A 144,179-nucleotide genomic window follows, 5' to 3' on the forward strand; every position below is an offset into this window, starting at 1 on the left:
AACAAAGTAGTAAGTAAAGGGTCTGATTACTTTTTTTAGAATAAATTTGCCCAAATTTTTAAATATCTGTTTTTGCTTTGTCATTATGGGGTATTTTGTGTAGCTTGATGAGGGGGAAAAAAATGTGGAAAAATACAAGAGGTCTGAATACATTCCGAATGCACTATATATTTGTTGTTTGTTGTAACTGATTAAACCTTCCTAAGTATTTCATATTTTTTTGTGATACAAGATGGCCATTCTGTTTCTGGCTCCTAAGCAACTTTTGTAACGCTTTTCTTCATCTGAAGGAGAGGCGGACCAAAATGCAGCGTGGTTGTTATTCATGGTTTTTTAATGAAGAAAAACTATACATGAATAAACTGAACAAAACAAGAAAAGTGAAAACCTAAACAGTCCTATCTGGTGCAAACACAGAGACAGGAACAATCACCCACGAAACAGTCAAAGAATATGGCTGCCTAAATATGGTTCCCAATCAGAGACAACGATAAACACCTAGCTCTGATTGAGAACCACTCCAGACTTACCTAGAAACCCCTACTATAATACAAACCCAATACCTAACAAAAACCCCAAGACAAAACACACCACATACAAAACCCATGTCACACCCTGGCCTGACTAAATTAATAAAGAAAACACAAAATACTAAGACCAGGGCGTGACAGAACCCCCCCCCCCCCCCAAGGTGCGGACTCCCGACCGCACAACTAAACCCATAGGGGAGGGTCCGGGTGGGCGTCTGTCCATGGTGGCGGGACGTGGACCCCACTCCAACAAAGTCTTAGTCCCTTTGCCTTGCGTCCTTAGATAGGCGATCCTCGCCGCCGACCTTGGCCTAGTAGTCCTCACCAAGGGCCCCACTGGACTGAGGGGCAGCTCGGGACTGTGGTAGCTCGGGACTGAGGGATAGCTCGGGACTGAGGGGTAGCTCGGGACTGAGGGGTAGCTCGGGACTGAGAGGAAGCTCAGCACTGAGAGGAAGCTCAGCACTGAGAGGAAGCTCAGGCAGGTAGTTGGCTCTGGCAGATCCTGGCTGTCTGGCAGTTCTGGCAGATCCTGGCTGACTGGCTGATCCTGGCTGAATGGTGGATCCTGGCTGACTGGCGGATCTGGAAGATCCTGGCTGAATGGCGGATCCTGGCTGAATAGCGGATCCTGGCTGACTGGCTGACTGGCGGATCCTGGCTGACTGGCTGCTTCATGCTGACTGGCAGCTCTGGCTGCTCCATGCTGACTGGCAGCTCTGGCTGCTCCATGCTGACTGGCTGCTCTGGCTGCTCCATGCTGACTGGCTGCTCCATGCTGACTGGCGGCTCTGGCTGCTCCATGCTGACTGGCGGTTCTGGCTGCTCAATGCTGACTGGCGGCTCTGGCTGCTCCATGCTGACTGGCGGCTCTGGCTGCTCCATGCTGACTGGCGGCTCTGGCTGCTCCATGCTGACTGGCGGCTCTGGCTGCTCCATGCTGACTGGCGGCTCTGGCTGCTCCATGCAGACTGTCAGCTCTGGCGGCTTCTTGCAGACTGGCAGCTCTGACGGCCCCTCTGGCGGCTTCTTACAGACTGGCCGCTCTGACGGCCCCTCTGGCGGCTTCTTACAGACTGGCCGCTCTGACGGCCCCTTGCAGACTGGCAGCTCTGGCGGCTCCTTGCAGACTGGCAGCTCTGGCGGCATCCTGCAGACTGGCAGCTCTGGCAGCTCCTTGCAGACTGGCAGCTCCTTGCAGACTGGCAGCTCCTTGCAGGCTGGCAGCTCTGGACAGGCGGGAGACTCCGGCAGCGCTGTAGAGGCGGAAGGCTCTGGCAGCGCTAAACAGGCGGGAGACTCCGACAGCGCTGTAGAGGAGGAAGGCTCTGGCTGCGCTGAACAGGCGGGAGACTCCGGCAGCGCTGTAGAGGAGGAAGGCTCTGGCTTCGCAGGACAGGCGAGGCGCACTGTAGGCCTGATGCGTGGTGCTGGCACTGGTGGTACTGGGCCGAGAACACGCACAGGAAGCCTGTTGCGGGGAGCTGCCACCGGAGGGCTGATGAGTGGAGGTGGTACTGGATAGACCGGACCGTGCAGACGCACTGGAGCTCTTGAGCACCGAGCCTGCCCAACCTTTACCTGGTTGAATGCTCCCGGTCGCCCTGCCTGTGCAGCGAGGTGGAATAGCCCGCACTGGGCTATGCAGGCGAGACACTGAGCGCAAGGCTGGTGCCATGTAAGCCGGCCCAAGGAGACGCACTGGAGACCAGATGCGTAGAGCCGGCTTCATGGCACTTTGCTCAATGCTCACTCTAGCCCGGCCGATACGCGGAGCTGGAATGTACCGCACCGGGCTATGCACCCGCACTGGGGACACTGTGCGCTCCACAGCATAGCACGGTGCCTGCCCGGTCTCTCTAGCCCCCCGGTAAGCACAGGAAGTTGGCGTAGGTCTCCTACCTGGCCTCGCCATACTCCCTGTGAGCCCCACCCAATACATTTTTGGGGCTGACTCTCGGGCTCCCGTCCGCGCCGCCGTGCTTGCTTCGCCAACTCCATTCTCCGATAACCTTCCTCGCACTGCTCCATCGAATCCCAGGCGGGCTCCGGCACTCTCCCTGGGTCAACCGCCCACCTGTCTATCTCCTCCCAAGTAGTATACTCCATACTCCTGCTGTCCAAAACGTCCTCCCATGTCCATTCCTCTTTTCGCTGCTGTTGCCCGTTACCACGCCGCTTGGTCCTGTTGTGGTGGGTGATTCTGTAACGGTTTTCTTTATCTGAAGGAGAGTCAGACCAAAATGCAGCGTGGTAATTTTGATACATGTTTAATAACCGAATAAACACGAACAATACAAAAACAATAAACGTAACATGAAAACCGAAACAGCCTATGCAGGAACAATCACCCACAAACACACAGTGAAACCCAGGCTACCTAAATATGGTTCCCAATCAGAGACAATGACTAACACCTGCCTCTGATTGAGAACCATATCAGGCCAGACATAGAAATAGACAAACAAGACATCCAACATAGAATGCCCACTCAGATCACACCTTGACCAACCAAAACATAGAAACATACAAAGCAAACTATGGTCAGGGTGTGACAACTTTGCAGTATTTATTTATTATTTTATGTTATTTCTCACATTATTAGCCTAGAATGATTTTTGCAATATTACATACAGACGAAAAAAACTTTGGGATATCAGAGCAGTAGTAACACACCAGCATTTCAACTAGAATTACGACTTTTGTGAATATTATCCTTTTTTCGTACCACCCAAGGCAGTTGAACTTATACCAGTGGCTGCTCTAAGACACTGCCTGCGGATAAGAGGTATTCGGAGTGAACATCCACCACTTCCGAGTATATTCCTGTCTAATGTTCAGTCCCTGGAAAATAAAGTACACGATCTCAGGTCGAGGATCTCCTTCCAGAGAGACATCAGGGAACATACTGGAATCATGACTCTCTCCGGATTTACTGTCCCCATCCATACAGCCAGCTGGATTCTCAGTACATTGTGGAATAAAGAACTCCGGGAAGAAGAAAGGCGTTTGTAAGGCTCCGGGTGTCGTGGGTGTGGATTCAAATGCAGGAGACAGAGAGTTCAATGCTGTGCGTATTTTAATAGCACCAACGCACCACAGGGTGCTCACAAAAGTTACGTTCCCAAACACAGGGAATCAAAATGTACAATGGAAAAAATCACGACCAGGCACTAACAGAGCCGAAGGTTACACTGAAATAATCCCGCACAACAACCAAGCGGGCCGGCTGTCTAATAAAGACAAACTAATTAAACATAAACAGGTGCTATCACTAAACATACAAGGAGGGGGAGGAAAGACAATCAGTGGCAGCTAATAGGCCGGTGACGACGACCGCCGAGCGCCACCCGCCCGGGAAGGGGAAACACCCTCGGTCGGACTCGTGACAGCGTTGGTGTATGTTTCATGATTAACTACTCATGGTGTGATTGTGGTAATGTACAGGAACTCAAGTCCTTTTGATCACCCAACCTAGAATACCTCACAGTCAAATGCTGACCGCATTACCTCCCAAGATAATTCTCTTCTGTCATCATCACAGCTGTGTATATTCCACAGTGGCTCTCAAGAAACTACACTGGAAACTGCATATCCTGAGGCTGCATTTATTGTACCTGGGGACTTTAATGAAGACATCCGGGTAGGTGAGTAAAGACATTTGGTCCATTGTCCTGGTATTAGTTAACACAAATTTACCCTGTTCTATCAACTCCACTATTTTATGATGAGTGCTGATAATTACAGGATACCCCATGGTAATAGTTGATGCTTTGTCATATGCATAATGCAATGCAGCCAACCCTTGATAACACGGTGGGTAACCCTGAGCTACCGGATCTAGTTCAGAACTGTAGTAAGCGATAGGCTGTTTCTTCCTACCACTACATGTCTCTTGCATAAGAACAGCTGCTGCATAATTATCGCACCTATTAGTAGCTACGTACAATAAAAATGGTTTAGTGTAATCTGGGGTTGCTAGAGCTGGTGCTGTTTGCATTTCTCTCTTAAGTGTTTCAAATGCAACCAAAGCATCAGTGTTCCAATCTAGCTTTGCTCTCAGATTAAGCTGTCCTGCTTCTTTCATTATTTCTCTCAGGGGAGCTGTCTTGACCACATACTCCTCTATCCAGTCAGAGCTAAATCCTGTCATTCCCACAAAGGTCATCATTTGAGCTACCGTTTGTGGCAACGGTGCTTTGCTAATTCCTTCTAGCTGTCCTGGAGCTATTGCTTTAGTTCCATGAGCTATCGTTCTGCCTAAGTACTCAACCTGAGGTTGGCAGTACTGCAGTTTTGTTTTAGAGACTTTGTGTCCTCCCTCAGCTAATCGCTGCAGTACTTTTAGTGAGTCAGAGTGGCACTGTTCTAATGTTGAGGCACAAATCAACAGGTCAACCACATATTGGATCAGCGTGCCATCTAGCATTAATTCTTCCAAATCAGCTCTCAGTATTTGATTGAACAAGTGGGGGCTATGCCTAAATCCCTGCAGAGTTCTTGTGTAAGAAAGAGTTTTGCCTCTGTATCTAAATGCAAACAAATGTCTGCACTCCTCCGCCAGGGGTATACTAAAAAACGCTCCAAACAGGTCAATAACGGTAAAGTACTTGGCATCAGGGGGAACATTGGTCAGCAGCGTGTGAGGGTTTGGGACTTCAGCAGGACAATCCTGAGCAATGTCATTAATCGCTCTTAAGTCATGAACCAGTCTCCATTTTTTACCATCGGCCTTAAGAACAGGTAGCAGGGGTGCATTGCAACGACAGGGCATCTCTATCAATACACCTGCCCTGATGAGTCCTTCAATTGTCAATCTTATCCCTTCTTCCGCCTCAGGCTTCATGGGATACTGGGCTTTCCACGGAAGTTTAGCATCAGGTTTTATTTTGATGTTTACAGGACTTGCTGACTTCACTAACCCAACGTCTGTATCATGTTGAGACCATACCTCTGATGGTATGATCTTCTCAATTTTTTTCTCTGAGTTCACTAATCAGTCCTATTCCCTCACCTATCACCTAACACCTAACACTACCTGTTGGCCTGCACTGACCTCTACCTCCCTGGGATCACCAATTAACATTGTAGTGGTTACTATTTCGATAAATGCTTTATCTCTGGAATGGAAAGTTTTATCCCATCACTTTTTCCCAGCTTTCTTCATCATCGGTCATAGATCTTTTGATGTAAATCCCTGATTTACCAGCAATGTAATGTGAGGGACAGAGTCAGAGACGCTGAACCATTTTTGTACAAATTCAGATCAGTCTCCGTCCATCACATCCATTGCGGCTCCCTGATTTCCAATGATTACACACTGAAACATTATTGGTGCTTTCCTTCCATTTGCCCCCATATCCCAAAGTTGTTCTAGTAAGGGGTCCTGGTGATGGTCAAATTGCATTGTGCAGTGATATTCAGATTTTGCTCTAACTGCTTTAGGTATTTGGGCCTGAATGAATTTACCCTTACAGTTCAATCTACATCTGCCTTAATGCCCCCTAGCCAATATACGTTAGCTGTCTCTCCCTGTTTTTTCAATTATTACTCCATCGGGAGAACATTTAATTTGTATGCCCATTCTGCATAGAGCATCCCTTCCCAATAAGTTAATTGGCGTTTGATCTGATACTAATATTGGAATCGTGGCTGATTTACCATCAGCTGTTAGACGAACTGGAGCAGTCATTGGTATTAGCTGCGTATATCCCGAGAATCCTATCGTTTTGGCATATTTACCAGACATGGGGAGATGAGAGGCATAATTTGGATTTACACATGTGTAAGTGGCTCCAGTATCTATCACCATGGGCGTGCCTCTGTTCTCTATCTGAACCTGCAGCATAGGTTCTTGGTCAGCCTTTGTTGTCATTATTGGAAACTGACCCTCCCCCTTAGGATTCTCTGGGCATCCCTAGTATGTTTGACTAGGCCCTGACCATGGGTCCAGAGGGCCTGAAGGCTGGTTTGGGTTGCCCCGCCATCCATCATTTGGATTCCAACCATTCTGTTTTTGTCACCAGATGGTCGCCAGCCACTTGGGGCATTGTTTGATGGTGGTGGTTTACTATTTCTATTTCCTTCAGTCCTACCCTGCCATGGGTGTGTGGGGCAGTCTCGTCGGTTGTGTCCTGTTCTATCACATCCCCAACAGGTACTAGATGGCCCTCGAGGGCCCCTGGGTCCTTTGCCTTGATCAGACCATACATTTTTCTGTTGTTTTTTTCCACTATTCCAATTCGTTGGCTGTGTGTACACATTTACTACTGGCGGTGCGGTTGGCACTTGGGCCCGCCTACTCGCTGAGACAGTATCTCTGTATACAAACATTCAACTATGTAAGAACAAGCTTACCTTTTTAATAGTTGGGTGGCCACCCGTTTGCAAGATTGTCCAAAGAACTGTCATCAGCCCGGAACGTCACTCTTCGCGATCCCTTGGTCTCCTGGCAATAGCTCGCCAAGTTCTGTCGTGGAGAATCGTAACAAAAATTTAACACTTACAAGAACTTGTGAATTTAAAAAAGGCTTTTAATACAAAATATCAGAAGCCGAGCTCGTCCGCGGAACAACTCCCTTCCCTAAGCTCTGGCTCTGCATTTATGCACATACAACATATGAGTCCATCCCACATGCAAATGAAGTTACTTCCCTCAGTCCATCTGCCACCATTATATCCCAATCTGTGCATCCTGCTTGTTCACGCCCAATAACGCCCATATCTGCTTTCAGTTAAGTTATAATAATGGCAGGACGTCTTCATGTCCCAAAAATAATACATGCCCATCTCATGCTATGGGCCCCTTACTTTTAGCTTGGTGTGTTCTTTGGTATGTCTGTCCTTATTAGGACTAGTAGACTATGTGTCTCTTCTGACATTCCTTCAGCATCTTCATGTCCTAAAAATAATGCATGACATCTTATCCTATGGGCCCCTTATGTTTAGCCTGGTGTTCTTTGGTATGTCTGTCCTTTTTAAGGCTAGTAAACTATGTGTCTAGTAGACTATGTGTCTCTCTCTCTTCTCCTGTGGTCTGATGTACATCTTTGCTCGACAGTATTATGTTTGTCCCTATATGTACCTTTTGCTCCCACACTCACCGCCATTGGACTCTGGAGCAGTGGAAACATTGTTCTCTGGAGTGAGAATCACGCTTCACCATCTGTCAGTCCGATTGACAAATCTGGGTTTGGCGCATGGCAGGAGAACGCTACCTTCCTGAATGCATAATGCAAACTGTAAAATTTGGTGGAGGAATAATGGTCTGGGGCTGTTTTCCATGGTTTGGGCTAGCCACCTTAGTTCCAATGAAGGGAAATCTTAACGCTACAGCATACAACGAAATTCTTGACAATTCTGTGATTCCAACTTTGTGGCAACAGTTTAGGGGGAGGCCCTGTCCTGTTTCAGCATGAAATTCACCTGTGCACAAAGCGAGGTCCATACAGAAATGGTTTGTCGAGATCTTGACTGGCCTGTACAGAGCCCAGACCCCAACCCCATTGAACACATTTAGGATGAAGTAGAACTGACTGCGAGCCAGGCCTAATCGCCCAACATCAGTGCTCGACCTCACTAATGCTCGTGGCTGAATGGAAGCATGTCACTGCAGCAATGTTCCAACAAGTGTAGACGTTGTTAATGTTGTAAATTACTATTGTAGCTGGAAATGGATGATTTTTTATGGAATATCTACATAGGCGTACAGAGGCCCATTATCAGCAACCATCACTCCTGTGTTCAAATGGCCTTTGAAGGTAGATAATGTCCTTACATTCAGTCATCTTGCTCTGATTTGTCATCCTGCGGGTCCCAGAGATAAAATGTAGCATAGTTTTGTTTGATAAAATCAATTTTAATATTAAAATGTAGGAACTAGGTTCTACAGTTTGAACCCCTGCCATGCTACTGTTTGAGGAGAGTGCACAAGAACAAAAGTTTTATCACTGCCATGTTATTGTTTGAGGAGAGTGCACAGCAACAAAACACTTTTATCATGGCAACTGGTTTGATACATTCACCTCTGAAGTTAAATAATGTACTTACATTCTGTAATCTTGCTTTAATTTATCATCCTGAGGGTGCCAGAGATAAATGTAGTATAGTTTTGTTTTATAAAATCCACTTTTATATTAAAATGTAGGAACTGGGTTTTACAGTTTGAATCCCTGCTGCGTCTGCCCCCTCCCCATATCCTTGCCTCAGGTTCTGAGCTACAGGCAGTTACATTTGGGTATGTCATTTTAGGCAAAAATAACTAGCGCAAATAGTTATTTTTAAAAGTTGCCAATCAGACAATGCTGTGCTGTTACAGTAATGTACTGTTAAACCAAAGTTTCTCTGGAATTTAAAGGTATAATTAACCATTTACGCCTTTGTTACTATTTCTTACAGTTTATGAAGATGCCTTGAAAGTACTTCTCCAACAGAAATCCCCAATCACCCTTGTACAGTGCCTTGCGAAAATATTCGGCCCCCTTGAACTTTGCGACCTTTTGCCACATTTCAGGCTTCAAACATAAAGATATAAAACTGTATTTTTTTTGTGAAGAATCAACAACAAGTGGGACACAATCATGAAGTGGAACGACATTTATTGGATATTTCAAACTTTTTTAACAAATCAAAAACTGAAAAATTGGGTGTGCAAAATTATTCAGCCCCCTTAAGTTAATACTTTGTAGCGCCACCTTTTGCCTCGATTACAGCTGTAAGTCGCTTGGGGTATGTCTCTATCAGTTTTGCACATCGAGAGACTGAAATGTTTTCCCATTCCTCCTTGCAAAACAGCTCGAGCTCAGTGAGGTTGGATGGAGAGCATTTGTGAACAGCAGTTTTCAGTTATTCCACAGATTCTCGATTGGATTCAGGTCTGGACTTTGACTTGGCCATTCTAACACCTGGATATGTTTATTTTTGAACCATTCCATTGTAGATTTTGCTTTATGTTTTGGATCATTGTCTTGTTGGAAGATAAATCTCCGTCCCAGTCTCAGGTCTTTTGCAGACTCCATCAGGTTTTCTTCCAGAATGGTCCTGTATTTGGCTCCATCCATCTTCCCATCAATTTTAACCATCTTCCCTGTCCCTGCTGAAGAAAAGCAGGCCCAAACCATGATGCTGCCACCACCATGTTTGACAGTGGGGATGGTGTGTTCAGGGTGATGAGCTGTGTTGCTTTTACGCCAAACATAACGTTTTGCATTGTTGCCAAAAAGTTCCATTTTGGTTTCATCTGACCAGAGCACCTTCTTCCACATGTTTGGTGTGTCTCCCAGGTGGCTTGTGGCAAACTTTAAACGACACTTTTTATGGATATCTTTAAGAAATGGCTTTCTTCTTGCCACTCTTCCATAAAGGCCAGATTTGTGCAATATACGACTGATTGTTGTCCTATGGACAGAGTCTCCCACCTCAGCTGTAGATCTCTTTAGTTCATCCAGAGTGATCATGGGCCTCTTGGCTGCATCTCTGATCAGTCTTCTCCTTGTATGAGCTGAAAGTTTAGAGGGACGGCCAGGTCTTGGTAGATTTGCAGTCGTCTGATACACCTTCCATTTCAATATGATCGCTTGCACAGTGCTCCTTGGGATGTTTAAAGCTTGGGAAATCTTTTTGTATCCAAATCCGGCTTTAAACTTCTTCACAACAGTATCTCGGACCTGCCTGGTGTGTTCCTTGTTCTTCATGATGCTCTCTGCGCTTTTAACGGACCTCTGAGACTATCACAGTGCAGGTGCATTTATACGGAGACTTGATTACACACAGGTGGATTGTATTTCTCATCATTAGTCATTTAGGTCAACATTGGATCATTCAGAGATCCTCACTGAACTTCTGGAGAGAGTTTGCTGCACTGAAAGTAAAGGGGCTGAATAATTTTGCACGCCCAATTTTTCAGTTTTTGATTTGTTAAAAAAGTTTGAAATATCCAATAAATGTCGTTCCACTTCATGATTGTGTACCACTTGTTGTTGATTCTTCACAAAAAAATGCAGTTTTTTATCTTTATGTTTGAAGCCTGAAATGTGGCAAAAGGTCGCAAAGTTCAAGGGGGACGAATAGTTTCGCAAGGCACTGTAGGTGATGTCATTGTGACATTAGCTAGCTTAGCTCATGCGAAGAAACATGTCATAACGGTCGTGTCGCACCAAACTGTGCATGTGCAGGCCGTCAAATCAAAGGCACTCATTCGATATAAAGAGTATATATAAAAATATAATATATATTTAAATATATAATAATTAACAACTAATGACACGTTTCACTTCTCTCATTGACTTTCCAAACCGGGTCTGGTTTGTTGAGTCTGCTTCGCAAGACCTTCCCTGAAGTATCAGCATGTTAGACCTCTAGGTTTGAAAATTCTGCAAACTAAAGCCAAGGCATTTGCTTTCGGAGCTAATACAAGTCTTCAAGTCTCAGGCAATATTCATTTTTGTGTTGAACATGTAATCCTTATGAAACTCTACAAAATATTTGCAACTAATAAACCCTGGTTTAGCTCAGGCAAGATGGATTTTCGTGTTGAAAATGTAATCCCTGTGAAACGCTACAAAATATTCCCCCAAAATAAGCCCTGTTTTACCAGCCTGGCCTCGAATACTAGATATAACATAGTAAAGCTACATGTATATCCCTCCAATTACTATGATGTGTTATGTTTGGTATGGTTATGTAAGACAGGAAGTTACTTACATTTTCACAACTCTAAGCACAGAAATCTAAACAGATCATAAAAATGATAGACACTAGTCTGAATAAAATTGACCGTGTCTCAAGAATCGAATCGCATTAAGCTAAACAAAGGATGATGTGAATATTGTCACCAAACAACTGTAAGACGTTAAGTTTAAGGAAAAGGAGACCTCTCCATTTCAACCAAAGCTAGATAAGCGAGTGCAAATGAGACTTGTCCTCTACATTTCAACCCAAAACTATACTGGAGAAACACGCCCTCTTCAGCTTGGGACTGAGATATACAATAAGAAAAAGAAAATGGGCAGCTGTGTGTATATATTTAGCCATTGAGCTATAAAATAATAACAACCTCTGCTGTGAGGTATGAAAATGCCTTAACAAGCTCACGCTCACTTTGTGTTGTCAAAGGAATAGTTCCTTGACATATTTTTCCTGTTCTCATATTCTGAGATATCTCAGAGCCTAAATATTTAGCCACAGTGCTAAACCAGTGTCAAAGTGAAACCCAATTTCTTCTCTCACGATGTAAGTCCTGTCCTTAATGAAATTTTGCAGGATTTAATTAATGGGGGAGAAAAGTCAATCGTACCTCTTGTCAATAGAATATTTTTGTGTTAACAACAGACTTTCCTCCACAGTCAATCAGCATTGCAATAGTAGTACATTGCTTAATAAGGATATGGCAGACATACGCCCCCTTTGGAGAGATTGGGTACCCCTAGTAAACTGGAAAAAAAATCTGCCAAAAATTGCTAATATATGCAAATAAAAATTATTATTGGATAGAAAACACTCTAAAGATTCTAAAACCGTTGGAATTATGTCTGTAAGTATAGCAGAACTCACAGGGCAGGCATTCTTCCAAACTAGTTTTTGTGGCCATGAAAGTTGGAGCAACTTTGACGTCATGGCCCCCACCCTTCCCAACCAGCTATGATTCTGGGGACACTTTCTATCTCTTCCGCTAGATGTCCTCTTTCATTAGAGCTTCAAATCGTTCAAATCCCGCGAGACTTGACCCTATGGGAGTGAAATTAGTGCGTGCCACGAGAGAATAGGCTGTGCGTATGGGCGCGAATTGGTCCCAGCCATTCCTTTGTTTCCAGCACTCAAGAGAAGGGCAGACGATGGCCGATTGAATTGAAGTTTGTTTTGCATGTCTAAAACATCATAAAGCTTGCTTCTGCACTTAGTTTGACCTGTTTAGTCGACATATAATGTGTAATTTTGAAGTTTTGATGCGCAACTTATCCGGACCAGAGGACGTTTTGGGTGCATTTCAGCTGATGTTATTAGCAGTAGCTAATACAAAGACGCAAGACTTGAAACCAAACGATGTATTGGGTAAGTATGAAGCCTTCCAGAACATTCTGAACAAAGACCATCGAAGGTAAGGGAATATTTATGCTTAAATCTGTGTTTCTGTTGACTCCAACATTACGTGGAAATGTAGCTTGGAACTGAGCGCTGTCTCAGCATATGGAATAGTGTGCGATTTCTGTAACGTTAAAAATAAATCTAACACAGCGGTTGCATAAAGAAGCAGTGTATCTTTCTAACTATATGTAGAACATGTATATTTAGTCAAAGTTTATGATGTCTATTTACGTTATCTTGCCGCGCTACATAGATTTCCTGCGGGCATTTTTGAGTAATTTCTGAAGGTGAACTCACTGTAAATGGACATTGGGGGACGCCTTGCCATAACAGGTTTTAACCTGTTGCAACTCTAGGTGCAGAATTTTCATTTTTGGGAAAAAACGTTCCCGTTTTAAGGACAAGATGCTAGAATATGCATATAATTGACAGCTTAGGATAGAAAACACTAACGTTTCCAAAACTGTAAAGATATTGTCTGTGAGTATAACAGCACTGATGTTGCAGGCGAAAGCCTGAGAAAAATCCAGTCCGGAAGTGCCCCATATTTTGAAAGCGCTGCCTTCCAATGAGTCACTATTGAGCTGTGAATGCGCTATCAGCCAATTTACGCTTTCTACGTATTCCCCAAGGTGGCTACAGCATTGTGACGTATTTTTACGCATTTATGTTGAAGAATAGCCATAGGCGGCTACATTGCGTAAGTGGTCACCTGATGGCTCCCAGGGTGACTCTCGCGTAAAATACAGGTAGCCATTGCTCCATACTGAAAAACGAATTGTCCCGACGGATATATTATCGAATAGATATTTGAAAAACACCTTGAGGATTGATTATAAACAACGTTTGCCATGTTTCTGTCGATATTATGGAGCTAATTTGGAATATTGTTCGCCGTTTTCGTGACTGCAATTTCCAGGAGATTTCTCAGCCAAACATGAAGAACAAACGGAGCTATTTTGCCTACAAAAATAATATTTTTGGAAAAAAGGAACATTGGAAAGCTAACTGGGAGTCTCGTGAGTGAAAACATCCGAAGCTCATCAAAGGTAAATGATTTAATTTGATAGCTTTTCTGATTTCCGTGACCAAGTTACCTGCTGCTAGCTGGACAAAATGCTATGCTAGGCTATCGATAAACTTACACAAATGCTTGTCTAGCTTTGGCTGTAAAGCATATTTAGAAAATCTGAGATGACAGGGTGATTAACAAAAGGCTAAGCTGTGTTTCAATATATTTCACTTGTGATTTTCATGAATAGGAATATTTTCTAGGAATATTTATGTCCGTTGCGTTATGCTAATTAGTGTCAGGCAATGATTACGCTCCAGCATGCGGGATGGGGAGTCAGTAGAGGTTAATTAATAGAAGGGGAAAGGCTGTACCCCATGATTTATAGGGTCCTGGACCACATATTAGCAGTATATGCATTAAAAGGTTTAATAGTGTTCCACAGTTCTTTTCTAGTCTCTGCCTCTTATAAGAAACGTCTCAGCAGAAGTGTGAGCCATTGCTGTCAAAACAGGTTGTCTGTGAGAAAGTGCCTCGAGGCTGAAAGAGATACATAGACACAGACCCCTGCAGGGGAGTAAATAGATAAGAGACAAGTCAGACACACCACTGTAAGCCACACAGGAATGGAAAATTACATATTACGTATAACTGTATATGCATGGGCTTGGTCTCATGAGTAGGTGTTGACGTAGGCCGTTACATCACTAGGGCTTGACTGCAAGTATATTAAAGCAACTTTGACCTTTTTTATTTTACAGAACCTACTCTGAAACATACTTGCTGTGTTTCCGTTGTCAACTTCTGTCTGTAATTGCATTAACTTGTTGACGCTACCCATCCCGGTAGCGGGATATTTGTCATCAGCAACCACTGAATAGCATAGCGCCACAGTCAAAAAATACTACTAAAAATTTTCATATTCATGAAATCACAAGTGAATCTGGTTGATATCCCATTAAATGGAGGATAGGCATGCTTAGGAACAGAGAGGTTTCAAAACAAGAGACACTTCCTGATTGGATTTTCCTCAGGCTTTCGCCTGCAATATCAGTTCTGTTATACTCACAGACAATAGTTTTACAGTTTTGGAAACTTTAGAGTGTTTTATATCCTAATCTGAAAATTATATGCATATTCTAGTTTCTGGGGCTGAGAAATAGGCAGTTTCAAATGGGTACGTTTTTTAGCCAAAAACGAAAATACTGCCCCCTATACGCAAAAGGTTAATAAAGATTTACTTAACATTTTTGGGATAGGGGGCAGCATTTTCACTTTTGGATGAATAGCGTGCCCAGAGTGAACTGCCTCCTACTCTGTCTCAGATAATAATATATGCATATTATTATTAGTATTGGATAGAAAACACTCTGAAGTTTCTAAAATTGTTAGAATGATGTCTGTGAGTATAACAGAACTCATATGGCAGGCGAAAACCTGAGAAAAATCCAACCAGGAAGTGGGAAATCTGAGGTTTGTAGTTTTTCAACTCAGGGTGAAGATACAGGGTGATATTAGTTATGTTTCACTTCCCAAGGTTTCCACTAGATGTCAACAGTATTTAGAACCTGTTTTGAGGATTCTACTCTAAAGGAGGGGCTCAAGGGCTCTTTGAGTGAGTGTTCTGGCAGAGTGCCACAGCCTCGGTCTGGCGCGCTCACGTGAAAGGTAGCTACGTTCCACTTCATTTGTACAGACAAAGGATTTTGACTGATTTTGGAACGTTAACATTTTTGGGATAGGGGGCAGCATTTTCACTTTTGGATGAATAGCGTGCCCAGAGTGAACTGCCTCCTACTCTGTCCCAGATGCTAATATATGTATATTATTATTACTATTGAATAGAAAACACTCTGAAGTTTCTAAAACTGTTTGAATTATGTCTGTGAGTATAACAGAACTAATAGGGCAGGCAAACTTCCAAACAGGAAGTGGAAATTCTGGGTCTGGTTGATTTTCAACTCTTCGCCTATTCACATCCCAGTAAGAAATGGATCTGTTCGCACTTCCTACGCCTTCCACTAGATGTCAACAGTCAGTAGAACGTGGAATGAAGCCTCTAGTGTGATGTGGGACCGGATGGGAGGGGATGAGTCAGTGGTCTGGCAGAATGCCAGTTCCTGGTTACGCGCATTACTCTTGATATTGCCTTGCATTCCATTACTCTGCAGAAAAAAAACGAATGCTCCAGTTGGATCGTTATTGGATATATATGATAATAACATCCTGAAGATTGATTCTCTACTGAGTTTGGCCAGTTTATTCGACCTGGAATATAACTTTTTAAAGTTTTCATCCGAGTTCGCCTGGACTGGCGCCAGCTTTTGAACATGTGAGCTAAACGTGCTAGCAAAAGTAGTTAATTGGACACTAGTAATAGACATTATCGAACAAAACAACGATTTATTGCGGAACTAGGATTCCTGGCACTGCATTCTGATGAAAGATCATCAAAGGTAAGGGGTAGCCGGTTTTATTTGAATAAGAGTTATTTTGCAGAGGTTGCTTGATGAGGCATCTGAGGCTGCCCTATCCTACGGGGGTGGCTGGTTATGAGTTAAATACTAGTTATTTTGGAGAGGCGGTTTAGTGATAATCATATATAAAAAAAATTGTGGAGGTCAGCAACAATTACCCAAATACTAGTTATTTTGGAGAGGTGGTTCAGCAATAATCATCTATTTTATTTTTGGAGGTATGTCAGTGACAATTACCTAAATAATGAGTTGAATTGTTTATGAATATTGTGTTGTATGTTTTATTTGTTTGTTTGTTCTTGCGGATTATGGCAGTTTTATTGGGAAATGGCCCAATGGTGAAATAAAGAGTTAGGAGTCGGACAGAAGTTATTTGAATAAAAGGTTGAACATATTTGTTAGTGACACTTTCCTACCATTTGACAGTATAGGAAATGTACAACCCTTAGTATACCAGTACAATATTACAAGGAAGTTGTGTTCTGTAGAGATTTTCATAGAAAATACTTTGTGGCGCTTTCACCAGGGGCATTGGTGGATAGAATATTACTGTTGCTCTATAACTTTAAGATATAATATTAGGAATTGAAGTCTATCATGCGGTTGTCTCTGTGAGGCCCGTGTGTGAAATATATTTGAGTTTAGTAGAACCATTTACTATAGCCTGGATTAAGTTAGAGTAGATTTAGGATTACAGTATCACCCACTGTTGTTTAACACACACTGAAAGGAGATAGAGAATAATTTATATAGGCATATACATGTTACACCCACTTTAGGATAACCCTATAGAAATTGGAAAACACATTACACGGAGACTATCTAAATAAAACGCCGGAGCACCATGGCACAGTCAAACCAGAATGAGGAGATATTAGCAATGAAACCTGTCATGCCTGTTGAATATATGCAAAATAGTTTCCCGCTGTGGAATGTACATTAACTTTTAAGAAATTGCATGTCTGGACAGAGATGGCAGGAGAAAACAGATATCCACTGGATGGTTCATTCAACAAGACTAGGTTGGATTTAGTCAAGGAGATAATTCAGACAAGAAAAATCGACAGATCTTCATGACCAAACCAAAACTGGAGAGAACAATTCAGTGCGGGATGAAAGAAATTAGTCAGGAGTAGGAACAGGAGTACTCCCCACCGCCCTGCCGCCGTCTGAGACTCAACCCAGAGGACCCCTACACAGATTTACCCTCTCATACCACTGACAGAAGAAAATGGAAGCAACCACAATTATCCTCAAGGGGACTCTGACGAAAGAGGTGGAGGACACAACAGCAGCAACAAGCAGAATGAGTACAATAGAATTGGATGAAAAAAGGAGGCACACTTCCCGGAGGGAGTTTCCCTTGCCACCCCAACTCACTCCACAAAAAGGAGCAGACTGGAAGACCCTAGACATATGGCCACCTGTAAAAAAAAAACACACAAACTACTAAATAATCAAAATAAAAGTACAATGTTCCACCATCCATGGGTGACCTATTCAGAGAGCAAGAAAAGGAGGACTAGACACTGCACTGAAGAAGGCCCAGCTTGCACAGATTGAGAGTGGTGATTTTACTCACAATGTGATTGCTGCTCAAGTTGTTTCTACAGGCTAACCACAACCACAGCCTGCAGCTCCCCCACAGTCACATCAGTCACACCCGTGAACCTGGTGCCTGCAGGGTATGTGCTTTTCACTACTCAGCCTTATGGTGACGCACAAACATGGACTGGAAGAGGTGGTGGGCCCGCCAGAGTCCCTCGTGACTGGAACAACACTCAATGCTGGACCTGTGGGCAGTTGGGGATTGTGAGTTTGCAGTGTGGGGGAAATTGAAGAGGTTACAACAGCGGCAGAGGAAACATTGGGCCTGGCAGAGGAAGAGGAAACTTTGCTAATGCACATCATGTAGTGTTCTACCCAACATGGCAACAGTATGCTCCTCAACCACAATATCACTGACCCGAAGCTGGAAATGCTCCCCGGGGGCAACCTGTACCCTATGGACAAGGAGGACAAGTTAATGACAGAGGACAGCTGTGGCCAATTGGAAATCAGAACACCAACAGTTCTTATTTCTCTCAGAATCAACTATTTGTTTACCCTTGTTTATCTGTCGGCCCAAGCCCCGAACTCAGGCCCTGTGTGTAGTTAACCGACCCTCTGCCCATTCATCGTCATTTTACCTGTTGCTGTTGACTTAGCTGATTAGCTGTTGTTGTCTTACCCATTGTTGACTTAAATAGCTCTCCCAATCAACACGTGATTGCTTTGTGCCTCACTTTATTTATCTCTTGTAAACTGTTGTTTAGGATAATTATCATTGTTTTAGTTTACTGTGGAGCCCCTAGTCCAACTGTACATGCCTAGATACCTCCTTTGTCCCATCTCCCACACATGCGGTTGTAACAGGGTTATATTGGTGCCACTTTATTGTTAAAGAAGAAGTTACAGGTCTGTGTGAGCCAGAAATCTTGCTTGTTTGTAGGTGATCAAATACTTATTTTCCACCATAATTTGCAAATAAATTCATTAAAAATCCTACAATGTGATTTTCTGGATTTTTTTCTAATTTTGTCTGGCATAGTTGAAGTGTACCTATGATGAAAATTACAGGCCTCTCTCATCTTTTTAAGTGGGAGAACTTGCTCAATTGGTGGCTGACTAAATACTTTTTTGCCCCACTGTATATGCATATCCTAGCTTCTGGGCCTGAGTAGCAGGCAGTTTACTTTGGGCATGCTTTTCATCCAAAATTACAAATGCTGCCCCCTACCCTAATGGAGTTAAACAATGCCACTTTAATAATGTTTACATATCTTACATTACTCATTTCATATATACATACAGTATCTTATACCATCTATTGCATCTTGCCTATGCCGCTCGGCCATCGCTCACCATCGCTCACACATATTCTTATTCCATCCCTTTAGATTTGTGTGTATTAGGTAGTTGTTGTGGAATTGTTAGATTACTTGTTAGATATTACTGCAATGTCGGAATTAGAAGCACAAGCATTTCGCTACTCTCGCAATAACATCTGCTAACCATGTGTATGTGACCAATAAAATTTTATTTGATTTCTTTCAGCCTTTTAATTCATAACTTAAACTACAACTCTGACAATTTTACATGTGGGTTGTTATTATGAAGTATTTAGTGATGTTTTGTGTAATTTAATGATATCATGTCTATTGACTGTTAAGTGATGGGCAAAACCTGAAATTGCTTCTCTGTTAAATTTTCAAGTAGGATTTCTGAGATGTCCATAAATTATGGACAGTCCTTTTCAGCTATCTATATAAACCATCTGTACTTTTCTGATTATATTGGAACTCCCTGCTATATGTTGCTCTGGTTGTCTTTGTATAATAACATCGGTAAATATTTTAAATAGCTTACTCCAATATTTTTCTGATGTTCAAGGCTCAAACTTCCAAACACAGACCAAAATTTCAGCAGCTATTGTGCCCGTTTCCAAAAGCCTATCATTTTTGTATTGAATTACTTGTAAACGTCATACTTTATATTAGTTCCAATAGCTCTCCGTGGTTGTTGGATTGTTGCTTGGACAGTCGATGAGGCTATCGATTAATACATTTTTTTCAGATGCAGTAGGTTTAGCTACTTAGCTAGATAGCATTGCTAAATAGGATTATGTAATGATTTGTAATGATTCCAGAAATGTTCCATATGCACAAAAAGCATCCCTGCTCATGATTATTTATCTTTTGCCAAGATAATCCATCCACCTGACAGGTGTGGCATATCAAGAAGCTGACAGCATGATCATTACACAGGTACACCTTATGCGGGGGACAATAAAAGGCCACTCTAAAATGTGCAGTTTTGTCACGCAACACAATGCCACAGATGTCTTAAGTTTTGAGGGAGCGTGCAATTGGCATGCTGACTGCAGGAATGTCCACCAGAACTGTTGCCAGAGAATTTAATGTTAATTTATCTACCTAAAGCCGCCTCCAACATTGTTTTAGAGAATTTGGCAGTACGTCCAACCGGCCTCACAAACACAGTCCATGTGTAACCACGCCAGCCCAGGACCCCCACATCCGGCTGCTTTACGCGCAGGATCAAACCGAGGAGTATTTCTCCCTGTAATAAAGGCCTTCTGTGAGGAAAATCTAATTCTGATTAGCTGGGCCTGACTCCCCAGTGGCTGGGCCTATGCCCTCCAGGCCCACCCTTGGCTGCGCCCCTGCCCAGTCATGTGAAATCGATATAGTGCCTAATTTATTTATTACAGTTGACTGATTTCCTTATATAAACTGTAACTCAGTAAAATCGTAGAAATTCTTGTATGTTGCATTTATATATTTTTTCAGTATAGATACAGTAACTCTGTGTTATGGATAGCGTAACTAGCTAGTTCCCAGTACACAAAAAAAAAAATTACGCTTAGCCTACACCCAATGATGACTCAATGGTTGCTAAAATGGCAAGAGGTCTGTGCATGATAGGGTGTTGTCCTGCCTTTTTAAAATCTCAGTTAACCAGACAGGTCCTACAGGCCCTAGTTTTGTCTCACCTGGACTCGCATAGTATTAAATAAAGCCATGACTACATGGAACGACTACATGGAACTCTCTGCCACCCCAGGTAGCAATAAAACCAGATAAAAAACGGATAAATTAACACGTTACTGCACAAACGGAACTGTAATGAGACACAGCCATTTTATATATATTGTATTGTAATTTGCACTATATTATACCTAGATATTGTGTATGTACTAATATGTAGGCTATGTGGGACATTGTACATGTATGTATTTCGGTCCTTGTCTGTACTATGGACCCCAGGAAGAGTACCTGCTGCTTTTGCATGGGGATCCTAATACATACCAAGTGCTATAAATTCAAGATATGATTTGCAACTCTGGCAGATAGCCCCCACTCATGACCAGGGAAAGGGGGATACCTAGTCAGTTGTCCAACAATGTCTTCCACATTTAACCAAACTTAACCAACTATCAACATCCACAGTGCCCAGGGAACAGTTGGTTGACTGCTTTGCTAGTAAGTTAGAATGAACTTTTCACCTTACTTTGTCCCGGTCGAGAGGAGGGGATTCTGTTAAAGCATTGAAATTACGTCATGATCTGCATATAAACTGCTGCACGTGATTAAGTGGGAGCGCGCTCCGAGAATAAATTCTATTACCTATTATTGAAAGACTGGTCTGTGTCTATTTTACGCAAACAGGAAACCTTAGAAATTCTCATAAAATAGATTAAGGGCTTTCAATTGATGAAAGCACATTGGCATAATTAAATACAGTAACAATTGGTCCTTCGAGTGGATTCCACAAACTTATCTGTCGTCCGAAGGGAAAAGCCGAAAACCGTGCACGGACGAGGCTGGACTCGTCATTTAAAGTCCTGGCCTCCAGCAGAGGTTTAATAATAACAGGCCGGTATATATATCTTAGGTCGACAGAGAAGGTGACGGAATCGAACCGGCATTGCTTTTCCCAGTCTACAGGACGAAGGTAAATAAGTCTTTATTCTCGAATTTGGGAGGAATTATTTAAAATATTTTTGATTGAATGTGCTAAAGGAGTTTGGATTTAATCAATGATAGTTGCTTGAATATTTTGAACAAATACAATGGGTTTCTACTTTGTGTGTAACCAAAATCGATAGGAAGGAAGGAAACGAGTCTGAAATGACTCGTGGTAAGGTGCACTACCAAAACTAAACTAAAACTTAAATATTCCTGGTTTTGCAAGCCAGAAGGGTGTTAAGAAGGGATATAGTACGTATTGTTAGATGGGACGTTCGTTCTGTACAAATAGGATAACCATTAATTCAAAAGACATACCTAAATAATAAATTACTCTTGGTGAGAAGGCAGGGTAACTCTAGGCGAACATAATGATTGAACCTATTCAATACTGAAAGAAATTAATATCTAAGGGCAGGATAGGTAAGCCAATTCTAGAGTAGTGAGATATGAGATATTAACGTTGAAAGTCCCAAGGAACAATAGTTTATAATGAGCTTATAATTGTATACGGGTGAAATGTAATGTCCAATCAAAAGTCATCTATAGATGAGGTTTCCAGAAAGGAGAATACATACTGATTATCATTAAAGAGACACACACATAGTCAGACAGAAAAGCAACAAAAGTAACTAAGTAACGGTAATTAGCAGATTCATAGAAATACACGCACATAGGTAAGTGATTAAATACCATAGCTACTAGTAACGATAAGGATTAAAGTTGGGTAGAAATTCCTCAAAGGAGGTGTCGGAACTAACGGGAGACGAAAGTTATAAAGTTGAGAAAAGTGGATAAGGTGAGTCAAAAGAAAAAGCAAAAATGTTTTAATTGTAACGAAATTGGACATTTCGCCCGGGAGTGTAATACTCCCTGCAAACGTCACCACAAATATTGTTATTTAACTGAGGGGAAGGTCAGAGGCGACAATCGGGTAAAAAAAAAGAAGGGTGAGATAAAAAGAGAGTGAGATTAATGAGAATCCTAACTGAGGGAAAACTTTGGGCGTTTAAATTAGGGCTATTTTCTGTTGTCCAGATGCCGGAGTAACAAATACAGACAACTGTAAAATGGGTCTATTTGCGGAGAATCTCAGTCAGTTCCATAGCGTTGGTGGTATAGTGGTGAGCGTAGCAGTCTCACAAACTGCAGTCCAGGGTTCGGTTCCCAGCTCAGGCGTTAACTAAAATAATATATATATCTGAGTTTTTGGTTGTAATTAAACTAATTGTTTCGCAGAGAAAGGTATAGTCACTAGTATTGGTATAAGATATAAACGGAACATTTTAAATAGTTTGTTTGGTTCAAATTGAAAGACTAATTCATTCAACTTAAAATAAGGACGAAGCGAATTTTGATGCAAGACGATGTCTGTTCACTAAATTATCTGTTTGAATAATGTATTGGGAATAGAGTCGTAATTAAAATGCTAAATCAAAGACGAGACAGTAACTTAAATCAAATGAATTCTGAATAATAACGGGGAAACAATTACGATAGATTTGTGCCCATCGAAATGTTCTTATAAATTTAGCGAATTGGGAGATGAGAGATGTTGATTGATGTTGTAAACTCTAATTCAGGATTCAACAGATGTGATAAATTAGGTATGGTTTATCGAACCCGAACTACTGTTGCTGCAGACAGCCAACAATTATTTACAATTCATTGAAAATCGTTGCGAATTGGGTCGAGGTTGAGCGCTTGTTGATGACATCACTTGCAAGGCACTTTTGTCGCCACGGAAATGATGTCGTGACTGGGGGTAACGGAGGAAATTGTTTGTGTCTTTTAGAAGGAAAATGCGTGCATTATTGTTTTGAGTCACTTTTCAGAAGTTGATAAAAATGTCCAAATACATTTTTAGAAGGAGTATGTAAGTCGTCAGGAAAGATGCTAAAAACTAGCAGCGGATTCGCTAGGTGGGCATCATTGATTTGTGACGTTTATTTGGACTGTATTAGGCTAATAGCCTAATACAGTCCAAATAAACGTCACAAATCAATGATGCCCACCTAGCGAATCGTAAAACATTGTGATAATGGATTCTGATGGTTATTGATTCCTGGTTTGATTGTTTATGCAACATCCGTGAATTTGAGCACTGTTTCCATTATGTGGAACAATGCTAGGGTATTAATGTTGAAAAGTAACCTCTATAGTAAAACATAATTGCATATGTTTCGGGAAACTAGCTAGGTTGAATTTGGTTATTTGAGCTTCTCCCCTGATACGTAGACATCTGTAACAGGGGCAAGTTGTTTTTTCTTGAGGAACACGCAGATGATGTCTTGTTTTATTGAGATGTAAACGGTGAGTCTCTGAGTAATTTTGTCATCTGAAGCATTATAGTAGTGAGCTTTTTTATAGTTTGTTTTTTGCTGATAAAAGTGGTTTGTTTATTTGGTTACTGATGATTGTTTATTTTAGGAGTTGATTTAACTTAATTAAGCATTTGTTCTGGAGTGTTTAAGTAGAATTCTTTATACCGGGACGGATGGAAGTTATCAAAAATATGTGAGTTGAAGGAGCCAAGGGAAAATACGTTTACATTTTTATTAAATATCTGGGATTGAATTACGGATTTCTTACACTGAGAAATGTACGACATTTACGGCAGAGGGAAAAAGTAATACATTTGATAATAATGTTATCAGGTTAATTGTATCTAAGGGTAGCATGTTCATTTAAGTAAACATATACATTGACGTTGTTTATAACTTATGATTAATGATTCGAGATAAAGGGGAATTATCATTAGGTTTAGTTTATAGTTCACTTTTGAGTTTCTGAATCGAAGTAGCATAGTGAATGCTAATTAGGCGTGTTGTGTTATATAAGTAGCACAGATACTTCTTAAAGTAGATAAGAAACTTGACAGAGAATTGGTACAGGATTGACATGAATGGACGCCCAAGGGAGAATTGGACATGTGGAAAATTAAAGGGGCTCCTACATGATGATGTCAGACATAAGGATAATTTACTAATCTTACCTAAGTCATTGTTTAAGAGTAGGCAAGGTTGTTACCTGGGAAGAGCCAGGTAACAAAGGGGGGATTGGGTAAATTGTGTTCTAGGATAGGATGTGACCTACGGAATAATTAACTGATAAAAAAATAAAAATAATTAGCTAACAAGTAAGTATAGAAGTTAAAGATATAATCAGATAGAACAAACGAGAAACTGTTTGTTAACCAAACCTGTATGTCCAAGATTTTATGCACTACAGGTGAATTAAAGGTGAAGTCACTCAATCCAGTCCCTGAGGCCTGTTGGGGGGACCATACCAAGGACTCCTAGTGACAGCTAGCAGAAAGGACTACCCGGATTCATATCACACTGCGGGAGGATAGGACACATTAGGGCACTGTCGAACAATAACAGAGTTCGAGAGGAGAACTGAAATTAACAGAATTCTGGGGGCCATCTCTCGAATGAAAAATACCTTACCTGTCCTTTCCTCACTGTTCTTGTTCATAGAAGTGAAAATGTGTCTGACTCTTGCTAATGATGTGTTTTCTGGAAGAGGGTGTGGCTTTATAGGTGAGCTGTCCATCCTAAGCTGTATGGTTGGAGACCTTATTCCTACACCATGAACCCGAGAAGGCCAGAGGGTAATATTGACATAATTAAACAAGGAGAAATTAGTATTAACCAAGCATAAGAGATCACTTGATCTGGATAAACAGGAGGTGAGAGTAGGATAGGGAGGGATGTCTCAGTGAAGTTCTATGTAGACCAAGTGATGTCTCTGACTCCTTGGCAGTTCAGGACTAAGAGTAGCTATTATGGAACATGTTATAGCTCACATCATGTGAGAAGGCTACATAAATCTACATACCCAGCATGGAAGGAGATGGAGGGTAGTGAAAGTAAGGGTTTCAGTTGATAACCTAGTGCATTCCAGGTAGAAAAAGTTAGAGCAGCTGATTGCTCTATAGTCAGCAGAATACAAGCAGAGTCCCTGACAAAACAGATACTGACTGTGGAGTTGTCCAGAGCCAAGAGCCGGTGTGGATAGTTCAGAAATGGAATTATTCAACCAAGGGAACAACCTGTATGGTAAAGCTATTCATGGAAGCAGGAAAGCCAGATAATATGTTGTATGGATTTGCACTATTTATATCCACATGTTCCTCTGAAATCTGAGCTTCCTCCTTTCACAGAGGCAACGGGAGACTGTTTATTGTTTGATTCAGTATAGTACTCCTGGGAAATATGTGGGGCAAAATCAGTACTGCAATAGGACAGATAATGTTACTTTTGATACGACCAATGAGTGTTTTGGCAGACTCTCTTGAGATCTGGTGTAATGCTCCGGGTGTCGTGGGTGTGGAGTCAAATGCAGGAGACAGAGAGTTCAATGCTGCGCGTCTTTTAATCGCACCAATGCACCACAGGGTGCTCACAAAAACGTTACGTTCCCAAAACACAGGGAATCAAAATGTACAATGGGAAACAATCCCGACCGGACACTAACACGTGCCTATACCACAGAGCCGAAGGTTTACATAGAAATAATCCCGCACAACAACCAGGCGGGCCGGCTGTCTAATAAAGACAAACTAATTAAACATTCACAGGTGCTACCACTCAACATACAAGGAGGGGAAGGAAAAACAATCAGTGGCAGCTAATAGGCCGGTGACGACGACCGCCGAGCGCCACCTGCCCGGGAAAGGGAAACACCCTCGGTCGGACTCGTGACAGTACCCCCCCCCCTGACGCGTGGCTCCCGCAGCGCGCCGACACCGGCCTCGAGGTCGCCCCGGAGGACGAGGCGCAGGGCGATCCGGATGGAGGCGATGGAAATCCCTCAACATGGAGGGATCCAAGATGTCCCCCACCGGTACCCAGCACCTCTCCTCCGGACCGTACCCCTCCCAGTCCACGAGGTACTGCAGGCCCCTCACCCGGCGTCTTGAGTCCAGAATGGCCCGGATCGTGTACGCCGGGGACCCCTCGATGTCCAGCGGGGGGGGAGGGACCTCCGGTACCTCACTGTCCTGCAGGGGACCAGCTACCACCGGCCTGAGGAGAGACACATGAAACGAGGGGTTAATACGATAATAGGAAGGGAGTTGTAATCGATAACACACCTCGTTTATCCTCCTCAGGACTTTAAAGGGCCCTACACACTGCGGACCCAGCTTCCGGCAGGGCAAGCGGAGAGGTAGGTTTCGGGTCGAGAGCCAGACCCTGTCCCCCGGTACAAACACGGGGGCCTCACTGCGGTGGCGGTCAGCACTCCTCTTCTGCCGTCCACTCGCTTGTCGTAGAGATTCCTGGACGGCCCTCCAGGTCTCCTTGGAGCGCTGTACCCATTCCTCCACCGCAGGAGCCTCGGTCTGGCTCGGATGCCATGGTGCCAGGACCGGCTGGTACCCCAACACACACTGAAAAGGGGACACGTTAGTAGAGGAGTGGCGTAGTGAGTTCTGAGCCATTTCAGCCCAGGGAATGTATCGTGCCCACTCCCCTGGCCGATCCTGGCAATACGACCGCAGAAACCTACCCACCTCCTGGTTCACTCTCTCCACCTGCCCATTACTCTCGGGGTGATAACCGGAGGTCAGGCTGACAGAGACCCCCAAACGTTCCATGAACGCTCTCCATACCCGGGACGTGAATTGGGGGCCCTGATCAGAAACGATGTCCTCCGGCACCCCGTAGTGCCGGAAGACATGGGTGAATAACGCCTCCGCAGTCTGTAGGGCTGTAGGGATACCGGGCAACGGGAGGAGACGGCAGGACTTAGAGAACCAATCCACAATTACCAGAACCGTGGTGTTCCCCTGAGACGGCGGGAGATCGGTTAGGAAATCTATGGACAGATGTGACCATGGCCGCTGTGGAACAGGGAGGGGTTGTAGCTTCCCTCTAGGAAGGTGCCTAGGAGCCTTACTCTGAGCGCACACTGAACAGGAGGAGACATAACCCTTAACGTCCTTAGCCAACGTAGGCCACCAATACCTCCCCTGAAGGCTCCCCACTGTCCTCGTCACCCCAGGGTGACCCGAGGAGGGTAGGACGTGAGCCCACCGAATCAGTTTGTCCCGAACACCAAGCGGCACGTACCTTCGCCCCGCTGGACACTGAGGAGGTGCGGGTTCAGCCCGTAACGCCCGCTCGATGTCCGAGTCCACCTCCCATACCACTGGGGCTACCAGCTTCGAGGCGGGAAGGATGGGAGTAGGTTCGGTGGACCCATCCTCCGTGTCATAAAGGCGGGACAGTGCGTCAGCCTTCACGTTCTGGGAGCCCGGTCTATAAGACAAAGTAAATCGGAACCGGGTGAAGAACATGGCCCACCTTGCCTGACGTGGGTTAAGTCTCCTAGCTGCCCGAATATACTCCAGACTCTGGTGGTCGGTCCAGATGAGAAAGGGGTGTTTAGCCCCCTCAAGCCAGTGTCTCCACACCTTCAGAGCTCTAACCACCGCTAGCAACTCCCGGTCCCCCACATCATAGTTACGCTCCGCTGGGCTGAGCTTCCTTGAGAAGAAAGCGCAGGGTCGGAGTTTTGGTGGCGTACCCGAGCGCTGTGATAGCACGGCACCCACCCCAGCCTCGGACGCGTCCACCTCCACTATGAATGCTAGAGAGGGGTCCGGATGCGCCAACACGGGCGCATCAGTAAACAGCGCCTTCAACTTGTTGAATGCTCCGTCCGCCTCTGCTGACCACTGCAAACGCACCGGGCCCCCCTTCAGCAGTGAGGTGATGGGAGCCGCTACCTGGCCAAAACCCCGGATAAACCTCCGGTAGTAGTTGGCAAAACCCAGAAAACGCTGCACCTCCTTTACCGTGGTCGGAGTCGGCCAATTACGCACGGCCCTAATGCGGTCACCCTCCATCACTACCCCCGAGGTGGAAATGCGATATCCCAGAAAAGAGACGGCTCGTTTAGAGAACACGCATTTCTCAGCCTTGACGTATAGGTCATGCTCCAGCAGTCTACCAAGCACCTTGCGCACCAGAGACACATGCGCGGTGTGAGTGGCCGAGTAGATCAGAATGTCATCGATATCAGCCACCACTCCCTGCCCGCACAGGTCCCTGAGAATCTCGTCTACAAAGGATTGGAAAACGGCTGGAGCATTCTTTAACCCATACGGCATGACGAGGTACTCATAGTGGCCTGATGTAGTACTAAATGCGGTTTTCCACTCGTCTCCCTTCCGAATACGCACCAAACTATACGCGCTCCTGAGATCCAGTTTTGTGAAGAACTGCGCTCCGTGGAACGATTCCACCGCCGTAGCGATGAGAGGTAGAGGGTAACTATACCCCACTGTGATGGCGTTTAGACCTCTATAATCGATACACGGACGCAAGCCTCCCTCCTTTTTCCTCACAAAAAAGAAACTTGAGGAGACGGGTGAAATGGAGGACCGAATGTACCCCTGTCCCAGCGCCTCCGTGACATATGTCTCCATTGCCAACGTCTCCTCCTGGGACAGCGGGTACACGTGACTCTTGGGAAGTGCAGCGTCTACCTGGAGATCTATCGTACAATCCCTTCCCGGTCGATAAGGTGGTAATTTAGTCGCTTTCACTTTACTGAAAGCGATTGCCAAATCGGCATACTCGGGGGGAATGCACACCGTGGAACCCTGGTCTGGACTCTCCACCGACGTAGCACCGATGGAAACTCCCAAACACCTTCCAGAACACTCCTCTGACCACCCCTGGAGAACCCCTGTTTCCACGTAATTTTAGGATTGTGCCGGGCCAGCCAGGGAGTCCCCAGCACCACTGGAAACGCAGGCGAGTCAATAATAAAGAAACTGATACGCTCCCTATGATTCCCCTGCGTCACCATGTCCAGTGGGACCGTGGTCTCCCTGACCATCCCTGACCCTAATGGCCGGCTATCTAGGGAGTGCACGGGGAAAGGAGAATCTATCGGCACCAGCGGAACCCCTAACTTAAGGGCGAGTCCGCGATCCATAAAGTTCCCAGCTGCGCCTGAATCGACGAGCGCCCTATGCTTGGAAGAGGGAAAAAAGCGAAGGAAAAAAGTTAAGACAAACATGTGGCCAACAGGGGGTTCTGGGTGAGTTTGATGCTGACTCACCTGGGGTGACCGAGAAGCGTTCCGCCTGCCATCTCTACTCCCAGACGGACCCCCCCAGCACCGATCAGACGTGTGTCCTCTCCGACCACAGTTGGTGCAGGGAAGGCCTCCTCCTCCGGTACCCCTCGGCGCAGCCCCTCCCAACTCCATCGGAATGGGAGCGGAGGGGCTGGGTGGTGGAACGCACAGGACCCTCTCTGAACGCCCGCGGGCAGCCAGCAGATTATCCAGTCGAATGGACATGTCAATCAGCTGATCCAGTGACAGAGTGGTGTCCCGACACGCTAACTCCCGGCGGACATCCTCTCGGAGACTACACCTGTAGTGGTCCATGAGGGCCCTGTCGTTCCACCCAGATCCGGCTGCCAAGGTCCGGAACTCCAGCGCGTAATCCTGGGCGCTCCTCCTCTCCTGCCTGAGGTGAAATAGTCGTTCTCCCGCCGCTCGGCCGTCTAGAGGGTGATCAAACACGGCGCGGAAGCGACGGGAAAACTCTGGGTAGTGCTCCCGCGCTGAGTCTGGACCATTCCAGACCGCGTTCGCCCATTCCAGGGCACGACCCGTGAGGCAGGAGATGAGGACACTCACCCTCTCTTCTCCTGAGGGAGTGGGTCTGATGGTGGCCAGGTATAGCTCCAGCTGGAGCAGAAACCCCTGGCAACCCGCCGCCGCTCCATCATAAGCCCTCGGTAGCGTCAGACGGAGGGTGCTGGAGTCGGGAGATGGGGAGTCCGGAACCGTGGGTGCCGAAGGTGGAGAGAGGAGCCCACTCCTCTCCCATCTGTCCATTCTCTCCATCACTTGATCCATCGCGGATCCGATCCGATGAAGGACGGTGGTGTGGTGGAGAACCCGTTCCTCCATCGATGGGAGAGGGTTGGCTGCTGCTCCTGCTGACTCCATCAATTTGATAGGTGCGGGATTCTGTAATGCTCCGGGTGTCGTGGGTGTGGAGTCAAATGCAGGAGACAGAGAGTTCAATGCTGCCCGTCTTTTAATCGCACCAATGCACCACAGGGTGCTCACAAAAACGTTACGTTCCCAAAACACAGGGAATCAAAATGTACAATGGGAAACAATCCCGACCGGACACTAACACGTGCCTATACCACAGAGCCGAAGGTTTACATAGAAATAATCCCGCACAACAACCAGGCGGGCCGGCTGTCTAATAAAGACAAACTAATTAAACATTCACAGGTGCTACCACTCAACATACAAGGAGGGGAAGGAAAAACAATCAGTGGCAGCTAATAGGCCGGTGACGACGACCGCCGAGCGCCACCTGCCCGGGAAAGGGAAACACCCTCGGTCGGACTCGTGACATCTGGGGATTTCAGTAAGATAAGGAGGCCCAGGGCTCACATCTGTTGGTTGTGGTGTTGACTAAACGGGAGAAGATAAGTACTTCGACTGGGTCTTTTGATGATAGGGTTTGTATTAATAACATTGTGGTTCCAAGGGTGGCAGATGAGATCAAAGCTATAAATTAGATCCTGGTAGGATTAGAGTCAAGTATTTTGTGGTGGTCCACTCTTAATGAGAATGTGGATTGGATCAATTATATCTATTAAAAATCCACAGCGCTTCACCAATTATATTAGAGATGTAATGAATGACTTGGCAGAATAGAATAGTAAAAATGTTATGATTACTGTGTTATGGGCTACCTTCACCTGTGTGACTGTGTTAGTTTTGTACGGACGTGGTTGATTGCGTGTATGAAAGTTATCATTTCCAGGACTCTGGAGAAATCGATGACACTTCAGATGGTGATATATGGTCCAATCCTAAGCTCTGACCAGTGGAATACAAAATACATGGCTTGGACGTAATAGAAGAATCCGGATCCTTTCACTCGCGAGGAGACCATATTTGATGTTTAGGAAATTTAGATGTTTTCTTGTTTCAATGTATAGACTGTTTTTTCATGAAGATTAACAGAAAATCCTGATAAGTAGAATTAAGATTCTGATGTAGGATAGAACAGTCATTGAAGTTGATTATGTACATACATGTATTGGTGGTCTTCTTTTAGTATATCATTGATATTTCCATGTAGTGTTTAATGATGGCATGAGTTGTTAAGTCATTTTGAGGGTGGATTGTTAGGAAATTATGATTAATATGACTGAACAAATAATTTTAAATGGAACTGTAACTAAGTAAACTTATACTCTGTTTTATTATATCTGATTAACTATATGGGTTGTGGACTGTGAAAACAGATAAGGTCGTTAGCCTATGGTTGACCCTACAGAAACTTAGCTCTGGGGTTTTTAGATAAGGCAGTGAATGCATTCCTAGGTTTTCTGTTATTAAAACTGTCAGTTCAGTGGTGATCGATAATGTTCAGGGGTCAAAAGTTATCTGGGAGTGTGTTAGTAAGTTAGAATGAACTTTTCACCTTACTTTGTCCCGGTTGAGAGGAGGGGATTCTGTTAAAGCATTGAAATGACGTCATGATCTGTATATAAACTGCTGCACGTGATTAAGTGGGAGCGCGCTCCGAGAATAAATTCTATTACCTATTATTGAAAGACTGGTCTGTGTCTATTTTATGCAAACAAGAAATCTTAGAAATTCTCATAAAATAGATTAAGGGCTTTCAATTGATGAAAGCACATTGGCATAATTAAATTACAGTAACAGTTATTGATTCAAAAAGGGCCAGGAGTGAGACACTACAACAGCCCAACAGTGCCAAATTTGGGCCGCAGAGGTAAGAACATACCAACTTAAATGTAAATATACTGAACAAAAATATGAACGCAACAGTACGTCAACAGTATGTCCAATCTGCCTCACAACCCGCAGACCTTGTGTAACCACGCCAACACAGGACCTCCACATCCGGCTTCTTCAACTGAGATCAGCCACCCAGACAGCTGATGAAACTGTGGGTTCGCACAACTGAATAATTTCTGCACAACCTATCTCAGGGAAGCACATTTGCGTGGTTGTTGTCCTCACCAGGGTCTTGACCTGAACGCAGTCCGGCGTAGTAACCAACATCAGTGGGAAAACGCTCACCTTTGATGGCCTCTGGCACGCTGGAGAAGTGTACTCTTCACTGATGAATCTGGATTTCAACTGTTCCGGGCAGATAAATCAAATCAAATCAAATTTATTTGTCACATACACATGGTTAGCAGATGTTAATGCGAGTGTAGAAAATGCTTGTGCTTCTAGTTCCGACAATGCAGTAATAACCAACGAGTAATCTAACCTAAAAATTCCAAACTACTACCTTATACACACAAGTGTAAAGGGATAAAGAATATGTACATAAAGATACATGAATGAGTGATGGTACAGAACGGCATAGGCAAGATGCAGTAGATGGTATCGAGTACAGTATATACATATGAGATGAGTAATGTAGGGTATGTAAACAAAGTGGCATAGTTTAAAGTGGCTAGTGATACATGTATTACATAAAGATGCAGTAGATGATATAGAGTACAGTATATACATATACATATGAGATGAGTAATGTAGGGTATTTAAACATTATATTAATATTAAGTAGCATTGTTTAAAGTGGCTAGTGATATATTTTCCATCAATTTCCATCAATTCCCATTATTAAAGTGGCTGGAGTTGAGTCCGTGTGTTGGCAGCAGCCACTCAATGTTAGTGGTGGCTGTTTAACAGTCTGATGGCCTTGAGATAGAAGCTGTTTTTCAGTCTCTCGGTCCCTGCTTTGATGCACCTGTACTGACCTCGCCTTCTGGATGATAGCGGGGTGAACAGGCAGTGGCTCGGGTGGTTGTTGTCCTTGATGATCTTTTTGGCCTTCCTGTGATATCGGGTGCTGTAGGTGTCCTGGAGGGTACAGCCTGACATGATGCTCTCAATTGTGCATCTGTAAAGGTTTGTGAGGGTTTAGGTGATAAGCCACATTTCTGTTGAGCCTTCTTCACCACACTGTCTGTGTGGGTGTACCATTTCAGTTTGTCTGTGATGTGTACGCCGAGGAACTTAAAAAAACGTTCCACCTTCACTACTGTCTCGTCGATGTGGATAGGGGGGTGCTCCCTCTGCTGTTTCCTGGAGTCCGCGATCATCTCCTTTGTTTTGTTGACGTTGATTGACAGGTTGTTTTCCTGACACCACACTCCGAGTGCCCTCACTTCCTCCCTGTAGGCGGTCTCGTCGGTGTTGGTAATCAAGGCCATTACTGTTGTGTCGTCTGCAAACTTGTTGATTTATTTGGTTGCGTGCATGGCCATGCAGTCATGGGATTACAGGAGTAGCTGAGCATGCACCCTTGTGGGGCGATAGCACTTCAAGATGTTCCTATACTCAAGAAGGGAAAGGTAACTGAACTAAATGACTATCGCCCTGTGACAATGCTACAGGGCGATAGTCATTTAGTTCAGTTACCTTTCCCTTCTTGAGTATAGGAACATCTTGAGTATAGGTGGCCATCTTGAAGCATGTGGGGACAGCAGACTGGGATAGGGAGCGATTACAGAATATGTCCGTAAACACACCAGCCAGCTGGTCTGCGCATGCTCTGAGGACGGAGCTAGGGAGGCCTTCTGGGCCAGCAGCCTTGCGAGTGTTAACACGTTTAAATGTCTGACTCACGTCGGCCACGGAGAAGGAGAGGGGGGCCTGCAGTCCATGGTAGTGGGCCCCGTCGGTGGCACTGTATTATCCTCAAAAGATTGCTGTTGCTCCCGTCCATATTTCAGAATGCAGCCTTTTGACAGCAAGCACTAATGTAAATGTAATCCACACTTGTATTAGTCCCCTCGTGTGGACATTGTCACAGCCTAAAAGCCAATGAAAAGGCAGCAGACAGACCTACGGTATGTTTTAGCGAGGAAGTTTGGTAGGGTGACCTGATTTGTAACTATGACAATTTTGTCTAACAGATTATGTACCCCAAAGTATATATTTTTATTCTAGAGTGGGGGAGGGGCGGGGGGGGGAAAGTGTAAGGGAAGATTTATGTGCGCTTACTCTGGTCGGAATCGGCCCCTATGACATTCAGGCAAGCATTATAATATATTTACAACCCAAAAGTGATGTGAAATGCAATCATAACTTATGACATAGGCAATGTATTTAGACTAAGATGCATCTGGGTTTGATAGCAAGCTAGCTAAACTAACTGCAGGCTAACTAGGCAAAGCATTGCATCATGGGAGACAAAATGCACCCTAGGAATTGTAGAATGCTGTAGACGAGGGCAATGCAGAAGCTTCAAAATGACAAAAACTAGAAATCATGCAGTATGACTAACAAAAACGACAGATCATCACAATGTGTATGACATCTTACAGTAGTGCATATATACTAACAGCATAATAAATGTTGATAAAGGGGTGGAATTGTCCTTTATCTATGATAAATGTATTTGAATGAAATGCTCTGGGGCCTTGTTTGTGGGCTCATTTATAACTAATAGTCCCCCAAATGTGTAAAAACTCATTACAATATTCAAATTCTCTGTTGAAATACTATACATTTCAGATGTAAAAAAAATAAAATAATAATTTAATGTCAGAACTGATATTTCCATGATGGTGCATTGTCCAAGCGTCATCTGATAGAACCCCCAATGTGGTGGAGCCCAACGTGGGTGGAGAGGTGGGAGAGAGTCCTGTGCCCTGTGTGAGTATGTTTGTGGGCGGCTAAGGTGAGAGAAAGAGAGAGAACCAGATATGTGTGTGGGGCTACCGTAAGTGAAAGGGAGACAGCGAGGTGTGTGTGTAGGACTGTGGTGAGTGTGAGCATTTCGACAAGGTGTATGTGTGGGGCTGTGGTGAACCTCAGGGGGAGTGTGAGGTTTGTGTATGGGGCTGTGGTGATGAGGAAATGTGTCTGTGGGACTTTGCTGAATTTGAGGTTGAGAGAAAGGATTAGGTATGTGGGGACAAGGTTTGTGTGTGGAGCTATGGTGAGCACGAGGTGTATGTATGGGGCTGTGGTGAGCATAAGGCGTGTGCGTGGGACTGTGATGAGAGTGAGGTGTGTGAGCGGGGGTGATAAGCATGGGGAGGGAGGTGGAGCATGATGTCAGCAGAAGTACTCGTTGGGCTGTCCCTCTATCTTAGCCGTGGCCTCTGAGTCCAGACTGGAGCGGGCCGACAGCAGTCGGTTGGACTCCTCAGGGTTGAGTCTGGTCAGGTACTCACCATCCAAACCTTTAGCCTTGGTCCCGGGGGACAGCGTCTCAAAAGTCACGTACGAATCCTGGATGTCCTTGGACTTCTTTCCCCACATCTTCTGGATGCGCCTCTTGAGTGCGCCACAGCACACGATGACGGTGAGCGGCACGGCGATGACGCACGCCACCGTGATCACGATGACGTTGATGAGCTTCTGGGTGCCGGCTGCGCTGGCCGCCTCATCGGTTGAGAAGATGACGCATTGCTCCTTCTTGGGGATCAGGCCCCGGACGCAAACGCAAGCAATGTACTTGGTCTTGGGCACCAGGCCCTCGATGAAGACGCGATTCTGGCCCGCCGCCACATTGATCTTGCGCATGTCCCGCTCACCGAAGACAGCGTAGAGCACGCTGAAAGCTGTGGTGTTCTTGGCCTTGGGTGCCCGCCAGTTCAGGGTGATGGTGTTCTCTGTGTCGCCCAACACCTTGACAGAGCGAACTATCCGGTCCGGGTCATACTGTGCCTGGGCCAGGTTGCTCAGGTTGGTTTTCTCCAGCTCCAGGAGTCCGTCTGGACTAGGCAAAGTGGTTGGTCCAGGGATGGCTCTATCTGCTACACTCCCCACACCCTCAGGCGCAGGGCTGGAGTCCAACACAACAAGTGGGGGTGGAGGGCTGGTGGTGGGAACCCCTACCCTAGCCACCAGTTTCTCCTGGTATGCTGCTTTCCCTATCCCATTGGGTTTCTTGACTTTGTTTTTTTTTACGGCAGCAGCAACCACGCTGGTTAGGTTGTTGTTGTTGTCGGGTTTTGGGGGTGCTTCAGAGATAACTAGGGAGATGACGGCCTCGGCATTGCCGGCGTAGTTATTGGCCTTGCAGACATACTTCCCTGAGTCACGGTAGGACACGGCCGGGACACTGAGGATTGACCAGACGATGCCTTCCTTGGAGTTCTCCTGCTGGACTGTAGAGCCAGAGAAGTGACATGGACACACTATTAGTCAGAGTATAACATTTAAATAAAATAATACAAAAAGTCATACAAAGAGAGAGATTCCCATTGAAAGTGTTTTTTAGTCAAGGAACATCCTTAATCAGCGTCCAGAAAAATGGCCCCCAATATCGAAAACATCCAATAATTGACAAAAAAAATTCTGTAATGAATCCTGTCCTTTACATTAAAAGTAAAGTATCCAGCATTGGAAGGAAAATTAGCTGTGTTGCTTTCACAGTGCATTCTCCCCACAGATGTCCTGGGGCTGACACCAAGGATATGGCTCTAGCTCTCTGCTGAATTACCAACATATTAACGCTACAGGGCAAACTGAATGAAAGTGTCTTAATTAACCAGGCACGAGTGCAAACTCACACACACGTGTACAGACTCAGAGAGAGAGAAGGCTCTATTCAATCAGTATCGTAGACAATTAGCGTTACATTGTGATTTCAATTTAAAGACAATGTTCCCGTGTTAGTGGAGATAAACGCTGCATACTGTATGTCGGCTCAATCAGAAATTACATTTAAGATTTCTAGCGCGCAATCTGTAACGCTTCAGTGATATAGATTGAATAGAGCCCAGAGAAAAAGAAGCGTAAACACACACATAAACGCACCTCAAACACACACACGTACACAAATCCCTTGCTGAGTTACCTGTCCCATTCAGGGCTTTCCCATCCGCCCTCCGCCAGGCCAGATCAGGACTGGGAATGCCGATGGTCCCGCAGCGCAGAAGCACATTGTTTCCCAAGGCGCTGCGGACTCGCGCCACTGCTGTGTGAATGCGCGGCGCCTGGCATCTCCGCCCCTCGGCGTCGCTGAACAGAACACCTGACAGGCTCTCGGGGGCGGAGCAGCGGAGGCGCGTGTCGATTAATGCCACGAAGAGCGTTGGCGACTTCTGGAACTGGATCAGGTCGTACAGGCGGCAGTCACACACCCAGGAGTTGTCATGGAGACCTGGATGGTTGAAGTTCAACTGATTCATTCACATGTCAGAATACAATTGAACTTTGAATTCTGTGATGAATAAAATAAAAAGGACGCTAATGGGGTTTGGTGAGGTCAGAGAAGAGGGGAAAGCATAAGAGTTACTATTTGAAGTGGGGGAAATGTTATAAGAAGGGCCCACAGTTTTTCCTGGTCAGGTCACGTGGTCAGGAAAAACTCCTGGCCCTGGTCACTTTCACATTGTGAGAGTGTCTGTCTGGTTACACAGCTTTACTGTGCGGCTACAGCCCTGTGGATGTCTGTGTGAGGATTACTTACATGCTACACTAAACTACAATGACGGTGGTGGTGGTGATGCTGACGATGGTTAAATTGGGATTAAGGCAGAGATCCCACAATACTCAGATCATGTTGGCTTTTCCAGATGCTTTTGGAACACATCACACATTCTTCTCTACTAAGCTATATAGCATTTTAGGACCCCTTTAAGTATCAAAAAAATATATAATTATTGTTTGATGAAAAATATGTATTTGGCCTTTCTGCTATTAGCACGCATTGCATAACAAATTCACTAAATGGAACAACAGATAGTCCCCTCCCCAAAACCAATTTAAAGGAAATTTGTTCTGAAGTGTCTGTCCTATATCTGAGAGATATAAGAAAGATCAGGAAACTTTTTTTAAATATATTTTTATTTACATATATTTAACCCCGTATTTTTGTCAAATGGTACAGGTGGACCTTCAGACTAGTATTGTAAAACAACAGACATGTACGTGTTCATCTCACCTTTACACAGATAGGTCATGTTCTTGTGTAGCCTAAACTGTTCGGACGCTACAGACAGAAGTTTGCAGATAGGCTGTACCAACTTGACGAGTCCCAAGACATGTACGTGTTCGTGAAAAATTCATATTTCCAAAAAGGGATCATAATAGCTTGTAGGCCATACTGTTCGGAAGCTACAGATGATTTTGTGAGAGTACCGATTTTCGGGATGTCTCATGGTCTGACAAACACCGCTCTAACTCCGTCAGCTTTCACTGCAGATGCAGAAGTACAACAGAGGTGGGGCCTCGGACATCAACCTTAGGTAAATAAGTTCATTAATAAGTTGATCAATGCAGGTCCTTATAAACCATTTACGGTTCTGTCTCAATCCACTGCATCGCCGGTGTCGGCCATTTGCACCGGTCTTCTCAGGAAAACATATGGTCTTCTCACTAAAGGTCTTCTCACGATATGTAAAGTCCGAACAGTTTGAGCTAGAAACTATTTGGACCCCACTATCGAAAGCTGAGATTCGCATGGTTTGAGCAATTTATTTTTGGACTATCTTTTTTTGCCATGTATGAATATGTAATTCAATGTGCTTCTATGGGCTAATAGCAGTAAGACCCAATGCAATGTTTCATCAGGTAATTGTTTTATATTTTTTTGATACCGCCACTGGCTTATTACCATATTACATTTTTCAAAAATATATTAGCGTAGTAGATATCGCCATCTAGAGGCTTAGACTCTTAGGGTTAAGGTCACAAAATAGCCCCTAGAACATATCAATGGTTAAACAAGGCAACAGCAAACATGTCATCCCCCACGAATGATACAGCGTCCCTCCTTGGGCCAATTAGAGACAACAAGTCAAGCTCAAACAGGTCAGGAGAGATGCTTGTTCAAAGTTTGGATTACTATTGATTACTATAGCGCTCCACTTGGGTCAATCAGTGTAATTTGGTAAATGATGGCTCTCTATGGCAAGACGCATCATCAAAATCAGGTGAGTGGTGTCTGAGATATCATCATGGGGGACAACAGCTAGCACATAATACAGAGGATGTTTTCGAAAATATAGTCAACATTTTAATCCAAAACATTTATGCTGTTGTAACAGTGTGATATGTACAGTGCCTTGCAAAAGTATTCATCCCCCTTGGCATTTTTCCTAATGTGTTGCATTACAACCTGTCATTTAAAATGATTTTTATTTGGATTTCATGTAATGAATATACACAAAATAGTCCAAATTGGTGAAGTGAAATTAAAAAAATAACTTGTTTAAAAATGCAAAAAACAAATGAGGTAAAAGTGGTGCGTGCATATGTATTCACCACCTTTGCTATGAAGCCACAAAATAAGATCTGGTGCAACCAATTACCTTCAGAAGTCACATAATTTGGGGCGGCAGGGTAGCCTAGTGGTTAGAGTGTTGGACTAATAACCGAAAGGTTGCAAGTTCAAATCCCCGATTCTGCCCCTGAACAGGCAGTTAACCCACTGTTCCTAGGCCGTCATTGAAAATAAGAATTTGTTCTTAACTGACTTGCCTAGTTAAATAAAGGTAAAATAAATAAATAAAAAAATTGTTAAATAAAGTGTGCAATCTAAGTGTCACATGATCTCAGTATATATATACAGCGGTTCTGAAAGGCCCCAGAATCTGCAACACCACTAAAAAAGGGACACCACCAGCAAGGGGCACCATGAAGACCAAGGAGCTCTCCAAACAGGTCAGGGACAAAGTTGTGGGGAAGTACAGATGGGTTATAAAAAAAAAAATCAATAACTTTGAACATCCCACTGAGCACCATTAAATCCATTATAAAAAGGTGGAAATAATATGGCACCACAACAAACCTGCCAAGAGAAGGCCGCCCACCAAAACTCACAGACCAGGCAAGGAGGGCATTAATCAGAGAGGCAACAAAAAGACCAAAGATAACCCTGAAGGAGCTGCAAAGTGAAGATTGGAGTATCTGTCCATAGGACCACTTTAAGCCGTACACGCCACACAGCTGGTATTTACGGAAGACTGGCCAGAAAAAAGCCATTGCTTAAAGAAAACAATAAGCAAACACATTTGGTGTTCAGCAAAAGGCGGGAGACTTCCCAAACATATGGAAGAAGGTCAGTCAGATGAGACTATAATTTTGCTTTTTGCCCATCAAGGAGAACACTATTTCTGGCGCAAGAAAACCAAGAAAACCATCCCCACAGTGAAGCATAGTGGTGGCAGCATCAAGCTGTGGGGATGTTTTCGGCAGGGACTGGGAAACTGGTCAGAATTGAAGGAATGATGGATGGCGCTAAGTACAGAGAAATTCTTGATGGAAACCTATTTCAGTCTTCCAGAGATTTGAGACTGGGACAAAGGTTCACCTTCCAGCAGGACAATGACCCTAAGCATACTGCTAAAGCAACACTCGAGAGGTTTAAGGGGAAACATTTAAATGTCTTGGAATGGCCAAGTCAAAGTCAGACCTCAATCCAATTGAGAATCTGTGGTATGACTTAAAGATTGCTGTACACCAGCGGAACCCATCCAACTTGAAAGACCTGGAGTTTTGCATTGAAGAATATGCAAAAATCCCAGTGGTTAGATATGCCAAACTTATTGAGACATACCCCACGAGACTTGCAGCTGTATTTGCTGCAAAAGGTGGCTCTACAAAGTACTGACTTTGTGCGGTCAATAATTATGCACGCTCAAGTTTAGTTTTTTTTTGTCTTATTTCTGGTTTGTTTCACAAGAAAAAATATGTTGCATCTTCAAAGTGGTAGGCATGTTGTGTTAATCAAATTAGACAAACCCCCTCAAAAATCTATTTAATTCCAGGTTAAAAGGCAACAGATTCACATCTGAATGTACTTACATTCAGTTATCTTGCTCTGATTTGTCATCCTGAGATAAAATAGTTAGTTTAGTTTTGCATGATTCTACAGTTCAACCCCTGCTTGTCTCTAGCGCCACACCCACCCCACCATCTAGATGTGTGAAAGTTAGTGTTTAAGCTAATGATCCATCATATATGACATTCCTGAGAGTGTGTAAACTTACATTTGTATTACCATATACTTTCTGCATGTTCTCTATAGTTTGGTACTTAAATTGACCAATTCGGCACATTTGGGCAGACTTGATACAAAATATTGTCCAATGCTTTACTGGATCAATCTGAAACTTTGCATACATACTGCTGCACATCTAGTGGCCAAAATCTAAATTTCGCTTAAACTGCAATGTTATATTATGGCCTCTCTCTTGCATTTCAAAGATCATGGAAAAAATATATATAAAACACTTTTTTTGTATTATCTTTTACCAGATCTAATGTGTTATATTCTCCTACATTAATGTCACATTTCCACAAACGTCAAAGTGTTTCCTTTCATATGGTATCAAAAATATGCATATTCTTGCTTCAGGTCCTGAGCTACATGCAGTTAGATTTGGGTATGACATTTTAGGTGAATATTGATAATTGATTTTACATTTTAGGATCCCTGTATGTATTCAATATACATACATACATACATACATACATACATACATACATACATACACACACACACACACACACACACACACACACACACACACACACACACACACACACACACACACACACACACACACACACACACACACACACACACACACACACACACACACACACATACATCAACATACATACAGTTGAATTTGACCTTACTGCTATTAGCCTATAGAAACGCATTGAATAACAGATTCACACATGGAAAAACAGTCAAGAAATGTATCAAAAGGAAGTATGTTTTGAATTGTCTGTCCTATATCTGAGATACATAAGAAAGCTCAGAATATTTTGTTGTTAGAGTGGAGTGATCTGTATACCTTCCTATTCACTTCCATTTGTTTTTCAGCCTGGTACCGGGTTACCTTCAGATGAGTCCCGTGACACTTTTGGCGGGTATAGAGCAAAACAGAGAACACCATAGTGTTCGTGAGAGTCAAATCTTTCCATCATATTAGTGTCTAGGCCAAACTGCTCGGACGCTACAGACAGAAGTTGGCATGTCGGCTGTTCTTACTTCTGACAAGTCCTGTGATGCTTCTAGGGGTCGTAAATCTATTCCAACTCTACAGACGTTTTTGTGAGGAGAACGGTTTTTGGGAAGTCTCGTGGTCTGACAAACACAGCTGTATCTCTGCCACCTTCCACCGCAGATGTGGAAGGCCGACATCGGCAGATGCGGTGGATTGAGACGCAGCCCATGCAAAAAAACATATCTATAGCTTAAACAGACAGATTTTGATGGGAATATTTGTATTATGCTAATTAGATCATATAATATATGCCATTTAGCAGACACTTTTATCCAAAGCCATAAAGTTCAGCACTGGCGCAGACATCAACTCTAGGGGCCAAAACATTTATAAAGTATTCATAAATAGGCCTCACTTTACATTAGGCCATGCAAAGACTTAACTATAATGATTATTAAATGGTTTACAAGGACCTATATTAAACGTCTTTTGAATTATCTTATTAATCATTATTAAATACTTAAAATTGTGAATTAATGTGTGAATAACTAGCTAGTTACACATCTCACAGTTACACATCTCACTTGTAAATGAGATTGTACCTCAATGGTACATGTGATCACCTATTTAATTAGGTTAGATAAATAGAAGGAAAAATAAAAGGTAAAAATCGCTTTGCCTTACCAAGTATCATTTTGGAGCTATCTGGGCCATGCGAAGATTTAACTGTTAGCCAAGTGGCTAGCACCTCGGCCGGGACAGTCAGAAGGTTGTTGCTGGATAGATCCAGGTAGGTCAGGTTTTTTATATACATTGTGGCGTCTGCGGGAACTGAGGTCAACCGGTTGTTATGCAAGTCCAGCAGCCTGAGGCTGGACATATCCATAAGAGACTCCCAGGGGAACGAAGTGAGGGCATTCCCATCCAGTCTCAGCTCCTCCAGATCTAGCAGCCCACGGAAACTGTCCGAGTTGAGAGCGGACAGCACGTTAAAGGACATCCAAAGGAACTCCAGATTTCGGAGATAGTTGAAGGCTTCACTTGGGATCCGTTGGATGGCTGTTTTCTCGATACGCAGCTTGGACGTGTCCACGGGGAAATTGGCAGGCACAAGGGAGATCTCAGGGTCATTGCAAATGACACTCCTGAGGAAACATAACGGGATGTGTTTAATTTAGGCTTATATTATTTCAATCAAAATGTGTGAGGAAAGAAACAAAGTGATTATTATTTGACCTGTAATTTTGTTTTAAAAAAATAAGAAAAAATTGCTGTGAATTATTCATGTGAAATTCATAAATTAATTTATATTGGCTATATGTCCATTAATATTATAATTATTTGCATCATAATTATAGTCAATCAATAAAACTCTCACGAACAACTCAACTCCGAGAGATTGTCAGAGATGGAGAGTTGGTCGACCTGCCATTGCAAGATAATCCTACATTAAATACAATTGGACATCATGCACTCCCCTAATTGAATTTGTCCACGTGCTGATGGCACAGTTTGCGGAAAACATATGTGATCATGGGAGAAAAGTATCTTCAATTAGAGAGAATGCATGTGCACATGAGTGCGCAAACAAATACATTGTGAGCATAAAGCGATCATCTGTTTGGCGTTGTCATTCATTTCTTCTACTCACCTGGCCTTAGATCCATCACTTAGGTTGTGAAAAAAACAGCTGCACTGTGACGGGCACGCACTCACCGAGGAGGGAAACGCACCTGTCGCCAGGTAGAGTCCCAGGAAGAACACAAGGAACATTTTGGCCCACATTTATCTGCAGACTGCACAGCTAGTCTGCATGCATCCAGTCAGCGCCCACTGAAGCCAAAGAGATCTGAATATCTAATGTCCCACCGCTTCGCTGTCCCATAGTGATCAGACTGCTATGAGTCCCAAGATAAAAAGGATAGACAAGGATTAGCGAAAGGACTGTAGTTCTTTTCATCTGGATGCGTATTGCATCCCGGAATCCGCAGAGATGTCCCTATTTATTATCACCGAAAATACTTCAGAATTTGTCATAATCCACTGATGTTTATTTTTTTTCTCCCCCACGAAAACAGTGTGTTCATTTAAGCCCTGCCGTGACTGCTAATCTGTTGTAGGGCTGCTTTGGTTTTGCCACAAGGTGGCCCAAATACAGCACAAATGCCGGATCCAACGGGACTGCTTTGTCAGCTTTGAGCTCCAGAGATTCAATGCATTCATTTTCACATGTGCATTCAGGAAATGTCCTTTGGTACTCAATTACCAATTCAGTATTTCAATCAGAGTAATTTAAATGAACAGTGTTATACTAAAAGCTTAAGCATGCAATGTTTATATGTGGGAGTTTCTCCCATTGCTAGGAATGAATGGAAGGAAAGAGAATCTGAGAATACTTTAAGTGGATTTTGAATTTGAGAAAGCAAATATCCATACAGTGCAGCACCCCTTGAGCAGTTTAGGGGTTAAATTACTTGTTCAAGGGCACAATGGCAGAATATTGGTGACTAGGACACTGATGTCAGCAATTCTCAGGTTGGCAACCCAGATGTTTCCTGTCGGAGCTTGGATATAGTATTTATGATGACCCACTCAGACCCTTGCAACAGGCTTTTCATTTTCACCATCTAATAGCACAACCAAATTACTTGAATTGCCGTTAAGATTGCATTAATAAAAAAGTACATGGTGCAAATGATCAATGCTGATCAAGATTCTGCACAGATTATTAAAGCAATTGTGAAGATCTCTACAAACCTGTGACCTTCAAAATGCTAATTTTCTATGATTACATACGAGAATGTATAGTTACAGTACACCAAAATGTGGCCATGGATGTTTTACTCATTTTAATTGGGTTTGGTCTTCTCCACAGCCAAAAATCTACATAAAAAAAGCTGGACAGTGCATTCGTATAGTATTCAGACCCCTTGACTTTTTTCAAATGTTGTTACTTTACAGCCTTATTTTAGAATGTATTTTTCCCCCATCATCAATCTACACACAATACCCCATAATGACAAAGCCAAAATGTTTGCACATTTATTAAAAAATAAAACGTATATGATATTTATATAATTATTCAGACCCGTTACTCAGTACTTTGTTGAAGAACCTTTGGCAGTGATTACAGCCTTGAGTCTTCTTGGGTATGACGCTACAAGCTTGGCACACAAGTATTTGCGGAGTTTCTCCAAATTTTCTCTGCAGATCCTCTTAAGCACTGTCAGGTTGAATGGGGAGCGTCGCTGCACAGCTATTTTCAGGTCTCTCCAGAGATGTTTGACCGGGATCTGGCTGGACCACTCAAGGACATTCAGAGACCTGTCCCGAAGCCACTCCTGTGTTGTCTTGGCTATGTAATTTGGGTCATTGTCCGCTGAAAAACATCCAAAGTAAGATGCTGCCACCACCATGCTTCACCGTAGGGATGATGCCAGGTTTCCTCCAGACTTGACACTGGAGGCCAAAGAGATAAATCTTTGTTTCATCAGACCAGAGAATCTTGTTTCTCACGGTCTGAGAGTCTTTAGGTGGCTGTTGGCAAACTCCAAGCGGGCTGTCAAGTGCCTTTTACTGAAGGAGTGACTTCAGTCTGGCCACTCTACCATAAAGGCCTGATTGGTAGAGTGCTTCAGAGATGGTTGTCTTTCTGGAAGGTTCTCCCATCCCGAAAGAGGAACTGGAGCTCTGTCAGAGTGACCATCGGGTTCTTGGTCACCTCCCTGACCAAGGCTCTTCTCCCCCGATGCGACACAATCCTGTTTCGGAGCTCAATGGACAATTCCTTCGACCTCATGGCTTGGTTTTTGTTCTGACATGCACTGTCAACTGTGGGACCGTATATATACAGGTGTCCAAATCATGTCCAATTAGGGCTGGTCAGTATACCGTGTTTTGTGATATACCGGTATTGATGCACAGACCGGTTTGGATTTTTACTTTACCATCTATACCGATATTTTAATGTTTGGTTTGCAAAATGTGACACTGGAGTCATCTCTCTCCACTCTCTCTATGCCACTTTCCAAACAGACCTAGCCACGCCCCCTGTCACTCAAGGAGCGCATTTGATGTTCCTCAACCACGAGACACTTGCGTTCAGTCTGTATAGTCAACATATGCAACATATGCTACATATGCAACACTGTTGATGACAACGATGCAGTTGTCACTTTGCTTCTTAATATAAATCTACTAGCATTCTATAATTACACTATCAGCTCGTGTTTCTTACATCTTCAAACAGCTAGTTTGTATTTTCTTAGCAAGTTGTTCCTAAATCTTGTTAGACACTAATGATAATCGCTAGCTAGCTAATAAATGTACTGAGTAAGAGCAAGCGTAATTAGTGATTGTGTAGACCTAAATCAGCATGTTGTTTGTCCACCAGTGTCTTCTTAATTAAAGAGGTAAACGCAAAGCAAGAATATGTTAGCTACATGAAGTAGCTAAGAGAAAACATTCAATGTAGCCAAAGATTTTAGGGTCCCCTAGGAAACACCTATCAACACATTAGTTCCTACCCTGTCACAATAACTACTCCTTGGCATTTTAATTTGTTGTCATTTCAAACACTTTATTAAAAGTGCCCACTATTATATTCTAACTATATAATTAGAATAGACATTATATTCCCATGATTCCAACAGTTAACGCAAGTCAAATTGCAACATTTGGTTAAAAATATTTCCCAGATTACTTGCCCATATTATGCAGCCCTATGTGGCAGTGTGGAAATTATCTCAAATGCAGACACTTATGAAAATGATGACTTTTTTGGGGTTGAAGTTGAATTGAACAGTATTAAACAATTAGAATGGAGAAAGACCCATTAAAATCACTTAGAATGTATGTGTTTGCACCCTAGGGTCACGCCCTACTCAAAGCAAATTTAGAACTTTTATTATTAAAAAACATAAAATTACCGTCAATCTTTTTTTTTAAATATAGCCCAGCCCTATGTCCAATCAATTGAATTTACCACTGATGGACTCCAATCAAGTTGTAGAAATATCTCAAGGGTGATCAATGGAAACAGGATGCACCTGAGCTCAATTTTCGAGTCTCATAGCAAAGGGTCTGAAAACGTATGTAAAAAACGGTATCTGTTTAATTATATTTTTTTAAACATTTGCAAACATTTCTAAAAACCTGTTTTAATTTTGTCATTATAGGATATTGTGTGTAGATTGATGAGGACAATTTATTTAATCAATTTTAGAATAAGGCTGTAAAGTAACAAAATGTGGAAAAAGGGAAGGGGTCTGAATACTTTCCAAATGCAAATGTATATTCTGCTTGGATAGTTCCATCCATGCCACTGGCTTAGTCCTATTCTTTAACTTAGAGTTCCTTTTTTTAGGATCCTCCCCTTTTTTAATATTTTTGCCTAAAATGACATCCCTAAATCTAACTGCCTGTACTGAAGGCACTGAAGGCACTGAAGCAAGGATATGCATATTCATGGTACCATTTGAAAATAAACACTTTGAAGTTTGTGGAAATGTGAAAGGAATGTAGGAGAATATAACACAATAGATCTGGTAAAAGATAGTACAAAGAAAAAAAACGATGTATTTTTGTATTTTTGTTGTATCATCATCTTTGAAATGCAAGAGAAAGGCCATGATGTATTATTCCAGGCCAGCTGCAATTTATATTTTGAACACTAGATGGCAGCGGTGTATGTGCAAAGTTTTTGACTGATCCAAATGAACCAATGCATTTCTGTTCAAGATGTTGTATTAAGACTGGCAAAATGTGCCTAATATGTTTATTAATAACTTTTCATGTTCAAAACTGTGCACTCTCCTCAAACAATAGTATGGTATTCTTTCACTGTAATAGCTACTGTAAATTGGACAGTGCAGTTAGAATTAGAAGAATTTAAGCTTTTTGCCAATATCAGATATGTCTATGTCCTGGGAAATGTTCTTATTACTTACAACCTCATGCTAATGGCATTAGCCTACGTTAGCGCAACCATCCCGTGGATGGGACACCGATCCCAAATAATCAATTATTAACTTGTCAACAAACTGGAATCAAATGTGAAATCAATCAAAGCTTGAAATCCTACAACACTAGCCCACTTTTTTCTATCTAAAACCTAAAATTGTTCTTCGGCTGTCCCCATAAGAGAATCCTTTGAAGAGCCCTTTTAAGTTCCATGTACAGTAGGGAGTTCTCCACAGAGAATTCTACATGGAACCAAAAAGGGTGCTCCTATGGGAACAGCCTAAGAACCCCTTTGGAAACATTTTTTCTAAGAATGTAAGCTTATATCTACTGTCTTTTTGTAGTTGAATCCTGGGATAAATTGAACCAACAGCTGCTGCTGATTTTTCGAAAATGCAATAGGCCTAGATAGTATTACTATCAATAGTAGTACTATTGATGAAATATGATTACATTGATAAAGTTTGATTGCATTTCATTAGCTCTATTAAAACTACCCTTTGGAACGACTTATGAAAAATACTATTTAGTTTTAAAGTGGAGATCCCTCAACAATCAACAATCTCACAATAGCCCATTGGTAATAGTCAGTGATAAATGCTTGGTCAAAACCCTGCATGGGACCCGGAATTGGATCGCTGTAGATAGATTTGATATGCCATTTAGCAGACACTTTTATCCATCGCGACTTACAGTCATGCGTTCATACATTGTACATGCAGGTGGTCCCAGGAATCGAACCCACTAAGTGCCATGCTTAACCAACTAACCTACAGGAGATCAACTTGCCAGTAGGAGGTGCTGTCCAGCCTATAGTTTTTCCTGCCTTCCTGCCTTTCCAGCCTAGTGGTTAGAGTGTTGGACTAGTAACCGAAAGGTTGCAAGTTCAAATCCCTGAGTGTGTCAAGGTACGAATCTGTTGTTCTGCCGCTGAACAGGCAGTTAACCCACTGTTCCTAGGCCGTCATTAAATATAAGAATTTGTTCTTAACTGACTTGCTAGTTAAATTAAGGTAAAATAAAAAACATAACGTTGAAGTTCTGACATTGTTAAACTAGGTACAAAGGAGATTGGAGTGCCATTTTAACATGATGACATAATCCTGTGGTTTAAATGTCACCCTCAAAACAAAAGTTGATGTCTTTTTGCATATCTAATATTTTGACATGTAGATTCCACGTTCCACAATACATTGACAAATAACATTAAAACAACATTGACTCAACCAGTTTGTGGGTAGGGTGTTATACGAGAGCCTGTAATATCTGTAAAATGTATTTCTGTAGAAAGTCTATCAAGAGTGACAGGCTACTCCTGCACCTATGGGCCACAACTATTGCTACTGTATGTATGAATGAGAAGCATCAAATCATGGAAAAAGACACGTACAATCACCATTTCAATCAGCATTGCCATGGTGATATATACTCTAGGCCATGGGTGTCATTGCTGTTCTACAGCTATTCTGATCTTACATTTTTTGGTGCTGGATGACAAAGAAATAAACTTAAAAGGCTGTGTGTGTACATACGCGCGCACGCGTGTGTGTCTGCCTGTCTATCAGTCTGTCTTTCTATCGTGTGTGAGTGAGTGAGTCCATCTTTTTGCTGTGTGAAGTTGTGTGTTTACCTGTCTCCCTGGCTGTAGTCTGTGTGTGTACATGTGTGTGGGCACTCATGTTCTCTCTAAATATACAGTTTTTAACCTTCATTGACTGACTAAACCCTCTCAAATCATCTTCAATTATAGGCTCATGGGGCATATTTTTGCCAGACACAATTTACAGTCCAGAGACATTTGGCATATATTTTTTTAAGAAATTGAAAATATTGAAAGGTTATTAACACGTTTCCCCAACAAACTTGCATAGGTAAAAAATATTGAAATTAGAGATATTGACAAAGTAAAATGTTGGAAATTGTACTGTGTGGGTCAGATATAATTACTGAAAAAATATTTTTATTTTGTATTTATTTTTAGTGAGAAATATGTTTTTCTTGAAGGCCAAAAAGCCAATGTACAGATGACAATTCCCCTGTCCCCTAAAGCCAGCCGTATTGAGGTCAGCCAAGGACAGACAGATGTGTGTGCTTGGCTTCATATCAGAGACAACTAAGAGCTACGTTATAAACAGGTCAGTTTATAATGACACAAATCTGTATCAGACGAGTCATGTTAGAGACTCATACAGGACAGATAACTAAAATACAAGCCTAGTTTTTATCACATTAAAAAGACAAATATTTCATAGCGAAAGATCTGCATAAACATGTGTTGAAACATGTATTTATTTTGGTCACAGAGCAAAACAGAAACTGAAAGCACACGTATCTGAATCCGTTTATTAAAATATGCAATACGCAAAACATTACAGAATCCCCAATGACCTCATTTAGTAATGATGATTTGCATCTTCATATGAATTTGCACATTTAAAAAAAAAAGTCATGTTTTCAATTACATTTCCCATGGTTTCCCAATCTGATAATCCAGATTTGTAGCCAGGCAATATGACTCTCATTCTCCCCTCTAACCCTATGGTACGAAAAGTTGCCAATTGGGATGTTGCAATTATAGCATGCTCCACTAAAGTATAGATAGTATAATTTATGCCAAGTGTTGGCTTTTGTATCTCTCACGACTTTGTCAGAAACCCTCTAGTCTTTATGATTGTTCAACAGAACATCTTTTTGTATTACGGAACTATATGTTACCAATGTTTACAGGGTTGACTTGCAATTAGATTTGTTTACTCATTATAGTTATTAATATAGATCTCACAACTTGAATTATGTAATTTTGTATTTATCCTTTATTTAACTAGGCAAGTCAGTTAAGAACAAATTCTTATTTACAATGACAGCCTACACCGGCCAAACCCGGACAATGCTGGGCCATTTTTGCACCACCCTATGGGACTCCCAATCACAGCCAGTGGATACAGTGGATACAGCCTGGATATGAACCAGGGTGTTTGTTGTGACGCTCTAACACTGAGATGCAATGCCCACGACCGCTGCACCACTCGAGAATATGTGTGTTTATTTATTATGTTTAATTATTTATTTTATTATGTTTTATTATGTTTATTATGGCTGTAAATGGTGATCTATAATATATTACTGCCATGCAAGCTCTTCATTAGCCTGCAATAAGCATTCATTAATGGATGTAGGCTATATGGCTAGGTGCTGTGCATCCTTTCAATGAGCTGGACACCTGTTGACTGTAGACCTGTAGTTTACATCAAACGTGTGCATTTGACATCACAGGCATCCTTCTCCAGACGGTGGTCGCACACAGACACAAAGGCTTGTTGTGTACAACTAATTCAGCGCTTTAGAGTAGCGGTGTGTAAATACGTGGTAGGGGGCAGCTGTTAGTGTTATGTTCAGTAAGACATTCTTATGCGGATTGGTGCAAGAGAGAGAGAGAGCTTTACATAATTACGTGCATGCTTTTTCACGTGAAATGCTCCGTTAGAAGCGAGTTCCGGTAGGTTAGAGGCACATCTTTAAGCAAGCGGACAGTAACGAGTAAGTAGGTCAGGGATATTTGCACTTTATTTGTATGAAAAATCGCATTCAAGATGGTGTCTTCCCACCCTTTACCGAATGGCTTCTCGGAAATTGATGTGTTCTCTTTAGGATCTTGTCTACTCGTTGAGGGTGAGTGTCACGTTTTCTGATGGAATTCTGTCATAAATGCGGTAACTACAGAATGCTATGTTAGATCTGATGCTCCTTGGTCAGGAGGTTATGCTCTTAAACCGTGCCGGCAGTGTTATGTGTCTTGATACAATATAGATGAAGTGCTGATGTTGGCCAGGAAATCACATGATATATCCTAGAATGTCACAACATTATTGTTTAGAAGCACTTAAAAAGAAACCGTGCCTGCTTTCATTTTTCAGGGAATTTGCGGCTTGGTTTTGCGCACTGTAGCCAAGTACCTCAACTCCGTGGATGAAGGATTTGAGCACAGACTGAAGTTGTTTTAAATTAGCCTCCTACTCCTTCCAGTCACTGCAGTGGATACTTAATCATGTAAATGATTAAACCCTTACATGCTGACCACACCAATGCGAGCTTTGCAAAAATAAATATACACACGTTATTCAATCATTGCACCCACACTGCTCGCGGGCCTACAAGCGTCTGAGTTTGCCAGGCGCAAAATAGAAGTTGCTTAAAAACTTATTTGTGATAGGTGGGACATTAGCATCCCGCCTGGCCAACATCAGGTGAAATTGCAGAGCGCGAAATTCAAATTAAATTACTATAAATATAAAACTTTCATAAAATCACAAGTGCAATACATCAAAATATAGCTTAACTTCTTCTTAATCCAGCCGATGTGTCAGATTTCAAAAAGGCTTTATGGCAAAAGCAAACCTTGTGATTATCTGAGGACAGCGTCCAGCACACAAATGCATAACAAATAATTTTCAATCAGGGAGTTGCGACACGAAAGTCAGAAATAGCCATATAATAAATGCCTTACCTTTGACGATCTTCTTCTGTTGGCACTCCAAAATGTCCCAGTTACATTACAAATGGTCCTTTTGTTCGATAAAGTCATTTTTTATATCCATAAAAACTCAGTTTAGCTGGCGCGCTTCAGTCAATAATCAATAGTCAATTTCCCTCTTTCAAAATGCAAACAAAATTAATCCCAAACGGTACCAATAAATGTATCCAAACAAGTCAATCAACGTTTAAAATCAATCATTTGGTACCTTAATACGCAAATAAACAATACAATTTAAGACGGAGAATCGTTATTGTGTTTACCCGGAGATAAACAAAAAGAATGCGCTGACTCGGCCATGCGCTTGGAAACTACAGCCAAAATGGGAGCCACTTAGAAAAATTACAACTTCTCCCTCATTTTTCCAAAAACCAGCCTGAAACTCTTTTTAAAGACGGTTGACATGTAGTGGAAGCCCTAGGAACTGCAATCGGGGCTGATTTCGCCCTATTATAAAAGTGCCAGGCATTGAAATCAGTCGTATGCTGAATTAAAATAAATAAATAATGCTTTGTCCTCGGGCCATTTCTGTTCTGTTATACTCACAGACATTATTTTAACGGTTATAGAGACTTTAGAGTGTTTTCTATCCAAATCTACCAATATATGCATATCCTATATGCGCTTGTGCACAAATTGATTTTGTTCCCACACACCAAATGCGATCATGACAAGCAGGTTGGAATAGCAAAACAAACTCTCTACCAATTATATTAATTTGGGGACAGGTCAAAAAGCATTAAACATTCATGGCAATTTAGCTAGCTAGCTTGCAGTTGCTAGCTAATTTGTCGTATTTAGCTAACTTAATTTGTCATGGGATATAAAACATTGAGTTGTTATTTTACCTGAAATGCAGGTCCTCTACTCTGACAATTAATCCACACATAAAATGGTCAACCAAATAGTTTCTAGTCATCTCTCCTTCCAGTCTTTTTATAAAGTCCAAAGAAGAACAAAACTGGAAGGGGGAGAGATGACTAGAAATGATTTGGTTGACTGTTTTATATGTGGATTAATTGTTGGAGTAGAGGACCTTGTGCATTTCAGGTAAAATAACAACTCAACGTTTATGTCCCAGGCCAAATTAGCTAGCAACAGCAAGTTAGCTAAATAGAACAAATAAGCTAGCTAGCTAAATTTCCATAAATGTTTAATGCTTTTAAACCTGTACCCAAGTTAATATAATTGGTAGAGAGTATGTTTTGATATTTCAACGTGCGTGTCGTGATCGCATTTGGTGTGGGGGGACAAAATCAATTTGCGCACGCCTGGTTTCGGTATGGTGTTACTGTGTACCTATGTTTGTCCTCTGTTGTTGCCATACTTTTTAATCAAACATTATCCAAATGTGACTTGTTTCAGGAAAGATGGCTTATGTCACTGCAACACAGCAGAGGCAATTGAAAGTAAACCTTTTTTTTTCTTTTATCAAAATGTGTTTTTCTCACATGGAACTGCCTTCATTCTCAGAACAAGAATAGGCTGACGAGTTTCAGAAGAAAGTTATTTGTTTCTGGCCATTTGGAGCCTGTAATCAAACCCACAAATGCTGATGCTCCAGATACACAACTAGTCTAAAGAAGGGCCGCTTTCTTGCTTCTCTAATCCGAACAGTTTTCAGCTGTGCTAACATAATTGCAAATAGGTTTTCTAATGACCAATTAGCCTTTTAAAATGATAAACTTGGATTAGCTAACACAACGTGCCATTGGAACACAGTAGTGATGGTTGCTGATAATGTGCCTGTGTATGCGTATGTAGATATTCCATTAAAAAGCTGCTGTTTCCAGCTACAATAGTCATTTATAACATTAACAATGTCTACACTGTATTTCTGATCAATTTCATGTTATTTAAAACTTTTTTTGCTTTTCTTTCAAAAACAAGGACATTTCTAAGTTAACCCAAACTTTTGAATGGTAGTGTACATTTTCAGATATATGTTTCTAATTTAATTTAATTTTGTCACACTCACAACCGTGAACAATATTTTGTAATTATATTCCCATTAATTTGTAAATAATGATCTTGTTGTGAGTTTATTTTCCTGTAATAGTGAATACAAATAAGCTAAAGTGAAGACGTTGTCAGCTATATGATCATTGTTTGAACTGGCTAGCCAGCTAATTTAACGTTAGCTAGTAAGCTAACAAGCTAGAAACATACAAAAACATTGTTTAGAAAAGTTGCTTTTAGTTGCCTGGTTTGCTAGATTGATATATACTAAATTCATTTCTAAAAGGATGGGTTTATTGGTGTAAAATTACACCAGCTATGCTATTTTGGACCATCAGGCTGCTGATGTCATGCAGCCTGTAGTTTTTGTGTTAATACTTTTTAATAACGAAAATGTCAAGTTTAATGTCGGACAACAATAGAATGTTCATGATGTTATTGCGACAACCATCTACAGACATTGTCGATAGACGTAGTATAAACCAGCCTTTAGTCTTAAAATCTTTGGTTGTTTAGTACACTATTGTTCTCACTCTGTTTAGCACGTGGCCTCACATGTGAATCCTTAAAGAGATGGGTGGGGCTAAGACTTAAGAGGATGTGAACGATGCTGAATGAGTGTAGACAAAGAATAGCTCTCCAGTAGGTGTACCAAAACATTCAAGGGCCATTTTCTCAAAATTGTATCAACTTTCAAAACAGAATTACTTTCCCATTGTTCCTCAACTCTAGTGTATGATATACCATTTGCTAGCACTGAGTCCCTACCAATGTTCCCACTAAGCTGCGTGTGTGCATGGTCGTGCACCTCCTCTAGGACTGCCTCGCTGAAGAAATGCCAGACCTTGCAGAGAAGCAAGAGATTGAACTTCATGAGTTTGCACTATATAGATCAATATTTTTTCCGTGATCGAATCAACGTTATATATCAGACCAAAACAAATCTAACTTTGCGAGATTGAGTGTGATTTTGTTGGGGGCAGAGCTAGAGCACAACAGAGTACAATTCTATTGGAGGTGGTAGCCCATGAGCGGTGTTTCAATCACCCACGAATGAATGTGCTTTTCAGATCAGTTCAGAGCGCAGAGCCGCCCGAGCGTGTGCACATTTTTTGAAATTCTTTGCTAGTTAGCAAGTTATTAGCCCAGTCATAGATAAGTATAGGTCAGCAATGGGGAGTTACGGCTGCCTACAAGAGCACAAATCGTGTAGGCTAAATTTCAAGCTCATTGAAAAGCCAGTCAGGTAAAAAGCTTAGTCTTAGTTAAAGGGCCAGTGTTGTATTTTGAGACAGTCTTGCATATGTAAATAAGCCAATAGGCAGAGGGGTAACCTACATCGTCTAATTCTCTGTATGGTAATAATTACTTTTATTTTGTAAAGAGGTTTCTTGCATCATATAATGCAATTTACAGTCACCTATTTGGCTCATGGTGTTACAGACCAAGTAAAACATTTTTTGTATGTAAAAATGTTTTTAAAAGTCTCATGAAATGAACACCTCATAAAGCCTATCTCCTAGAAATCAAAAGCTATTTCCAAGTGGAAATGTTATTGGAATTACTCCATTGGTTTTGTTAGTAGGTCTACATTATGCTCAAATAGCCACAATAGTCCATTGGCTACTGCCTAAAACTGTAACAGTACAGCCTCAGTGTTCACTGTAAAAAAACAAACATTAGAGGGAACATGGACTTTTATCCAATGCACAGTACCAGTCAAAAGTTGACATTCAAGGGTTGTTCTTTATTTGTACTATTTTCTACATTGTAGAATAATACAGAAGACAATCACAACTATGAAATAACACATATGAAATCATGTAGGATAAAAAAAAGGATAAAAAAAGGTGTTAAACAAATCAAAATATATTTTATTTATTTCAATGTAGCCACCCTTTGCCTTGATGACAGCTTTGCACACTCTTGGCATTCTCTCAACCAGCTTCATCTGGAATGCTTTTCCAACAGTCTTGAAGGAGTTCCGACATATGCTGAGCAGAGCACCTGTTGGCTGCTTTTCCTTCATTCTGGGGTCCAAATCATCCCAAACCATCTCAATTGGGTTGTGGTCGGGTGATTGTAGAGGCCAGTTCATCTGATGAAGCACTCCATCACTCTCCTTCTTGGTCAAATAGCCCTTACACAGCCTGGAGGTGTGTTGGGTCATTGTCCTGTTGAAAAACAAATGACAGTCCCACTAAGCCCAAACCAAATGGGATGGTGTATCACTGCAGAATGCTGTGGCAGCCATGCTGGTTAAGTGTGCCTTGAATTCTAAATTAATCACAGACGGTGTCACCAGCAAAGCGCCATCACACCTCCTCCTTCATGCTTCACGGTGGGAACCACACATGCAGAGATTATCCGTTCACCTACTCTTCGTCTCACAAAGACATCGTGGTTGGAACCAATAATCTCAAATTTGGACTCATCCGAACAAGGATAGATTTCTCCCGGTCTAATGTCCATTGCTTGTGTTTCTTGGCCCAGGCAAGTCTTTTCTTCTTATTGGTGTCCTTTAGTAGTGGTTTCTTTGCAGCAATTGGACCATGAAGGCCTGATTCATGCAGTCTCCTCTGAACAGTTGATGTTGAGGTGTGTCTGTTACTTGAACTCTGAAGCATTTATTTGTGCTGCAATTTCTGAGGCTGGTAACCCTAATGAACTTATCCTCTGCAGCAGAATGAACTATGGGTCTTCCATTCCTGTGGCGGTCCTCATGAGAGCCAGTTTCATCATAGCACTTGATGGTTTTTGCGACTGCACTTGAAGAAATGTTCCCGTATTGACTGACCTTCATGTTTTAAAATAATGGACTGTTGTTTCAAAGGCTTAGGCTTATTTGAGCTGTTCTTGCAATAATATGGACTTGGTATTTTACCAAATAGGGCCATCTTCTGTATACCACCTCTACTCTGTCACAACACAACTGATTGCCATAAATTAACTTTTAACCAGGCACACCTGTTAATTGAAATGTATTCCAGGTGACTACCTCATGAAGCTGGTTGAGAGAATGCCAAGAGTGTGCAAAGCTGTCATCAGGACAAAGGGTGGCTATTTGAATCGCAAGTAGAAAATATATTTAGATTTGTTTAACACTTTTGGTGTTATTTCATAGTTGTGATGTCTACACTATTTTTCTACAATGTAGAAAATAGTACAAATAAAGAAAAACCCCTGAATGAGTAGGTGTGTCCAAACTTTTGACTCGTACTATATGAAACACAATTTCAAAAATTGCTACAGAAGACCTAATCGAGCCGGTAGTTCACAAATACAACTGCCGACTGTTTCCTCATTGCTGTTGCTCTAAGATGGCAACTCAGCACAAATCCACATGTGCCAATTGAATCTCAACAAGGAAACAGTTGATGGTTGTATTTGATTAAGATTTTATTAAAACGTATGGATTTCAGCAAACAAAGGCACGCTACAGAGGACAAACTTAAGGGTTTAAGTATTAAAAGTCTGCTCTCAACTCCGTGGGTGAAATCATTTTGGAGTACTTTGCTATGCGCACTGCCGCTGTGTTTATAGCCTTTTCTGATATATGTTCCCTAAAGGTCTTCTGGGATTCTTCCTGAATGCTGTGACAGTCGCTGCTTTCATAAAAATAAGAGAACTGAGAACCCCCAGCAATTTCCTAGTCTTTAGCTTGGCGTTGGCTGATATGGGCATCTCCGCGAATGCAACCATTGCCGCTTTCTCCAGCTTTCTGAGGTGAGTGACGTAGAATAACCTACTAATCCTTTCCATCACCTAATTTACTTTCTACTCACACTGACTCATTGTTGCAACGTTTTCCACTGTGAAATACCATGAATTGAATGGAATATGGAATATTATATACCAGGGTTCTCCAACTGGGGAGGCAGGGTAGCCTAGTGGTTAGAGCATTGGACAAGTAACTGGAAGGTTGCAAGTTCAAATCCCTGAGCTGACAAGGTACAAATCTGTCGTTCTGCCCCTGAACAGGCAGTTAACCCACTGCTCCTAGGCCGTCATTGAAAATAAGAATTTGTTCTTAACTGACTTGCCTAGTTAAATAAAGGTAAAATAAAAACTGGCCCACAGGACAAATTTGGCTCACAAGTGGTTTTATTTTGCCCCCCCACGTTGTTTTAATTCAATCAATCAATCACATTTATTTATAAAGCTCTTCTTACACCAGCTGATGTCACAAATTGGTGTACAGAAACCCAGCCTAAAACCCCAAAACAGCAAGCAATGCAGGTGTAGAAGCACGGTGGCTAGGAAAAGCTCCATAGAAAGGCCAGAACCTAGGAAGAAACCTAGAGAGGAACCAGGCTATGAGGGGTGGCCAGTCCACTTCTGGCTGTGCCGGGTGGAGATTGTAACAGAACATGGCCAAGATATTCAAATGTTCATAGATGACCAGCAGGGTCAAATAATAATAATCACAGTGGTTGTCGAGGGTTCATCGGGTCAGCACCTCAGGAGTAAATGTCAGTTGGCTTTTCATAGCCGATCATTCAGGGTATCTCTACTGCTCCTGCTGTCTCTAGAGAGTTGAAACAGCAGGCCTGGAACAGGTAGCACGTCCGGTGAACAGGTCAGGGTTCCATAGCCGCAGGCAGAACAGTTGAAACTGGAGCAGCAGGAGGGCCAGGTGGACTGGGGACGGCAAGAAGTCATTAGGCCGGGTAGTCCTGAGGCATGGTCCTAGGGCTCAGGTCCTCTGAGAGAGAGAAAGAGAGAAAAAGAGAGAGAGAGAGAATTTCAGGGAGCATACTTACATTCACACAGGACACCAGATAAGGCAGAAGAAATACTCCAGATATAACAGACTGACCCAAGCCCCCCGACACATAAACTACTGCAGCATAAATACTGGAGGCTGAGACAGGAGGGGTCGGGAGACACTTTGGCCCGTCCGACAATACCCCTGGACAGGGCCAAACAGTCAGGATATTACCCCACCCACTTTGCCAAAGCACAGCCCCCACACCACTAGAGTTAATTGTTGGACATAGACTTAAAAACACCAGGAATTTAACTCCAAGTGATTTTTATTTAAGAAATCTGTTCCCAAGTAAGCCCACGCATAATAGAGAGACACTTGATCATTTACAAATGTAAGCAAGGTTTGAAATTGTTATGTTTTAGTCAAAATATATCTGTTTTGGCTTCTTGCGGTCAATTTGCAGTCTACAAAGTATTTTAATTATGTTCTGGCCCCCCGACTATCCGCTCAATAAAAACTTGGCCCGCGGCTGAATCTAGTTGATGATCCCTGTTCTATACTATTCCTACAATAGTCTATAGTGGAGCAACGCAAAGGAGGTTGTCGCTCTCTCTCGCGCTCTCTGTCATATTCCAGTCAATTGGTTCATCAATATCTCTGCATAGTGTTAGTGTAGTAGATCGATAAGGCCGGGGCAAAGACCAACAGGGTTTAGGGCATACAGTACATGTAACAGACCTCCCGGGGACTGTGCTGTGTGAAGGCGGAGGATTTAGAACTTTGTAATCAGGGGGAGGAACGATGACGTTGCCGTCTAGGTGATTTAGGATGAAAACAGGCACCGGATTCACTTCACATTCAAAATGGTTATTAATGGATGACCGAGGTCAATGCAAAAAATCAGAAACAAGACCCTACAGTCTAGTTCTATGCTCTACCAGTAACCAGTAACCAGCTGACAAATAGACTATGTTAAGGCCTAATGTATTGTCTTTCCTCCTCTTTACTATGTCCTTCTCCAGGTACTGGCCCTATGGCTCTGATGGCTGCCAGACTCATGGCTTCCAGGGTTTCGTGACAGCTCTCGCCAGCATCCACTTCATTGCTGCCATCGCATGGGACAGATACCACCAGTACTGCACAAGTAAGTGGAATGAGTTTCATAGGTCTCTTAAATCTCATACATATCCACATACACTCATCCCCAACAACAAATGCACACTAGATAGGACCATTTTATTTAAGGAGGCAAGTCAGTTAAGAACAAATTCTTATTTATAATAACAGCCTACCCCGGCCAAAGCCAGACGAAGCTGGGCCAATTGTGCGCCACCCTATGGGACTCCCAATCACGGCCGGATGTGATACAGCCTGGATTCGAACCAGTGCCTCTTGCACTGAGATGCCATGCCTTAGACTGCTGCGCCACTCAGGAGCACAGGGTGCAGCTGTTATTTTGGCCTCACAGCATCCCAAGAGGCCATCTGGCCTTCCGCCTAGGAGTCTATTAATCTGTTAGGTTGTCACTCATATGCATGGCTTTAATGACCTCTCACGAATACATAATCTGCAGATTACACTAACACTGACACACTTTCTATTGTGTGTCATGATTCTGTCAAACTATATATCATAGAGCAATAAGAGAGATACAGTACCACAACAACCAGAAGTAACCAGACTTCTGACAGAGAGAGCTACATTATGTGGCCAGGTCCAGATTGAAATAGGCCCTGGGGCTTTTACATTTTTTTGCCTACTTGCCTAGAATGAAATAGTCATCATTTAGGCGAATAATACAACTCAATCACTGTTTGCAAAAAATACTTCAATGTATGGCTGAGCGCATATAGTATAGAGTAGGCATAGGCTATATCAGATACTACACTTTATATCAATCAAATTGATTTATAAAGCCATTTTTTACATCAGCAGATGTCACAAAGTGCTATACAGAAACCCAGCCTAAAACCCCAAACAGCAAGTAATGCAGATGTAGAAGCATGGTGACTAGGAAAAACTCCCTAGTAAGAAGCCTAGAGAGGAACCAGGTTCTGATGGGTGGCCAGTTCTCTTCAGGCTGTACCAAGTGGAGAATATGAGTACATGGCCATTTACGGCCAGATTGTTCTTCAAGATGTTCAAACGTTCATAGCAGGGTCTTACAAGCTAAAATTAAAGCAGGAAGCACCAGTCACTAGATCAATAAAGTGGTCTGATGAAGCAGATGCTAAGCTACAGGACTGTTTTGCTAGCAGAGACTGGAATATGTTCCGGAATACCTCCGATGGCATTGAGGAGAACACCATATCAGTCATTGGCTTCATCAATAATTTCATCGATAACATCGTCCCCACAGTAATTGTACGTACATACCCCAACCAAAAGCCGTGGATTACAGACAGCATCTGCACTGAGCTTAAAGCCTGGGCTGCTGCTTTCATGGAGTGGGACTCTAACCCGGAAGCATATAAGAAATCCCGCTATGGCCTCTGACGAACTATCACCAGGCAATGCATCAATACAGGACTAAGATCGAATCGACCTACACTGGCTCTGATGCTCATCGGATGTGTCAGGGCTTGCAAACCAGACTACAAGGGAAAGCACAGCCGAGAGCTGCCCAGTGACACGAGTCTACCAGACGAGCTAAACTACTTCTATGTTCGCTTCGAGGCAAAAACACTGAAACATGCATAAGAGCACCAGCTGTTCCGGACGACTGTGTGATCACGCTGTCCGCAGCCAATGTGAGCCAACCTTTAAACAGGTCAGCATTCACAAGGCTGTAGGGCCAGACGACTTACCGGGACATGTACTGCGAGCATGCGCTGACCAACTGGGAAGTGTTTTCACTGACATTTTCAACCTCTCCCTCTCCGAGTCTGTAATACCAACATGTTTTAAGCACACCAACATAGTACCTGTCTCTAAGAATACTAAGGTAACCTTGCTAAATAAATACCGATCCGTAGCACTCACGTCTGTAGCCATGAAGTGCCTTGAAAGGCTGGTCATGGCTCACATCAACACCATCATCTCAGAAACCCTAGACCCACTCCAATTTACATACCACCCTGCAATCTCCATTGCACTCCACACTGCCCTTTCCCACCTGGACAAAATGAACACTTATGTGAGAATGCTTCTCATTGACTACAGCTCAGCGTTCAACACCATAGTGCATAACCAATTAGCTAAGGACCCTGGGATTTAACACCTCCCTCTGCAACTGGATCCTGGACTGCCTGACGGGCCAACCCCAGGTGGTGAGGGTAGGTAACAACACATCTGCCACACTGACCCTCAACACAGGGCCCCTCAGGGGTGCGTGCTCAGTCCTCCTGTACTCCCTGTTCACTCATGACTGCACGACCAGTTACGACTCCAACACCATCATTAAGTTTGCAGATGATACAACAGTGGTAGGCCTGTTCACCGACAACGTCGAGACAGCCTATAGGGAGGACGTCAGAGACCTGGTCGTGTGGTGCCAGAACAACAACCTCTCCCTCAACGTGATCAAGACAAAGTAGATGATTGTGGATTACAGGAAAAAGAGGCCCGAGCACACCCCCATTCTCATCGACGGGGCTGCAGTGGAGCAGATTGAGAGCTTTAAGTTCCTTGGTGTCCACATCACCAACAAACTAACATGGTCCAAGAACACCAAGACAGTCATGAAGAGGGCACGACAAAACCTATTTGCCATCAGGAGACTGAAAATATTTGGCATGGGTCCTCAGATCCTCGAAAGGTTCTACAGCTGCACCATCGAGAGCATCCTGGGTGTTTTACATCACTGACTGTTATGGCAACTGCTCGGCATCCAAGGCACTACAGAGGGTAGCGTGAACCGCCCAGTACATCACTGGGGCCAAGCTTCCTGCCATTCAGGACCTCTATAACAGGCGGTGTCAAAAAAAGGCCCTAAAAATTGTCAAAGACTCCAGCCACCCTTGTCATAAACTGTTCTCTCTGCAATCTCACGTCCAAGAGGATTTCTAAACAGCTTCTACCCCCAAGCCATAAGACTCCTGAACTTCTAGTCAAATAGTCAAAAGTTTACATTAGCCTAATACATTTAAACTGAGTTTTTCCTGACATTTAATCCTAGTATAAATTCCCTGTCTTAGGTCAGTTAGGATCAGCACTTTATTTTAAGAATGTGTAATGTCAGAATAATAGTAGAGAGAATGATTTATTTGAGCTTTTATTTATTTTATCACATTCCCAGTAGGTCAGAAGTTTACATACACTCAATTAGCATTTGGTAGCATTGCCTTCAAATTGTTTAACTTGGGTCAAACGTTTTGTGTAGCCTTCCACAAACTTCCCACAATAAATTGGGTGAATTTTGGCCCATTCCTCCTGACAGAGCTGGTGTAACTGAGTCAGGTTTGTAGGCCTCCTTGCTTGCACACGCTTTTTCAGTTCTGCCCACATATTTTCTATAGGATTAAGGTCAGGGCTTTGTGATGGCCACTCCAATACCTTGACTTTGTTGTCCTTAAGCCATTTTGCCGCAACTTTGGAAGTATGCTTGGGGTCATTGTCCATTTGGAAGACCCATTTGTGACCAAGCTTTAACTTCTTGACTGATGTCTTGAGATGTTGCTTCAATATATCCACATAATATTCCTTCATAATGCCATCTATTTTGTGAAGTGCACCAGTCCCTACTGCAGCAAAGCACCCCCAGAACATGATGCTGCGTGTTTCACGGTTGGGATGGTGTTCTTTGGCTTGCAAGCCTCCCCCTTTTTCCTCCAAACATAACGATGGTCATTATGGCCAAACAGTTCTATTTTTGTTTCATCAGACCAGAGGACATTTCTCCAAAAAGTACAATCTTTGTCCCCATGTGCATTTGCAATCCGTAATCTGGCTTTTTTTATGGCGGTTTTGGAGCAATGGCTTCGTCCTTGCTGAGCGGCCTTTCAGGTTATGTTGATATAGGAGTTGTTTTACTGTGGTTATAGATACTTTTGTACCTGTTTCCTCCAGCATCTTCACAAGGTCCTTTGCTGTTGTTCTGGGATTGATTTGCACTTTTTGCACCAAAAATACGTTAATCTCGAAGGAGACAGAACGCGTCTCCTTCCTGAGCGGTATGACTTGCGTACTATTGTTTGTACAGATGAACGTGGTACCTTCAGGCGTTTGGAAATTGCTCGCAAGGATGAACCAGACTTGTGGAGGTCTACACATTTTTTTGGCTGATCTTGGCTGATTTCTTTTGATTTTCTCACGATGTCAAGCAAAGAAGCACTGAGTTTGAAGTTGGGCCTTAAAATACATCCACAGGTACACCTCAAATTGACTCAAATGATTAGCCTATCAGAAGATTCCAAAGCAATTACATACTTTTCTGGAATTTTCCAAGTTGTTTAAAGGCACAGTCAACTTAGTGTATGTAAACGTCTGACCCACTGGAATTGTGATAGAGTGAATTATAAGTGAAATAATATGCCTGTAAACAATTGTGGAAACATTACTTGTGTTTTGCACACAGTAGATCTCCTAACCAGCTTTCCAAAACTGTTGTTTGTTAATAACTTCTTAAGGTATAGCGGGCAGCATTTTCACTTTTGGATAAATAGCTTGGCAATTTAAACTTCCTGCTACTCATGCCAAGAATATAAGATATGCCTTTTATTAGTAGATTTGGATAGAAAACACTCGGAAGTTTCTAAAACTGTTTGAATCATGTCTGTGAGTATAACATAACTTATGTAGCAGGCAACCGTTCAGGACTAACCGTTAAGATTTTTTTTTTTTTTAGGTCTCTGTCTGTTCACTGAGGTCTCATTGGCAAACGATATTTCTTAGGAACTTGTTTTCAGTTCCTACCGCTTCCACTGGATGTCACCAGTCTTTGGAATTTGGTTGAGGTTATTCATTTGAGGTTATTCATTTGTGCAATGAAGAAGTAGGGCCAACTAGGAACTGCGTAACACTGTTGAGAGTTGCGCAAGACTTGTTGTCTTCCTGTATTGAACACAGATAGACCCGTCTACAATTTGATAGATTATTAACGTTTAAAAATACCTAAAGTTGCATTACAAAAGTAGTTTGAAATATTTTGGCAAAGTTTATAGGCAACTTTTGATATATTTTGCAGTGATGTTGCACATTTTGGAAGCTGTTTTTTTCTGGATCAAATGCGCTTCATAAATGGACATTTTGGATATATATGGACAGAATTAATCGAACAAAAGGACCAATTGTGATGTTTATGGGACATATTGGAGTGCCAACAAAAGAAGCTCGTCAAAGGTAATGCATGTTTTATATTTTATTTCAGCGTTTTGTGTAGCGCCTGCAGGGTGCTAGCTCCTTTGTTCACTGCTGGGGTGTAGACGGTGCAGGCTATCAGATAATAGCTTCTTATGCTTTCGCCAAAAAGTATTTTTTTTAAATCTGACATGTTGGCTGGATTCACAACAAGTGTAGCTTTAATTGAGTATCTTACATGTGTGATTTAATGAACGTTTGAATTTTAAAGCATTTTATTTGAATCTGTCGCTCTGCATTTCCCCTGGCAATTGGCCGGTTGAGACATTTGCGTCCCGCCTATCCTTAAGAGGTTTTAAGAGGTTTTTTTAAAGTAATGATGGACTGTCATTTCTCTTTGCTTATTTGAGATTGCCATAATATGGACTTGGCTTTTACACAACTGATTGACTCAAATGCTTAAGAAGGAAAGTGTCACATCTACTCCTGCCAAAACCCCTACTGGTCATCCGGTGTCTGCTTGACCTGCAGCCATTTCCCCAGTACACTCTCTCTCTCTCCCTCCCTTTCTGTTTGTGTGTGATTGTGGGCTTGAGTCAGAGCAGATCCCTATCAGCTGCAACTCGTTCCATTATCAAGACCTCTACAAATATTCAGTTCGGCCACTTCCACTCTGCCAGATCGTATTCTCTGCTCAGTCAGTTTATGCTTCTAGCCATTATTATTATTCAAGATCCAGTTACCTTGCTGTACCTGTTTCCCTGCTTGACGCTGTTTATCCTCTCACTGCAGTTTTGCTGCTCTGACTTTGGCTCCTGTCTCCTGTTCCACATCTCACCACCCTGCTACCCAGTTCTGGACTCACCACCGGACCTGTCCCAACCCAGCACACTCCAACTTCAGCCTCCACATCTGGTTTCCTACAACTCATCCAAGCTTCCCCGGATCTGCAATCCATATCTCCCTGTGTTACAATAAATACCTTTGTTCATTCATTTCTGTTTCCTCGTCTGAGTCTGCGCTTGGGTTCCCCTGTCCTGCTCCGCTTAACAGTACGATGTGGCCAAGATATGAAGCCAGCAGACTTGGATACTCTCCACCAAATGCTCATTGGTCAAGGCGCCCTGCTCAGTCAACATGACCAAGCTCTTATAAACCCTTCTGGAGACTATCAATACGTTTTCATAGAACCTGTCTGTCCTACAGAGTCAAACCTTCACTCAACGCTCACAACCTGTCCCAAGTCCCTCCTCTCCGCCCGGGAGTTGTTTGTTCAACTCCAGAACGCTACGATGGTAATCTCAGGACCTGCAGAGCCTTTTTGGTACAATGTTCACTAGTATTTGAGCCACAGCCCTACGCTTCTGCTAATGAACAGGCCATGATTTTTTTGATTGGTTGCCTCTGTGGAGCAGCGCTTTCCTGGGCCACTGCTGTGTGGGAGAGACAGTCACCCATTTGCTTCTCCTATAGAAGATTCACAGAGGAGATGAGGAAAGTTTTCAACCACCCGGTTTGCGGATAGGACGCTGCTAAACGACTCCTGTCCCTGTCAGGATTTGGCCAGGATTGTTCAGGTTTTGGTCACTAGATGCCCCATTGTGCTTTTTTGACCCTTTTGTTTTTCCCTTGTTCTAGTTATTAGTTGCACCTGTGCCTCATTTCCCTTGAATGTATTTAAACCCTTAGTGTTCCTCAGTTCTTTGCTCTGTGTTTGTATGGTAGCACCCAGCCCCAGCCATGCTGTGAACTTTTGTTTCTCTAGTTGGATTTTCTTGAGGTACTCTGGTTTTGTTCTTGTTTATTTTTTATTATACTTTTGAGGTTTGTTTTTTCCCTGCTGTTCTTACCACTGTGCATTTTCCTTGTGTCTTGGAGGATATACGTTTTTTCTCTTGGAATTACTTTTGACGTTGTGGATTTATATTTTTGCCTGAAGATCTTTTCCTTTTTTCTTTATTAAATCACTGTCTCTAGTACTGCTGTGTCTGCCTCATCTTCTGGGTTCTGCCGACTATTAGTGGCTCAGTTTACTAAGTGACTTTTTCTCACACCGGAGACCCGAGTTTGTAACCGGGTCCTGACAGAAACACAGAGCCAACAAAATGAACCCAGAGGCAGCCAGTTATATTAAACATTCATGAAAATACAAGTGTCTCACATGTATCGAAAGCCTAGAATCTTGCAAATCCAACTGCGTTGTCAGATTTTAAAAAGTATTTACTGCGAAAGAATGCAATGCGATTATCTGAGCATAGAGCCCCATAATTTTTTTAAACCAGCACTGAAACAATCACAAACTGCATTAAAATAAATTGTTTACCTTTGACGATCTTCGTCTGTTTGCAATTCCAATGCTCATTGTTACACAATGAATTATCTTTTGTTTGATAAAATCCGTTCTTATAGCCTAACACGAAACATTTTGTGAACCGCTTGTGTAGTGAGTTCTGTCTCATTCCATTTTCGACGACACATTCCAGGTAAATCACTCACACAAAACGTGACTTTTCCAGTCATGTTTGGTTTCACTGCAATCAACTGGTTTGTTTGTAACACAATCAAACCTGATGGGCCATTTCGTCCATCGCCCATCGTATTGACTGAAAGAAACCGATTTGAAGACAACAAGTAATGACATCATTGTGCACCAATGATTTGCCCGCTGTTTCGTTGATTGACTGTCTTTTAACCCAATGACCACTGATCGTCTTGAAATCTAGCTGGGTAGATAGCCAATGAGCTGAGCTAAACGACAATACGCCATTTTTATGTGTTGCAAGACCAACCATTGTAGTAAGCTCCAGCGTAAAGAGAGTCATGCGCTATTGAATTTTCATACCGGAAGAAGCTACGCATATTACGCACTGCATTGTTTGGTGAATGCACAGATTCAGCTGTTTATATATCAATCATTATGGCGACTAAGTCAGGGAAAGCTAAATCTAAGTCTAGATATACAGATGTACAGTGCCTTGCGAAAGTATTCGCCCCCCTTGAACTTTGCGACCTTTTGCCACATTTCAGGCTTCAGACATAAAGATATAAAACTGTATTTTTTTGTGAAGAATCAACAACAAGTGGGACACAATCATGAAGTGGAACGACATTTATTGGATATTTCAAACTTTTTTAACAAATCAAAAACTGATAAATTGGGCGTGCAAAATTATTCAGCCCCTTTACTTTCAGTGCAGCAAACTCTCTCCAGAAGTTCAGTGAGGATCTCTGAATGATCCAATGTTGACCTAAATGACTAATGATGAGAAATACAATCCACCTGTGTGTAATCAAGTCTCCGTATAAATGCACCTGCACTGTGATAGTCTCAGAGGTCCGTTAAAAGCGCAGAGAGCATCATGAAGAACAAGGAACACACCAGGCAGGTCCGAGATACTGTTGTGAAGAAGTTTAAAGCCGGATTTGGATACAAAAAGATTTCCCAAGCTTTAAACATCCCAAGGAGCACTGTGCAAGCGATACTATTGAAATGGAAGGAGTATCAGACCACTGCAAATCTACCAAGACCTGGCCGTCCCTCTAAACTTTCAGCTCATACAAGGAGAAGACAGATCAGAGATGCAGCCAAGAGGCCCATGATCACTCTGGATGAACTGCAGAGATCTACAGCTGAGGTGGGAGACTCTGTCCATAGGACAACAATCAGTCGTATATTGCACAAATCTGGCCTTTATGGAAGAGTGGCAAGAAGAAAGCCATTTCTTAAAGATATCCATAAAAAGTGTTGTTTAAAGTTTGCCACAAGCCACCTGGGAGACACACCAAACATGTGGAAGAAGGTGCTCTGGTCAGATGAAACCAAAATTGAACTTTTTGGCAACAATGCAAAACGTTATGTTTGGCGTAAAAGCAACACAGCTCATCACCCTGAACACACCATCCCCACTGTCAAACATGGTGGTGGCAGCATCATGGTTTGGGCCTGCTTTTCTTCAGCAGGGACAGGGAAGATGGTTAAAATTGATGGGAAGATGGATGGAGCCAAATACAGGACCATTCTGGAAGAAAACCTGATGGAGTCTGCAAAAGACCTGAGACTGGGACGGAGATTTGTCTTCCAACAAGACAATGATCCAAAACATAAAGCTAAATCTACAATGGAATGGTTCAAAAATAAACATATCCAGGTGTTAGAATGGCCAAGTCAAAGTCCAGACCTGAATCCAATCGAGAATCTGTGGAAAGAACTGAAAACTGCTGTTCACAAATGCTCTCCATCCAACCTCACTGAGCTCGAGCTGTTTTGCAAGGAGGAATGGGAAAAAATGTCAGTCTCTCGATGTGCAAAACTGATAGAGACATACCCCAAGCATCTTACAGCTGTAATCGCAGCAAAAGGTGGCGCTACAAAGTATTAACTTAAGGGGGCTGAATAATTTTGCACGCCCAATTTTTCAGTTTTTGATTTGTTAAAAAAGTTTGAAATATCCAATAAATGTCGTTCCACTTCATGATTGTGTCCCACTTGTTGTTGATTCTTCACAAAAAAATACAGTTTTATATCTTTATGTTTGAAGCCTGAAATGTGGCAAAAGGTCTCAAAGTTCAAGGAGGCCGAATACTTTCGCAAGGCACTGTACAAACAACTTTAGAATAAATTTATTGGGAAGGTGAGACAGAGATTGTTGTAGGACGCTTCATTTAGCGATTGTGGAGTAATATTTTTTGAATGGGAGAGGACATCTTTATGGACTGGTAAGTTCTTATCATGCTAATGTCCTTGTTTGAAATTAATAATATAAAATATTATTTGTGATTTTTGTATTTATTTTAGAAGAAATATATAAACATTTAATGTCATGAAATGTGAGATGTGTGTGTCTGCCGCCCCACCCCAACCCACATGAAATAGCCTATTTGAGGCTGTTGAGGAGAGGGTAGGACCACATCAATGGCCAAAGTGAAATGGAGACAGTAGATACAGCTGGTCTGTTGTAATATAATAAAGACAGTAATATAATAAGACAGTAGATCTAGCTGGTCTGTCATAATATAATAGAGACAGTAGATCTAGCTGAAATGTCATAACATAAAAGAGACCGTAGATCTAGCAGGTACTAATAATATAATAATATATTCAACCTTCAACTCTCTATATATATCTGTTTATTATACCTGTTGATACAGGGCTCATATGTGAAACTATTCTAACTGAACATTTTCTTTCACAGTGACACTGACTACGAATGGGAGTCTTATCCGGTGTCCTGTGTGAATGTAAGTATGCTCTCTCTAATTCTCTCTTTCTCTCTCTCGGAGGACCTGAGCCCTAGGACCATGCGTCAGGACTACCTGGAATGATGACTCCTTGCTGTCCCCAGTCCACCTGACCTTGCCGCTGTTCCAGTTTCAACTGTTCTGCCTGCGTCTATGGAACCCTAAACTGTTCATTTTTACTCTTGAGGTGCTGTCCTGTTGCACCCTCTACAACCGATGTGATCTCCACCCGGCACAGCCAGAAGAGGACTGGCCACCCCTCATAGCCTGGTTCCTCTCTAGGTTTCTTCCTAGGTTTTTGCCTCTCTAGGGAGTTTTTCTAGGGGTGTGTTAGAATACCATTTTGGCATTTTGTATATAGTTATTTGTTTCAAAATGTATACCTTCACCAATTTGGCCACTTGGGTACATTTGGGCTACTTGTGTGGGACACCTGGGTGACTTCATGATAAATGTCATGTAGCACACTCATTTTGGAAGTTATCATTCTGAAACTTTGCACAAGTACTGTTGCCGTCTTATATTTTTCACTGAAATTGTCCCCATCATCCTATCTGAATGTTTGTTTTATCTTGTTCATTTTAAAGATGTTGATACAAAAAGAAAAAGCAAACGTATGTTTTTTTTCATTGTTTTATCTAAACAATATCTATTGTGTTTTATTCTCCTACATTACAATCACATTTACACAAACTTCAGAGTGTTTTCTTTCAAATGGTACCAAGAATATGCATATCCTTGGTTCTGTGCCTGAGCTACAGGCTGTTAGATTTGGGTATGTCTTCAGGTGGAAATTGCACAAAGTAGGGGGGGAGCTGCAAGAGGTTTTAAGGTCCTGGAGTGGCCTAGCCAGTCTCCAGACCTTAATCCCATAGAAAATCTGTGGAGGGAGCTGAAGGTTCGACATTCCAAACGTTAGCCTTGAAACCTTAATGACTTGGAGAAGATCTGCAAAGAGGAGTGGGACAAAATCCCTCATGAGATGTGTGCAAACCTGGTGGCCAACTACAAGAAACGTCTGACCTCTGTGATTGCCAACAAGGGTTTTGCCACCAAGTACTAAGTCATGTTTTGCAGAGGGTTCAAATACTTATTTCCCTCATTAAAATGAAAATAAATCTTTAACATTTTTGACATGCGCTTTTCTGGATTTTTTTGTTGTTATTCTGTCTCTCACTGTTCAAATAAACCTACCATTAAAATTATAGACTGATAATTTCTTTGTCAGTGGGCAAACGTACAAAATCAGCCGGGGATCAAATACTTTTTTCCCTCACTGTAGGTGTTCCTTTTGTCCAGGAGGGAAAGGGCAGTGTGGAGTGCAATAGAGATTGCATCATCTGTGGATCTGTTTGGCGGGAGGCAAATTGGAGTGGGTCCTAGGGTTTCTGGGATAATGGTGTTGATATGAGCCATTTACCAACCTTTCAAAGCACTTCATGGCTACGGACGTGAGTACCACGGGTCTGTAGTCATTTAGGCAGGTTGCCTTTGTGTTCTTGGGGACAGGGACTATGATGGTCTGCTTGAAGCATGTTGGTATTACAGATTACATACATGTAAAATGTGACATGACATTTGTTTATTTTATGAATGTGTTGTATATCTGTCTGGTCCTGGAAAGCAATGGGGGTGAGGGGATATTTCATATTTACATTGGAATGGTGGAGAGTAACGGTGTGAGTTTATTTCTCAGGGCACAGTACACACCTTTACTCTCTCTCCATTCCAATGGAAAATATACATTATTGAAATAGAATCTATTCTAATCATTGTATTTCTATGGTTGTGCTTCTCATCAGGGACAAAGCTACAGTGGAGCAGTGCCATCACTCTGACTATCTTCATCTGGCTGTTCACCACCTTCTGGTCCGCTATGCCCCTCATCGGCTGGGGAGAGTATGACTACGAACCCCTCAGAACCTGCTGTACTCTGGACTACAGCAAAGGAGACAGGTAACGAACATACCCACATACCTGCACACGCACATGAACTACAGCAAGGGAGACAGATAACACACACACATCTTCACAAATGGCAAAACGACAGATTGATGGGCAGACAGACATATGCGCGTATACACACACACACACAAATGCACAAAAACATGGCCTACAACAAGGGAGACAGGTCATACTCACATACAAATCAGAAATACATTACTGTTCATTAAATTTGGGGTCACTTAGAAATGTCCTTGTTTTTGAAAGAAAAACACATTTTCTGTCCATTAAAATAACATCAAATTGATCAGAAATACAGTGTAGACATTGTTAATGTTGTAAATGACTATTGTAGCTGGAAACGGCTGATTTTGTTATGGAATATCTACATAGGCACACGCTCCAGCAGGTATATCTCACTGGTCACCCCCAAAGCCAATTCTTCCTTCCAGTTCTCTGCTGCCAATGACTGGAACGAACTGCAAAAATCTTTGAAGCTGGAGACTCTTACCTCCCTCACTAGCTTTAAGCACCAGCTGTCAGAGCATCTCACAGATCACTGCATAGATCATCTGTAAATAGCCCATCCAATCTACCTCATCCCATACTGTGTTCATTTATTTATTTTGCTCCTTTGCACCCCAATTTCTCAACTTGCACATTCATCTTCTGCACATCCTACCATTCCAGTGTTTAATTGCTGTATTGTAATTACTTTGCCACCATGGCCTATTCATTGCCTTTACCTCTCTTATCCTACCTCATTTGCAGATGCTGTATATAGATTTTTCTACTGTATTATTGATTGTATGTTTGTTTATTCCATGTGTAACACTGTGTTGTTGTATGTGTCGAACTGCTTTGCTTTATCTTGGCCAAGTCGCAGTTGCAAGTGAGAACTTGTTCTCAACTAGCCTACCTGGTTAAATAAAGGTTAAATAAAAAATAAAATAAATAAATAGGCGTACAGAGGCCCATTATCAGCAACCATCACTCCTGTGTTCCAATGGAATGTTGTGTTAGCTAATCCAAGTTTATCATTTTAAAAGGCTAATTGATCATTCAAAAGCCCTTTAGCAATTATGTTAGCACAGATGAAAACTGTTGTTCTGCTTAAAGAAGCAATACAACTGTCCTTCTTTAGGCTAGTTGAGTATCTGGAGCATCAGCATTTGTGGGTTTGATTACAGGCTCAAAATGGCCAGAATCAAATACCTTTCTTCTGAAACTCGTCAGACTATTCTTGTTCTGGGAAATGAAGGCTATTACATGCGAGAACTTGCCAAGAAACTGAAGATCTCGTACAACGCTGTGTACTACTCCCTTCACAGAACAGTGCAAACTGTCTTAAACCAGAATAGAAAGAGGAGTGGGAGGCCCCGGTGCACAACTGAGAAAGAGGACAAATACATTAGAGTGTTTTGTTTGAGAAACAGACACCTCACAAGTCCCCAACTGGCAGCTTCATTAAATAGTACCCACAAAACACCAGTCTCAACGTCAACAGTGAAGAGGCAACCACGGGATGCTGGCCTTCTAGGCAGAGTTCCTCTGTCCAGTGTCTGTGTTCTTTTGCCATCTTAATTTTTAAATGTTTTATTGGCCAGTCTGAGATATGGCTTTTTCTTTGCAACTCTGCCAAGTATTGTCTCTTTCTGTAGTGTATTTGGCTCCCCAAATGCACTTATTTCATAACATCCTCTGTTCTTTCTTCTCCTAAACAGGAACTATGTGTCCTACCTCATCCCCATGGCCATTTTCAACATGGCCGTCCAGACCTTTGTTGTCATTACCTCCTACAAGTCCATCGGCCAGAAATTCAAGAAGACTGGAAACCCCAGGGTAAGAAGTGTTAACTCGAAATAACACAACGACAAGGTTCCAGTTTAGCAACGTTTGCTAAACCGTATTAGCACACGACATGGTTGCCATTTGCACTCAGGCCAGGTTCATCAACAACGAGACTGCTGCTCAGGCCCACTAATAACAGAGTGATAGCCTGTAATAACAGAAAAATAGGGATACTTAAAACTTAACATCCTCCCACTTTTCTTTAAAGGCAAATAAAACATCAACAACATAATTAAATGTCCAAGTATTATTCAAGTCCCCCATTACAAATGGGTTGTGTGACAAAGTTTTTATTTGTATTCCTCATTCTGCCACTTTCCATTACTGAGAGCCTGTAGGAGCACAAGACCGGATGCTCCCTTGTTAGTCTGACAGTCAGCAAACTGTTCCTTTGTGGTCGACCACCAAATCTTATGGATTCTCTGTGCTTGAATAAGTTCTTTGATGCTGCTAATCTCAAGATTAAGTATTTTCTGTGACAGACTTGGTTGACTTCACAGCATCAACTAAGGAGTAGTTGTCAGTGACACAGACTACAGGTAGAATGTGCCGTTTTGTCTCACCATTTCCATCCACAAGAGAAAGTGTTTCTCCACAAGTGTGCTTCGGACAACCCTTCTGATCCTTTTTGACTGCCAACAGATAGGTGAGAATCTTCCTCCTTCACCCATTAATACGATTAGATGTCCACCTTGAGTGCCTCCACTTGAAAGGTTCCCTAAGGAAGCATCACTGAAGACAATTCGTTTCAGAGTCATCTTTTCCAACATGCTGAAACTTTAGTCACTTGTTGTGATTTCAGTTTGCGAACAACTTTGTTTGCCTCATGAATGGCTTGTACAGTTGCGTGTTTTGTGTTGGATGCCGAGTTGCAGCCATCAAACATTACATCAGGTCTGCTCTGTCTAGCAACCCATAGAATTTAACCTATATTTGACCTCAATTGATCAGCTTCAATTCCACGGAGAGGGGAATTCCTTTGTACGGCTCTTGAAGAATCCGTGTGGATAGGTTGAAGATTCTTGAATTCGCTCTCCTGTTGCATCAGTATTGTTCCATCAAATGTAATAAACTCTATGCCAACGTAAAAAAAAAATGATCATGCTCCTCACGGCCGACCTGGAAAACAGCTTTGAGGTGTGGAATCCCAGTTGTAGCAAAGGTCTGTGAGCCATCCCAGATGAAGTCATCAACGTGACAGGCAAGTACTCCAGTCACATTGCAGTCTTGATCAAGCCAATAGAAGACTGCAGGATCCACTTTTAACATGTTTCCACCTGTACTCAACATTGTTGCCTTGACTTTGTTGTACCAGTAGAGTGATGCATCTGCCAGGCCATACACACACCTTTTTTAGTTTCCACAGTGTTCCTTCGCTCTTAGCTTCAGGCAGAGGTCAGATGTGAATGTCCCTTTACAGCTCTATTCCCTGCAAAAATACAGATATGATGTCTATGGAATGAAGATGGCAGATCACTGTCATCAGCAATCTGAGTGACTGAGGCACATGTCGGTGAGTCTTTTGCGAGTCCTTTAGCAGCCAGCTCCTCAAAACCTCTAGGCACTAGGCGTGCTTTTGTCACTATTCCAGTTAAGGATTCTTTAAGGGTACACACCCACCTTGTTGAGACACATTTTTGGGCAATGTCTTTGACTTCCTCAAACACAACATTTTTCCTCCAATTACTGAACTCATCTAGCTTAGCTGAGTCAAATGACACATCCTTTGTTTCAAGTACATCATCATTTTGAATGTCATTCTGTTTTTCTTGATTTTCCTTTGGTTCAATTCTGAGAATATCAGCAAGTGACAAGACAGCTGACCCTGTTGTACCAGAAAGTGTAGCTGGTTCAGAGTACTGCAAGTTGTACCAGTTCTGGTGTTTTCCTTTGGCTTTTCCTGCTCGCCCATTGACGATTGCTGCATGTAGAATACCACTTATTTAACAGTTTGTCCAGTTTTCAGATTGGAACAACCATGTTGTCTTAACACATGTGACTGTTGTTGAATATTTTCCTCATTTGAACGCTCAACAGTATTACCTGTGGCATGGTTGAAGGTGTTTTCTCCATTTCCTATGTCAGTTTCAGTGTCCATATCATTTGATGACATCTGGTAGGTTTGTGTCTGTTAATGTGTCCTTTTTGTCATTTTCATAAGGAGGCTGATTCTCAGCAACAGCCCCTCTATCTTATTGATCATTTACTTTCCGCAATCTTGAGTGATTGCACCCTGACAATGGTGCCTCCGTGATTCACAAATATCACCACACCATCTTGGCCAATGAACACTCCCGGTCTTTTCCACTCTTGACAGTCAACTCATTTGTAGTATGCTTTGTTTCCAGTCTCGTACTTCTCATCGGTGGGTCGAAGCTGTTTATGCAGAGCCTTGCAAATTCTCTCTGAACACTCTGCTTCATGAACGCTTTTCTCGCTGCATGTAGTGCTGAAAGGTGCTGTCGCACCCATGCACTCACACTGATCTCTTCTAGTGCTGGTGGCTTGTCAACCAGTACAGAGGGAAGATTAGGGTTCTGCCCGAACACTAGTTGGTATGGGCTGTAGCCATGAACATTGTGCATTGAGTTTTTTGCCATCAAAGCCCAATCTAGGGCTGTTTTCCAGTCACATCCATTGTCTTGCTTCACTTTCAGCATAATCTCTGGGAGTGATTGATTATGTCTCTCCAGAAGTCCATTGCTCCATGGACTGTATGCAGCAGTTGTCTTTACTTCCGTGTTTAATTTCTCTGCCATTTTTCTTATTTCATTATTATTCAATTCTCCTCCATTGTCACTGTACAATTTCTGGGGCAGGCCATGCACACTTATCCAGGAATTAATGAATTGCTTGACGATTTCACTTCGTTTCTTTGTATTCACAATGCTTCCAGCACTGACGTGTGGGAAGTTGTCGATTATGTGAAGGTACCACACACTTGGTCCTAGCTCATGTAGATCTACAGCCACTGTTTCATTGTACTTGGAAGCCAGTTGCAAACCAACAGCTGGTCTTGGCTTAGGTTTGCTGTATTTCTGACATGTCTCACAACTGTTAACTATCTGCTGTAGAATGGAAATACTCTCATCATCATTATTCCCTGAACTGCTGAGTCATTTCTGAAGTCTGTCAACTATAGCATGTCCAAACTGTTTGTGAAGCTTTAACAATACTTTGTGTTTTTCCTTTGTGTTCTTGTTATCTGTGGCTGTCATAATCTCCATGTGCTCTGTGTCTGTCAGAATCACATTTTTACATGGACTCTGTGTGATGTCTTTGTCTAAAATGTTTACACAATAGTATCAAATCAAAGTTTGTTTGTCACGTGCGCCGAATACAACAGGTAGACCTTACAGTGAAATGCTTACTTACAGGCTCTAACCAATAATGCGGAGGAAGTAAAAAAAAAAAGTATGTGTGTGTGTGTGTGTGTGTGTGTGTGTGTCCTAGACTTGGCACTCCGGTACCGCTTGCCATGCAGTAGTAGAGAGAACAGTCTATGACTGGGGTGGCTGGAGTCTTTGACAATTTTCAGGGCCTTCCTCTGACACCGCCTTCCTCTGACACCACTGGCAGGCAGCTTTGCCCCAGTGATGTACTGGCCGTACGCACTACCCTCTGAAGTGCTTGCAGTCGGAGGTCGAGCATTTGCCGTACCAGGTAGTGATGCAACCGGTCAGGATGCTCTCAATGTTGCAGCTGTAGAACCTTTTGAGGATCTCAGGATCCATGCGAATTCTTTGTAGTTTCCTGAGGGGGAATAGGCTCTCTTCACGACTGTCTTGGTGTGTTTGGACCATTCTAGTTTGTTGTTGATGTGGACATCAAGGAACCTGCTCCACTACAGCCCCGTTGATGAGAATGGGGACGTGCTCGGTGCTCCTTTTCCTGTAGTCCACAATCATCTCCTTAGTCTTGGTTACGTTGAGGGATAGGTTGTTATTCTGGCACCACCCGGCCAGGTCTCTGACCTCCTCCCTATAGGCTGTCTCGTCATTGTTGGTGATCAGGCCTACCACTGTTGTGTCATCAGCAAACTTAATGATGGTGTTGGTGTCGTGCCTGGCCATGCAGTCGTGGGTGAACAGGGAGTACAGGAGAGGACTGAGCACGCACCCCTGGGGAGCTCCAGTGTTGAGGATCAGCGTGGCAGATGTGTTGCTACCTACACTCACTACCTGGGGGCGGCCCGTCAGGAAGTCCAGGATCCAGTTGCAGAGGGAGGTGTTTAGTCCCAGGTTCCTTAGCTTAGTGATGAGCTTTGAGGGTACTATGGTGTTGAACGCTGAGCTGTAGTCAATGAATAGCATTCTCACATAGGTGTTCCTTTTGTCCAGGTGGGAAAGGGCAGTGTGGAGTGAAATACAGATTGCATCATCTGTGGATCTGTCTGGGCGGTATGCAAATTGGAGTGGGTCTATGGTTTCTGGGATAATGGGATAATGGTGTTGATGTGAGCCTTCATTTCAAAGCACTTCATTGCCACGGACGTGAGTACCACGGGTCTGTAGTCATTTAGACAGGTTGCCTTTGTGTTCTTGGGGACAGGGACTATGATGGTCTGCTTGAAGCATGTTGGTATTACAGACTCATTCAGGGACATGTTGATAATGTCAGTGATGACACCTGCCAGTTGGTCAGCACATGCCCGGAGCACACGTCCTGTTAATCCATCTGGCCCCGCAGCCTTGTGAATGTTGACCTGTTTAAAGGTCTTACTCACATCGGCTATGGAACAGCTGATGCTCTCATGCATGCCTCAGTGTTGCTTGCCTCGAAGCGAGCATAGAAGTGATTTAGCTCGTCTGGTAGGCTCGTGTCACTGGGCAGCTCGCTGCTGTGCTTCCCTTTGTAGTCTGTAATAGTTTGCAAGCCCTGCCACATCCGACGAGCGTCGGAGCCGGTGTAGTATGATTCAATCTTAGCCCTGTATTGATGCTTTGCCTGTTTGATGGTCGTCGCAGGGTATAGCGGGATTTCTTGTAAGCTTCCGGGTTAGAGTCCAGCACCTTGTAAGCGGCAGCTCTACCCTTTAGCTCAGTGCGAATGTTGCCTGTAATCCATGGCTTCTGGTTGGGGTATGTACGTACAGTCACTGTGGGGACGACGTCCTCAATGCACTTATTGAGAAAGCCAGTGACTGATGTGGTGTATTCCTCAATGTCATCGGAAGAATCCCGGAACATGTTCCTGTCTGTGATAGCAAAGCAGTCCTGTAGTTTAGCATCTGCTTCATTCTTCCTGCTTTATTTTTTGCTTGTAAGCAGGAATCAGGAGGATAGAGTTGTGGTCGGATTTACCAAATGGAGGACGAGGGAGAGCTCTGTACGCATCTCTGTGTGTGGAGTACAGGTGATCTAGAATGTTTTACCCTCTGGTTGCACATTTAACATGTTGATAGAGATTTGGTAGAACTGATTTAAGTTTCCCTGCATTAAAGTCTCCGGCCACTAGGAGCGCCGCCTCTGGGTGAGTGATTTCCTGTTTGCTTATTTCCTTATACAGCTGGCTGAGTGCGGTCTTAGTGCCGGCATCTGTCTGTGGTGGTAAATTAACAGCCACGAAAAGTATAGCTGAGTACTCTCTAGGCAAGTAGTGTGGCCTGCAGTTTATCATAATATACTCTACTTCAGGCGAGCAAAATCTAGAGACTTCCTTAGATTTCATGCACCAGCTGTTGTTTACAAATATGCACAGACCGCACCCCCCCCCCCCCCCCCCCGGTCTTAGCGGAGTGTGTTGTTCTATGCTCCTCGTCATTCAGCCACGACCCCGTGAAACATAGGATATTACAGTTTTTGATGTCCCGTTGGTAGGATATTTGTGATCGTACCTCGTCTAGTTTATTGTCCAATGATTGCATGTTGTCGAGTAATATTGACGGTAACGGCAGCTTTCCTAGTTGCCTTCTGCGGGTCCGGACGAGGCATCCGGCTCTTCTTCCTCTGTGTCGCTTCCTTTTGCGAATAATTGGGATGTCTGCCCTGTGGGGTGTTTGGAGAATATCGTGTGAGTCCTGCTTGCTGCTGATGTTTTGTTGAAAAAATCTTTGTCTAATCCGAGGTGAGTGATCACTGTCCTGATATCTAGAAGCTCTTTTCTGCCGTAAGATATGGTTGCAGAAACATTATTGTCACGACTTCTACCGAAGTCGTTGCCTCTCCTTGTTCGGGCGGTGTTCGGCGTTCGACGTCACCGGTCTTCTAGCCATCATTGATCCATTTTTCATTTTCCATTGGTTTTGTCTTGTCTTCCCACACACCTGTTTTCAATCCCATTCATTACCTGTTGTGTATTTAACCCTCTGTTTCCACTCATGTCTTTGTCAGAGATTGTTTTATACTGTCAGCTGCCAGGGTTTCCTCCTTAAGCTGAACTTGTATCTGGCCACGGTCTCCCCAGTACCATCTGACCGTGAGAAGAGTTGCGCCCTCGTCTCATGCCTCACCGGGAAAGCCCTGGAATGGGCCAGCGCTGTGTGTAGAGAGGAGGATACGGCGTTGGACCATTTTGAGGAGTTCACCCGCCATTTCCGGATAGTATTCGACCATCCACCCGAAGGCAAAGCGGCGGGTGAGCGCCTCTATCATCTGAGGCAGGAGACGAGGAGTGCACAGGAGTTTGTTTTGGAGTTTAGGACCTTGGCTGCCAGCGCTGGACGGAGCAACAGGGCCCTGATCGACAATTACCGTTGTAGTCTACGCGAGGACGTCCGTCGGGAGCTGGCCTGTAGAGATGGATGGTGGTTTACGCCCGTGCATTGATTATCGAGGTCTAAATAAAATCACAGTGAAATATAGTTACCCGCTACCTCTGATAAATACGGTTATTGAGTTAATGCACGGGGCACGCTTTTTCACAAAATTGGATCTCAGGAGTGCGTACAATCTGGTGCGTATTCGGAAGGGTGATGATTGGAAGACGGCATTTAGCACCACCTCAGGTCATTATGAGTACCTTGTCATGCCATATGGGTTGATGAATGCTCCATCAGTTTTCCAATCATTTGTAGATGAGATCTTCAGGGACCTGCACAGGCAGGGTGTATTGGTGTATATCGATGATATTCTGATATACTCCGCTACACGCGCCGAGCATGTGTCCCTGGTGCGCAGGGTGCTTGGTCGCCTGTTGGAGCATGATCTTTATGTCAAGGCTGAGAAATGCTTGTTCTTCCAACAATCCATCTCCTTCCTAGGGCATCGGATTTCCACTTCAGGAGTAGAGATGGAGAGTGACCGCATTACAGGCGTGCGTAATTGGCCGACTTCAACCACGGTAAAGGAGGTGCAGCGTTTTTTAGGGTTTGCCAATTACTACCGGAGGTTTATCCAGGGTTTTGGTCAGGTGGCTGCTCCCATTACCTCACTGCTAAAGGGGGGCCCGGTGCGCTTGCAGTGGTCGGCTGAGGCGAACAGGGCTTTTGGACACCTGAAGACTCTGTTTACCTCGGTGCCTGTGTTGGCTCATCCGGATCCCTCTTTGCCATTCATAGTAGAGGTGGACGCATCCGAAGCTGGGATAGGAGCAGTGCTCTCTCAGCGTTCGGGTACGCCACTGAAGCTTCGCCCCTGTGCTTTCTTTTTGAAGAAGCTCAGCCCGGCGGAGCGAAACTATGATGTGGGGAACCGAGAGCTGTTAGCTGACGTAGAAGCCTTGAAGGCGTGGAGGCATTGGCTTGAGGGGGCTAAACACCCTTTTCTCATCTGGACTGACCACCGCAATCTGGAGTACATCCGGCAGGCGAAGAGACTGAATCATCGCCAGGCAAGGTGGGCCATGTTTTTCACTCATTTTGTGTTTACTCTTTCTTACAGACCAGGCTCCCAGAAAGTTAAGGCAGACGCATTGTCTCGGCTGTATGACACAGAGGAGCGGTCCATGGATCCCACTCCCATACTCCCAGCTTCGTGTTTGGTGGCGCCATTAGTGTGGGAGCTGGACGCGGACATTGAGCGGGCGTCACGTGCAGAGCCCTCTCCCCCTGAGTGTCCAGCTGGTCGTCTGTATGTTCCGTCTGCTGTCCGCGACCGATTGATCTATTGGGCTCACACGTCACCCTCCTCTGGTCATCCTGGGATAGGTCGGACGATGCGCTGTCTTCATGGAAGGTACTGGTGGCCCACTTTAGCTATGGACGTGAGGATTTATGTTTCCTCCTGCTCGGTGTGCGCCCAGTGCAAGGCTCCTAGACACCTGCCCAGAGGTAAGCTACAACCTCTACCCGTTCCTCAACGGCCGTGGTCGCACCTGTCGGTGGATTTTTTGACTGATCTTCCACCTTCACAGGGTTACACCACGATCCTGGTCGTTGTGGATCGGTTTTCAAAGTCCTGTCGTCTCCTCCCTTTGCCCGGTCTCCCTACGGCCTTACAAACTGCAGAGGCCCTGTTTACACATGTTTTCCGGCACTATGGGGTGCCTGAGGATATAGTGTCTGATCAGGGTCCCCAGTTCACATCAAGGGTCTGGAAGGCGTTCATGGAGCATCTGGGGATCTCGGTTAGTCTTACCTCAGGTTTTCACCCCGAGAGTAATGGACAGGTGGAGAGAGTTAACCAGGATGTGGGTAGGTTTCTGCGGTCTTATTGCCAGGATCGGCCGAGGGAGTGGGCGAAGTTCGTGCCCTGGGCAGAGATGGCTCAGAACTCGCTACAACACTCCTCCACTAACCTTACCCCTTTTCAATGTGTATTAGGCTATCATCCGGTTCTGGCTCCTTGGCATCAGAGCCAGACCGAGGCTCCTGCGGTGGACAATTGGTTTCGGCGCGCTGAGGAATCCTGGGAGGCAGCCCACGTCCACCTTCAGCGCGCCATAAAGCGCCAGAAAAGTGGTGCAGACCGTCGCCGCAGTGAGGCCCCGGTGTTCGCACCAGGGGACAGGGTCTGGCTCTCGACCCGAAACCTGCCCCTCCGCCTGCTCTGCTGGAAGCTGGGTCCGCAGTTTGTGGGGCCGTTTAAAGTCCTGAGGAGAGTGAACGAGGTATGTTATAGGTTACAACTGCCCACTAATTACCGTATTAACCCATCGTTCCATGTGTCTCTCCTCAGGCCGGTCATGGCTGGCCCGCTCCAGGAGGCTGAAGTACGTGATGTTCCTCCGCCTCCTCTAGCCATCGAGGGGGTCCCGGCGTACTCTGTTAGATCCATTTTGGATTTGAGACGTTGGGCGAGGGGCCTTCAGTACCTCGTGGACTGGGAGGGGTACGGGCCGGAGGAGAGATGCTCGGTTCCGGTGGAGGACGTGTTAGATCCTTTCATGTTATCAGAATTCCACCGTCTCCATCCGGATCGCCCTGCACCTCACGCTCCAGGTCGTCCCCGAGGGAGGGGTGTACTGTCACGACTTCTGCCGAAGTCGTTGCCCCTCCTTGTTCGGGCGGTGCTCGGCGTTCGACGTTACCGGTCTTCTAGCCATCATTGATCAATTTTTAATTTTCCATTGGTTTTGTCTTGTCTTCCCACACACCTGTTTTCAATCCCATTCATTACCTGTTGTGTATTTAACCCTCTGTTTCCCCTCATGTCTTTGTCAGAGATTGTTTTATTGTCAGTGTTGTTTATTTTGTTGTGTTGGTGTGCGTCGTGTCCTCGTACCCATGTTTGTTCATGTCTGTACTTTTAGTGTTATGGAGCATGTTCCGTGGACATTTATTAAAAGACTCCATTTACACTCCATTTCGACTCTCCTGCGCCTGACTTCCCTGCCACCTTTTTGGGGCTCCTGAACTATTACGGAAAGTTTGTGGCAAAGTTGTCCACATTGTTGCATCTGCTTCACCAACTGCTGCAGGCCGATACAAAGTGGAATTGGTCCCCACAATGCGAAGAAGCATTCGAGACTTGCAAACAGCATCTGCTAAAGAGCAAGTGGCTTGCCCACTACAACACAGAGATGAAGCTGAGACTCGCGCGTGATGCATCTCCATACGGAGTAGGAGCCGTCATCTCACATGTTCTACCATCAGGTGAAGAACACCCAATTGCATTTGCATCACGGACTCTGTCACCAAGTGAGAAAAAGTATGCTCAAATTGAGAAGGAAGCCCTGAGCATAATATTCGGAGTGAAGAAGTTTCACAAATACCTCTACGGAAGGAAGTTCCAACAGCTGACAGATCACAAGCCTCGGTTGGCCATCCTTGGACTGAAATCAGCTATACCAACCCTTGCTCATTGACGAACTGCCCATATCTGCTTCAGACATAGCAGAGGAAACAAGGAAACACCCAGTGCTTTCCAAAGTCTTGGACTTAACATTAAGCGATTGGCCAACCTTCATAAATGACGATAACCTTCGTCCATTCATCGACAAGAAAGACCAGTTGTCCACTGATCAAGGATGTGTTCTGTGGGGATCAAGGGTGGTGGTACCTCACAAATTCCAGAGGAGACTGCTATCTGACCTGCATGAGGGACATCCAAGGATCACTCGAATGAAAGCACTCGCTCGCAGTTATCTGTGGTGGCCTGGACTGGATCAGTACATTCAACAGCATGTAGGCCACTGCTCACCTTGTGAAGCTGATCGCAACAAGCCTGCTGCTGTACCTCTTCATCCATGGTCCTGGGCTGCTACACCTTGGGAACGCGTTCATGTGGATTACGCCGATGTACATCGATGTACATTCCAAGTGGATGGAAGTGTTCCCTACTCAACTGACCACAGCTGAGAAGACCATCAATCATCTCAGAAACCTGTTCTCATCCTTTGGACTAGTCAAGGAGCTCGTTTCGGACTATGGCCCTCCTTTCACGTCAAACATTAAGAGCAACAGAGTAAGGCACATCCTGTCATCACCTTACCATTCGGCATCAAACGGAGCAGCCGAGAGAGCCGTGCAAACCTTTAAGAAGGCCTGGACTAGACTCGAAGTTCAGTCTGTGCCCAACCACCAAAGGCTTCCCCTGTTCCTGTTTTCTTACTGTAACACACCACACACAGTAAGGGAATGTACACCAGCTGAACTGTTTCTGAAACGCCAACCACGTACCCGCCTGACATTGTTGAAACCAGACTTGTCAAGCACTGTGGCAAAGCACCAGCTACAGCAGAAGAAAGCTCATGACAGACACTCAAAGACTGTCAGAGAATTCACAGAGGGAGAGAGGGTGATGGTACGTAATTTCAGACACCCCAAGCACCTGTGGAACTCAGGTGTGATCTTGCAATGCAGAGGACCTTTGACTTACCAAGTCCAAATTGGTCATCGCCAGGTCAACGTTCATGTGGATCATCTGCTATGGTCCAACGCCCCAGCAGAGACATGCCGAGAGAACAAGAACAATAACGACCCCCAGGACTATTCTCCTGACTGGACGTACGGTAGAGACAGAGCCTGACCTTCCACCTGAACCTGGCCCACCACCGGAAGCCCAGGAGGAGCGGAGATATCCTATTCGACAGCGAAGGGCACCTCAAAAGCTTGACCTGTGAGTTGAGCTGGTTAAGGAGGTAACAGACAGTAAAACAAACAAACACAAAAATATGTCCTCGATAAAAGGAAAGAAAAAGGACATTACCTGGGTTAGTTATTAGGACACAAACTCCATCTTCGGGGCAGAATAATTCCCTGGATTTGGGCTGGGCTCTGAAAAGTCTGTTTCAACCCAGTAGTTGAAAAATGTTTAAGAATGCATTGTTCAGATATTGCATTAGTAGTTCCCTAACCTCTATGGGGGAGGTGTGTAGTATCTGGGATCTACATCTGTTTATATTAGTTACTATGCTGTTACTAAGCAGTAATGTATTACGGCGGTGTTACATTACTACACCTAATAGGAAATGCACATGCGCACTAGGGTGCCGGGAACTGTAGAGCACGAGGGGTTTTTCACTAAACGAAAACTAACTGTACTCCCGTCTCCTGCCTGGTCATTTCTCCACAACACAAATATTATACCCTAGAGCGATAATACCACCGCAAGTGCTTGCTTTTTATCGTCCAGATTAGTGACCCGTGTCCAGGATCCCAAGTTAATTTTTCCAACTTTCATACAACCTCTTCTTATCGAACCGAGGTGGCACATTGTCGTTATTAGCCATCTTCTGCTACCAATGTTAACTCGAAATGACACAACGACAAGGTTCCAGTTTAACAATTTTTACTAAACCTTATTAGCACACTACATGGTTGCCATTGCACTCAGGCCAGGTTCATGAACAACGAGACTCCTGCGCAGGTGCACTAATAACAGATTTATAGCCCCGTAATAACATAAATATATGGATACTTAAATCATGAACTTAACAAGAAGCATGTCCACTATTATTGTCATACATGGCCCTGTTCTGATACTGTCAACATGCACACTTCCCTCCCTGCTACCTTGACGGAATCACTGCTCTAACATGGCTTGATAGGTGAATGCAAGTGTATCATTGATTATATTTCCAAATTTCACAGAACCAGTCATGTCATATCAGTGATACTTTCAAAGATTGCTGCATTTAAAAAAGTATCCACTCAGTTCCAATATGTACCCCCTGTCTATCGATGACTGACCACTTAGGGAGGAGAAACAATCCTCATAGTGCTAATGTTAATCTATTTAGTTTTTTCAGCCCTGCAATGTGTAGACCAGGGGTGGGAAATTCCAGTCCTCGAGGGCCTGATTGGTGTCACAGTTTTGCAGCAGTGCCAGCTAACACACCTGACTCCAATAATCACATAATCATGATCTTCAGTTTAGAATAAAATGCAGTTTAGAATGCAATTTGATTAATCAGCTGTGTTTGCTAGGGATGGAGAAAAAGTGTGACACCAATTAGGCCCTCGAGGACTGGAGTTGCCCAACCCTGGTGTAGACCATGGAAGGCCCCAAGGTTTGGAATGCAGCCACTGTGACTTAAATGAATCTATTGTACTGTTGAATAGTCACAGTAGACTAGTAGAGTGTACTGTAGGTCCCACTTAGGGCATTGGCGGTCAAGAAATGTTGTCAGCCTGTGATTGTCAAGCAAATAACTGCCGGTCTCACGGTAATTGACTGGTAATTTACATCTTCTGGCTTCCACGGCATACCCTACAAGCCACCAATGCAGACATTTGGAACATCTACATTTTAAAAAGTCTAATAAATATATTTAATATAGCTTACACCATCACAATAAATCCATTATTTAATTTAGACAGATCTAAAGAAACATGATATGAAGAAAATGTAGTCTATTTCAGAAGAATAGAATAGCAAACTGTTGTCCTTTTGTTAGGTCCTGATCTGACTATGCCATATGGCTTTGGGCTACACTAGTTCATTTACCAGACAAGATTTGCTTAAAATTCCTTGTCATTATTTTATATTATTTTATTTTATAGTATGAAGAATACAGTTGAACATATCTGAATAAAATAAAAAGGAAATTTTCTCCAAATGATTTCCGAGAGTGTGCGCACATGCGGCTATTCTGTGTTGAGCAGTTAACGAAGAAACAGAAGTCCTCTGTACTTAATTTTGAGTTATTTATGTAACATTAGTTGTGATGCAAATGTTAGACTATTTGTTTTGATTTTTAAAACATTCTAAGGCTGCATGATGCGACTAAATGTTCCAAACATACTCTGAGACAGTTGTGGGATGCGATAGATCCCAAATGAATACAACCACTCGCATCAAAAAAACTTTTAAAAGCAATGAGGCTGATGCAACAGATCAGAACTTAAAATGTTGATAAACTCTTAGGCTATCTCTTCACATTATAAGCGCAGCAATACACACACGGCAGTAGGCTATAAGCGCGAATGTTCTAAAATGCAATCAATTAGTGGGAAAACACCATTCTCAAAGTTGACCGCAAATGCGATTATGCATGTAAGGGAACACCCCCCTGAAATGGACAAAAATGAATGGGAAGTCATTGGCACTGGACAAACCATATACACGGTGTCCAATACCACTCAATTTAGGCGTTGTTTCGTTCAAAGTTGATTGCAAATGCCATATGGCAAATGCCAGGTGTAACACTTTAAAAATCCAACAGGTGGCGAGTGCGCTCCACTGTGGTTTTTCATATTGCAAATGCAACACAAGTCAACATCCAAAAGTAAAATTTTGAAAAAGTGAAAAAAAAACAACAACCTAGCAACCCCTTTAAAAAAGTGCTTTCTGGACCGTTTTTCAAAATTCTTTTGATTTTTGTGACAATTACACATGTATAAGAACTGTATCAACATACTTTAGTCATATTTTACTATCATATTTTTTTTAAAACTTGTGCATAAGGCATATGTTTTCTCCATTTTGCAATATGATTTCATAGGAAGTCAAAAGTCAAAAATAGCAAACATTTTTAAAAAACTTCACACACCCTTAAAAAAAAGTATAAGAACTGTATCAACATACTTTAGTCATATTTTATTATCATCATTTTTTTTTTAATGTACTTGTGCATTTAAGGTTTTGTCCATTTGCAATAAGATTTCATAGGAAGTCAAAAGTCGAAAATGTGAACTTTTTAAAAAAAACTTATCACCCCCTTAAAAAAGTGCTTTCTGGACCGTTTTTTGAAATTCTTTCAGTTTTTGTCAATTAATCATGTGTAAGAACTGTAAAATATACTTTTGTCAACTTTTATTATCCTATTTTTTTTTTACTTGTGCATATAAAGCATTGAAACATTGCACGTGCATTTGCAATATGTTTCAATGGGCATTTACCATCATGAATTTGACATGCTCAAAAATACTGCAGAAATGCAAAATTGAAATGCAAAAGTTCTCTCACTGTCACCCAAAAGCAAATGACATTGAGCGCCAGGCTTCATTTAGGGCCTACTTTTTTTCAAGGTCGCTGCACTCAGAGCGAGCTACGGTCAAGCGGGGCGTCTCGTTGAACTTGGCACAGTCTGGAGACTATGGTGATGCATTTTGGTGATGGTCCCTCTCCGTTTAAACATATTGCAAATGTACAAAAGTCAACTAGCAAGTCAGTGTCCATCAGTCAATTAGATGTCATTCTGACACCAAACTGATACCAATTGACACCAAACCCACTTTTTCCGACTCATTTAGAAGCCAACCATCACATATTTCAGAGCAGGCCCATAATTCAAAGCGCCTTCAGTATAAAACATAATAAAAACGTAAAACACATAGTTAGGTTCTAGCTGCGGGTCCAGTTCGGACATAATGTGTAGGCCTATGTGAGGCGACCCCGAATCCCGAGTTTCGGCTCGATAGGTCCTTCGGTGCCCGAGCAAGACCCTAATTGGTGCTTGAAAACCCACTTTTTTCCATGCCTTGCTACGGGGTCCTTGAATGAGCTAATCACACATATGACATTTCGGAAAGATCTGACTTTTTTAACCCTTCGAAACAGCCCCCGAGACACCAATTATGGCACTTCCGGTTGGCACAGGAAGCTATAAGTAAACACATATCCTCATTGGGGTATGCTTTTACAGAAACCTGAGTTTTAAGTCTTTACGTTAAGAACTGACTGATTTACACAGGGTTAAATGCACTATTTCTATCAAACTGCAGGTAGGGTATGGATATACACTTTTAGGGTGAATTTAATCACTTCTGGTTGCTCCAGGAAGCTTAGAATCAACACAGGTAGACCTCATAGTGGCCTGATGGACTGTCATCGAAGACAGGTTCATATGGCATTCATAACCCACATAGGCTTCAGGTTGAATTTAGGGGTGCAGGCAATGTATTCCTATGGGGAGAGAAGTCATTGTAATCTGTGAGTACAAAAAACCCTGATTTACTGTTAAGGGTTAATGCCACACGGTCAAGGTTAGGCTTGCACAGATCGGGAGGACCTCAGGAACGTACCTGAGGTCGAATTGTGCTTCTCACCCTAACGGTTCTCTCACTGTCACCCAAAAGCAAACAACATTTAGGGCCAGGCTTCATTTTGGGCCTACTTTTTTTCACGGTCGCTGCACTCAGAGAGAGCTGCGGTCAAGCGGGGCATCTCGTTGAACTCGGCACGGCCTAGAGAATATGGAAATGCCATTGCAGGCTCTGTGTGTCTTTAAGCACCTCACTTTGTCACTCCATCCTTGCTGTGTGTATGTGTGTGTGTGTGTGTGTGTGTGTGTGTGTGTGAGAGAGAGAGAGAGAGCTTTTCTTTGACATCTGTTGGGAGAAATGACTGACTTACAGTTCATGGGTGTTCCCTAATCACACATTGATTAGCTCTGACCTTTTTAACCCTTGGAAACAGCACCTATGACACCATTTTAAGGCACATCCGGTTTACACAGGAAGCTGAAAGTGAACACATTGGGGTAGGCAATTATAGAATTTTGAGTTTTACGTCTTTATGTTAAGAAATTACTTAATTACTTAGTTTAGTGAGTGTATGTTATTTCAGAAAATCACAGAAAATCACAGAAATCTCGCAGAGCTCCGCAGCACACTTCGTATGAACACCCTGCAACTGGATCTGTAACTGTTTTTTAAAAAAAAACGATTTTTGAACATCACCAATTTGACATTGTACGATTTCTCTTAAACGACGATAGATAAATGTCTGGTTCTTTTTTTATTGACACCGTAGTTTCCTTTACTTTGACGTGAAGCAGAAAAATTATTGCTCTATTTTAATTTTGGACCTTTAATCCCAGAAAAATGGCCATAACTCAAAAACAGTTGAGGCCTAGACGCCATCTTGTTCGGGGCCAATTGCCCATTATGCCAAACCTACGCTCACCAAGTTTCGTCTTTTCCGTTTTGGAGATAAGGCCACGTCGTGATTCGTGGTGTTTTGTACATTTGCAATATGATTCCATTCGCCCTCTTGTGGGATTTATCGGGACAGCGGAGAAATGACCAAAATTGTATTATTTTATAAAACGGAAACCGATTGTCCGAGAGAGTTCATTTGATGACTTCCGGCCCTGCCGCATTGTTCGACGCCGTCCGCAAATTTTACAAACGTTTTCGGACGTCTGGTAAGGGACCGTACATTTGCAATATAAACTTTCTCACTAACCATATGGCGAATGTCAAAATGTTCCCTTAAGGTATGCAATGCTTTATTATAAAGGTAATTTTATGGTGAAAATGATCTCCCCCAACCTTGAAACTCACACACTGCCTATGTATGCCAGTTAGGCTCTACATCGGTTGTAAAGCAGATTAATGTGCTTAATTTTAAGAAGTTATTTGGCCACTTTATTTATGATACAAACCTTATAAATATATAGGCCTATTGGCTAGGCTACAACGTGTGACTACAATTTGAAAAAGTAGAGAAAAAAAGGCATGCACTGTTTCTTGCCATCAAATCAAACTTTATTTGTCACATGCGCCGAATACAACAAGTGTAGACTTTACTATGAAATGCTTACTTACAAGCCCTTAACCCAACAGTACAGTTCAAGAAGAGTTAAGAAAATGTTTACCAAGTACACTAAAATAAAAAGCAATAATAAACAGTAACACAATAAGAATAACAATAACGAGGCTATATACAGGGGGCACCGGTACCGAGTCAGTGTGCTGTGGTACAGGTTAGTTGAGGTAATTTGTACATTTAGGTGGGTGTGAAGTGACTATGCATAAACAGCAAGTAGCAGCAGTGAGGGGGGGCCCGCCTTTTCCTGTAGTCCACCATCAGCTCCTTTGTCTTGCTCACATTGAGGAAGAGGTTGTTGTCCTGGCACCACACCAGTTCTCTGACCTCCTCCCTATAGGCCGTCTCATCGTTGTCGGTGATCAGGCCGACCACTGTTGTGTCGTCACCAAACCTAATGATGGTGTTGGAGTCATGTTTGGCCACACAGTCGTGGGTGAACAGGGAATACAGGAGGGGCCTAACTACACACCCCTGAGGGGCCCCAGTGTTAAGTGTCAGCGTGGCAGACGTGTTGTTGTCTACTCTTACCACCTGGGGACGGCCCGTCAGGAAGTCCAGGATCCAGTTGCAGAGGGAGGTGTTTAGTACCAGAGTCCTTAGCTTAGTGATGAGCTTCGTGGGCACTATGGTGTTGAATGCTGAGCTGTAGTCAATTAACAACATTCTCACCTTTTGTCCATGTGAGAGAGGGCAGTGTGGAGTGTGCTTGAGATTGCGTCATCTGTGGATCTGTTGGGGCGTTATGCAAATTGGAGTGGGTCTAGGGTGTCCTGGAGGATGCTGTTGATGTGAGCCATGACCAGCCTTTCAAAGCACTTCATGGCTACCGACGTGAGTGGCATGGGGCGGAAATCATTTAGGCAGGTTACCTTCGCTTCCTTGGGCACAGGGATATGGTGGTCTGCTTGAAACATGCAGGTATTATAGACTCGGTCAGGGAGAGGTTGAAAATGTCAGTGAAGACACTTGACAGTGTACACGATGGGCATCATTCAGTGATAATACATAATTCACAAGTGAAAGGCTAATGTTATCACCCATCAGACTTTTCTTAATTCAAGTTTGTCTTTACATATACTAAATACTACTATATGTGTGAAATTAGTTTTGATTTAGAATGGACCATAATCATGTACCTGTCCTTGAAAAGGGTCAGGGGAAAAAATGTATGTCATCTATGTACTTAAATAGCGAATGGAGGACGCTTTTCCCATGATTCATTTTCATGCCAGCCAGGTAGGCTATACTCCTGTCGTAAAGTGAAGCAATTTGCTTAATATTAGCAAAGTTGAGGAATAAACATAGTAGGCCTAGATTATAGAAACCTGATGGGATCCTCCTCCTTTTTAATAAAGGCCACAATGTCATAGCCTATAGAAATGTTGCGCAACATGAGCTCATGGGCTCTCCTGAGTGTTTAATTTGATTTTCGAATGCATTTGCATTGATGTCAGAGTGATTAGAGGGGCAATAGAGTGCTGAGTACCAGGAAGTTATCAACTATGGTAGGCTACTAATGACCATCAGCGACATCAGAGCTTGACTAAACGGTCACGTTGAATTTGACTGCGGTCATGAATCATGACTGCCCGGTGACCATAACATCCCTAGGTCCCACGAGACTGGAGGGACTGAATCAGGTTGCCTCTCCCTTTATATGTTGCATAAGCCAATTACTCGCGGTGGTGTAGCTAGGACTTACACTGTGGTAGCCGGAGCACAAAGGCGTCTATGCTGCAGGAAACAATGAGCTCTTCTTACTAAGGCAGCACTGTTACTGTTATGTAACCTTCAAATAGCATCACACACACAGACATGCTCTCTCTCTCGTGCTCTCGCTCTCTCAGATAAGCTTTATTAGCATGAATGATAAATGCCACTATTGCTAAAGAAAAGTTAGATAATGACAACAATAACAGTAAAAAATAAATAACAGTAATACTGATTACAGAAAGGGGAAAACATATATGTTCTCTCTTTGTCTCTCTCTGTCTCTCGCTCTCTTGCTCTCTCTCATACATACACACACACACAAGGCCACACTTTCAAAGTGTGTCCAATAACTCAAATGCACAAATCACGTCATTATTACTTTGGAAACACAAAACACAGAAAGCAAAGCCCCCTCTCCTCTCAGATGCCCCAGTGTTGGGTTTCTGCTAGGAAGGTCTACAACACTGTAAACAACCACGTCATTAACATTCCTGTATGGATACAAAGGTTGTATACATGGTAAGTGGCATTGCAGTCTTTGCGTCATTTGTACTCAAAAAGAACACATACTCTAACAAAACTGTTAACCCTAAATATAGTGTAGTATGAGTATGAAACATGGAATTACTCTGAATGGTCAGTGAACAACATTTTACTGTACCTGTTTTGGTGCATTATGTCTTTGTTTAGAAGCAAAACTCTGAGTTGAGTTGATTATGAAATGATGGTAAGCCAGATATTGTGTTTTTATCCCAGCCGTTATCCAAGGCTTGTGACCAGACCGTCACATGCATGTAAGCCCCATGACCCGAGACGTTTTTCCGCTCTTTCTTCCAATATTCATTGTCGAACAGTAACAATCCTTTCTCTCTCTCTCCCTCCCGCTCCTCTTTTCTTTCAACCCTTACCTCTCCTTCTACTCCCCCTTACGCTGTTCTTTCTCTCCTCTCTCTCCTCTTTCTCTCTCTAATGAATTGAAATGGCATTATTTGAATGGAGAGTGTAACCACATACATTACCAAAGCAAACATAGAGGAACATATTAAATCAATGGTGATGGAAATAAGTAATAACACTGCCCCTCTCTCTACAGTTCAACACTGCCACTCCCCTGAAGACATTTTTGTTCTGCTGGGGACCCTATGGAGTTCTGGCCTTTTACGCTGCTGTTGAGAATGCCAACCTGGTCTCTCCCAAGATAAGGATGGTGAGGACAATACACATGTGTGCGTACACACACACCACACACACACATACACACACGCATCTCATCTAACAGTAGACCGCATATAGATTTCTCAAGGTCATATTACTTTGTCTGTGACAAAAGTCTTTGACACCATTTACCAAATACACAAACACTTTTGGTTTCTGTGTAATATAGTAGCCATTAATTGCACTGCTTGATGATCTAACTAATGGTCCTTTGGTCCCCAAAGGGGCCATTACACTACTTGTGTAGTGCAATGGCCCATGCAGCAATCAAGCTCACAACTCTGGTGTGCCAAATATCGTACTCCAACCAACTGAGTCAATCAAGCCCTCTATATATATCTGTATTTTATCAAACTTGCTGTACAGTACTTTGACACAAATGTGTACCACCTTTTTGAACTTGCTAGTACTGAGACATTGACATTGCTCTGTTTGGCTTTGTGTTTGTAGCTGGCTCCTATTCTGGCAAAGACCTCTCCCACCTTCAACGTTTTCCTATATGCCCTGGGCAATGAGAACTACAGAGGAGGCATCTGGCAGTTCCTTACTGGGGAAAAGATTGAAGAGCCTCAAATTGACAACAAGACCAAATAAACTAAGCATGCGACAATCACATAAACATGTTTTTTAATTTAACTAGGCAAGTCAGTTAAGAACAAATTCATATTTACAACGATGGCCTAGGAACAGTGGGTTAACTGCCTTGTTCAGGCAGAGGAGTTGATCTAGCACCGTTTTGGTTGCTGGCCCAACGCTCTAACCACTAGGCTACCTACCGCCCCAAACAAACTGTCCTTGTTGTTTTCTAACAGGTACGAACGTTGTCGTGGATTCATTCATGTCAATGGACCTGGACTTCACCTTATTGCATTTGTGTGTGTTTGTGTGCAAGTCAAATCAAATCAAATTTATTTATATAGCCCATCGTACATCAACTGATATCTTAAAGTGCTGTACAGAAACCCAGCCTAAAACCCCAAACAGCAAGCAATGCAGGTGTAGAAGCAAGTGACATTTTAGTCAGGGGTTAACGTGGAGTGATATTGTGGTGTTTGTTGTGACATTGGGATGTATTTTATGTTCACATTGTCATGCCCTGATCTGTTTCACCTGTCCTTGTGATTGTCTCCACCCCCTCCAGGTGTCGCTTATTTTCCCCAGTGTATTTATCCCTTTGTTTCCTGTCTCTCTCTGCCAGTTCGTCTTGTATGTTTGTCAAGTCAAACAGTGTATTTTTCCCATTCTCCTTTTGCTATTCTCTTTTTGATAGTCTTCCGGGTTTTGACCCCTGACTGGACTACTTTCCCGCCTGCCTGATCATCCTGCCTGCCCTGACCTTGATTCTGCCAGCCCTTCGGTACTTTTTGAGCTCTGAAATGTTTTTGACCCTTTTGCCTTACCATTCTCTTGCCTTACCCTATTGGATTATTAAATATTGTAGGACTCCAACCATCTGCCTCCTGTGTATGCATCTGGGTCTCGCCTTGTGTCATGATACAGTGCCTTGCGAAAGTATTCGGCCCCCTTGAACTTTGCGACCTTTTGCCACATTTCAGGCTTCAAACATAAAGATATAAAACTGTATTTTTTTGTGAAGAATCAACAACAAGTGGGACACAATCATGAAGTGGAACGACATTTATTGGATATTTCAAACTTTTTTAACAAATCAAAAACTGATAAATTGGGCGTGCAAAATTATTCAGCCCCTTTACTTTCAGTGCAGCAAACTCTCTCCAGAAGTTCAGTGAGGATCTCTGAATGATCCAATGTTGACCTAAATGACTAATAATGATAAATACAATCCACCTATGTGTAATCAAGTCTCCGTATAAATGCACCTGCACTGTGATAGTCTCAGAGGTCCGTTAAAAGCGCAGAGAGCATCATGAAGAACAAGGAACACACCAGGCAGGTCCGAGATACTGTTGTGAAGAAGTTTAAAGCCGGATTTGGATACAAAAAGATTTCCCAAGCTTTAAACATCCCAAGGAGCACTGTGCAAGCGATAATATTGAAATGGAAGGAGTATCAGACCACTGCAAATCTACCAAGACCTGGCCGTCCCTCTAAACTTTCAGCTCATACAAGGAGAAGACTGATCAGAGATGCAGCCAAGAGGCCCATGATCACTCTGGATGAACTGCAGAGATCTACAGCTGAGGTGGGAGACTCTGTCCATAGGACAACAATCAGTCGTATATTGCACAAATCTGGCCTTTATGGAAGAGTGGCAAGAAGAAAGCCATTTCTTAAAGATATCCATAAAAAATGTCATTTAAAGTTTGCTACAAGCCACCTGGGAGACACACCAAACATGTGGAAGAAGGTGCTCTGGTCAGATGAAACAAAAATTTAACTTTTTGGCAACAATGCAAAACGTTATGTTTGGCGTAAAAGCAACACAGCTCATCACCCTGAACACACCATCCCCACTGTCAAACATGGTGGTGGTAGCATCATGGTTTGGGCCTGCTGTTCTTCAGCAGGGACAGGGAAGATGGTTAAAATTGATGGGAAGATGGATGGAGCCAAATACAGGACCATTCTGGAAGAAAACCTGATGGAGTCTGCAAAAGACCTGAGACTGGGACGGAGATTTGTCTTCCAACAAGACAATGATCCAAAACATAAAGCTAAATCTACAATGGAATGGTTCAAAAATAAACATATCCAGGTGTTAGAATGGCCAAGTCAAAGTCCAGACCTGAATCCAATCGAGAATCTGTGGAAAGAACTGAAAACTGCTATTCACAAATGCTCTCCATCCAACCTCACTGAGCTCGAGCTGTTTTGTAAGGAGGAATGGGAAAAAATGTCAGTCTCTCGATGTGCAAAACTGATAGAGACATACCCCAAGCGACTTACAGCTGTAATCGCAGCAAAAGGTGGCGCTACAAAGTATTAACTTAAGGGGGCTGAATAATTTTGCACGCCCAATTTTTCCGTTTTTGATTTGTTAAAAAAGTTTGAAATATCCAATAAATGTCGTTCCACTTCATGATTGTGTCCCACTTGTTGTTGATTCTTCACAAAAAAAATACAGTTTTATATCTTTATGTTTGAAGCCTGAAATGTGGCAAAAGGTCGCAAAGTTCAAGGGGGCCAAATACTTTCGCAAGGCACTGTACACACTCTAGTTTAGGATGGGCTGTTTGCAGTAGATACATCATGCCCACGGCTCCTATATTGTTCAATGTTGTGAAAATGTTAAGCTTTAAATGATAAGCTGTTGTTACAGTTATTACATTTCAAGCCTGTTGTCAGACTTGGGCAAAAAATACATTATTTTAAATTAGATATTCATATTTTATATTATTATATAAATTATTACTTCCTGTCCAGCTAAAATAGCCTACAACATATTTCATCTCCATTGACTAAAATAGATAATTTGGTAACACTTTACTTAAACTCTTGAAGCTAGGGGGCACTATTTTTATACTCGGAAAAATAACGTTCCCAAATTAAACAGCCTATTTCTCAGGACCAGATGCTACAATATGCATATAATTGACAGATTAGGATAGAAAACACTCTAAAGTTTCCAAAACGGTCAAAGTTTTGTCTGTGAGTTAAACAGAACTGATATTGCAGGCTAAAACCTGAGGAAATTCCAATCAGGAAGTGCCCCTGTTTTTGAAACCTCTCTGTTGTTATGCATCCCTATTGCCCATTTAAAGGGATATCAACCAGATTCAGGCTTTTATTATGAAGAATGAGCGTGAACGACCACATTGTGTAAGTGGATAGGTGGAGGCTCTCAGAGTGGATTGTGCGCAAAAGAGAAAGGCGGCCATTGTTACTCCTGGTCCTAGTGAAAACTACGGGAACGTTATTTTTCCAAAAATGAAAATACTGCCCCCTAGTCACAAAAGGCTAACTGGGAGTCTTGTGAGTGAAAACATCCAAAGATCATCAAAGGTAAACGATTAATTTGATTGCTTTTCTGATTTTCGTGACCAAGTTACCTGATGCTAAGTGTACTTATTGTTTTGTCGAGCGATCGATAAACTTACACAAACGCTTGTATTGCTTTCTCTGTAAAGCATAATTTCAAAATCTGAGACGACAGGTGGATTAACAAAAGGCTAAGCTGTGTTTTGCAATATTGCACTTGTGATTTCATGAATATGAATATTTTCTAGTAATATTATTTGACTGTGGCGCTGTGCTATTCAGCTTGCTGATGACAATTTTACCGGATCCGGGATGGGTGGTTCAGGGAGGTTAAGTCTGCAGGTATAATGATTAATTCTCATCCAGTTTAAATAGCCTAGAACATATTTCCTCTCCATGGAATAAAATAGATAATTTTGTAACACTTTACTTTAGTCTTCTGCTGTAATGCTTCACCACTTGTTATGAGCATGTACAAGTCTTTATGATGTCTTATTATAAGACTTATAATACATTATGTCGCTGTTATTTACTCATTTTGTTTGCCGGCACTGTTTATATTTTGGTGCAGAAATGCCACAATACTTTTGCGATAATATTCTATACGAATTGCAGGAACTCAAGCAGTAAAACATTTGAGGTGCCGGTACTTAACCAGTGAGCTCCTGCCCAAGCACTGATTATAATGGTTCATACTGTACATGGGTATAACAACTCTTGCTACAACAATACATTATAACCACATCAAAGAGCATCATACTTGCTGGCTTTAAGCAGAGTGTTACCAATTTTTCATTCGTCAAACATGACGAATTGCATTGAATTTGCATTCCTTTGAAGCTGGATAAGTTCATGTAAAGAGTAGACATTGCCAGTCAGAAATCCCTTATTAGCTCTAGTCCCAATGTAGCTCTATAATGGTCATCCATATATTGGGAATTCCAATCTTGCTTTGTAGGCTATAAGGGGCAAAGGTCCTGGTTGAGCTACCAAGCAGTAAAGCAGCAACACTCGGTAATCCTACCAACAATGGTGCTTTCCATGAAAAAAAAATCCCACCAGCCACCTTGATATCATAAGAAAGAAAGAGATTTATTGTACGTCCTCTTCTCACCTCCAGGCTTAGTTTCAAAGACAAATAGATGTCTTTGTTTTGTTATCACATCATTCATTTTAGAAAGTAAACTACTAAAATAGAAATACAGATTTTAATTGTTGATATGTTATAACTGTTTACACAAGTTATAACTGGTCAGTGAATGTAAGCAATCACCTTCATTAGGATGTGCCAAATGTGGCATTAGACAATCACACATGGATTGATTAAGGTGATGTTACTGAGATGATGTTCCTTGACATTAATTGATTTGAATTAAAGAGCAAAAGTTAGTGTTTGAGACCCATTCATTCCACCTAACTCTTAGATGTGTACTGTATGTATGATTCAGGTTACGTGGAGAGTACAGTACAGTATGGCAACCAGCTTTGGTTAATATGTGTTGCCTCTTCAACATGATTACCTCAATACTGTAGTAAAATGGCACAGTAGTTTTCAGTGTTACTTAGGTGTCATTGTAAGATCATGTTGGACAATGGGAACGTAGAAACAAAGAAACGTATAACAAAACTGATTATCATATATTCAATATACCGTTACTGATGGTTGATGCTCGGAAAAGTAAGAATGCACACAATACTTTCATGGGAAATATAAAATAGTATGGGAGATCAGATAGCTACAATAACGAATAACAATGATGAGGTAATAAGTTGATTCTATTGATACAGTGGTAACACTTTTCTTAAAGCCTGCTTTATAACATACTATAAGCATGTAAGCCTTTCTAATTTCTTATAATATAATATTTTTATATTGATAAAAAAAATGTGTGTTTAATAGTTAAGATTATTATTTGATGAAAGGACATTATATGGGATCATATGTGTTTATGGCAGGTCTTACAATTAATTGATAATGCCCTCTAAGCTGGTTTTTGGAGGATATATTGGCACGGGTGTTGTTAAACCTGAGATGAAGTTGTGCCAATATATCCTCCAAACACTGGCCTCGAGGGCATTATCACTTTTAAACAACTGGTTTCCAACAAATTCAAATAATAATTGACATATTTTAAATTGGAACATATTTCATCCTATCACAAGATATAGTCCCGATACAAGTCTAGCGTTGTTACCCATGCTGCCTGGTCGTTCATTATATCAGTCAGGCTGCTAGAGGTGAACCAGTCGTGAAGTGTTTTTGTTCTATATCTACAAACGTTCGCTCAAAATGTATCTTTATCATGCTGGCTGGCAAAGTTCTTATTCCTTGCTTGCTATCGGCACAGTCACGTCAAACAGCCAGAATAATAGAAAAGTAGCTGCATTTGCACGTGACATTTATTTTGATAAGCCTACATCCATAAAATGAACTAGTGATGTGCGATTTTGCCTGGCATAGATATTTCCATCATTTAACGGCAGCTCTTATCCAGAGCAACTTACAACAGAGTTCATACATTTTTCATGCTGGTCACCAGTGGGAGTTAAACCCCTAATCTGACTGTAAGGGGTGTTCAACTGGCGGCAGAAAAGTCAGACGCAGGAGAGAAATAACTGGGTTTCCAACGGAGCAGTTTATAAAAACAAAAACACCGGAAAACATAATAATAAAAATCAATGGGTTAACATAACCTGACGCACACCAGTACAGACGTACACAAACACTTACAATAAACAATCTCCAACAAGGACATGCGGGGAAACAGAGGGCGCACAACATATAATTGATGGGATTGGAACCAGGTGTGATGGAAGACAAGACAAAACCAATGGCAAATTAAAAATGGATCAGTGATGGCTAGAAGGTCGGTGACATCGAACACCGCCCGAACAAGGAGAGGGACTGACTTTGGTGCAAGTCGTGACAGTACCCCACCCTGACGCGCGGCTCTAGCTGCGCGTCGGCACCGACCTTGGGGACGACCCGGAGGGCGAGGCAAAGGGCAATCCGGTTGGAGACTGTGAAAATCTCGCAGCATAGAAGGATCCAACAAGTCCTCCACCGGAACCCAGCATCTCTCCACCGAACCATACCCCTCCCTGTCCATGAGGTACTGAAGGCCCCTCGCCCGACGTCTCAAATCCAGTATGGAACGAACAGAGTACACCGGGGCCCCCTCGATGTCCAGAGGGGGCGAAGGAACCTCCCGCACCTCAGACTCCTAGAGTGGGCCAGCCACCACCGGCCTGAGGAGAGACACATGGAACGAGGGGTTAATGCGGTATTCGGGGGGAAGCTGTAACCTACCTCGTTCACTCTCCTCAGGACTTTAAATGGCCCCACAAACCACGGACCCAGCTTCCGACAGGGCAGGCGGAGGTGCAGGTTTCGGGTCGAGAGCCAGACCCTGTCCCCCGGTGCGAACACCGAACACACTGCTGAAGATGGACATGGGCGGCGTCCCATGTCTCCTCCACGTGCCGGAACAGTCGTCCACCGCAGGAGCCTCGGTCTGACTCTGATGCCAAGGAGCCAGAACTGGCTGATACCCCAATACACACTGGAAGGGAGAAAGGTTAGTGGAAGAGTGGCGGAGCGTGTTCTGGACCATCTCTGCCCAGGGCACAAACGCTACCCACTCCCCCGGCCGGTCCAGGCAATAAGACCTCAGAAACCTACTCACATCCTGGTTAACTCCTTCCACCTGCCCGTTACTCTCGGGGTGAAAACCTGAGGTAAGGCTGACCGAGACCCCAGACGTTCCAAGAATGCCCTCCAGACCCTCGACGTGAACTGGAAACCCAGATCAGACACTATATCCTCAGGCACCCTGTAGTGCCGGAAGACGTGTGTAAATAGAGCCTCCGCAGTCTGTAGAGCTGTAGGTAGACCGGGCAAAGGGAGGAGACGACAGGGCTTAGAAAAATGATCCACAATGACCATGATTGTGGTGTTACCCTGTGAAGGAGGAAGATCAGTCAGGAAATCCACCGACAGGTACGACCATAGCCATTGTGGAACGGGTAAGGGTTGTAAACTTACCTCTGGGCAGGTGTCTAGGAGCCTTGCACTGGGCGCACACCGAGCAGGAGGTAACATAAACCCTCACATTCTTAGCTAAAGTAGGCCACCAGTACTTCCCACTAAGACAGCGCACCATCCAACCGATACCAGGATGACCAGAGGAGGGTGACGTATGGGCCTAATAGATAAACCCATACGGTACGCTCCTCTATGTCATACAGCCAGGAAATTGCATCCGACTTAACGTTCTGAGAGCCTGGTCTGTAGGAAAGGGTAAATACAAAATGGGTGAAAAACATGGCTCGCCTTGCCTGGCGAGGGTTCAGTCTCCTCGCCGCCCGGATGTACTCCAGATTGCGGTGGTCAGTCCAGATGAGAAAGGGGTGATTAGCCCCCTCAAGCCAATGACTCCACGCCTTCTAAGCATTGACGACAGCCGACAGCCAACAGCCCCCGGTCCCCCACTTCATAGTTTTTCTCTGCTGGGCTGAACTTCTTCAAGAAGAAGGCACAGGGGCGGAGCTTTGGTGGCGTACCCGAGCGCTGAGAGAGCACCGCTCCTATCCCAGCCTTGGACGCGTCCACCTCCACGATGAATGCCAAAGAGGGATCCGGGTGGGCCAACACGGGAGCCGAGGTAAACAGAGCCCTCAGGTGACTAAAAGCCCTGTCCGCCTCAGCTGACCACTGCAAGCGCACCGGGCCCCCCTTCAACAGTGAGGTAATGGGAGCCGCCACCTGACCAAAACCTCAGATAAACCTCTGGTAGTAGTTGGTAAACCCTAAGAACCGCTGCACCTTGTTTACCGTGGTGGGAGTCGGCCAATTATTCACGGCTGTAATGTGGTCACTCTCCATCTCCACCCCTGAAGTGGAAATGCGATACCCTAGGATGGAGACGGACTGTTGGAAGAACAGGCATTTCTCAGCCTTGACGTACAGGTCATGCTCCAACAGGCGACAGAGCACTCTGCGCACCAGGGACACATGCTCAGCGTGTGTAGCGGAGTATAACAAAATGTCATCAATATACACCACTACACCCTGCCTGTGCAGGTCCCTGAAAATATTGTCTACAAAGGCTTGGAAGACTGATGGCGCATTCATCAACCCGTATGGCATGACGAGGTACTCTTAGTGCCCAGAGGTGGCGCCCTCCCTGCTGCCTCGATTCCCAGAGGGACCAACCAGGCACCGACCGGCAGTGTGACCTCTGCGGCCACAGATGGTGCACGAGCGGGAATCCCCTCCGGTCTCCCTGCGCACCGCCCCTCCCAGCTCAATGGGTATCGGAGAGGGGGTGCGGGAGGATATGGTCCTAAACTCCAGGGCGAACTCCTGGACGCTCCTCGTCTCCTGCCTCAGATAGTAGAGGCGTTCACTCACCGCTCTACCCTCGGGCGGGTGGTTGAAGACTTCCTGGAAACGGCATGTGAACTCCTCAAACTGGTCCAAAGCCGCATCTCCCTCTCTCCACACGCCGTTGGCCCACTCCAGATCTTTCCCCGTGAGGCACGAGACGAAGGCGGACACCCTCTCACAACCCGATGGACCTGGGTGGACGGTTTCCAGGTAGAGGTCTACTTGTAACAGGAACCCCTGGCAGTTCGCAGTCTCTCGCCGTACTCCTGGAGCAAGGAGAGACGAATCCCACTGGGTTCAGGCGGGAAAGAGGGGCTCAGGGTAGACCCCGGCTGTGCTGGTGGAGGCGCCGGAAGTCTCTCCCAGCGGTCCATTGTCTGGACAACGCGGTCCATGGTGGTGCCAAGTTGGTGTAGTATTGCTGCATGCTCCTGGACGTGCTCCTCCACTCCTATGGCCGGTGTACCGTCTCCTGCGAAAAATGGATCAGTGATGGCTAGAAGGTCGGTGACGTTGACCGCCGAACACTGAACGAGAGGGACCGACTTCGGCGCAAGTCATGAAACTGGCGTTGCAAGCGCCATGCCCTACCAACTGTGGTCACTCGGCACGACACTGTTCAGAGGAGCGAGCCAACTACAGAGCTAACATAATCATTTAAAACTGAATCTGGAAAGACAGCAAATTAGCTGCATTTGGTTTCATTATAACAATTTTTCTATCGACTTTTCTTTGTATATTGCATATCCATAAAAATTATGCTGATTCATTTTTTTGACTGGCTGTGAAAAGTTGTCAGTCTTGTCCTGACACGTTATTCCTCAACAGTGGAGATTGTTTCAGTATTGAAATTTTATGTTATAAAGGTCGGAGAGACACACAGCAATGTTTATAGGAATCTCTACTGATGAAAATCAGATGCTAGTCTAAAAGAAAGGGAAAATAATGTCTAGATGCTTTTCTACACAGGAGATCAAGTTCATAAATTCCCTGGTTGGGCTAATGAGACAGTGGATTCCGCAATAAAAATGGTACAGCAAATAGGCATTTCAACCTCATAGCCGGTGATAACTTCTGGAATGGACACCGGCTGGAACGTGGTTTTAACCAGTCAGCATCCAGGATTATACCCACCTGTTGTATAATGCGTTATAACTGAATCAGGAGAAACTAAGATGATCTGTTTTGCAATTGTAAAAATGTTGGGTGTAGGACTATAATTATGGTATCTGGAGTCTTGTTCAACAGTTCTGTGTCCAGTGGCCTCACTTATCAACCGTGCATACATTTCTCTCTAAATTCTGGCATACGTGGAGATTCTAGGATTTGCATGCTCAACAAATTATTGAGATATGGAGATAGATTTATATCAAAATATTGTAAATACATAAGTAGTAAGTCACAAACAGAAGAGATATTGTGTGAATACAGAATACACAGTCTGCCGATATGCCCACATAGTTTCATAAACGTATCTCATTATCCAAAAGCAAATGAGCCATCATTAACAAAAACAAACGACGATTGGCAAATAAATGCAAGACTGGTTTTGATAGTTTTTTGCTCATTAACACTGCATAATTTACAAATATATTTATTGCTTTGCAAACACAAATTGGCAAATATTTTTTTTCTGAATGTGACCACATTTGCGACTACACATTACATTTGTGACCTGCATTTTACATATTTCTGACTTGCATTACATTTTTGACTTGCCTCAGATTTGTGAGTTTCTCCACATATTTGTGAGTTGCTCCACATATTTCTGAGTTTCTCCACATATTTGTGAGTGGCCTCAGATATTTGTGAGTTGCGTTTTACAGATCAATTTGTGCAGATTATTATTTCACTGTTAGTCTACACCTGTTGTTTACGAAGCATGTGACAAATACAATTTGATTTGTAGACCATTTTGTGGTTTGGTTGGAATGCACTTCATTTTCAGAAAGCTACCGCTAAGAGTGTTGTTTATAAAGTGTACATGATGCTGCCTTGTTTGACTCGCAGTTGATCGTTTGTTGATAGTTGGAGCATCTATAGTATCAACTAAGTACAGTGTGGGAAAAAAATATTTGATCCCCTGCTGATTTTGTATGTTTGCCCACTGACAAAGAAATGATCAGTCTATAATTTTAATGGTAGGTTTAGTTGAACAGTGATTTTTTTTAGGTTGATAATCTTGATTATGATTTATGTTTATACATTTTTCAATTGTCCATTATTGTTTGGTTTATTATTAGGTTAGGCATAATGTCAGCAGTGTGGTTAGGGTGAAGGTTAGAAATAGACAGTGTTTAGTGTCAAGACTGTCCTGTGAGGATCCAAATGGGTCAGATCAGGTTTGTAATGAATAATTCAACCAGACCCCCTTTCACCCACACATTCAAAAATTGAAAACTGGAACAATATTTCTAACATAAGTATGTGGAGAATGGTCAGTGATGAGTTATAGAAAACTAATGTTGTTTTTATTTTGTGATGTGTGAGGATCGACGCTGGAGACAGGAAGCAGGTACAGAGAGAGCATTTAATAAACTACGGACAAAGTAACGACATCAATGCTGACACAGGGATGAGGCAATCAAATAATGGAGTTCAGGTGTGTCCCAATGAGGCACAGGTGTGCGTAATGAAGGGGAAAGGTGTGCATAATGATAGGCAGTCTGGCGCCATCGAGCACCAGTAAGGGAGAGTGGAAGCAGGCGTGACATTTGGCGCTTTACATGTTATTTTTTAAGTCTTGGACATTTCATAAGTGTGAAGCCGAAAGAGACAAAGTTGTAAAGTTTGTTTTTAATCTTACGATAGAGGGAAGGCAGAATGTTGTTTGAGTAGGGGTCATATTTTTGACTACTGGTAAGAATAGGATAGTTTGTTATGCGCGCTGGGCTATGTTGGGCTGTAAGGGATTCAGGTGTGAATAAGAAAGTTTCGTGATAAGTTTCTGACGATTGTTGCTTGGTTTATTGTTTAGGTAACTAGTAAATTTTGAGCAGGAAGTTAATGTATTCTAACATTATAACCTGTTTCCATTACGTGGAACAATGTCAGGTCATTAAAGTGGATGTTAAGGTTTTCTTCCGTCGAAGGAGAGGAGGACCAAAATGCAGCGTGGTTATTTCAATACATCTTTAATAAAAGATAAACACGAAAAAAACAATAAACGTGACGTGAAAAACCTAAAACAGCCCTATCTGGTGCAAACAAAGACAGGAACAATCACCCACAAAACACTCAAAGAATATGGCTGCCTAAATATGGTTCCCAATCAGAGACAACGATAAACACCTGCCTCTGATTGAGAACCACTCCAGGCAACCATAGACTTTTCTAGACAACCCCACTATCCACAATCCCATAACCTACAAAAATGACCTATTATCTGACACACCACAATAAATAACCCATGTCACACCCTGGCCTGACCAAAATAATAAAGAAAACACAAAATACTAAAACCAGGGCGTGACAGTGGATTACAGTTGGAGTTTGATTGTATTTTTGCTGACTGTGTTTTTTTATTTTTATTGAGATGCAAACATAAGTCCCTGAGCAACTTTGTCATCTGAACCATTACAGTAGTGAGTTCTTGGGTAGCTTGTTATTTGAATGCATTTATCACTATCATCTGCATACATGGGAACTTCAGACCCTGTACAGACAGAAAGAAGATCATTAATGTACGAGCTGAACAGTATTGACCTTTGGGTCATGCAAACATTGTAGCTATGAGTGGAGAAAAGTTAGTTTTGACTATCACACTGATGAGAGAGAACCACCTTTTTAAAGGTTTTAGATTTGTTAAAAAACAGGTTTGTTTTTACTAAATTTATGCAACAGGTTGAAATGATTAGATTGCTGGAAAGGGGTTCTGGGTTTGTTCATTGTTTACTGTTTATTGTTTATTTTAGGTGTTGATTTCACTTGATAAAACATTGTATTATCTGATGTGTTTGAGTAGGATTCTTTCTTCCGGGACGGATGGAAGTCACCTAAAGAATGTATGTTTTTTGAGATATAGGAGAACACGTCTACATTTGTATTAAATGCCTGGGATTAAATATCACTACACTAGTAATATTTACTACATTTGCAACAGAGGAAAAATGATTACATTTAGAAAGTAACGACACCAGGATAATTGTGTCTAAGGGTAGCGCATGTTCAATTAAGCATACATATACATTGATGTAGATTAAAATTAATGATTTGAGGGAGTACAGTGGAATTATCATTATTATCAGGTTTTGATGGTAGTTAACTTTTGGGCACTGATTCTTCTGGTGTCCTTTTCGTCTTCTTCAGATAGCTTTGCAGTTCAAAGTGGATAGCCATGATAATGTCCCAATTTCAATGTCTCACCTTAGACGTCATCACCTTTACCAACCATTATGTCTTGTCCATTCGTCAACCAGTATACCAGCAACATAAGAGAAGTTTAGAACAGATTTCTCTCAGTGCTCACTCCACGTGGACTCCTCTCACACTCCTGAGAGAAACATGAGAGAAAATCAGTTGATAGCTTAGATCGGATACTGTACACCGGTTTCTCTTGGTAGAAGTGGTGTGGACAGGGCCGTATTCAACGCCTTTGTCACTCTTCTTCAGCCAGTTAGAGGGGGGGTTGAGGTACACACACTGTTCGGTCCAATTATCTCTTCCATGCATTAAGATACGTTCTCGAAAGAACAGATCAGAACAACAGTTTAGTTCAGTTCATTAAGTATATGATAAATTATTACTTTTACCAATTATTCTTAATACAAATGTCTAAACATATGTCAAATAGAATAACAACACATTCTATTGAAACTATTCTTTCAAATTGTCTTATAATCCCCAACACACTGTCAACTTCATCGCAGAGCCAAAGGATCAGGAAGATAGACATATAACCCATCGGGAGTATCCACTTTGAATATCAGAAAGGGAAGAGGACAGGAGGGACCATTGTCTTCATATGTGAATGTATCTGGTAAAACGTCTTAGGCCTGAAATCCCGTTAACGGGATCGATATGACAATAGTCAGTGAAAGTGCAAGGCGCCAAATTCAAAACAACAAATCTCATAATTCAAATTCCTCAAACATACAAGTATCTTATACCATTCTAAAGGTAATCTTGTTGTTAATCCCACCACCGTGTCCGATTTCAAATAGGCTTTACAGCGAAAGCACCACAAACGATTATGTTAGGTCAGAGCCAAGTCACAAAAACACACAGCCATTTTTCCAGCCAAAGAGTGGAGTCACAAAAATCAGAAATAGAGAATGAATCACTAACCATTGATCTTCATCAGATGACATTCATAGGATTTCATGTTACACAGTACATGTATGTTTTGTTCGATAAAGTTCATATTTATATCAAAAATCTCAGTATACATTGGCGCGTTATGTTCAGTAGTTCCAAAAACATCCAGTGATTTTGCAGAGAGCCACATCAATTTACAGAAATACTCATTATAAATGTTGATGAAAATACAAGTGTTATACATGGAAATATAGATAAACGTCTCCTTAATGCAACCGCTGTGTCAGATTTCAAAAAAGCTTTACGGAAAAAGCAAACCATGCAATAATTTAAGTACGGCGCTCAGACAACAAATACACATATTCGCCATGTTGGAGTCAACAGAAGTCAGACATATCATTATAAATATTCACTTACCTTTGATGATATTCATCAGAATGCACTCTCAGGATTCCCAGTGTCACACCCTGACCATAGTTTGCTTTGTATGTTTCTATGTTTTGTTTGGTCAGGGTGTGATCTGAGTGGGCATTCTATGTCTAGTTTGTCTATTTCTATGTTTGGCCCGATATGGTTCTCAATCAGAGGCAGGTGTTAGTCATTGTCTCTGATTGGGAACCATATTTAGGTAGCCTGTTTGGTGTTGGGTTTTGTGGGTGATTGTTCCTGTCTCTGTGTTTGCACCAGATAGGGCTGTTTTGGGTTTTCACGGTTCTTGTTTTGTTAGTTTGTTCATGTGTAGAGTCTTTATTAAAGAACCATGAATAGAAACCACGCTGCATTTTGGTCCGCCTCTCCTTCAACTCAAGAAAACCGTTACACCCAGTTCCACAATAAATGTTTGATTTGTTCGATAATGTCCATCATTTATGTCCAAATAGCTACTTTGTTAGCGCGTTTTGTAAACAAATCCAAAGTCACGAAGCGCGTTCACTAGGAGCAGAAGAAATGTCAAAAAGTTCTGTTACAGTCCGTAGAAACATGTCAAACGATGTATAGAATCAATCTTTAGGATGTTCCAACCGGAGAATTACGTTGTCTTCAGAGCAAAGCAACCTCTCACATGAGCTACCTCTCATGTGAATGCGCGTGACCATCTCGTGGCTGCTGGCAGACCTCTGACTCATTCCCCTCTATCATTCAGCCCCCCTTCAAAGGGGAAGCCTCAAACAAGTTTCTAAAGACGGTTGGCATCTAGTGGAAGCCTTAGGAAGTGCAATGAGTTGAAAAACGACCAACCTCAGATTTCCCACTTCCTGGTTGGATTTTGGGAAATGGGACTGAGTAGCAGGCAGTTTTACTCTGGGCACCGTATTCATCCAAGCTACTCAATACTGCCCCCAGCCATAAGAAGTTAATGACAGCTTTGCACACTTTTGACATGATCTCAACCAGAACTCAAGGAGTTCCCACATGATTCAGCACTCAATCCCTCTCCTTGGTCAAATATCTCTTATACAGCCTGGAGGTGTGTTGGGTCATAGCCCTGTTGAAAAACAAATGATAGTCCCACTAAGCGCAAACCAGATGGGATATCGCAGCAGAACGTTGTGGTAGTCATGCTGTTTAAGTGTGCCTTGAATTCTAAATAAATCACTGACAGTGTCACCAGTAAAGCACCATCATACCTCCTCCATGCTTTACGGTGGGAACCACACATGCGGAGATCATCTGTTCACCTACTCCGCGTCTCTCAAGGACACGGCGGTTGGACCCAAAAATCTCTACATATTTTAAGGACAGTTTTCCATCGGTCTAAAGTCCATTGCTCGTGTTTCTTGGCCCAAGCAATTCTCATTTTCTTATTGGTGTCCTTTAGTAGTGGTTTCTTTTCAGCAATTCGTCCACAAAGGGTTGATTCTCGCAGTCTCCTCTGAACAGTTGATGTTGAGATGTGTCTGTTACTTGAACTCTGTGAAGCATTTATTTGGGCTGAAATCTGAGGTACTATTCACACTAATGAATGTATCCTCGGCAGCAGAGGTAACTCTGGGTCTTCCTTTTCTGTAGTGGTCCTCGTGAGAGTTAGTTTCATCAAAGTGCTTGATGGTGCACTGCACTTGAAGAAACTTTCAGTTCCCAGATTGACTGACTTTCATGTCTTAAAGTAATGACGGACTGTCATTTCTCTTTGCTTATTTGAGATGTTCTTGCCATAATATGGACTTGGTCTTTTGCCAAATAGGGCTATCTTCTGTAATACCACCCCTACCTTGTCACAACTAAACTGATTGGCTCAGACGCATCAAGAAGGAAAGAAATTCCTCAAATGTACTTTTAATAAGTACATTAAAAAGATACACTGCTTCTTAATGCAATCGCTTTGTTACATTTATTTTTAACGTTACAGAAATCGGTCACTATTCAATATTCTGAGACGGCGCTCAGATATAAGCTATATTTCTACGCTATGTTGGAGTCAACAGAAACACAGATTTCAGCATAAATATTCCCTTACCTTTGATGGTCTTCGTTCAGAATGTACTGGAAGGGTTCATACTCACCCAAAACATTGTTTGGTTTCAAGTCTTGCGTCTTTGTATTAGCTACTGCTAATAACATCAGCTGAAATGCACCCAAAATGTCCTCTGGTCCGGAAAAGTTGCGCATCAAAACTTCAAAATTACATATTATATGTCGACTAAACAGGTCAAACTAAGTGCAGAACCAAGCTTTAGGATGTTATAAACATAGAAAACAATTTTCTATTCAACCGGTCATTGTTTGTCCTTCTCCGGATTGCTGGAACAAAGGAATGGCTGGGACCAATTCGCGCCCTAACGCACAGGTATTTTCTCGCGGTACTCACTCAATTCACTCCCATATGGCCAATTCTCGCGGGATTTGAACGATTAAACGCTCTACTGAATGAGGACATCTAGTGGAAGACATAGAAAGGGTCCCCAGATCCATAGATGGTTGGGAAGGGTGGGGGCGACGACGTCAAAGTTGCCCCAACTTTCATGACCACAAAACTAGTTTGGAAGAATGCCTGCCCTGTGAGTTCTGCTATACTTACAGACATAATTCCAACGGTTTTAGAAGCTTTAGAGTGTTTTCTATCCAATAATAATTATTATATTCATATATTAGCAATTTTTGACAGATTTTTTTCAGTTTACTATGGGCACGCAATTTCTCCAAAGGGGGCAGTAGTCAGCCATATCTTTAACAGGTTTTAACCTGTTAACCTCTCTTATTTTCACATCCGGATGAAAAGCGTGCCCAAAGTAAACTGCCTGTTACTCAGGCCCAGAAGCTATATTATGCATATAATTGGTAAATTTGGACAGGAAACACTCAAGTTTCTAAAACTGTTAAAATAATGTATGTGAGTATAATAGAACTGATATGGCAGGCAAAAACCCGAGGACAAACCATCCATAAAAAAAAAAAAAATGTCAGCCTACCACTTTTTCCAATGGCTCTCATGTTTATTATGGGCCAAAGTCCTCCTAGATTGCAGTTCCTAGAGCTTCCACTAGGTGTCAACAGTCTTTAGAAAGAGTTTCATGCTGGTTTTTGGAAAAATGTGCCAGAAATTGTAGTTTTTCTAGGTGGCTCCCATTTTGGCTGTAGTGTTTCCAAGCGCGTTCTTTGGTATTTTTCTCCGGTAAAGACAATAACGATTCTCCACCTTAAATTTGATAATTTATTTACATATTAGGGTACCTAAGGTTTGATTATGAATGTTGCTTGACTTGTTTGGAAAAGTTTATTGGTAACATTTTCTATTCATTTTGTATGCATTTTGATGGAGGGAAACTGGGTTTCAATTATTGAACAAAATGACCATTTGTGATAGATTATAAATTGATATATTGACTATAAACATCGTTTGTCATGTTTCTATGAATTTACTGATAGTATTTAGATTTTTCGTCTGCCTGTTGTGACTGCCTTTGAGCCGTTGGATTACTGAACAAAATGCGCAAACAAAACGGAGGTTTTTGGATATGAAGAGGGACTTTATCAAACAAAACAAACATTTATTGTGTAACTGGGAGTCTTGTGAGTGCAACCATATTAAGATCATCAAAGGTAAGTGATTAATTTTATTGCTATTTCTGACTTTTGTGACTAATCTGCTTGGCTGGCAAAAATGTTTTGTGTGCTGTGCTCTGTCTTCAGATAATCGCATGGTATGCTTTCGCCTAGTTAAAGACTTTTGAAATCTGACACAATGGTTGGATAACACTTGCATGTTTTTGAATTTGGCGCTCTGAAATTTCACCGAATGTTGGCCAGGAGGGACGGTAGCGTCCCTCACCCCCTAGAGAGGTTAACAAGAAGTTAAGCTTTATTTTGATGTATTACACTTGTGATTTTATGAAAGTTAATATTTGTAATTCTGTAGTTTGAATTTCACGCTCTGCAATTTCACCGGTATTGGCCAGGTGGGACGCTACCTACCCATAAGAAATTAATTGAAATGCATTCCAGGTGACTATCTCATGAAGCTGGTTGAGAGAATGTCAAAAGTGTGTGAAGCTGTCATCAAGGCAAAGGCTGGCTACTTTGAAGAATCTCATATATAATATATTTTGACTTGTTTCACACATTTTTGGATACTACATGATTCCATATGTGTTATTTCATAGTTTTGATGTCTTCACTATTATTCTAAAATGTAGAAAATAGTGAAAATATAGAAATACCTTTGAATGAGTAGGTGTGTCCAAACGTTTGACTGGTACCCTACATAAAAAATATATACTCTATATATTTTTTCATGTTTATTTTTGAAGGATTAGCAAATCCACAGTAATCTGGATTGGGGAGATTTGCATCACGCTGCTCTTTAGAAAGCTCCCTGTTCTATTTCATTAACCTTTTCACATGTGAGTTCTAAATATCTCTAACGGTCGCCCCAGCATGAGTTTTTGTGCACGTGATGTCAGAATGAATTCACTGTTCCAAAATGTGATTGTTATGCAACAGGACAGTTAATCTTCGCTGCCCTCAAACCAGGACACGCTTCCTGCTTTTATTTATAGGCTGTTTCAACTTGCCAAATTCAAAAGATTTTCTTACAAGTTTTATTTTCTAACAACAGTTTGAATTGAGGTGTCATTAAATGACAAAAGTAGCCCATTTCATTTTACAGGCATTTTATTTTTTAGGCTACTATCAAGTTTCAGGAGAAGACCCAGATGCAGACAGTGTCGAAGTTTATTACTAGATCAGAAAGCAGGCAGAGGTCAGTAATCCAGATGAGAGTCCATAACATACAGAACGGCAGGCAGGCTCATGGTCAGGGCAAGCAGGATGGTCATAACTGGGAAATCAGAACTAGAAAAAGTCAGGAGCAAGGGGAAAACCACTGGTAGTCTTGACGAACAAAACAAACTGGCAACAGACAAACAGAGAACACAGGTATAGATACACTAGGGATAATGGGGAAGATGGGCAACACCTGGAGGGGGGTGGAGCAAGCACAAAGACAGGTGAAACAGATCAGGGTGTGACATTTACTGAACTGGACAAACTTCTCCAAGCACTTATTAATTGTTTCCGAATATTAAGTATGCAGACATTTGCAAATCTCCAGTCAGAACAGGACCTGCACAAACTTTTTCCAATTTTCCAGCTGGTGCCCGCATTGCCTTCATTGTTGTTTTCCATACTACATGATAATAACTTTGTGTGTAAATAATGTGTGTGTTTCTATCAAAGCAAGTGCCTTATTACATTATAATTGTTTTCGTGCTGTCATTTCTACTGTAGCGCACTGTATGTATGGATCATAATATATTTGTGTATATTCCTTATAACAGCTGACATGCAAGGTACTAATTGTATAACCTTTATGGTGTTATACTCAATTGTGCTTATGTAGCTAGATACATTCTTCTATTAGCTCTGTAAAACAATACTAATTGCATCAGATAAATATTAGCTTTTGTTGTTTTTTGAAGCTACTCTGGCCTTATGACCATGGTTTGTTTTCATTTGGCCTATTTAGCATAGCTCTGTTCCGCCCTGCCCTGCCCCCTTGTGAAGCTTTCTTACTGTTATATAACTCATTTGTGTGATTTTCTTAATGCAATTTTTAAAAATGGTTACTTCTTTGTAACATTTATTTTTTTGCTATATCCTGATATTGTATTGTACTAATAATTCCTATTTTTTCTGTACTTTCCGAAACCTGTATTGAACATTATTTGCAAATATCATAACTGGAACTGGACATCTTTCGAGCTGAAGATTGAGGCAAGCTTTGGTATACTATCAACTTACTGTTTGAACGTACACTCGTTAAAAGTTTTAGTGGATAAAAACACAGCAAGAAAACATACAGGCCTATATGTAATAGCCAACTATTTTATTGAAGTATTGATGGTGGTTGAAAAACAACAACAAAAACTAGTTATACTAGAGGAAAAAAACTGCAAGAAGAAACAGCATAGCCCATATTTCATATTCATGCAGTGATTGAACAACAACTGCATCTCCACTCCCCACCTCTAAAGGCATAGTATGATGGTACGTCACCTTTCAAGTCAGTCAGTAATTGCTGCAGATGTGCTCAATAGTGCTTGTGCATATGGTACTCCCAAAAGCATGGTGAAACACAGAGATGTGTCACAAACTAAACAGATGTACAGTACATTGTCAACCTCCTCTGCTTCCTTCTCCTGGTGCCAGACAGGCAGAGTTTGCAGTGCCTCGGTGTGCGACTGCCTTGAGCAGCAGTGTGTGGGTCTTCGCAGAGAAAATGCCATGCAGTGAGGCGTAAGGGATTGTCTGCAGCAGGACAGTCCCCTGTGTATGGGCACCGAGCGGTGTGGTGCTCCTTCAGCAGCTCTCTCATTAGGTTCTCAAAACAAATCAAATGTTATTTGTCACATGCGCCAAATAGAACAGGTTATAGTCAAATGCTTACTTACAAGGACTTAACCAACAATGCAATTATGAAAAATAAGAGTTAAGAAAAATATTTACTAAATAAACAAAAGTAAAAAATAAAAGAGCAACAATAACGAGGCTATATAATGTGCGGGGTTAGTCGAGGCAATTGAAGTAACATGTACATGTAGGTAAGGATAAAGTGATTATGCATGGATAATAGATACTATACAGCGTGTAGCAGCAATGTAAAAAAAGGTCGAGAGGGTCAATGCAAATAGTTTGGGTAGCCATTTGATCAGCTGTTCAGCAGGCTTATGGCTTGGGGTTAGAAGCTGTAAAGAAGCCTTCCGGACCTACACATGGCTCTCCAGTACCACTTGCTGTGCGGTAGCAGAGAGAACAGGCTATGACTAGGGTGGCTGGAGTCTTTGACAATTTTTAGGGCCTTCTACTGACAACATCTGGTATAGAGGTCCTGGATGACAGGAAACTTGGCCCCAGTGATGTACTTAGCCGCACGCATTACCCTCTGTAGCGCCTTGCAGTCAGATGCTTTGCATTTGCCATACCAGGTGGAGATGCAACCAATCAGGTTGCTCTCCATGGTGCAGCTGAATAACTTTTTGAGGATCTGAGGACTCCCGAGGGGGAATATGCACTGTCATGCCCTATCTTGGTGTGTTTGGACCATGATAGTTTGTTGCTGATGTGGACACCAAGGAACAGTCTCACTCCTTAAAACCTCTTAGGGATATTGAGACGCTAGCGTCTAGCCAATAGCCTCGTGAAATGCATAGCGCCAAATTCAAATAATACGCGATAAAACTCAAACTTTCATTAAATCACACATGCAGGGTACTCAATTAAAGCTACACTCGTTGAGAATCCAGCCAACATGTCAGATTTAAAAAATGCTTTTCGGTGAAAGCATGAGAAGCTATTATCTGATAGCATGCACCCCCTGAACCAGCTGATCCAGTTGTAAACAATAGAACTAGCGTTAGCAGGCGCTACACAAAACGTTGAAATAAAATATAAAACATGCATTACCTTTGACAAGCTTTTTTGTTGGCACTCCAATATGTCCCATAAACATCACAATTGGTCCTTTTTTTCGATTAATTCCGTCCATGTATACCCAAAATGTCCATTTATAAAGCCCGTTTGATCCAGAAAAAAACAGCTTTCCAAAACGCAACGTCATTACAAAACATTTCAAAAGTTGCCTATAAACTTTGCCAAAATATTTCAAACTACTTTTGTAATCCAACTTTAGGTATTTTTAAACGTTAATAATCCATCAAATTGTTGACGGGAAATTCAATAACAGCAAGTCAACAATACATGCACGCTATCTAATTTCCCTTGACAAAGACAATTCAGGGAACTGTCAGAGGGATTTTTATTTCATTTTTTCTGAACAGTTTTTCCTTGGGGTTTTGCCTGCTACATAAGTTCTGTTATAGTCACAGACATGATTGAACCAGTTTTAGAAACTTCAGTGTTTTCTATCCACACCTACTAATCATATGCATATAATATATTCCTGGCATGAGTAGCAGGAAATGATGTTGAAATTATGCACGCTTTTTATCAAAAAGTAGAAATGCTGCCCCCTATCTCTAAGAAGTTCTTCATCCCTCTCCCCCTTCTCCCTAAATCCTATAGGTTATATCAGCTGTGTCGGTGAACCCCTCCTTCATCTGAACTGGCTGACACAGAGGGCACAGCATGATCATACTGTAGGTGAGAGGTCACTTGGTCGGTTCAACAGGAAGCATTATCAAAGAGATGCTTTACATTGAAATATAGACAGAGATGTAGTAGCCCCAGAGTTAATGATTCTAGGTCAGTTTTGCATTTCACCTCCTGATTATGATGACTGCCCGTGTTAGAATAAAAAAAAAACATGGCTTAATCATGCTCTTTCATGTCTCTCGTCTGCAGGTATGTTTTGATGTAAGAGAGGAAGCCAGTCCCGTCATTACCACCTCACCCGCTCTTAAGATAACCTTCGGCCCAACTGGGGGACCAAGGAGGGGTAGGAGACACCGCATTGTGATGAACTGAGGGAATATTAGGGTAGCACTGTAATTCATTAATAAATGCTGTCTTCCAAGCTCTTCTGTTCCTACCTATTTCCATTTCTCTCTTCTACACCTCTCTCGCCACTGCCTCTTTCTTCCTCTTTTTTTTGTAATGCACACCATATGTGCATTGAAGTACAGATTGAACTTGTATTTCTAATGTAATATTACAATTATCATAACTATAATGCATGTATTTATAACACCCCGATAACAAACTTCTTTCAATAAAGCAATTCACATTCTTTACTGGTTGAAATTAAGTATCTCATAGTATTTCTATCCTGAGTCCTCAGATTAATGGAGATGAAGGTAGTTAGATATGCATAGGAAGTGCAGTGTACTGTTTTTTTTCTGTATATATGAATTATAAATCAGCCTTTACTTTAATCATGTTTCTAGCCTGTTGCATAGTTACAATGCGTAATCATTGATGTCCCAGGAGCAGGAGTTATAAACACTGTTGAAGTGTATAATTGTAATACATACATGCTATAAGGGCACATGGCGAGACCTAGATGAAGACATGGGAGGCTGATGGTTCGAGTTTCTGATATTTATTGTAATCCAAGGGGCAGGCAAGAGAATGGTCATGGCAACAGATAATAACAAGGTCAGAGTCCAGGAGGTACAGAGTGGCAGGAAGGCTCGAGGTCAGGGCAGGCTGAATGGTCAGGCAGGCGGGTTCAGAGTCAAGGCAGGCAAGGGTCAAAACCGGGAGGATGAGCAAAAAGGAAGAAGGTGCACGGAATAACACACTGGTTAGTAATAATGCTTATAGATGAGTAGGCCTAAGCCGCCACTTTCCTTGGGGTTTTGCAAGTGGGCTTAACCCCAGACAAATGACAAGATTGCCAAGTCCAAATTCTTAACAAATTGTTTTGTTTTAGCTCCTATCCAATTCTACCAATTATATGCATGTCCTGGCTTCTAGGCCTGAATAACAGGCAGTTTAATTTTTACTCAGTCAGGCGGAAATTCAGGAAACTAGACCCTAACAAGTTAAGACCTCGGATATTAGGATCATCCCTTATTTGTATCGCAAGGGGTTCAAGGGCAACAGCGAAGAGCAACGGACTGAGTGGGCAGCCCTGCTGGAAAGATCTACTCATTATGCATTGGGGTCCCAAGGTTTTTATATGGCCTATCATATCAAGTGGTTCCAATAAAGTTAATTTACGGAAATTGCTATTTAGCAAGTTATCTGAATAGCTAAAATTAGCCAGCTAGCTAGTGTTATGACAGGAGAATGAATTTGTAATTCGTGTTGTTTGATGTTTTAGCAACTCCGAAGAAAACCAGCAAACCAGGCTGTCGTCTTATGAAACAATGGATGTAAAGAATCTAGCTAACAAAAGCATGTACTGCAAATTTAATGTACAATTGTGCAATATTGCCTTGCAATGCAGCTGAAGTAACATAGCTAGCTAACTACTTACTTGCTTATTGTGTAGTGGAGGATAAAAATAACTGTATGCCTATGGATGTGTAGCTAGCTACAGTATGTAGCTGATTTGTGTATGGACCCTAAAACGTTAGATTGGTATGAATATTAGTTCAGAACCTATGAACCTCAGCTATCATAGTTGTTGTATCAATTTCAAGTCTGAATGGCATTAATGAAGCATATGGCTAGAGTAGAATATAATAACTTCATTGTGCCAAGGATGCAAGGCATATACAGTGGGGAGAACAAGTATTTGATGCACTGACGATTTTGCAGGTTATAAGTCACAAAATAGTGTTCTTGTTAAAAACAGAAACCTTACTGACCAATGCTAGATGATCATCATCAATCATCAATCATGGACATTTGAAGCATTGCATTCATCAGGATGAGAGCCTGATTGAGGCCTTTGTCATGCATGTAATCTGACAATGTAAGGCCAAATACTAACTTGAGACTCACCCAAGTGCAACTCTGACTTTAGTCGTAAAACAGTTAATTAATATTGCTGGAAGATCTGCATGAATGTGCCCTTGGATCTCAATTTAGGATTTCCCACAAAATCTACTGAAGCATGTTGGGGAATAATCAGAATTGGTTGGTAACATAGGTAAGATGTTTTATATTCATCATATGTTTGTAAGTTACTTCTCATCAGAATGTTATTTTTGTATAATACTGTGGTGGGGTTACAGTATCTGTTCTATGTCAAGACTAAGTTGCTTGGGCCGGAGAGAGGGGAGAGGTCAAGCGTGTATCTCTTGGCTCCACAATGTCTGTGTGCCAGTCAGTGTGTCTCTGTGATCTTGTCAAGATAGGATGGATTTGATATATGCCTGTTGATATGGAGGATTGGTTTATGGTTCTGAGTTTGAGAAAATAACATAGTTTAGGAGACAAAGCTGAACGATGAATTATGCCGATGCTGTCTTATCCTGTGTGTGTCTTTGCTATAAAGGATCTCAGTTGAAATGTGGAAGGGACTCTCAGAGAATTCATTGATAGACACTGAATTGATCTGAGAGTCACAGGGTTGTGATAGAGCTCATATAATTAAAAATGGACTTTGTGATAACTAACTCTGACTTGTGTGTGGTTTGCTCTCATGATTTGGTAAATAGAGGAAATTTCCACGACAAGCACCATCTCCGCTTTCAATTCCACCTACCTAGCAATCAATATATCAACCAATCAAAACAACCCAAAATGGGGCGATGTGAGTTGCTGGAGAGGACCAGGTGGGGCTTGGACGAGATCTCTATGTACTCCACATCAGTGTCGGGTTACCACGGGTGCAGGGACTGGTGCGAGTAGAACCCATTGCCGTTCCACTTGTACACTGTCGTAGAACCGGCCTTGGAACTGTCTGCAATCATGAAGAAGGACTCACCGTCGATGCGGAACGTCATTGGGCTTGCGAATCTTCAGGATGTTGATGTCCTGGTAGATGTGCGAACCGCCAAAGAGTTGGGCAACGATGATGAAGAGCTGGTTGTCAATGATCAGCGGCTTGCAGATCACTGTGGATGTGCCTAGAGGGAGGGATTGGGGGGTGAAGGAGAGAATGAGAGACACAGTAGGGGGGAGACAGAGACAGAAATATGGAGGGAGAGAGAGTGTTTGGAGCAAGACAGAGAAGAGAGGCAGAAGGGAGTGAGAGAGAGAAAGCAAAAGATAGGGAGCGAGGGAGATACTACAAATGTGTGACTGATGTTTTATGTATGCATGGCTTCATCGTGTAAAAAATTTGAGAAAACAGTCTTCTCCAAATACTGTTATAAAACAAACTGGTTTTGATGCATCAGAAGAACCGATTTCTTTCAGCATCAAAATAATATATTTCTTTCACATTGACAAAGTCCTGTACTTATTGGTAGTTCCTCTCCACTTGATCCCATTCCAGGAAGCTGCACTTCCTAACAAAGGGCTGGGCAAACACCACATACTCGTCATTCCCAAATGCAAACGCCTCCACGGATATGGACTCCGACTTCTCTGACTGGTAGGATGCAAACTCTACAGGAAAAACAAAGGAAAGGATGCCACATAAGACACCATTGACTGAAAAAAATAAACATTTTGTAGTATTTGACACCTGGCTAGATCAGCTTCAGTTTAGCAGTTAGTTTAACAAACACAACCAAAGTTTGGATTGCAGTCTCTGTTTGTCTGTAGACTGTTTTGAAAGTAAGGAAAGAAATATCTGAAAACATATTTTTGCTGAACTATTCCTTTAATATTATCATGTTGATGATTTAAAGTGGTGGTTGACCTGTGGTGATGCGGTCGAAGGACGCAGTGACAAGGTCATTGATGTTCTTGTCTTGGTGGGAAACAGGGCCTTTACAGTAGATCTGGTTCACGGTGGCATTGGTGTGGAGCATCCACTGAACCAGCCACTTCAGTTTATAGTCACACATGAACTGGTTGCCCCGCAAGTCACTGAGGACAGGGAGAGAGTAACACACATTTTAGCATTAGCTGGGCCCGGCTCTACGAGGGGACAAAAGGGGGCTTAGTTCAAACTTGGGGCTATGGAAAACCACTGGGCGGTTAGTTAGGTATGACTCCTTTTGGGTTTAGATAAAAAGCAGGAAAAAAATGCTTCTCATCTCTCTACTCTGTGGTATGCTAAGTGAAATAGCATGATATGCCTCCGCCTGTTAATATTTGATTTTGATTCATAAGAGCGGGGTCAAGTTTTACCGTTCAAGCTGCTTCACTCAACTCCGCCTCATATCCAAAACCACCTAGTTTAGTTAGCTTCTTAGGTAGCTGGAAAAAGTGTTTGTTATCAGCCTTAGCCTATTTAGCTAGCTCAAACCAGCTTATCTGCCACAATGGATATCAGAAATTGGCTTTGCCAAAGTAACCAAACAAAGGGTTATTGTAACAGACAAAATGCTAGCTGTATAATTTAGCTAACTAGTGAAAATGGCATTGTCAGCACTGTTTTTTCAAGCTAGTTAATCTTGACCAATTGGACAGGGAGAGATCTAGGTTCACTTCATAAAATATAGTTATTGACTTCCTGACCATCTACATAAACCAGGATTATCCATGATGTCAATCATTTTTTCGATGCATCTCCCATTTGACATGTGTCTTCTGTTGCGGTTCACAGCAGCACTGGCAGATGTGTTGACACGACAACTGAGTCAGCGTTCCCAATGGACATATATTGCATTCGGAAAGTATTCAGACCACTTTTTCCAAATTTTGATATGTAACAGATTTATTCTAAAGTGGATCAAATAAAAGAACATCCTCAAATCTACACACAATAACCCATAATGACAAAGTGAAAACAGGTTTTTTGAAATGTTGTAAATTAATTACAATAAAAACAGAAATACCTTATTTACATAGATATTCAGACCCTTTGCTATGAGACTCGAAATTGAGCTCAGGTGCATCCTGTGTCCATTGATCATCCTTGAGATGTTTCAACAACTTGATTGGGGTCCATCGGTGGTAAACTTAATATATTGGACATTATTTGGACAGGCACACACCAGTCTATATAACGTACCACATTTGACAGTGCATGTCACAGCAAAAACCAAGCCACGAGGTCAAAGGAATTCTTCATAGAGCTCCGAGACAGGATTTAGTTGAGGCACAGATCTGGGGAAGGGTAACAAAAAAATGTCTGCAGCATTGAAGGTCCCCAAGAACACATTGGCCTCCATCATTCCTAAATGGAAGAAGTTTGGGACAACCAAGACTCTTCCTACAGCTTGCCGCTCCGGCTAAACTGAGCAATTGGTGGAGGAGGGCCTTGGTCAGAGAGATGGTTACTCTGACAGATCTCTAGAGTTCCTCTGTGGAGATGGGATAACATTCCAGAAGGACAACCATCTCTGCAGCACTACACCAATCAGGCCTTTATGGTAGAGTGGCCAAACGGAAGCCACTCCTCACTAAAAGGCACTTGACAGCCACTTGGAGTTTGCCAAAAGCCACCGAAAGACTCTCAGACCATGAGAAACACGATTTTCTGGTCTAATGAAACCAAGATTGAACTCTTTGGCCTGAATGTCAAGCGTCATGTCTGGAGGAAACCTGGCACCATCCATCTGGTGAAGCATGGTGGTGGCAGCATCATGCTGTGGGGATAATTTTCAGTGGCATGGACTGGGAGACCTGTCAGGATCGAGGGAAAGATGAACTGAGCAAAGTGTAGTGGAATTTTACTGTGTCTCTTCCTCCCATTTCAGTGTCTCACACTTATTCTGCATTTGACCTGATACATACTTAGAAATGTGCCTGTTGTAGACAGACAGGGTGTCTGGGGTTTGCTCTCACAAGGTCGGCTCAACGCCCAGAGTGGTTGCCAGGTGTTTTCCTCCTCTGCCGCCAGTCTCTGGGAGCAAATGCTTTGCTGAGAAAGGATGCACTTGGCTATCTTTGTCTAACCCGTAGCGATAGTATAAATATGTTGAAGGGGAAATACCTCGTCAGAGCTTCTGACTAAACTCCACATGAAGTGCTGTTTGTCTGTAATCTGTCTGCTGGCGTGAATAAATATAAACTAATTTAAGCTTGACTTTGGGGTACAGAGAGATCCTCGATGAAAATCCGCACTCAGGACCTCTGGGGTGGTTCACCTCCAACCGAACAATGACCCTAAGCATACATCCAAGACAACGCAGTTCAGAACAAATTCTTATTTACAATGACAGCATACCGGGGAACAGTGGGTTAACTGCCTTGTTCAGGGGCAGAACAGATTTGTACCTTTAGGAACCCTTATCTAAGAGTTTAGAAATGACTCAATTCGATCTGATTTACTGGCCCAACTCTCTAACCACTAGGCTACCTGCCACCCGAAGTAAGGCAATAGTTTGATGAAAAAGCTTTTAAAAAAAGGTTAAAATCCAGGCATTTCACATGATTGTACAAAACATGTCATATCAATCCTCAATCACATCAATCTGGCCTCCTGTATATGTGTTTTTAACAAAGAGGAAGAAGCCAGTACCTTTCAAACTTTAGCGATGCACAAGCAACAGTCCTTTTCATTCTGTGGTCATCCTACTTTGATCTGAATGGTTTTCTACAAATCTAGCTAGATGTACTCAGACTTTTCTGAAGTTAGTTAGCTTCAGTTAGCTTCACATTACTGCTCAGGCTTCATCCATGTTATGAAGGTGGAGATTGGTCCTGCAGCTGCCGCTAACATGAGCAGAACTTGAACCAGGCTTGTAACTGTGTGTGCATGTCACACGTGGACAACCAAGCTAGTTGAAAGCAAAACTCTTTATTGAGACAATGCTGAACCATCAATTCATGGGCGAGTAGGTGCCACATTACAATTTTTGCCCAAATCAAAATGAAAGATTCAGCAGGCTAAGGTAGGAAATAAACTACTAGAAGTGTCATCTATCTTTTATTTTATTGTATCTTGTATCGTTAATGCCGTCTTTGGTGTGCTTATCAATGCACAAGCAACTTTTTTTCCAAAATAAGTGTATTATGCAATACAAAAGTTTTACTGGGCATTAAGTTGCATTCTGTCATTACTAAATGTGTAATGTGATAGGTATTGTAATATTAATAATTTTTTACACAAAAAACATTTGATTTAATAAAATGTTGAATCAGTCATCTTCCTCAAATGAAGGGGATGATGACATTTTTTTAGAGGGGGTGGGAATCTGATATCATTGGTCATCAACTCACAGCTCAGACACTTCATTCAGGATAAGTGGATTAAGCCCTGAATTAGCCTGCCCTGGAGCAGGATAGGTCTGAAGGATTTATTGCCATAGACATTTACCTGGCTAAAAGGTGAGCCACATTTGTGTCACCTGCTATCCCGAGTTGAAGAGTTGACCAAAGTTAGCAAGCTAACTCCTCTATCCCGATTCATTGTACACCCCCCTGGTTTCATTGAAATATCATCCAATTTGATGAAAAACATGATTTGGACTGTTCAGGACCTTTAAGGTGAAAGGGTAAGGTTACCTGGTCCTAGTTCAGTGGCCAAGGGTAAAGTCTAGCTTAAGCTATTTTACAATAATAATAATAGGTTGAGGTTCTTACACTTTAGTCAAGGTCTCCATGCCCCTGAAGACATCTTTGGGCAGTGTCTCCAGATTGTTGTAGGCCAGACTCCTGTTGATCAGAAAGAGAAAATATATTGTTATATTATTTGTCATTCGGGAATGATGCAATTAATATTGCAATTCAAAAATCACATTGCATATTACATTGAGGTACAATGAGGAGAATGTAGAGTTTGACATTGGGAACCTAAGTCATTTCTAAACTCTTAGATAAAAGGGTTCCTAAAGGGTTCTTTGCTGAGGGATAGGGTTCTACCAAGAACCATTTTCATCTGAAGAACTCTTTTTGGAAGAAAGGGTTATTTGATAATTCTTTGGAAGGCTTTATTTTAAATAGTGCACGAGCATTAGTGTTTACCTCAGTGTTTAAACTTTAATATCAGGAGTTTCTGCCAAATGTAAAAAGATGGGTGTTAGCATGTTTTCAAATTAAGATGTACATGCACTACCGTTCAAAAGTTGTGTCACTTAGAAATGTCCTTGTTTTTGAAAGAAAAACATATTTTTTGTCCATTAAAATAACATAAAATTGATCAGAAATACAGTGTAGACATTGCTAATGTTGTAAATTACTATTGTAGCTGAAAACGGCTAATTGTACGCCTATGTTTTTAATGAAATATCTACAGAGGCCCATTATCAGCAACCATCACGCCTGTGTTCAAATGGCACATTGTGTTAGCCCAATCTAAGTTTGTTATAAAAGGCTCATTAGAAAATCCCTTTGCAATTATGTTAGCACAGCTGAAAACTGTTGTCCTGATTTAAAGAAACACCAGGCTCAACGTCAACAGTGAAGAGGCGACTCCGGGATGCTGGCAGAGTTCCTCTACACATGTCTGTTTTTTTGCTCATCTTAATCTTTTATTTTTATTGGCCAGTCTGAGATATGTATTTTTCTTTGCAACTCTGCCTAGAAGGCCAGCATCCCGGAGTCTCCTCTTCACTGTTGATGTTGAGACTGGTGTTTTGTGGGTACTATTTAATGAAGATGCCAGTTGAGGGCTTGTGAGGGGTCTGTCTCAAACTAGTGTACTTTTCCCCTTTCTCAGTTGTGCACAAGGGCCACCCACTCCTCTTTCTATTCTGGTTGGAGCCAGTTTGTGCTGTTCTGTGAAGGGAGTAGTACACAGCACTGTACGAGATCTTCAGTTTCTTGGCAATTTCTCTCATTGGAATAGCCTTCATTTCTCAGAACAAGAATAGACTGAGGAGTTTCAGAAGTTATTTGAATCTAGCCACTTTGAGCCTGTAAATCGAACCCATAAATGCTGATGCTCCAGATACTCAACCAGACTAAAGAAGACCCAAAACTTTTGAACGGAAGTGTATATGGGAATATTTGTACATGTATCTGGTAATCCCTTAGTAATTTTACATAAACACTCCTGACATAGCTAATATCTTTGCCATGACTGTTTCTTAAAAATTTGTATTTTCTGTGACTTTATTGAGCAGAGTGGGAGAACAAATTGGCCAGTGTTATTTCTAGTGTTTATTTTTCAGTTGAACATTTATAGTGTTTATAGTTCAATTAAAGAAATTCTGTGTAACAATTAAGTACCTTACTGTGATTGTTTTAAATCAAAATGGTCAAAAATAAACAAAAATAGCTTCTCAGCAAGAGCAATTTCTTATGCAAGAATTTTGCTAGGCTGTCTGGGAGTGGTCTGAGTGGGAGGGGAAAACTCCTTCAGAAGGGAAACCCGAATCCCATCTCAGCCTGACACATCAACTGAGATGGCAACAATAAGAGGCTCATAAAAATCTTGCAGATGTTTATCATTTAGTGCAGCATCAACATTGATAGTAGTTTTCACTGCGTGTTGTACATTTTATGAGAACGCTGAAATGATGCATATTATCAGTGATTTCCCAGTTATATTTGTTAGAGTGACTTGCGCCGGCAGTCACACCTTAACATGCATGAACCCAAGGCTTTTACGGTTGCAGAAGTCAACAAATGGACACACAGGGCCTGGACACACAGGGCCTGGGTTAACCAAAGGAACAGAGGAGGAGTAGGATGAGGGTATGGCTAAAGGCTATAAGAACTGGTCGTCTAGTGAGTTGGGAACAGAGAATAAAAGGAACAGATTTCTGGGCGTGGTAGGATAGATTCAGGGCATAGTGTATAGACAAGGGTAAGGTAGGGTGCGAGTACATTGGGGGCAAACCTAGGCATTGAGTGACGATGAGAGAGGTGGCATCTCTGGAGGTGCCAGTTAAGGTGGGTGCAGTCACCGCATGTGTGGGGTGTGGGACAAAGCAGCTATCTGAGGCATGTTGAGCAGGACTAGGGGCTCCGCAGTAAAATAAAACAATGAGAGCTGCCCTAAACAACAGTGTACAATGCATATTGACATTAGAGAAAGACATAAGCAATCACAGTTGATTGGGAGAGCTTTGATTGGGAGAGCAAAGACAACAACGGGTGAGACAACAATGGGTAAACAGCTAGGACAACAACAATGGGTCAATGGCGATGAATGGGCAGAGAAGGTCAGTTAACTACACACAGGGCCTGAGTTTGAGGCTGGGGCAGACAGATGAACAAAATGAAGTACTGTGTTAATGGACAGTCCAGCAGGCAAAGGCTTTGTGGTCGAGTGATCATAGGGTCCAATGATCAGGAATAGATGAAACAGGGAACCATTCGGTGGTCAATTACTACGTTGCGCAAGCGGGAGACACAGCGTTCAGGGAGCTAGCAGGCCGGGGCTAGCCGATGGATCATCACCAAACATCCACGACGCAGAGGCTGGTTGAGGGCACATCGGCCGAGTTGTCTGTGTCCAGTGTCTGTGTGTTTATATGTTAAGGGGATGTTACTTTTCCAGATAATGTTACCTCTCTCAAGAAATAGTTTTTTTTAAATAATAGTTTTTTGTTTACGTGTATGACCCATCAGTTTCATTGTTTATTGATATGCTGTAAATGGTAATGTTATGGTTGTAATTGTAACCTGGCGGCAGTGGTTAAGAGCGTTGGGCCAGTAACCGAAAGGTTGCCATGTTGAATATCTGAGCCCAATATTTTGATGTGCCTTTCAGCATTTAATGTGCCTTTCAGCAAGGCACTTAACCCCACATCACTCTGGATAAGACTAAATTATACAATTAAGTAGAAAAGATTTGACATATTTATATTTTTGCAATTCTGAGTACTTGATGGTGAAACATTTAAAACCTTTTAAGGATGCTGCGAATTTTCGCAGCTTTTTGTTAAAAATCACACAACATTTCAAAGTCCTGCTACTCAGGCCAGGAATATAGTATATGCATATGATGTTTGTATAGAAAACACTCTGAAGTCTCTAAAACTGGTAAAATCGTGTCTGTGGCTATAACAGAGCGTGTTTAGAAGTAAAAATCCCAGGGAAAACTGTTCACCAAAAACACACAAAAAAAATTCATCCGCCAGTCTTTGAATTGTCTAAGGCGAAAGAAAATAGATCCGGTTCCGTTTACAACGCCTACAGCTTCCACACGATGTCGCCAATACTGGAATTTCTTAGCACATTTATCCTTGGTGGGATGACGTATAGGCACTTCCTGTCTTGAGGTGCACCCAGAAAATTGTGAAAGTAAAAAAAATGGACGATGATTTCAAGACTTGCTGCTATCGAATACAGATCGCCCCGTGATCAATTTGATCGATTATTAACGTTTATTAATACCTAAAGTTGGTTTAGAAAAGTCGTTTGAAGTGATTTGTAAAAGTTTATAGGCAACTTTTGTCATTTTAAAAAGTGACGTTGCGTCTTGTAAAGGGGCTTTTTCCAGGATCAGACTGGCCTTCAACAAATGACATTTTGGGTATACAATGACGGATTTAATCGGGAAAAATACCCAATTGTGATGTTTATGGGACATATAGGAGTGCCAACAAAGAAGCTCGTCCAATGTAATAAATGTTTTATATTTTATTTCTGCGTTTTGGGTAGCGCCGGCTACCGCAAAATCTGTTGTTTACGTGGCGTGCTGGTATTTTGGGGGGTGCATGCTATCAGATAATAGCTTCTCATGCTTTCGCCGAAAAGCATTTTACAAATCTGACTAGGTGGCTAGATTCTCAACGAGTGTAGCTTTAATTCAGTACCTTGCATGTGTGTTTTAATGAAAGTTTGAGATTTATCGAGTACTATAGTACTCTATAATAGTGGCGCAGAGGTGGCGCTCTGAAATTTCCGCTGAGGTGTTCCTGTGCAGGAACCACGTCGGTAAGATTAATGGTCTGATCAACACATTGTTTGAAAAACGCAGGTACTGCAATTGCTAAATATTTCCAATAGATGGAAGTATAAAACCACAAATACAATTTCAGAAGATTTGTTTTCTCTTGGGAAACACCACTCCCCCTCTGCCTCACTACCACAGGAAAACTTCCGCACCAACCTTTTTCTGTCCATTTCCACACTGCAGTCCTATTTGTACTTGGCCAATGTCTACGGTTCTTGTACCGTGACACAGGGGGTTCCACATTTTTTGTTTCTGCCCTAGCCCTGGGTTTTGTCCTGAAAGCACATTCAGCTTTTGTCAAAATTGACTTTTCATAGCAGGTTTAGGATAATTTATGTAGCAGATTAGGATAATAAATGTAGAAGGCTAGGAGAACTAGGTTAAGGTTGGGAAAAGGTTAGCTAAAATGCACCAAAAATATTTTGACGTCATTTTGACAAAAGCTGTATACCATCTAGACATGACCCTTGCACCTACACAGTTGAGTCAGCCAATCCACGACTGGGAGACACTGCCGGGCAAATGCAATCATCAAATTAATGATGGTGAATTATTCTTTGGTCGAGGCTGCGGACGTGACTTTTCTGGACCTTCATTTCCTAACCCAAGCTTCAAAACCTAGTTGGTCTTTTTGTTGTCAATTGTTTGGCAGTGTTGTTTTGGCTCGTATTGTAAACGTTCTTAACTGTGAGAAGCTTTGTGGGCCTTGGTCTGTGTTCTTTCCTGTTTGTGTGTGTGAGTATATGTGTGTGTGCTTGTCTGTGTGTGTGTGTGTGTGTGGGGGGGGGGGGGGGGGGGGGGGGGGGTACGATACTAGTAGATCAACAAATAGAATGTAGTCACTAGCTAAAATAGTTTTGTCGTCTTTTGTGTGTGTTCTTTTCTTGTAGTCTAGACAGCCTATCTACTGAATGGATCTATTCCTCTAAGATACCAGGAGATACTGATTAGATGATAATATGAGGCCTGTGAAAGAAGGCTATTTGTTAAACTTGCATGTCAGTTTATAAAAAGTAAGTTTAATCATTTGATTTGATTTGCGTTCTAATATACAGCTTTGTGACAATACAATGGAAATGCTTTAGGACTGGCAGGAAAGTAATACGAAACAGGGGGCCTACAAGGTATTTAGCGTTGTTGCTCTCCCGAACCCAAAACAAAGACTCTTTTAAGAGACAACTCCCACCTTCCCACTCTCACACTTCCCACTCTCTTTGCAGGATTATATATATACATATGCAGTGCTTTCAAAAATTATTCCGACCCCTTGAATTTTTCCACATTTTGTTACATATTTATATTTATATAGCCTTATTCTAAAATATAATAAATATTTGTTTTCCTCATCAATCTACACAACACCCCTTAATGACAAACAGGTTTTTTATACATTTTTGCAAATGTATTAAAGACAAAGACCAGTAATAAGTATTTAGAACCTTTGCTATGAGACTCGAAATGGAGCTCAGGTGCATCCTGTTTCCATTGATCAGTCTTTGTTTGATGTTTCTACAACTTGATTGCAGTCCATCTCTGGTAAATTCAATTGATTGGACATGATTTAGCAAAAAAACACCTGTCTATATAAAGTCCCACAGTTGACAGTGCACATCAGAGCAAAAATCAAGCAATGAGGTCAAAGGAATTTTCCGTAGAGCTCAGAGACAGGATTGTGATGAGGCACAAATCTGTGGAATGGTACCAAAACATTTTTGCAGCATTGAAGGACCCCAAGCACACAGTGGCCTCTATCATTCTTAAATGGAAGAAGTTAGGAACCACCAAGACTCTTCCTAAAACTGTCCACATGGCCAAACTGAACAATCAGGGGAGGTCCTTGGTCAGGGAGGTGACCAAGAACTCGATGTTCACATAGAGCTCCAGAGTTCCTATGTGGAGATGGGAGAACATTCCAGAAGGACAACCATCTCTGCAGCTCTCCACCAATCAGGTGGTTGTTGCCAGACGGAAGCTACTCCTCAGTAAAAGGCACATGATAGCCAGCTTGGAGTTTGCAAAAAAGGCACCTAAAGGACTCTCAGATCATGATAAACAAGATTCTCTGGTCTAATAAAACCAATATTGAACTATTTGGCCTGAATGCCAAGCGTCACGTCGGGAGTAAACCTAGCACCATGGCTACGGTGAAGCATGGTGGTGGCAGCATCATGCTGTGGGGATGTTTTTCAGCGGCAGGGACTGGGAGACTAGTCAGGATCGAGGGAAAGATAAACGGGACCAAAGTACAGAGAGTTCCTTGATGAAAACCTGCTCCAGAGCGCTCAGGACCTCAGACTCGGGCGATGGTTCACGACAGGACAATGACACTAAGCACACAGCCAAGACAACGCAGGAGTGGCTTCGGGACAAGTCTCTCAATGCACTAGCCCAGCCAGAGATCTGGAGAGAACTGGAAATATCTGTGCAGCAATGCTCCCCATCCAACCTGACAGAGCTTGAGAGGATCTGCAGATAAGATTGGGATAAACTCCATCAATACAGGTGTGCCAAGCTTGTAGCGTAATACCCAAGAAGACTCAAGGCTGTAATCGCTGCCAAAGGTAAAAGGTCTGAATACCTGGAGTGTTAAGGTGAATGGAAAGGCACTGGAGCAATGAACGGTCATTGCTGTTTCTGCCTGGCCGGTTCCCCTCTCTCCACTGGGATTCTCTGTCTCTAACCCTATTACACAGGCTGAGTCACTGGCTTACTGGTGCTCTTCCATGCCGTCCCTAGGAGGGGTGCATCACTTGAGTGGGTTGAGTCACTGACGTGATCTTCCTGTCTGGGTTGGCGTCCCCCCTTAGGTTGTGCCGTTGCGAAAATCTTTGTGGGCTATACTCGGCCTTGTCTCAGGATGGTAAGTTGGTGGTTGAAGATATCCCTCTAGTGGTGTGGGGGCTGTGCTTTGGCAAAGTGGGTGGGGTTATATCCTGCCTGTTTGGCCCTGTCCGGGGGTATTGTCGGACGGGGCCACAGTGACTCCCGACCCCTCCTGTCTCAACCTGTCTCAACCTCCAGTATTTTTGCTGTAATAGTTTGTGTCGGGGGCTAGGGTCAGTCTGTTTTATATCTGTATTTCTCCTGTCTTATCCGGTGTCCTGTGTGAATTTAAGTATGCTCTCTCTAATTCTTTCTTTCTCTCTCTCGGAGGACATGAACCTTAGGACCATGCCTCAGGACTACCTGGCCTGATGACTCCTTGCCTTCCCCAGTCCACCTGGCCATGCTGCTGCTCCAGTTTCAACTGTTCTGCCTGCGGCTATATGGAACCCTGACCTGTTCACCGGACGTGCTACCTGTCCCAGACATGCTGCTTTCAATTCTCTAGAGACAGCAGGAGCGGTAAAGATACTCTGAATGATCGGCTATGAAAAGCCATTTACTCCTCAGACATTTACTTCTGAGGTGCTGACCTGTTGCACCCTTGACAACCACTGTGATTATTATTTGACCCTGCTTGTCATCTATGAAAATTGGAACATCTTGGCCATGTTTTGTTATAATCTCAACCCAGCACAGCCAGAGGAGGACTGGCCACCCCTCAGAGCCTGGTTCCTCTCTAGATTTCATCCTAGGTTCTGGCCTTTCTAGGGAGTTTTCCTATCCACCGTGCTTCTACACCTGCATTGCTTGGTTTAGGGTTTTAGGCTGGGTTTCTGTACAGCACTTTGTGACATCAGCTGATGTAAGAAGGGCTTTATGAATTCTGGTTATTTTTTCTATTGATTTTCTCATACCATATATTTTGTTATAGTCTAATACATTATTTTAACATTTCTACAAACTTCAAAGTGTTTTCTATCCACTGGTACCGATTATATGCATATCCTGGCTTCTTGGCCTGAGTAACAGGCAGTTTACTTTGGGCATGTCAGGTGGAAATTCAAAAAAATGAACCCTAGCCCTAACAAGTTTTAAGGGCTTGTAAGTAAGCATTTCACGGTAAAGTCTACACTTGTTGTATTCGGCACATGTGACAAATAAAGTTTAATTTGAAGTCCGCGCTCTTGCTGGGAAAAACAAGGACATTTAGAGACTTGTCCCGAAGCCACTCCTGCATTGGATTGAAACTTGTGAAGTAATTATCACGAGTCAAGTGAGCAGATGCGCTATGCTACAATATTATCTCTACAGGTGACAAACTCAAATTATTGACACTTAAGAGGGCACGTCAGCAGGAAGATTGCCTGGGAATAGTAGCCAATCAGATGCATGCATTTGAGGTGCTCGAGACTATTGCTCGAGTTGAGACCGACTGCAATCAGGTGCATTTCATTATCCAAGGAAATGCATGCAAAATATTCATTGACATTGTTTACATACATTGGAGTAAAACACGTTTGTATTTTGGGTTATTATGCGATACAAGTTGTATTCTTCTATAATCAATGGTGTAAATGGATGTACCAACTAAGGATTCTAGCTTTAACATATTAACACACAGACACAGGAAATTAGTTGTTGTTTTTAATAAATCTGGTGACTCTCAAACAAGGCTTTACTTCTGTTGAGCTGTTTGCTGCCTGCAATGCCTGCCGTCAGAGTGGAGCAGACAGTAAAGACTTTGGAGAGGTAGCTTAGAAATAAAGTTTAACACTATACATTAATCCAATCAAATAAAATTGTATTTGTCACATACACATGTTTAGCAGATGTTATTCCAGGTGTAGCGAAATATGTGTGTTTCTAGCTCCAACAGTACAGTAATATCTAACAATGCACAGCAATACAAACAATACACACACCCTAAAAGTAAAATAATGGAATTAAGGAATATATACATTTTTATTTTATAAAAAAAAAAAAAAAAAATCACCTTTATTTAACCAGGTAGGCTAGTTGAGAACAAGTTCTCATTTACAACTGCGACCTGGCCAAGATAAAGCATAGCAGTGTGAACAGACAACACAGAGTTACACATGGAGTAAACAATTAACAAGTCAATAACACAGTAGAAAAAAAAGAGAGTCTGTATACATTGTGTGCAAAAGGCATGAGGAGGTAGGCGAATAATTAACATTTTGCAGATTAACACTGGAGTGATAAATGATCAGATGGTCATGTACAGGTAGAGATACTGGTGTGCAAAAGAGCAGAAAAGGAAATAAATATAAACAGTATGGGGATGAGGTAGGTAAATTGGGTGGGCTATTTACCGATAGACTATGTACAGCTGCAGCGATCGGTTAGCTGCTCAGATAGCAGATGTTTGAAGTTGGTGAGGGAGATAAAAGTCTCCAACTTCAGCGATTTTTGCAATTCGTTCAAGTCACAGGCAGCAGAGAACTGGAACGAAAGGCGGCCAAATGAGGTGTTGGCTTTAGGGATGATCAGTGAGATACACCTGCTGGAGCGCGTGCTACGCGCTGGGTGTTGCCATCGTGACCAGTGAACTGAGATAAGGCGGAGCTTTACCTAGCATGGACTTGTAGATGACCTGGAGCCAGTGGGTCTGGCGACGAATATGTAGCGAGGGCCAGCCGACTAGAGCATACAGGTTGCATTGGTGGGTGGTATAAGGTGCTTTAGTAACAAAACGGATGGCACTGTGATAAACTGCATCCAGTTTGCTGAGTAGAGTATTGGAAACTATTTTGCAGATGACATCGCCGAAGTCGAGGATCGGTAGGATAGTCAGTTTTACTAGCGTAAGTTTGGCGGCCTGAGTGAAGGAGGCTTTGTTGCGGAATAGAAAGCCGACTCTAGATTTGATTTTAGATTGGAGATATTTTATATGAGTCTGGAAGGAGAGTTTACAGTCTAGCCAGACACCTAGGTACTTATAGATGTCCACATATTCTAGGTCGGAACCATCCAGGGTGGTGATGCTAGTCGGGCGTGCGGGTGCAGGCAGAGAACGGTTGAAAATCATGCATTTGGTTTTACTAGCGTTTAAGAGCAGTTGGAGGCCACGGAAGGAGTGTTGTATGGCGTTGAAGCTCGTTTGGAGGTTAGATAGCACAGTGTCCAAGGAAGGGCCGGAAGTATACAGAATGGTGTCGTCTGCGTAGAGGTGGATCAGGGAATCGCCCGCAGCAAGAGCAACATCATTGATATATACAGAGAAAAGAGTCGGCCCGAGAATTGAACCCTGTGGCACCCCCATAGAGACTGCCAGAGGACCGGACAACATGCCCTCCGATTTGACACACTGAACACTGTCTGCAAAGTAGTTGGTGAACCAGGCAAGGCAGTCATTAGAAAAACCGAGGATACTGAGTCTGCCGATAAGAATATGGTGATTGACAGAGTTGAAAGCATTGGCCAGGTCGATGAAGACTGCTGCACAGTACTGTCTTTTATCGATGGCGGTTATGATATCGTTTAGTACCTTGAGCGTGGCTGAGGTGCACCCGTGACCGGCTCGGAAACCAGATTGCACAGCGGAGAAGGTACGGTGGGATTCGAGATGGTCAGTGACCTGTTTGTTGACTTGGCTTTCGAAGACCTTAGATAGGCAGGGCAGGATGGATATAGGTCTGTAACAGTTTGGGTCCAGGGTGTCTCCCCCTTTGAAGAGGGGGATGACTGCGGCAGCTTTCCAATCCTTGGGGATATCAGACGATATGAAAGAGAGGTTGAACAGGCTGGTAATAGGGGTTGCGACAATGATGGCGGATAGTTTCAGAAATAGAGGGTCCAGATTGTCAAGCCCAGCTGATTTGTACGGGTCCAGGTTTTGCAGCTCTTTCAGAACATCTGCTATCTGGATTTGGGTAAAGGAGAACCTGGAGAGGCTTGGGCGAGTAGCTGCGGGGGGTGCGGAGCTGTTTGCCGAGGTTGGAGTAGCCAGGAGGAAGGCATGGCCAGCCGTTGAGAAATGCTTGTTGAAGTTTTCGATAATCATCGATTTATCGGTGGTGACCGTGTTACCTAGCCTCAGTGCAGTGGGCAGCTGGGAGGAGGTTCTCTTGTTCTACATGGACTTTACAGTGTCCCAGAACTTTTTGGAGTTAGCTACAGGATGCAAATTTCTGCCTGAAGAATCTGTCCTTGGTTTGACTGACTGCGTGTATTGGTTCCTGACTTCCCTGAACAGTTGCAAATCGCGGGGACTATTCGATGCTATTGCAGTCCGCCACAGGATGTTTTTGTGCTGGTCGAGGGCAGTCAGGTCTGGAGTGAACCAAGGGCTATATCTGTTCTTAGTTCTGCATTTTTTGAACAGAGCATGCTTATCTAAAATGGTGAGGAAGTTACTTTTAAAGAATGACCAGGCATCCTCAACTGACGGGATGAGGTCAATATCCTCCCAGGATACCCGGGCCAGGTCGATTGGAAAGACCTGCTCGCAGAAGTGTTTTAGGGAGCGTTTGACAGTGATGAGGGGTGGTCGTTTGACTGCGGATCCGTATCGGATACAGGCAATGAGGCAGTGATCACTGAGATTCTGGTTGAAGACAGAGGAGGTGTATTTGGAGGGCCAGTTGGTCAGGATGACGTCTATGAGGGTGCCCTTGTTGACAGATTTAGGGTTGTACCTGGTGGGTTCCTTGATGATTTGTGTGAGATTGAGGGCATCTAGCTTAGATGGTAGGACTGCCGGGGTGTTAAGCATATCCCAGTTTAGGTCACCTAACAGAACAAACTCTGAAGCTAGATGGGGGGCGATCAATTCACAAATGGTGTCCAGGGCACAGCTGGGAGCTGAGGGAGGTCGGTAGCAGGCAACAGTGAGAGACTTATTTCTGGAGAGAGTAATTTTTTAAATTAGTAGTTCGAACTGTTTGGGTATGGACCTGGAAAGTATGACATTACTGCAACTCCTTCCCCTTTGGCAGTTCTATCTTGATGGAAAATGTTATAGTTGGGTATGGAAATCTCAGATTTTTTGGTGGCCTTCCTAAACCAGAATTCAGACACGGCAAGGACATCAGGGTTAGCAGAGTGTGCTAAAGCAGTGAGTAAAACAAACTTAGGGAGGAGGCTTCTGATGTTGACATGCATGAAACCAAGGCTTTTTCGATCACAGAAGTCAACGAATGAGGGTGCCTGGGGACATGCAGGGCCTGGGTTTACCTCCACATCACCCGCGGAACAGAGGAAGAGTAGTATGAGGGTGCGGCTAAAGGCTATCAAAACTGGTCGCCTAGAGCGTTGGGGACAAAGAATAAAAAGAGCAGATTTCTGGGCATGGTAGAAGACATTCAGGGCATAATGCGCAGACAGGGGTATGGTGGGGTGCGGGTACAGCGGAGGTAAGCCCAGGCACTGGGTGATGATAAGAGAGGTTGTATCTCTGGACATGCTGGTTGTAATGGGTGAGGTCACTGCATTGTGTGGGAGGTGGGACAAAGGAGGTATCAGAGGTATGAAGAGTGGAACTAGGGGCTCCATTGTAAACTAAAACAATGATAACTAACCTGAACAACAGTATACAAGGCATATTGACATATGAGAGAGACATACAGCGAGGCATACAGTAATCCCAGGTGTTGATTGGGAGAGCTAGCTAAAACAGCAGGTGAGACAAATATTAGGATGAACAATGTCAGAGTGGCATACCGTAGAGTAGAATACAGTATATACATATGAGATGAGTAAAGAAAAATATGTAAACATTATTAAAGTGACTAGTTTTCTATTTTTAAAGTGTATGTTTCTGGGCATAGTAGAAGACATTCAGGGCATAATGCGCAGACAGGGGTATGGTGGGGTGCGGGTACAGCGGAGGTAAGCCCAGGCACTGGGTGATGATAAGAGAGGTTGTATCTCTGGACATGCTGGTTGTAATGGGTGAGGTCACTGCATTGTGTGGGAGGTGGGACAAAGGAGGTATCAGAGGTATGAAGAGTGGAACTAGGGGCTCCATTGTAAACTAAAACAATGATAACTAACCTGAACAACAGTATACAAGGCATATTGACATATGAGAGAGACATACAGCGAGGCATACAGTAATCCCAGGTGTTGATTGGGAGAGCTAGCTAAAACAGCAGGTGAGACAAATATTAGGATGAACAATGTCAGAGTGGCATACAGTAGAGTAGAATACAGTATATACATATGAGATGAGTAAAGAAAAATATGTAAACATTATTAAAGTGACTAGTTTTCTATTTTTAAAGTGGCCAGTGATTTCAAGTCTTTGTATATGGGGCAGCAGCCTCTAAGGTGCACGGTTATGTAACCGGGAGGAAGCCGCCTAGTGATGGCTGTTTAACAGTCTGAAGGGCTTGAGATAGAAGTTGATTTTCAGTTTCTCAGTCCCAGCTTTGATGCACCTGTACTGACTGACCTTGCCTTCTAGATGATAACTGGGTGAATAGGCAGTGGCTCGGGTGGTTGTTGTCTTTGATTATCTTTTTGGCCTTCCTGTGACATCGGGTGCTGTAGGTGTCCTGGAAGGCAGGTAGTGTGCCCCCAATGATGCGTTGGGCAGACCTCACCACACCATTTGGTGATACAGCCTGAAAGGATGTTCTCAGTGGACCTTATTACTATGTAACTACACAGTAATAACTGTAGTAACAATGTAGTAGTTACATAGGTGTTACTATGTACCTACATGGTTATAAGGGTGTAGCACTGTTATTACACAATTGGAACAAGGAATGTTGTGATTAGACATCCACTTGCTGAAGGTTATTCCACATGTGTAATTACTTATGTTAATACACATTTGATTTTTCCACTATGTAATTCATGTTTTGTAATTACATGTTGAAAGTCACCTGTGAATTACCATGTTAATACATCAAACCAAAATGTGACCTTGTTCCATGTTACATGTGTTACTAGGTGCCACTACATCGAATCCACATGTAATGGTCAGGGTTAATAAATAGGCTAGGACCTGTGTCGTGGAAATTTCCTCTATTTACCAAATCATGAGCGCAAACCACAACACAAGTCAGAGTTAGTTATCAAAGTCCATCTTTAATTATATGAGCTCTATCACAACCCTGTGACTCTCAGATCAATTCAGTGTCTATCAATGAATTCTCTGAGGGCCCCCACTACATTGCAACTGAGATCCTTTAATAGCAAAGAACACACATAGTCAGACAGCATAGACATAATAAATCGTTCAGCTTTGTCTCCTTACTCAAACCCCGAAACCATAAACCAATCCTCCATATCAACACGCATATATCAAATTGTCATTTTAGATACAACCAATTCTAAATACAACCAATCCTGGACAAGCTCACGAAGAGGAGAGTGAGGCTATAGGTTAAGATAAGAGGGAGCATGAGAATGATTCCACACACTGCCATCCTCCTCTCCCCGATGGGAAAAGTAGGGAGTGACTGGCACACAGACACAGTGGAGCAAAAGATATGTTTACACATGATGACACCTTGACCTCTCCCCTCTCTGCGGCCCATGCAACTTAGTCTTGACATAGAACAGATAACTGCCAATGGCCACCACTATAGTACAACATAATACATTCTTATGAGAAATAACTCATAAGCATATCATGAAAATAAAACATCTTATCTATGTTACCCACCAATTCTGATTATTCCCCAACACCTGGTAACAACAATTGTAACAAGGCACAGCCTGTCATTAACTACTGGTCCTTTTCTGTTAGTGTTGGGTTAAGCCACGGAAGAAGAGTAGCCAGTAGTTAAAGCTTAAATGTGTCTGCCTTGGTAGGCCTACTCTCTCTGGGGTGGAACGGTATGGCCTAACTTTAAAAAGTAACATTCTCAGATTCATAATGACGTCTCAAATGTAATTATTTGCAAACAAGATTAACACATACTCCTATTACTCTATCCATTCTTAGCCTGTAATTCTGGTAATTTGTGTGGTATTAAAAAATATTATCCTAAGGTTTCCAGTCTTTGACCAGCAAGTATGATGATAGATAATGCAATGATTTTACAATAAAGGAGATCTTTCCACCCACAACTGTCATGAATCGCAACGAAGATGGTGCCTCTTCCTGTTCGGGCGGCGCTCGGCGGTCGTCGTTGCCGGTCTACTAGCTGCCACGATCCCCTTTTCTGTTTCATTTAGTTGTGTCTGATTAGTTGCACCTGTTTCATATTTAGGTTTTGGTTGTGGGCTATTTAAACCCAGTAGGCCCGCCGTAGTAGGCATGTTCTCTGCTATCCACTTTGTTAAAATATTTATTTTTGTAATATGGGAGGGTTACTTGTTTTTTTTCAGGTGTTCAGGGAGAGTTTAGTTAAACTATATTTTGCTGATGGGAGGGAAATTCATTTTAATTTCAGAGAGGTAATAATAACCCTTATTATAAATAACATATACTCCCTTAGTGTTAGGGCTAAAATTAGCAGTGTGGTTAGGGTTAGGTTTAAAATCACATTTTAGGAAGATAATATGTAGAAATAGGTGGGGTAAATGACTTTGTGGCTGTGGTAACTAAAGACAATGAGGCACAACTCTGATATAAAGTACTTTTTCTCAAAGTTGCCGAGATGTTATGTGTACTACTATGAGTACGCTCACAACAACCTAATCATTACAAAACTTCTATTCGATCAAATTAGCCACTCATAGCAAATAACCCATTAGATTTTTTGTTAACCAAATTTGACACTCTCATTGACCGCAATACAAACACTCCTAGCTTGGTGAGCAAAAAAACAAAGAGATAAACGCCACCTTCTGGAGCAATCCGATTTTGGGCTCAGTCATCACTCTCACTTCACCTCTTCCTCTTTGTCTGCATCCAAAATCTGTCTCTATTTCTGTCTCTTAAAACCTCTTAGGGCTGAAATCCAGTTAACGGGATCGATATGAAAACAGCCAGGGAAAGTGCAAGGCGCCAAATTCAAGACAACAAAAATCTCATAATTAAAATTCCTCAAGCATACAAGTATTTTACACCATTTTAAAGATACAATTATCGGTAATCCAGCCACACTGTCCGATTTCAAAAAGGCTTTACAGTGAAAGCACCACAAACGATTATGTTAGGTCACCACCAAGCCACAGAAAAACAAAGCAATTTTACCAGCCAAAGAGAGGAGTCACAAAAAGCACAAATAGCGAGAAAATGAATGACTAACCTTTGATGATCTTCATCAGATGATACTCATAGGACTTCATATTACACAATACATGTATGTTTTGTTTGATAAAGTTCATATTTATATAAAAAAAATCGGAATATAAATTGGTGCGTTATGTTCAGTAGTTCCAGAAACATCCACTGATTTAGCATAGCCACATCAATTTACAGAAATATTAATGTTAATGTTGATGAAAATATAAGTGTTATACATGGAATTATAGATATACTTCTCCTTAACTTCTTAATCCACCTGTCGTCTCAGATTTTGAAATTGTGCTTTACAGTGAAAGCAATCCAAGTGTTTGTATAAGTTTATCGATCGCATGACAAAACATTAAGTACACTTAGCATCAGGTAGCTTGGTCACGAAAATCAGAAAAGCAATCAAATTAATCGTTTACCTTTGATGATCTTCGGATGTTTTCACTCACGAGACTCCCAGTTACACAACAAATGTTCCTTTTGTTCCATAAAGATTATTTTTAGATCCAAAATACCTCTGTTTGTTTGTCGCGTTATGATCAGAAATCCACAGGAAAGAGCGGTCACGACAACGCAGATGAAAATTCCAAATAGTTTCCGTAATGTCCACAGAAACATGTCAATTTTTTTTAATAATCAATCCTCAGGTTGTTTTTAAAATATATAATCGATAACATATCAACCGCAAATATTTTTTACAGTAGGAGAGGTGAAAACAATATCTGTCCAAATTCCGTTGCGCGAGCAAAACTCATGTGACCACTTGAGAACCGCATGTTATGGTTCTGGCTCATTTTTCAAAATAAAAGCCTGAAAATATGTCTGAAGACTGTTGACACCTTGAGGAAGCGATAGGAAAAGGAATCTGGTTCATATCCATTTAAATCCAGCAAAGGGAGGCTATGAAACATGGAGTTTTCAAAATAGAAGCCACTTCCTGTTTTGATTTTCCTCAGGGTTTCGCCAGCAATATCAGTTCTGTTATGCTCACAGACAATATTTTGACAGTTTTGGAAACTTTAGAGTGTTTTCTATCCAATACTAATAATAATATGCATATACAGTATTAGCAACTGAGACTGAGGAGCTGGCCATTTTACAATGTGCACCTTTTCATCCAAGCTAAGATGCCCCTCCCCCTCCTGGGACCTCCACATGGCCCAGGTTCGGATGGCCTTGCTCTCTCACCCCATTGGATGACACCCTGAGTATGTTATTGGTGGAAGTGGTGGTGTGGAGACCACTACCACTGTACTCCCTCAGTGCTACAGGGTAGGAGTAGCAGTGCCTGCTGGGTGAGGTTAACATAGTTCACTTGCTCCTGACTGGCATACATCAGATACTGCCTCCGACTGGTCATTGGTCTGATGTCTGGCTGTGACAGCTTGGCTGGCTGCTTTGGAGGCACATCTGGACACAATGTTCCAACTTCATCCGCCTCATGGGGATAACTTGGGGGATCATTCTGAGGCATCTGCATTGTGTCTCTGCCAAACTCTGTCCGGATGTTTATCTTGCTCATGCTCCCCTGAGAAATGTGTCGATGTATCCAAGAGGCTTGGGCTCCATCCCCCCTACGCGTCCCCTCTGAAGAGTTTCCACACTGGGGAAAGCATCTGCCGTAGGGCCCTGGCCATCTGGGGCTTCCATGACAGCCGGCTCCCAACCCAGAGAG

The 144,179-nt window shown here is 42.6% G+C and overlaps 2 protein-coding genes across 2 annotated transcripts; one reads left to right on the forward strand and one right to left on the reverse strand.

Moving 5' to 3' along the window:
• Positions 1-35,743: 35,743 nt before the first annotated feature.
• Positions 35,744-44,373, reverse strand: LOC110521481 (leucine-rich repeat, immunoglobulin-like domain and transmembrane domain-containing protein 1). The gene is made up of 4 exons (XM_021599100.2): positions 44,252-44,373; positions 43,285-43,745; positions 37,494-37,799; positions 35,744-36,801 (listed from the first exon to the last, which is right to left on the reverse strand). The coding sequence occupies exons 1-4, from the start codon at positions 44,371-44,373 to the stop codon at positions 35,744-35,746; spliced, it is 1,947 nt and encodes a 648-aa protein (XP_021454775.2).
• A 7,449-nt stretch (positions 44,374-51,822) lies between these two features.
• On the forward strand, positions 51,823-96,728 carry LOC110525521 (RPE-retinal G protein-coupled receptor-like). The gene is made up of 7 exons (XM_021605703.2): positions 51,823-52,230; positions 58,621-58,777; positions 60,785-60,906; positions 73,040-73,193; positions 74,906-75,023; positions 95,157-95,270; positions 95,729-96,728. The coding sequence occupies exons 1-7, from the start codon at positions 52,152-52,154 to the stop codon at positions 95,870-95,872; spliced, it is 888 nt and encodes a 295-aa protein (XP_021461378.1). The 5' UTR covers positions 51,823-52,151; the 3' UTR covers positions 95,873-96,728.
• Positions 96,729-144,179: the final 47,451 nt, after the last annotated feature.

This window comes from Oncorhynchus mykiss, chromosome 1 (genome assembly GCF_013265735.2).
Source record: "Oncorhynchus mykiss isolate Arlee chromosome 1, USDA_OmykA_1.1, whole genome shotgun sequence".
Classification (NCBI taxonomy): domain Eukaryota; kingdom Metazoa; phylum Chordata; class Actinopteri; order Salmoniformes; family Salmonidae; genus Oncorhynchus; species Oncorhynchus mykiss.

Excerpts from the sequence above, each read along its gene's own strand:
- LOC110521481 (XM_021599100.2), bottom strand. The coding sequence starts at position 44,373 with ATGTTCCTTGTGTTCTTCCTGGGACTCTACCTGGCGACAGGTGCGTTT. Across the intron at positions 43,746-44,251 it reads AGTGATGGATCTAAGGCCAG|GAGTGTCATTTGCAATGACC; the intron begins GTGAGTAGAAGA and ends ATGTTTCCTCAG. Across the intron at positions 37,800-43,284 it reads TAGCTCCAAAATGATACTTG|GTCTCCATGACAACTCCTGG; the intron begins GTAAGGCAAAGC and ends TCAACCATCCAG.
- LOC110525521 (XM_021605703.2), top strand. The coding sequence starts at position 52,152 with ATGGTGTCTTCCCACCCTTTACCGAATGGCTTCTCGGAAATTGATGTG. Across the intron at positions 60,907-73,039 it reads ATACCACCAGTACTGCACAA|GGACAAAGCTACAGTGGAGC; the intron begins GTAAGTGGAATG and ends GCTTCTCATCAG. Across the intron at positions 73,194-74,905 it reads GACTACAGCAAAGGAGACAG|GAACTATGTGTCCTACCTCA; the intron begins GTAACGAACATA and ends TCTCCTAAACAG.